The sequence below is a fragment of the Schistocerca nitens genome, chromosome 10 (genome assembly GCF_023898315.1).
Source record: "Schistocerca nitens isolate TAMUIC-IGC-003100 chromosome 10, iqSchNite1.1, whole genome shotgun sequence".
Lineage (NCBI taxonomy): Eukaryota > Metazoa > Arthropoda > Insecta > Orthoptera > Acrididae > Schistocerca > Schistocerca nitens.
In genome coordinates, this window is record NC_064623.1 from 67,703,759 (window position 1) to 67,847,937 (window position 144,179).

Here is a 144,179-nt window from a genome sequence, read left to right on the forward strand (position 1 = left end):
GTTTCATATACATTCCATCAGCAAGGTTAAAAATTATATTTCTTAATTCAAAAGGATTTATTTTAGGAACATCTTTAGCTACAGCTTCCTCATTAGGTAAAATAATTTCATTATTAAAACGAAGTAAACTTCCAATACTATCTGCTACATCCATATACAATTTTATATCACTTCCAATACTTATTCTGTATTAAAATTTCCAGTGCTTTAATACGTATATTAGTCTTTTTCGAATGAATAAATTTTTCTAAATTTTTCAGACTGTATTGACCTATAGGAATTTCTATCGTTTCTCCATCACAATAAAGTTTATTATCTCTTGTTGTAATATTTGATGTTGAGAAAGTTGAATACAAACCAACTAGTGAAACATTAGTATAACTATCACATATTGGAAGTTAATCTTTTTCTAAGTATTGAAGATTTATCACTAAGTTGAAATAATCTACTTATTTAACTACTGAAAAAATCACTAAATAAATGATTAAAACAGATTGGGAACCTAAAGTAAGAACTCCAGAAAATAAGTTAAAAAACAAAGTGGTAAATGTTTAACAAATTCTATTAGATATGCAATAATTGGACAAAGGGGTTGTGGAAAAACAAATTTAATGATTGATAATTATATTTTAGCTCCAGCATGGTTAAATTGAAATAAAATAAATCATTTATATGAGTATTCAAAAAGGGTAGATCAGCCAAAGTATCAAAAATTTATAAAACAATGTCAAATGATTGAAGATAAAATTAACAAAAATGTTGTTTGTTTTATTGAAAATAACGAAGAAATTATTCCTTTAGATGAATGTGAAGATAATTCAAGTGTGGTATTCGATGATTTCATTTTAGAAAATCAAGATATTGTAAGAGAATATTTTACTAGAGGCAGACACAAAGGTATACATTGCTTTTATTTAGCTCAAACTTATTCGAGAATACCTAAACATTTAGTTACAGACAATCTAAATTTTTTAAATATCTATAGACAAGATGATGCAAATTTAAATCATATTTATCATGAATTTGTTGGTGGAGATTTAAAGTTCGATAAATTTAAAGAAATGTGTAGCAAATGTTGGAATGATAAGTTTGGATTTTTGACAATAGACATGACTAGGAAACCAAATAAAGGTAAGTTTAGAAATCAAATACATTTCATAACAATGTAAACATTAAATATAAACATTAACATTAACATTAACTTTAACATTAAATGAAAAACATAAACATTAACATTAAATATAAATGTTAAAATAAATGTAAATATAAACGTTAAACAAACATAAACATAATTTATGTATTTACTTCCTTAATAAATCATTCGGGAGGACGACAGTTCAATCCCGTCTCCGGCCATCCTGATTTAGGTTTTCCGTGATTTCCCTAAATCGCTTCAGGCAAATGCCGGGATGGTTCCTTTGAAAGGGCACAGCCGATTTCCTTCCCCATCATTCCCTCACCCGAGCTTGCGCTCCGTCTCTAATGAACTCGTTGTCGACGGGACGTTAAACACTAATTTCATCCTCCTCCTCCTCCTTAATAAATGTTCACAAAGTCCGATTAAAAAGTTGTTAAACAAGCTAAAAATATAAAAAAGAAAGCTGAAGAATGAAAAGAACAGTTTAAGATTTGGAAAAAGCAACCAAGAACAGAATATGAAAAATATGAAAGGGAAGATGAAGCTACAGATGGATTAATGAGACGTCTAACTGAAAAACAAATTACTGTAGATGATATGAATGAAAAATTCGATAGTGTAGATTTATCAAATTATGCAGATATATTATATAATTCAGGTGCATTGTATTCTGATAATAATCCAAATAAAATAAGGTCACATAAAGGTAATAAATATAAATATTTGATAAAACCAATTGTTGACGATTATTTTCCAAAATTAAGAAGAAATTCAGCTATACATTCTTCAGATTTTAGATCTCCAGAACGAAAAGGTCAAGGTTTAATTTAAAAATATACAGATAAACAAATTGAATATGTTTGGATGAATGATGTTAGACAATTAATTAAGAGATTAGCAGTTATTCATGGTGAATAACTAGCTGGAAATAAGAATTACCATAATGAATATGTTAGTATTGAACAAATGTTTACAAATAAATTTAGTGATTTTTTTTAATAGATAACTCTAAAGGAATTCTATATTTAATTAGGTTTTTAAATTTATCTTCCACATACATTTTGGAAAACTGATAAATATGAAAAAGGATTAGTAAATACTTTAATTAACAAATTGCCATTTGAAATTCATCTTCCTGGTTATAATTATTGTGGTTCAGGTACAAAATTAGAAGAAAGATTAGCTAAAGGCGATAAAGATGATGAAGCTTGTAAAAACATGATATTGCTTACAGAGATGATAAAGATTTCGAAAAAATTCATATAGCTGATAAAGAACTTCAGTTAGCTGCAGAAGAAAGAATGTATGCAAATGATGCTTCATTTGGTGAAAAAGTTGTAGCATCAGCAGTTAGAGGAGTAATGTATGGAAAACGAAATTAGGTATGAGAATTAATGTTGATAAAAATAGTTGGGGCTCATAAATTTTTAAAATATATAAGAAATCTTCATGAATTTTTAACTATATAAAAGAATAAATTTACAATTGATTATACTTTGCTACCTAGTGGCAAAACAAAACCAAAGTCGAGTAAATTAAAGTTAGTTAATGAACAATTAAATGCAATTGAACCATTTTTTAACAGAAAGTTGGTGGAAATTTGTTGGTTACAATAGCCATTCCTGTTAAAAAAATTATCGAATATCTAACAGAAAAGAAAGATGGTAAAGGATTAATACAATATGAAGGCGGATTTTTACCATTATTATTAGCTGCATTACATAGTTTAGCAATAATTGGTTCTTTAGCTGGTGGATCTGCAGCAATTGCAAATGCAGTTATAAACAAGAAGAAAGCTGTTAAGAATTAGAAGAAATAAAAAGACGTAACTTAGAATGGAAAAGAAAGCTGTAACTGGAATAAGGAAAACAAAAAAATTTTGAAAAAGTAATTAATAAATTTCCTAATGCATTAAGTAATTATGATATAGAAGAACTTACTAACAAATAAAAATTAAACACTTTCATGGTGAATAAATGATTGATGAATTAGTAAATAAACCATTTAAAATTGAATATGCTATAGTAAATTTATATACATCTAATAATCCTGGTACACATTTGATTTGTTATTATAAAAATAAAGACAAAAAATTCGTTTTTTGTTCATTTGGTGTTTATATACCAAAACAATTAGTTAACTACTTAGGAAAAAATTAACTATATTACAATACAGAAAGAATACAAAATTTTGATGTAGTACTATGTGGCCATGTATGTTCATTCATTTTAAAATTGTTATGTCAAAATTATAATTTTAATAATATTTTAGATTTATATGATATAAGCTCATTGGAATCTAAAATTAAAACAGATTTAGAACCAAAAATAGATAATTTAATCGAACAATTCCAGAAAGAATTTTTAAAATAAGTTAAACTTTTGTTCATTTTAAAGGGAGAAGAGTAGAAGATATAAAAGATCCAGTAAATGGTTTTGATGCTGTTACTAAACAATACTTAGAAAAGAAATATGTTACAAAACCAGAATATACATGCATACTAACACAATTTAATAACTGTCAACAATACACAATTTAATGAATAATTAATCAGATTCATAAGAATTTGTTTGCAATAAAGGAAGTAGAAAAAGCTTTTTTAGATTATTTCTCAAAACCAGATTTAACACCATACTTAGAACAGATAAGTAATCTTAAAGAAAAAGCATATGATAAACAAATAGTTGAATTTACTTTTATGACAGGTGTTGAACAAAAAATGTACAATTTTGAATATGATTTCATACTAAAAAGGATTTTTATTGTTGGTAAAGATATAAATAGAGATTTAAACTTTGATGATTTTGTTATAAGAGTAAGTGTAACTGATAAAATATACCAAATAAATAATAATAATCAATCAATAATGGCCCATAAGTCAAATTTTATAACTGTAATATTGAAAGATTATGTCAAAATTGTACCTGTAGATGTAAATACACTCCTGGAAATGGAAAAAAGAACACATTGACACCGGTGTGTCAGACCCACCATACTTGCTCCGGACACTGCGAGAGGGCTGTACAAGCAATGATCACACGCACGGCACAGCGGACACACCAGGAACCGTGGTGTTGGCCGTCGAATGGCGGCGCTAGCTGCGCAGCATTTGTGCACCGCCGCCGTCAATGTCAGCCAGTTTGCCATGGCATACGGAGCTCCATCGCAGTCTTTAACACTGGTAGCATGCCGCGACAGCGTGGACGTGAACCGTATGTGCAGTTGACGGACTTTGAGCGAGGGCGTATAGTGGGCATGCGGGAGGCCGGATGGACGTACCGCCGAATTGCTCAACACGTGGGGCGTGAGGTCTCCACAGTACATCGATGTTGTCGCCAGTGGTCGGCGGAAGGTGCACGTGCCCGTCGACCTGGGACCGGACCGCAGCGACGCACGGATGCACGCCAAGACCGTAGGATCCTACGCAGTGCCGTAGGGGACCGCACCGCCACTTCCCAGCAAATTAGGGACACTGTTGCTCCTGAGGTATCGGCGAGGACCATTCGCAACCGTCTCCATGAAGCTGGGCTACGGTCCCGCACACCGTTAGGCCGTCTTCCGCTCACGCCCCAACATCGTGCAGCCCGCCTCCAGTGGTGTCGCGACAGGCGTGAATGGAGGGACGAATGGAGACGTGTCGTCTTCAGCGATGAGAGTCGCTTCTGCCTTGGTGCCAATGATGGTCGTATGCGTGTTTGGCGCCGTGCAGGTGAGCGCCACAATCAGGACTGCATACGACCGAGGCACACAGGGCCAACACCCGGCATCATGGTGTGGGGAGCGATCTCCTACACTGGCCGTACACCACTGGTGATCGTCGAGGGGACACTGAATAGTGCACGGTACATCCAAACCATCGAACCCATCGTTCTACCATTCCTAGACCGGCAAGGGAACTTGCTGTTCCAACAGGACAATGCACGTCCGCATGTATCCCGTGCCACCCAACGTGCTCTAGAAGGTGTAAGTCAACTACCCTGGCCAGCAAGATCTCCGGATCTGTCCCCCATTGAGCATGTTTGGGACTGGATGAAGCGTCGTCTCACGCGGTCTGCACGTCCAGCACGAACGCTGGTCCAACTGAGGCGCCAGGTGGAAATGGCATGGCAAGCCGTTCCACAGGACTACATCCAGCATCTCTACGATCGTCTCCATGGGAGAATAGCAGCCTGCATTGCTGCGAAAGGTGGATATACACTGTACTAGTGCCGACATTGTGCATGCTCTGTTGCCTGTGTCTATGTGCCTGTGGTTCTGTCGGTGTGATCATGTGATGTATCTGACCCCAGGAATGTGTCAATAAAGTTTCCCCTTCCTGGGACAATGAATTCACGGTGTTCTTATTTCAATTTCCAGGAGTGTATAATTGTATTTGGCGAAATAATTTAAAATCTAATAAATTTTTTAACTATATAAATGGAAAATAATACTTCACATGACTATCACATTTATTGTTTCAAGTGTAAAAAGTTTACTGATACACATAATCCACAAGAACTAAAAATGAAATTCAAAACATTGACAGTCTTCGTACAATTTGTAAATCTAAAAAGAGAACAACTAAAAATGAAAGACAAAAAATTGACGGTCTTTGTACAATTTGTAAATCTAAAAAGAGTAAATTTATTTAAAAAATTTTGTAGATGAACAAAGTTCTAAGGCTGCTGAAGCAGTCGATGGTGAAGGTTTAAATAATAATAATAATGTTTATGAAAATATAATTAATGAATTACATAAACCAATGAGAAAGAATTTTAAAAGAAGAAATGTTGTTTCTTTTGGTATAGATGATTTATGGCAAGCTGATTTAGTTGAAATGGATTCAGGTAATTTAAAAGGAATTTCTAAAAGAAACAATGGATATAAAATTTATTGACTGTTATTGATGTTTTTGAAAATGTGCATTTGGTATTCCTATTAAAAACAATACAAATAAGAATGCAGTTGATGCTTTTCAAAAAATTTCTGTAGATAGATGACCAAATAATTTACAAACAGATAATGGTAGAGAATTCTATAACAAAAAATTTAAAGAACTAATGGAGAAAGGTAACATTAATCATTATTCAACATTTTCAGAACTAAAAGCATCTCTTGTTGAACGATTAACAGAACACTTAAAGAAAAAAAGTGGAAGAAAATTGCTTTACAAGGAAATTATAAATGGATCCATCTAGTTAGAGATCAAATTGATGAATATAATAATACAAAACATGCTACAATAAGAATGAAACCAAGAGAAGTAAATGAAAAAAATTTGAATATAGCTAACATTGTCTCTAATGAAGCTGACACGAAATTTAAAAAAGGTGATAAAGTGAAAATAAGTAAACTTAAAGGCCTTTTTGAAATAGGATATATAGCTAATTGGTCAACAGAAATATTTGAAATTGAAGATGTTATTTATTCTAATCAAATTACATATAAATTAAAAGATAGGAAAGGAATTTTTTATAAACAAGAAATACAGAAAACGAAATATCCAGATGTATACTCAGTTGAAAAAGTTTTAAAAAAGAAAGATAATAAAGTTTATGTTAAATGGTTAGGTTTTGATAATTGGCATAACAGTTGGGTAAATAAAGATAAAGTTATTTTATTAAAATTCAGTTTGATGATGAGTGACTGCTAAAGCAGTGTTTGACTGCGTCAAGACTAATTATATTATTAATCAATTGTTCTTCTGTATAGTTACTCAAAATATTGAAATAGTTCAGATGACAGACAATACTTAAATTTTCTTTCATTCATTGATACAGATTTTTTTAATTTGGATTATAGTTCAATCTTAACATTTCTTTAGAATTTGGATTTCTATCTTCGATTTTAAGTAGTTATTTCTCTAAATTTTTTTGTTGTGTTCTAATGACATAATAGTTATATTCACAATCATCATCAAATAATTTTAAAAGATTGAATGTTGGTCTTAAACTGTCATCAATTGTTTTAGGAAGTACATTTGGTAATAAATTATTTATTTATTCATTTCTTTCACCTAATAAACTGAAGCACTATCAACTGTTTCTCTTAAATTTTGAATATGATCATCTTTCATTTTAATTCTATCATCTTTTATTTGAATTATTTCTGTGTTTAATTTATTCAGTTCTTGAAGATGTTGTATACAATTATCTTTGTGTTTTATTTTATACTTATAGGCATCAACATCTCTATTCTAATTTTATATTCACCATGTTTTCTAATTGATGGTAAAACTTCATGTGTAATCCATCTTTTGAATGGTTTATCTTCTTCTTTTTTAGAAGATAAAATTAATGAATATAATCTTGGTTCATTGATAAATATAGTTTTTTTTGTTTATTTAAATTTGTGCTATTTGATCGCAGGCATTGGTCTAATAAATTTTCTAATGTAATTCGATCATAAACATCTACATTTACTCTTCTAGCTTGTTGTGGATTAATGTATTCTAAATTCTTAGCAACATCTTTAGCTTTAAACCATGGATTATTTTCTTCATCAATAATCATAAAAACTTGTTTATTGTTGTATGTAAGCTTGTTGTTGAACAAATCTACAATCGATTCCGTTTAAGAGAAATATTTTTTTTTGTTTTGCAAAAAATAAATAGTACCTGAAATTCGTAGTTTGTATTTATGATTAAATTAAATTGTTAAATGAAAATAACTTTATGTGTTATATTCTATTTAATTGAAGATACTTCTGTTATTACTTTTTGTGAAAATAACAGTAATTGCACCAGGCTTAGAACTGCAAAAGAACATGGTAGTTAAATATTTAAAACATATTGGTTACTTGGATATTTCACCAAAAACTGAAATAACCCAAGTTAGTAATGAATTATTTAGAGAATCATTAATGTTATTTTAACTAACACACAATCTTGAGGTTACTGGTGAATTAAATGAAGAAGTGTTACACTTTATGAACAAACCAAGATGTGGTGTAAAAGATTCATTTGATAGTTATAGAACTAGTATGTATAAATGGAATAACAAGAATATAAAATGGAATTATAAAGGTGCAAATAAAAGGAGAATTAGAATTACCAAATGTGGCTTTTAGTTTATGGCAAAATTGTAGAGGTATTCAGTTTATTCATGATATCAATCATCCTGATATTTTATTACAGGCAAAAGACGAATACATTTATATGAATTCAATGGCCAATGTTGTCCAAAGGAGTTAGATGGCAAAGCAAATGTGGTAGGTCATGCTTTTTTTCCAAATAGGAATAGTGATACATTAGAAATACATACGGATAAAGATGAAAACTGGTACTTGGAAATTGAGGATAATCAACCAAAATATCTAACAAATCGATTTGAAGGATTAGTACATCAAATTGGTCATGCATTAGGTTTAGAACATTCAGATGTATTTGAATTAATAATGTAACCTTACTATAATGGTTCACATGTGGCATTGTCTCAAGATGATATTGATGCTACTCAAAGATTAAATGGAACACAAAAAATACACCACCACCAACAACAAAAACAACAACAACAAGAACTACTACTATGTCACCTATAGCAATTCGACCAACTGAATCATTGTGTGAACTTAAAAAATTTGTTCACCTACTATTTGTAAATGGAATTTTGAATATTTTCACAATATATGGGTTTCGATAAATGAGAGTAAACCGCAATTAATAACTTATTGGTTATCATTTTTACCACAAGATTTACAAAAAATAGATGGAATATATCAAAGACAAAGTGGTGAAATCGTAATATTTGTTGATGATATGTTTTATATGGTTAATTTACAAACATTACAATTAATTTTGGGATATCCAAAATCAATAACTACAATAGGATTACGCAAAATTTTTTTATTAAATTGCATAGTAAATATTTATTCAGGAAGAACATTTTCTTCTTTAACGAATATTTCTATGTAGAATTAGATGAATGTACTTTTACACATAAATTATGTGGAACTATAACTAGAAAATTTCCAGGATTACTACCGAAAATGAATTCTGCATTTAGATACACAAATAGTTTCTTGTATTTTTCAAAGAAGATATTTTCTATGAATACAGCGAATTTACAAAAAAAGTAGTTAGAGCTGGTAGAACTTATTTATCTTTATTTGGTATTAATTGTCATATCTGAATTAATTCCTAAAGTAATAATTACATAGAAAGATAGAGTACAAAAATTGTAAAATTAAACTTTTCATAAATATAATAAAAATTATTTCTTATGAATGAAGAACCAAAACGAAATGTAATCTAAAGAAAAAAATTGAGGTATGTGAAAAAGATATTGATTGTCCCATTTGTTTAAATGATGAAAATAATAATCAATTTGTCAAAACAAGCTGCAAACATATTTTTCAGAAAGAATGTATTGATGCATGGTTAAAGTAAAAAGAAATTATCCACTTTGTAGAAATATTATTAAAAATAAAGTAACAGAAAAAATTAAAATAATTGATACTTATGCTATATTTGATGCTCAAGATGAAGCTGCTTATTATGGTGATTATCATGATGGTTATTAGTAATGATTATTTTTAAAATAATTTATATGAAAATTTTTTTAAAAATTTAAAAAATATTATAATTATTAAAAATTACTTTTTTATAATCCTAATAATTTTTTCCTATATAAATGGAGCAAGTTCAAGTTCAACAAGAATGTTCTCATAAAACTAAATTTTGTAATTATTGTAATAGAGAGAAATCAATTGATAATTTTACTTTACAAATATGCATAAAAGATTGTTACAGAACTATATGTAGACCATGTTTAAATAAATATCGTGTAGAAAATTATTTTAAAAACAGAATTCCTTGTATATGTGGAAGAAGGGTTGCTAAATATTATTTCAAGGAACTTGTAAGATGAAATCCGAATGAAGAACATACGAAAATGGAAAATGAATCTATGATGAATAATGAAAAAGTTATAAGTGAAGAAAAAAAGAAATGTAAGATTGTCAATAAATTAAAGATTTAAATTGTTTTTATATAAATCCATCACATAAAGATAAACACAATAATAAATGTAAGAAATGAACTTTAGAATATATTAAGAATAAGAATGCTTTAACTTTAAATAATAATCCTTTATGATGAATTATTTAAACATCTATTAAATAATTATGATTTTCATTTAATAAAAATAATTTTTACATATATAATGAATTGTTGTAATAAATATAAGTGTCAACTATTTGATTGTTAAACTAAATAATTAACTAATTGTTCAAGAAGTAACTGATCAATAAACTAAGAGTTCAAAAATTAAATAATGAACTAATTGATTTGTAAGCAAATTGTTAAAAAACTACTTTATTGTTAAAATAATTCTCATTATAATTAATTATTTATTAAATAATAATCCTTGCCATCTATTAAATGATTATCATTCTATTAAAGAAGCATTGTTTTAAAATCCAATAAATTTTTTTGTAATAAATATTAGACCAAATGGAAAGTAACATTGCTGTTCAACTAGAACAAATTCCTTATCGACTACAACGATATACTGTTGTAAGACTTCATGAATTTTGTAGAATAAATTATTTATAAGGATTTTCAAGTTTACATAAAGCTGATTTAATTATATTTATTATTAATAATCAATCAATAATTATTAATAATCAATATTGTTAGAAATAATACACCTGTAGTAAGTGAAAACAATACATTTGAAAATAATACAAATATTGTTAAAAATAAAAATTCGTCTGAAGTAAGTGAAAATCATAAAAATTATTTGACTGAAGTAAGTAAAAAATATAAAACTATTGTTAATATTTATATAGCTGAACATTGTTCTAAGACTGTGACAGCTGTTGCTGAAGATGTAGGTGATATTCAAACAAATATTATTAAAGATAATAAAGCTGAATTTAGTGGAAATCTTTGGAAAAAGGTTACCATTTTATGATATTTATGATGTTTCCCTAATTAAAGAAGATAAATGATTAAAAGGAATATTTCCATTTTCTACAAATGTTTTTCAGAAACCAAGAGATAGAAAAATGATTAAAGATTACTTTGTTGAAAAAGCATTTGCAGACAGATTTTTAACTATAAAATTAGAAAATAGTATAGATATACTTGATCCTAAATATTCTGTAAGTGCTGTAAAAACAAAAATTTTTAAGATTCTAAATGACTATTTGAAAGTACATCATGGTGTGAAGATAAATTTTAATTTATATTGTGAATGTAAACTACATACAGATGAAATGAATGAGAAACTTAAAGAATTTGGACAACATACACTAAACTATACTATTTTAACAGAAAAATATTTTAATAAAAAATTCAAATATGGTAAAAGAAAAATTTCAGAAAAAAAATCTAATTTTGAATTTCCTTTACTTGTTGATAATATTCCAAAAATTAAAAATATAATTAATGTACCTGAAATGTTTATTCATTCGATGATAAAGATGAAAATTATCAAGTGTATCCACTAAACGTAACAAAATCTAAAAAAGAAAAAATGTAAATCTACTTTATTTTAGGAAAGATAATAATTCACATTATTATTATATAAAGAATTTTTCAAGACTTGTATCAAGTCAAATGACTATACATACTGAAGTAAAATCTATTTGTGATTTATGTGTACTACATTTCAGTTGTAAAGAAAAATTAGATGAACACACAAAAAAATTGTTTAACTAATAAACCATTAACAGTTGAAATGCCAGTTGAAGAAGAATCTGTAAATTTGAAAAATTATCAATTTACACAAAAGCTCCCAATTGTTATTCATGCTGGTTTTGAAAGTCTACTTTTAAAGATGGATAATTGTGAACCAAATCCAGAAACACCGTATTTAATGAAATATCAAAAACATGAACCAAGTGGATTTTGTTATTATATTAAATATATATATGCAAATTATAAAGATCCTGTTGTTTATAGAGGATCGAATTGTCATAAAAAGTTTATAGAATGTATAAAACAAGAAGTTGAAGAAATTGGAAGAATTTATTCTGAAATTGAAGAAATGAAACCACTCACACTTGATGAATACAAAATGTTTCATAAATATAGATTCTGTACACTATGTAAATGTCCTTATACAAAAAAGAATAAAAACGTATTCATCATGATGATTTAGTTTTGGTAAACATACAAAAAGTTAAAAATGAGATTTGTTGATACATTTAGATTTATATCTCCTTCACTTGATAAACTTTCATCAAATATAAAGAAAAATCAATTAAAAAAGTATGTTTCTCCAGAATTATTTAACTTATCAATTAGATCCATATGATTACCTTGGATTCTTGGAAAAAATTCGAAGAAATACAATTACCAACAAGAGATAAATGTTTTAGTGAATTAAATGATTGTTACATAAGTGATGAAGATTATGAACATGCAAAATTAGTTTGGGAAAAATTCGATATTTAAAATCTTGGTGAATCTCATGACTTATATCTTAAAACTGAAGTATTATTATTAAGTGATGTTTTTGAAAATTTTAGAAAAACATTTATAAATAAATATAATTTAGATCTATCTTGGTATTTTACTTACTAGGTTTATCTTGGGATGCATTGTTAAAAATTACTGACCAAAATCTTGAATTATTATACAGGGTGATTCAAAAAGAATACCACAACTTTAAAAATGTGTATTTAATGAAAGAAACATAAAATAACCTTCTGTTATACATCCTTACAAAGACTATTTAAAAAGGTTTTATTTTCACTCAAAAACAAGTTCAGAGATGTTCAAAATGGCCCCCTCCAGACACACGAGCAATATCAACCCGATACTCCAACTCGTTCCACACTCTCTGTAGCGTATCAGGCGTAACAGTTTGGATAGCTGCTGTTATTTCTCGTTTCAAATCATCAATGGTGGCCGAAACACCATATTCTTAACATACCCCCATAAGAAAAAATCGCAGGGGGTAAGATCAGGGCTTCTTGGAGGCCAGTGATGAAGTGCTCTGTCACGGGCTGCCTGGCGGCCGATCCATCGCCTCGGGTAGTTGACGTTCAGGTTTCATAACTAACCTTTTTCGTAGGACTCTCCATACAGTTGATTGTGGAATTTGCAGCTCTCTGCTAGCTCTGCGAGTCGATTTTCCTGGGCTGCGAACAAATGCTTGCTGGATGCGTGCTACATTTTCATCACTCGTTCTTGGCCGTCCAGAACTTTTCCCTTTGCACAAACACCCATTCTCTGTAAACTGTTAATACCAACGTTTAATACACCACCTATAAGGAGGTTAAACACCATACTTCGTTCTAAATGCACGCTGAACAACTGTCGTCGATTCACTTCTGCCGTACTCAATAACACAAAAAGCTTTCTGTTGAGCGGTCGCCATCTTAGCATCAACTGACGCTGACGCCTAGTCAACAGCGCCTCAAGCGAACAAATGTACAACTAAATGAAACTTTATAGCTCCCTTAATTCGCCGACAGATAGTGCTTAGCTCTGCCTTTTGTCGTTGCAGAGTTTTAAATTCCTAAAGTTGTGGTATTCTTTCTGAATCACCCTGTATAATTATGATATGCTTTTAATGGTTGAAAGAGGAATAAGAGATGGAATTTCACAAAGTTGTAAAAGATATGTAAAAGCAAATAACAAATATTTAAAAGATTATAATAATCAAGAGATAAAAAAATATAATGTATCTAGATGCAAATAATTTATATGGTCATGCTATGAACCAATATTTACCATATCATGGATTTAAATGGGATGAACCACATAATTTTAATTGTACAAGAATAAGTGAAATGTTAAGCAATAGTCAAGATGGATATATATTTGACGTAGATCTAGAATATCAAAAAGAATTACGTGATTTACATAAAGACTTACCGCTAGCTCCTGAATCAAAACTTGTTCCAGGTACAAATAAAAGTAAATTAATAACTACTTTGGATAAAAAGTGTAATTATGTAGTACATTATAGAAATCTTAAACAATATTTATCTTTAGGAATGAAACTTACAAAAATACATAAAATTTTAAAATTTAAGCAATCTGATTGGTTAAAGAAGTATATAGATCTAAACACAGTTAAGAACTAAAGCTAAAACTGATTTTGAAAAAGATTTCTATAAATTAATGAATAATATATTTGGAAAAATGATGGAGAATATGAGAAATAGACATTATATAAAATTAGTTTCAAATAGTAAAGTATGTGATAAACTTGTAGCTAAACAAAACTTTAAAAATAGATCTATATTTAGTGAAAATTTCCTGCGATTCATATGAATAAAACTAAAATAATGTTTGATAAACCTATTTATGTTGGATTAAGTATACTTGTTTTATCTAAAGAATTAATGTATGATTTTCATTATAGAGTTATGAAACCTAAATATGGAGAAAATATTGAATAATATTATTAAGATACAGATAGTTATATTTATAATATCAAATCAGAAGATTTCTTGAAGTTATGAAATCAATGATTGATTATTTTGATACAATTGACTATCCAACAGATAATATATATAATATACCACAAGTAAACAAGAAAGTTATTGGTAAAATGAAAGATGATTGTAATGGAAAAATAATGGAAGAATTTTGTGGTTTAAGAGCGAAGATGTGTGCTTATAAAGTTGGTGACAAAATAGAAAAGAAATCTAAAGGAATTTAGAAATGTGTTGTTCAAAACAAAATAAGTTTAGAAGATTTTAAAGATTGTTTATTTAGCAATATAGAACAATATAGAAAATTTAATTAAATTAAAAGTGAGAGACATGAAATATATACAATTAAAGTCAACAAAAAAGCACTAAGTCCTCATGATAATAAAAGATATGTTTTAGAAAATAGAACAGATACATTAACATTTGGCCATTGCTAATTATTCAAAATCTAATAAAAAATTATTATATATAAATCTGATAAAATTTATTCAATATAAATGGAGACTATAATAAAGAAGCTTAATGATGTTAGTGTCTTGAAAGAGATTAAAAAAATAACTGAACTAGAGATTAATGTTTTATATAATGTTACTGACTGTGAATATTTAAATACTAGATATGGAGAAAAAATTTCTATGGGGCTTAATAATGATTTATCAGTTGTTTTACCAAATAGATATTACAAATTAATTGATGCTTGGGAACTGGAAATGAAAAAAAGGACAAACGAAACTGAAATATAAAGGAATGAAGAAACTTAAAAATAGAAATAATGAATTTCATGAAATAGAGTTCTCAATGTAAAAATTTACTTCTGTTAACTAATGCATTTACTTATGTTCACAATGTAAAATAATTTTTCCAATTAATTTTATTTTATTTAAATGAATAGCACTAAGCCACCATATAAGACAGTGTAGTTAATGTATGATTAAAATAAGTATTGAAGAATTTCATAAAGATAAATATCGACAGGTGGACATCGATATATATGTAAAGAATGCTGCAAAGAACATAGTACAATTAAAGCTACTTGTGAATGTTGTAGAACTATAAACAAGAACAATCTTAAAAAACATTTACAAACAACAACTCATAATAATCTTATAGCTGCTAAAACAGAAGGTAAATAATTTTATATACTTATTCTTGAATATAATTTTAAAAACCATGTTTTTCACAAAAGTCAAAATTGGGACAATTTTTGGAAATAAGGAAATCTTGTAAAAATGCTTTTTATATACTTATTATTAATATAATTTTTAAAAACACGTCTTTCACGAAAGTCAAAATAGGACAATATTTGGTACTAAGAATAAGTTGTAAAAAGGTCATTTTTATATACTTACTCTTTAGTATAATGTTAAAAAACATGTTTTTCACAAAAGACAATTTTTGGGACTAAGAAAATAATGTAAAAAATGCCTTTTTGAAATTGCTTTCAAAATAATATTTAATTACCTAATATATATAATTACATTACATTCACCTATGGAAAATGTATGTAAAATAAATGTTTTTTATTGTAGTTATTATTATATTGTTTTATTTTATTATATTATTATTATGTAAAAGTGAAAGTAGAAAGTTTTTGTATGTTCTGGGAAATTAGGACAATTTTCTGAAAAATAAGAAAATCGTGAGTGACGCAGTCACGAGAGATTTTTTTATTTTTTATAAAATTGTCTTAGTGTCCCAGAACATACAAAAACATTCTACTAGTGTGCATGGGTGTACATGTGTGATACTGTTAGTGACGTAAGCCCAAGCACCACGGCAAGGTCAAATCACATCCAATGGGGAATATCGGTTTTTAATTGTCCTGAGGCCAAAATCTGCATAAAAAGCATCAATCACATCGGCTTTTAATTGTCCTGAGGCCAATAAGTGCATAAAAAGCATCACTCAAAATTAAATCGGATTATTAATTTCCGTGTGACTGGTGCAAAATATATTATCCACACTTTTCTGCAAGAAGTTGAAATCGAGAAATGGCACGTTCCACAACTAATCGAAGTGTTTCCGGCGTCACGTTCAGATCGTATTGCGCAATACGTGCCTTGAATGCGGCTAAGTTTGCAATCGGTAAATTGAACACAGGATCTTTCAGACAGCCCCACAGCCACAGGTCACACGGATTAAGATCAGGTGATCGGAACGACCAAGCTGTAAGGAAATGGCGGCTGACAATCCTATAATTTACGAAGTGGCGCTTCAGCAGCTGCTTAACTGGATTTGAAATATGCGGAGGCGCTCCATCTTGCATAAAAATGATCCCATCCACACATCCACGCTGTTGGAGAGCTGGCATGTCGTGGTTGCTCAAAACACACTCAAAGCGCTTACCAGTGACGGTATAGGTAAGAAGACCGGAAGCACCTGCCTCTTCGAAAAAATGTGGTGCTTTGATAAATGATGTCATAAACCCCCACCACACAGTGAGCTTTTCAGGATGAAGTGGTACTGGTAGATTTGCGAGTGGATTTCTCGTTGCCCATAATTGACATTTCTGTGTACTGATACATTCTATCACATGGAAGTGGGCTTCGCCTGTCCGCCAAATCTTCCTTGCGAGGAAGAAATTCTAAAGCAAAGGTCATCGCACCAACGCCTTTTCTCAAACCCTTCAGAGCCCGGAACTTCTGCAGAGTGCCATGTGCTGTCATCATTCTTGTAGTACAGCTTTACAAGCAGAGCGCGATCCTGCATTGAGAGAGTCACGGCGAACGTCGTAGATGCGAAAGGAGGAAAAGCCATATAGCCGGCGTGTTTATACCAACTTCAATGGGTCGTGCGTATGACAGATGTTTTCATTCACGCATTCTGATACATACATCGCCATCTATTGATCAATTTTCACACTATTTCTTTCCTTCTGGCATTCGTTTTCCCCCTTCTCCGATAATATTCCTTTGCAATTTGACGTCATTTTGACCAGTGTTGTTACTTTTATAGCGTTTTAAATTTTAACTTCAATTATAATCACACTATACATAATGGATGAACGAGTACATGTTGTAGAGGCATGGCTGACAACATATGGAAGTCTGGGTCTGGCTGAGATTCGTGCATGGATAGCCAAATGGTAAGCCGAGCACTAGCGATGAGTGGGAAATCCTGATTGGAGTCCTGGTGTGGCACAAAGTTGCATGGCCGCTGTGGCCGAGCAATTGTAGGTGCTTCAATCTGAAACCCCACAATCGCTACGGTCGCAGGTTCAAATCCTGCATCGGGCATGGATGTGTGTAATGTCCATAGGTTAGTTAGGTTTAAGTAGTTCTAAGTTCTAGGGGACTGATGACCTCAGATGTTAAGTGCCATAGTGCTCAGAGCCATTTGAACCATTTGGCACAAAGTGTCATTGTCGTCATTCAATTATACAGCTTATACACTACTGGCGATTAAAATTGCTACAGCAAGAAGAAATGCGGCTGATAAACGGGTATTGTTTGGACAAGTATATTATACTAGAACTGACATGTGATTACATTTTCAAGCAATTTGGATGCTTAGATCCTGAGACATAAGTACCCAGAACAACCACCTCTGGCCACAAAAAAGGCCTTGATACGGCATTGAGTCAAACACACCTTGGATGGCGTGTACAGGTACAATTGTCCATGCAGCTTCACTCGATACAACAGTTCAGCAAGAGCAGTGACTGGCGTATTGTGACGAGCCAGTTGCCCGGCCAACATTAACCAGACGTTTTCAATTGGTGAGAGATCTGGAGAATGTGCTGGCCAGGGCAGCAGTCGAACATTTTCTGTATCCAGAAAGGCCCGTACAGGACCTGCAACAAGCGGTCGTGCATTATCCTGCCGAGATTTAGGGTTTCGCAGGGATCGAATGAAGGGTAGAGCCACGGGTCGTAACACATCTGAAATGTAACGTCCACTGTTCAAAGTGCCGTCAATGCGAACAAGAAGTGACCGAGACGTATAACCAATGGCACCACATACCATCATGCCGGGTGATACGCCAGTATAGCGATGACGAATACACGCTTCCAACATGCGTTCACCGCGATGTCGCCTAACACGGATGCGAACATCATGATGCCGTAAACAGAACCTGGATTCATCCGAAAAATTGACGTTTTGCCATTCTTGCACACAGGTTCGTCGTTGAGTACACCATCGCAGGCGCTCGTGTCTGTGATGCAGCCTCAAGGGTAACCGCAGCCATGGTATCCGAACTGATAGTCCATGCTGCTGCAAACGTCGTCTAAGTGTTCGTGCAGATGGTTGTTGTCTTACAAACGTCCCCATTTGTCGATTCGGGGATCGAGACGTGGCTGCACGATCCGTTACAGCCATGCGAATAAGATGCCAGTCATCTCGACTGCTAGTGATACGAGGCCGTTGGGATCCAGCACGGCGTTCCGTATTACCCTCCTAAACCCACCGATTCCATATTCTGCTAACAGTCATTGGATCTCGACCAGCGCGTGCAGCAATGTCGCGATACGATAAACCGCAATCGCGATAGGCTACAATCCGACCTTTATCAAAGTCGGAAACGTGATGGTACGCATTTCTCCTCCTTACTCGAGGCATCACAACAACGTTTCACTAGGCGACGCCGGTCAACTGCTGTTTGTGTATGAGAAAGCGGTTGGAAACTTTCCTCATGTCAGCACTTTGTAGGTGTCGCCACTGGCGCCAACCTTGTGTGAATGCGCTCACAAGCTAATCATTTGCATATCACAGCTTCTTCTTCGTATCGGTTAAATTTCGCGTCTGTAGCACGTCATTTTCGTGGTGTAGCAATTTTAATGGTCAGTAGTGTAGTTATGCATATTCGCAATCTGGAATCCATGTAACCAATTAAGAAAAACTGGGATGAGCGAGAGTTGAGCATGCGCAGTGGTGCCTCCGGCGAACAGCAATTGTGCGATCGGGCACGTTTTTATGCAAGGAGGACTGTCTGCGCGTAGGCCGCTGTGCTGAGAACGAGGCCAGCGTTCTGCTGCGAAAGGAGCCAGGTCAAGAGACCTCTGCTGTCACAGCATTCGAGGGATTTACAGCGTACTCACAAAGTGACTGCGGTAAACACCACGCGAACTGTAGTCAGAAAGCTGCAGTAGTAATACGTCTAAAGAGCGGTTCTACATCTGCATCTACATCTACATGATTGCTCTGCGGCTCACAATTACGTACGTGCCTGGCAGAGGGTTCATCGAACCACCTTTTAGCTACTTCTCTACCGTCCCGCTCTCGAACTGAGTGCGGGAAAAATGAATACTTAAATCTTTCTGTGCCCCCTCTGATTTCACATATTTTATTATGGTGATCATTCCACACAATGTAGGTGGGCGGCAACAAAATACGATTACACTTTAATGAGAAAGCTGGTGACTGAAACTTCATGACAAGGTCCTGCCACAGCTAAAACGCCTTCGTTTGAATAACTGCCTTCAGAATTCGTCTATCATATCCGTGGAATCCTCTACCCTATTTCGCGATAGCACAAAACGAGCTGCCCTTCTTTAAACTTTCTCGATGTCCTCCGTGTAAATAGTCTCTGTACTAGACCTGTTACATTTTCCAAGTGCTCTGCCAATAAATCGCAGACTTTGGTTTGCTTTCCACACTGCATTAGCTATGTGATAGTTCCAGTTTAAGATATTGTAATTGTAATACCTGAGTATTTTGTTGAGTTTACAGCACTTAGATTTGCTTAATTTATGTTGTAACTGATAGTTAGGGGATTTCTTCTAGGTCTCATGTAGATGACTTCACACTTTTCATTATTTAGAGTAATTTGGCACTTTTCCACCATACGATATATCAAACGTATATGGATACAATATGTTGTTGGCCCACCCTTAGACTTGATGACAGCTTCCACTCTCGCAGGCTTACGTTCAATCAGGTGCTGGCAGGTTTCTTGGGGAATGGCAGCCCATTCTTCACGGAGTGCTGCACAGAGGAGAGGTAGCGATGTCGGTCGGTGAGGCCTGGCACGAAGTCGACGTTGCAAAACATCCCAAAGATGTTCTCCGGGAGTAAGGTCCGGACTCTGTGCAGGCCTGTCCATTACAGGGATGTTATTGTCGTGTAACCACTCCGCCACAGGCCGTGCATTATGAACAGGTGCTCGATCGTGTTGAAAGATGCAGTCGGCATCCCCGAATTGCTCTTAACAGTGGGATACAAGAAGGTGCTTAAAAATCAATTTAGGTCTGTGCTGTGATAGTGCTACGCTAAACAAGAAGGGGTGAAAGCCCCCTCCATAAAAACACGATCACACCACAACTCCACCGCCTCCGAATTTTACTGTTGGCATTACACACGCTGGCAGATGACATTCACCGGGCATTCGCCATACCCACACCGTGCCATCGGATCGCCACATCGTGTGCCGTGATTCGTCACTCCACACAACATTTTCCCACTGTTCAATCGTCCAGTGTTTACGCTCCTTACACCAAGCGAGGCGTCGTTTGGCAATTACCGGCGTGATGTGTGGCTTAAGGGCAGCCGCTTGACCAAGAAATCCCATTTTTCTCACCTCCTGCCTAACTGTCCTAGTACTTGCAGTGGATCCTGATGCAGTTTGGAATTCCTGTGTGATGGTCTGGATTGATGTCTGCCTATTACACATTACGACCCTCTTCAATTGTCGGCGTTCTGTGTCAGTCAATAGACGAGGTCGACCTGTACGCTTTTGTCCCTTCACTATCACATCGGAAACAGTGGACCTAGGGATGTTTAACAGTGTGGAAATCTGGCACACAAACGTATGACACAAGTGAAACCTAATCACCTGACCACGTTCGAAGTCCGTCAGTTCCGCGGAGCGCCCCATTCTGCTCTCTGACTATGTTTAATGGCTACTGACGCCACGGAGCACCAGGCAGTAGGCGGGAGCACAATGCACCTGTAATGAAAAACGTTTATCGTATGGCGTTGGTCGATATCCAATGACTGTTAGCAGAATATGGAATCGGTGGGTTCAGGAGGGTAATACGGAACGCCTTGCTGGATCCCAACGACCTCGTATCACTAGCAGTCGAGATGACAGGCATCTTATCCGCATGGCTGTAACGGATCGTGCAGCCACGTCTCGATCCCTGAGTCAACAGATGGGGACGTTTGCAAGACAACAATCATCTGCACGAACAGTTCGACGACGTTTGGAGCAGCATGGGCTATCAGCTCGGAGATCATGGCTGCGGTTACCCTTGACGCTGCATCACAGACATGAGCGACTGCGATGGTGTACTCGACGCCGAACCTGGGTGCACGAATGAATGCAGGTTCTGTTTACAGCATCATGACGGTCGCATACGTGTTTGGCGACATCGCGGTGAACGCACATTGGAAGCGTGTATTCGTCATCGCCCTACTGGCGTATCACCCGGCGTGATGGTATGGGGTGCCACTGGTTACACGTCTCGGTCACCTCTTGTTCGCATTGACAGCACTTTGAACATTGGACGTTACATTTCAGATGAGTTACGACCCGTGGCTCTATCCTTCATTCGATCCCTACGTAACCCTACATTTCAGCAGGATAACGCACGACCGCATGTTGCAGGTCCTGTACGGGCCTTTCTGGAGTATCGTGTTGAAGCTGCATGGGCAGCTGTACCTGTACACGCCATCCAAGCTCTGTTTGACTCAATGCCCAAGCGTATCAATGCCGTTATTACGGCTAGGTTGTTGTTCTGGGTACTGATTTCTCAGGATCTATGCACCCCAATTGCGTGAGAATGTAATCACATGTTAGTTCTAGTATATTTGTCCAATGAATACCCGTTTATCATCTGCATTTCTTCTTGGTGTAGCAATTTTAATGGCCAGTACTGTAAAATAGCGGCGTCGGTTTTAAGCGGTCGATTTTTCTCATCGCTACTGCACCGTACACGGGGGCAGGCGGCGTTCCGGCCTGCCGTGTTGTCACCTCGCCTGGGGGTCTCGCAGAGCACGCGAGGTGGGAGGGCGTTGCCCGCCGGAAGCAGACGCACCGCCGCCAGAGCAGAACGACAGCCGCTGCCTCGCCGCCGGACCGCGTCGCTCGGCAGGGGAGCAGCGGGGAGCGGGGTAGTCTAGCAGCAGCAGCAAAGCTGGCAGTCAGGAGCACCAGTCAGCAGAGAGTCAGCACGCAGCACGCAGAACCGCGTGAGTACCGTAGCCAGCGCCAGACCGACATCGCGTGACCCGTCAACGCACAGCCGCACATCTACTGCGGAAGCAGAGGTACGTACTTAAAGCTAAAGGAAAACAGGCTCGACTGTTACAACCATGATATTATACTCGGTTCATAAAAAGAACAAACCTGATGTAAACATTACACCATGTATTCTTCCGCGTTCGCTTGAATCCCATTGGAATTTCCTTCCACGTGGAGCGAAAGCCAAGCTGTGCCCAGTACAGTCAAGTACTATGATAAGGATGCGTTTTATGCTGCCTTACACGCACATACCCTATGTGATCAAAAGTATCCGGACACCACCAAAAGCATACGTTTTTCATATTAGGTGCATTATGTGAAACGTCCCCTTTTGAAAAATTATACAAGACTGTGCTTAACCTGACACAATATTTTTAGCGCAACGCAATCTGACTTTCAAAAATCCATACAAAAGAATAGGCCCTGACTAACATTAAACTATACCTTTCACAAATCACTTACCTCACAAAAATCTTCGCTACTCAAGCTACTGCAATACAGCAAGCGCCACTACTGCCAGCTAAATAAAAGATTCAAACTATGGAAGGCACTAACTACTGATAGGGATAGTTAGCAAATGAAAGATATTAATAGAGAACAAACACTGTATTTACCTTAAGAGTCATAATATATATAGCAGTTCATGAAAAATTACAAAACTCTGCCATCTCTCTCCCCACATCCACCACTGCTGGGGGCTCACCTCCAACTGCGCAACGCTACACGCTGTTCACAGCCAGCTGCCTAACACTACAATGGCGAGTATTACAACAATGCAAAGCAGCCACAGACTGCACACAGCACAGCCAGTGATTTTCATACAGAGGTGGCGTTACCAATAAAAAAACCTAAACAGCCTACTTATATAGCCCCCATGCTCCCCACAAAAAATTTTACAAATTGTTTTGGGCACTGGGCAATACATATTTGTTAAAATTTTTCATAATCCTAATTACAATAACAAAGAAATCAAATGCACACACTTATTGATACAATGTTGGTCAAAAGCTAAAATTTTCTCACAGTTCATAAAGATAGTTCTGATCATTCATCATAGTAGTAATTACAGTTTTTTTCACAAAGTCTCATTGGTAAAAGAAATTGCACACAGAAGTAGTGGATTTCCATGCAGTCTTGAAGAAGTAGTGTTGTCCTTCCAACGGAAAGACAGTGCTGACTCTTGACATGCTGACAGGCAATGGGCCACAACAGAGCAAACCCACAGCGGAGTCAATCGAAGTTCTGAAGAATATCGTTTGGTAGGTCATCACAGAGCAGACCCACTGTAGTCCTGGTAGAGATTACGGTATTGGTGGGCCACCAGAGGTGCAGACCCACTGCAGTCCTTGTAGAAATAATGGTACTGGTGGGTCATCAAAGATGCAGACCCACTTTAGTCCTTGTAGAGATGGCCAGCAGCCATCTGTTGCGACTGTGCAGGTGCACAATCACCATCAAAGAGTCTTGCGGAGAATATAGCAAGTCCATAAACCACCACTTGTGCACTCACAATTTTTTTTTGAATTGCCCTTAGAACCAGCAATGCTGTTATCCAGTCCCTTGCTGAATTATTAACACACGTGCAAACACTAACAGTCCCTACTTCTCACATATTGTCCATATACTATGACCAACAGAAACGTGTGCAGTGAAATGTAACTTACGAGTTAATAATATGATGAACTGGTGTCAATTACAATTTTGTAACATAAGAATACAATAACAAAGGTACAAAATACATCAGTAAAGAACATAACAATACAAATAAATTTGTAGTAATACAGGCTTTACAAAAGAATAGAAATAAACATATACATCAGTGTTACAAAAATAATGACATAAGTACATACATGAAAGATCAGAATAACTTTTGAAACATCAACTTCTCACATGAGCAACAAAACAGAACAGATAAATAACGTCTAAACATCTTTACAAAGTAAATAACATATTATAAATGCAAATTATATTTGAGGATAACAGTATTCCTCATCATAGTGAATTTAGCTTAGTACTAGAACAGAAAAAAATTTCTATGAAACAGTACACAGAGACAGGAAGAAAAGAAATACACAAGGGTACACAAACACATAGCATAATAATGCAAACGGAAAGGACAGGGTTTGTTTTACTGCAGTATTTTGCAAACAAAACTTTCTTTACTTCTTGGAGATCTCCCTTCATTCATCATTATTCCCAAAAAGTCCTATCTATACCTGCTTTCTGTATTCTATTCATATTTCTTTCAAAATAATTATTTCTCAGTGCAAAATACTCATTTTTGCCAAATCTGTTTCTTATAGCTTCTCAATGCATTTCTTCCAATTCATCATAGTTAGTTTCTTATATAGTCTACCCCCTCTTAAGCTAACTTAAATCTACCGAGCTCAGATGCTAAACTAAGGGACGAGGCAATGCAGCAGCACAAAACAATTAACAGAAACAGCAATGAAAAAAATGGAAATTGTCAAAGCAAGCTACGTTAAATCTAAATTACCAAGCAATGTATTACAACTAATATGAGGCAATGCGCAGCAAACAAGAAAAATAAATCTGGCTTAGCAGAGTAACACAAATTCAAATTCAGCAACACTATGCCTGGCAAACAGCAGCAGAAAATGAAATACCTAAACATGACATAACTCAAGCAGAAAAAATAGTACACTAAAGATAACAATGCAGATAAGGGAAATGTATAATCACATCTTAATGTCTAAGTAATTAAAGTGGTGCACCGCAACAACTTATTGTAAAAAAAATATTACCATGTACTTGAAAAGAAAATTATGTGTGCAGTTACTGTTACTAGTCCCTTCTTATTGTTCTTTCCATTCCAAAAGCTCCTTTTTTTTGAATAGATCATAAAATTGTCTACAAGAAAGTAGCAACATCAGAAGACTCGTACGTACTCCAGGAAGACCTGCAGAGGATTAATGAATGGTGCGACAGCTGGCAGCTTTCCCTAAATGTAGATAAATGTAATATAATGCGCATACATAGGGGCAGAAATCCATTCCAGTACGATTATGCCATAGGTGGTAAATCATTGGAAGCGGTAACGACCGTAAAATACTTAGGAGTTACTATCCGGAGCGATCTGAAGTGGAATGATCACATAAAACAAATAGTGGGAAAAGCAGGCGCCAGGTTGAGATTCATAGGAAGAATTCTAAGAAAATGTGACTCATCGACGAAAGAAGTAGCTTACAAAACGCTTGTTCGTCCGATTCTTGAGTATTGCTCATCAGTATGGGACCCTTACCAGGTTGGATTAATAGAAGAGATAGACATGATCCAGCGAAAAGCAGCGCGATTCGTCATGGGGACATTTAGTCAGCGCGAGAGCGTTACGGAGATGCTGAACAAGCTCCAGTGGCAGACACTTCAAGAAAGGCGTTACGCAATACGGAGAGGTTTATTATCGAAATTACGAGAGAGCACATTCCGGGAAGAGATGGGCAACATATTACTACCGCCCACATATATCTCGCGTAATGATCACAACGAAAAGATCCGAGAAATTAGAGCAAATACGGAGACTTACAAGCAGTCGTTCTTCCCACGCACAATTCGTGAATGGAACAGGGAAGGGGGGATCAGATAGTGGTACAATAAGTACCCTCCGCCACACACCGTAAGGTGGCTCGCGGAGTATAGATGTAGATTATTTACTGGATCTGTAGGCATAAAATATTTATATTAGTACATCTATTAAATTTTATTTTAACCAATGCTGCAGTGCAGCTAGAAACTAGATATCAAATGAAATAAGCAACTATGTACAAAGCAAAGCATAAAATAATCATTCAGTAGTCATGCGACATTTCATAAGTTAGTAGAAATTCTCTCAACTCTCGTAGAAAGACACTTGTCCTAATCAGGTGTGCAGTTGTACGAATATTTCCCATCAATTCATAAGCATTTCAGTAAGTAGCACAAAATACGAGTAATCATTCCAAGTAATGAGCGTGTCGTATTTGCGATGCTTTCTACAAAGGAATGTCAATAGCGAGGTTAATGGCCTCCTTTTTTTTCACCTAATGGCTGTTTCTCCAGGTGGCTGGCACAGGTGGCCGCTCAAGACGCATTACGTGAAGGTCACTTACCTTTCTTACCGAAATATTTACGACAACAGTTTCTGCTACAGTGGCAGTCTCGTAATAAAAATATTTCACAGGTCAAGAATTTGCGTTACAAATCTGTAGAAACGAAATCCTATTGATATAACAGTGTCCAAAAAGTTTTCGTCGGCATTGTAATACATTCACGCATTTACATACATTTTATAACTCTTAAAGTACGATTCTTGGTTTCCAACAACTTGTTTCACAAACCAGAGTGAGTCCCTAACCACTACTCATTATTCCTTACCTTATTCGTCGACACTTCTTCAATATTTTATGATAACAGATATGTAGCATACTCAAATAACTCATATAGCGTCAGCTTATTGATCATAAACATACCGCAACAGCATAATACACATAGTCATCGTAATAATAGCATCATAACACCTCAGTAAAATCTCAAAAACGTCGTAGCTTCCTCCAATAATTTCAAAACCTAAAAAAAAATTCTCTGCTCATGTCAAAAGTTTCATCCACCTCAAACGTACTTTAAAAATCGTGATCCCATACCAAATATATCATTCAAAGCTCTCATAATATCACAATGGGTTCGAAAAAATATGAACAGTTCACAAAGTACAGACATAATACAATTTCGTAAGTGTGAAGTTACCCAACTGTGTAATTACGTAAACATCTGTCACTGATGTAGTAAAAAAAAGTTTATCTCTCAGTTAAATGATCAGATAGCTGTGTCATTTGTGTGTTAGAGAAATATGGTACCGATGTGTAAAGTTGTATAAGCAAATACCATATTAGCTAGGGCTCCTTGTGCTTGCCAAACACATGGTACACAAAGTAAGCGTGTACCCCCCTGAGGATTAATGTAATTATACCCTCAGGTGTTACAGATTATTGCAATGGAATGAAATGTATCACGGAAAACCTTTGCATCATTGTACTTAAAATATCATTAAAAAATAAATGTTTTAAGTACAAAATTAATCACTCAAATACGTGTACTGTAGCGCTAAACTGTGCGTCTTGTTGTAAGATAATCTCTGTGGAAGTCTCGTATTTATCGTCCTCCGAAAGCTAAGTTCTGCAGAAGTCAATGTACTTACCTCATCATAAACAAAAGTGAAATGCTTTGTGTATAGATATCGTAGTTATTACGCTTATTGTTGTGATGAAGAAAGTACTGTACTGTAACGTATTGTTGTGCTACGGAAAACCCTGTCTCATTGTAGCTATACTACAAAAGTTACTACTAAAACATGTTTTACTTTCCAGAATTAAACAGAAAACTGTGTAGATATAAAACAGAAACACTGCAAAAGCAGCATTGTAAACTGTCACTCATTAGTATCGTCGTGATAAAATCGTGTAGCTGTCACATAAACTAACCACTGTGTCATCTGGTATCTCACGGAAAGTACTTTAAATCCAGAATGTATTTTCAAGTAAACCAAAATGTTGCATTAAAATCTCATTAGCAGTACCAGTATGTGTCCTAAGTATGTGAGCCTGATATTTGTTACGTAATCGTGCAACTAACAAGCAAGAATGTACAAATAAGAACACTGTGTCGTCTGTTCACTGTAACAATGCATTCGTAATTACTGTCTAAATATGTTCCCTAGGTTATAGACTGGATAGTTTATTTTAAAACATAGTTACATGTTAACAGTTTGTAAGTGTGACAAAGAGTACTAGTAACGTGAAGTGAAAAATTTTATAGTAAGGACTAAATTAAAAAGCAGATTATCTCTCAATAAACGGTTTTACATGTGAAATGTAGTGTAAACCTTTACTCTTCCTAGTACGCAGACTTTCAACTGAAAAGCAATTGTCATGTTTTATACGTCGGTAAGGAATGCTAAATCTTTTCTCAAGGTTAGCGTCTGTGTTATTTTTCTCTGAGCCAGCCGGCGCAGGTGGCTGCCTGCGATGCGAGTTATTGTCTGTTCCTTTATTGGCGCGCGTCGTTATTGAGAGTAGGAGACCTAGCTTCTACAAATTCACGTTGTCGAAAGTGCCCTGCTCTGTTTGAATCCCGCCAGTTCTGATGAAATTCAGGTCTGTCGTTATGATTATCTCGTTTGTCGTCATGTCGGTAGATTTCGTAGTTTCTTCCTTGTCCGTCACGTGGTGGAGAATTTCTCCCTGAATCGTAATTGTGCGCCGAACTGTTGCGTCTGAAGTTATTCTGCCTCCCTTGATAATAATTGTTTTGGTTTCCATATCGTCTGTGTCTCTGGCTGTCTCTGTGATAGTCATTACTACGGAAATGCGATCTTTCTCTGTGACTATTATTACTCTGCCAGTGGTTGTCATATGGGTGGTGTCTGTTTTGGTCACGATTTGTGTTGTGAGAATAGCCTTGTCGTGTCCAGTTATTGTTTCTGTCGTCACGGAATTGTGACGTATGTGACCTGTAGTGATTGTTTTCCTGTTTTCGCGTTCCCCGATTGTCAGTGTCAATTTCCAGTTCTTGTAACAGTCCCTGAAGAGCTTCAATGTCATCTTTGCAACGTCCTGCCAAAATAATATGTCTTAAATGTTCAGGTAATTTCATTAAGCAAATGCGGATGAGTTCTGAGGGGCTGAATGGGTTTGAAAGATACTGATTCTTATGCAACATGTCTTCAAAATATTTGACAAGACTGGAAAATTCAGATTGTTCAAAGTGTTTCATCATCATGATGCTATGTTTTACTCGGTCTTGTGTAGCTTGAGACCAATATGCTGAGAGGAAGGCATGATAAAAATCTCCTTCATTGTGGCAATCGTGAATGACCGATCGCATTCTTACAGCTGGTTCATTCTCCAAGTAGCCACACATAAATTCTAATCTGTGCTCTAATGACCAGTTGGGAGGAAAACAATGAGAGAATTGATGAAGCCACGCTTGTGGATGAATGTCGTTGCCGGAATTCTTAAATGTTTTGAATTTACGTGTAGTAATGAACAGCTTATAGTCAAAATCATCATGTCGGCGAGTCGCATGTCGGTCATTATTACGTCGTTTCGGCGGTTCCATCTCAAAATTCGGTGTGCCTTGCCAATTTCTTTCATAATTTCCGAAGTGTCCTGTGTTATTATTTTGTGGTTGTTCTGTATTTCTAAGTCCCTCTTCCCGTATTGGAGCGCGAGTGGCCTCTGAAATACGTAATTCTTGTATTACCTGAGTCAGCTGATCTTGTACTTCCCGGATTTCTCTTTGGTGTTGCGTATTAATTTGATTCTGATTTTGTTTGAATTTTCTAATTTGTTCATACTCTTCTGTGTCAGTGAAGGCTACGGGTCTTGTGTCATTCAGATCATCATCTGCCTTTGTAGATAAGTTAGTGACCTGATCCGAAAGTTCGGCTACTTTCTCCGATAGTGTACACATTTCCTCAGTGTGTTTTTCTGAACCAAGTTTCAGAGTGTCCATTTGTGTTGAAATCGTATCTACTGTGTCCTTTAAGTTTTCCTGAGTTTTTGCAAGTTGCGTAACCGAATCGGTAGATGCAACTGAGTCAATTTTAGCCCACAAGGTCTCATGATGTTCATGAACAATGGTTTGCAGTTCTTTTATGGCTGCTTCGTGATTCTGTAATGCATTTTCATGCCGCGAAAAAATAGGTTGAAAATGCTCAAAAATTTGTGTTTTTACGTCATTACAGACTTTTTGACATTTCGATTCAATGTTATGTAACTCAGTAGTTAAATCTTCACGTGTTTGTTCAAGTGTGGTGTCTAACTTCCGAAGATTTTCTTCCATTGTGTCTAACTTTTGAAGCTTTTGCTGTGTTTGTCTCTGATTTTGTTCCATTGTGTCTAACTTTTGAAGATTTTGTCCCATTTGTTGCATTAACTGTAATAATAATGTGTTAGTGTCTGGAATCGGTTCCTCTATGCTTTTCGGCACTGCATTTGCACCGGCAACATTTACATTTTGACGAGCAGAAAATGTGTCTTGACTTATTTGAGAGAACGGTGTGGACCCAAAACCTGAATCTGTAGTATTTGCAAGATTGTGTCCTGTCATTTCGGATTCCTGAGGCGAGCTGTTGCCGACCGATCGATCGATAATGCTTCCCTCTTCACTAATTGTTTCACTGTCCACGCCATTGTTTGCAGCCCGCTCCATTTCCCTATGCACAGTTACCAAATTACTACTTTGAACGTCTGTTAATTCATTACACAGTGGTGCTGGCAAGCTACGCTCGTCGTCACTATTATTTCTCAGTTTACTTTGGAGCCTAGTGTTACGTTTTTCACACGCCATTATTGTCACAATATTTCACACGACAACACAGAAAAACACAATTTGAAGTGCAAAAATAGGTGAACACATTAACATAGCACTGAAAATAATATCTAGTTAATTGCAGCTGCGAAATACTTGGTGCAAATCTACATGCGTGCCACACCTGTTTTACTGTACAACAATGAAAGACTGCAACTACAAAGGAGATTCTCTCTACAATTACGCGCTAGCAATAAACAAAATCTACACTAATTACACAAGCTACAAGAAAAAATCAGAAGATTCCAGTGAGGTATCCTGGCAGGGTCGCCATATGAAACGTCCCCTTTTGAAAAATTATACAAGACTGTGCTTAACCTGACACACAATATTTTTAGCGCAACGCAATCTGACTTTCAAAAATCCATACAAAAGAATAGGCCCTGACTAACATTAAACTATACCTTTCACAAATCACTTACCTCACAAAAATCTTCGCTACTCAAGCTACAGCAATACAGCAAGCGCCACTACTGCCAGCTAAATAAAAGATTCAAACTATGGAAGGCACTAACTACTGATAGGGATAGTTAGCAAATGAAAGATATTAATAGAGAACAAACACTGTATTTACCTTAAGAGTCATAATATATATAGCAGTTCATGAAAAATTACAAAACTCCGCCATCTCTCTCCCCACATCCACCACTGCTGGGGGCTCACCTCCAACTGCGCAACGCTACACGCTGTTCACAGCCAGCTGCCTAACACTACAATGGCGAGTATTACAACAATGCAAAGCAGCCACAGACTGCACACAGCACAGCCAGTGATTTTCATACAGAGGTGGCGTTACCAATAAAAAAACCTAAACAGCCTACTTATATATGTTGCCAAATACTGCCAGGTACTCCATATCAGCGTTTTCAGTAGTCATTAGAAAGCCTGAGAGACCAGAATGGAGGCCGGCCGGGGTGGCCGAGCGGTTCCAGGCGCTACAATCTGGAACCGCGTGACCACTACTGTCGCAGGTTCGAATCCTGCCTCGGGCATGGATGAGTGTGATCTCCTTAGGTTGGTTAGGTTTAAGTAGTTCTAAGTTCTAGGGGACTAATGACCTCATAAGTTGAGTCCCTTAGTGCTCAGAGCCATTTGAACCAATTTTGAACCGGAATGGAGTGCTCCGCAGAACTCACGGACTGTGAACGTGGTCAGGTGATTGGGTGTCACTTGTGTCATACGTCTGTACGCGATATTTCCACACTCCTAAACATCCCTAGGTCCACTGTTTGCGATGTGATTGTGAAGTGGAAACCTGAACGGACACGTACAGCTACAAAAGCGTACAACACGACCTTGTCTATTGACTGACGGAGACCGTCGACAGTTGAAGAGGGTCGTAATGTGTAATAGGCAGACATCTATCCAGACCATGACACATGGAATTCCAAACTGCATCAGAATCCACTGCAAGCACTATGACAGTTAGGCGGGAGGTGAGAAAACTTGCATTTTATGGCCGAGCAGCTGCTCATAAGCCATATGTCATGCCGGTAAATGGCAAACGACGCCTAGCTTGGTGTAAGCAGCGTAAATATAGGACGAGTGAACAGTGGAAAACGTCGTGTGATGACTCACGGTACTCAATGTGGCGATCCGATGGCAGGGTGTGGCTATGGCGTATGCCCGGTGAACGTCATGTGCCAGAGTGTGTAGAGCCAACAGTAAAATTCGTAGGCAGTGGTGTTACGTTGGGGTCGTGTTTTTCACGGAGCGGACTTGGACCACTTGTTTTCCACGGCACTATCGCAGGTCAGGCCTACACTGATCTTTTAAGCACCTTCTTGCTTCTCATTTTGTTGAAGAGCAATTCGGGGATGGCGAATGCATCTTTCAACACAATCCAGCACCTGTTCATAACGCACGGCTTGTGTCGGAGTGGTTACATGACAATAACATCCCTGTAATGGACTGACCTGCAAAGAGTCCTGACCTCAATCCTATAGAACACCTTTCGCATGTTTGGAACGCCGATTTTGTGCCATGCCTCATTGACCGATATCGATACCTCTCCTCAGTGCAGCGCTCCGTGAAGAATTGGCTGCCATTTCCCAAGAAACCTTCGAGCACCTGACTGAACTATGCCTGCGACAATGGAAGCTGTCATCAAGACTAATGGTGGGCCAACACCATATTGAATTCCAACATTACCGATGGAGGGCGCCACGAACTTGTAAGTCATTTTCAGCCAGGTGTCAAGGTACTTTTGATCACATAGTGCAAACAGCAATAAATTAGGACCACAGCTTTACAGGCGCATTTAACTTAGACAGCACTGGCCAGACCGCTGGTCCAACTAACCTGTAATGATGGGAGCATTTGCAACTCAGGCGCAAAAAGAGACGAACAGAGAAACAACATAGTTTCGAATGTTATTTGATTTTTAAAGAGCATGGAATAATAGTCGGCTAAACTCCAGCACTACCGCACAGCTCTTAGGCGACCAGACAGAAAGCATAAAATAATCTCGTTCCCACCTAATTACAAATAAGAGTGATGAAAATTCCTAGCTTAAACACAGGGTTATTTTTCTGAGCGAGCTATGTGTGAGTCAAAACATACTGCACGGATTTCACCGTATTGGGAATATTGAAGTCGCTGAAGGTATTAATTACAGTCAGTTGTCTCGTAATATCTCAGCTCCTTTTTTTATCCGAATCACAGAAATTCATTTCAGCTCTTCGACGCGCAAGTCGCCGAAGTGGCGTCAAATCGAAAGACTTGCCCCCAGCGTACAGTCTACCCGACGGGAGGCCCTAGTCACACGACATTTTTTATTTCAATTCTGCAACTGTTATCTGTTCTAGTACGTCTTTCACCCTAACAGTGTTGTTATTTCCCGCCACACATCCTGCAACTTGGCTCCAGATCAGTTCTCTTGGGTTCATATTGTAATGGTACAGTGGCAAATTCAGAAATACAGCATTTGTATGGTGTGCTCGATGCTGTGAAAATGATTGTTTTTCATGTTTCTACTGTGTGCTCGATGCCATGAAAAGGATTGTTTTTCATGTTTCTACGACACTTCACTTTGGTTCGGCCGGCCGTTGTGGCTTGAGAGGCACCCACGTACCGTACTCATACTGTGGCATCAAGCAGTCAGGCCTGCAAGATGAGTGGTTTGCCAAGCGAGTGGATTCTTCCTTAATTTATCGAGTAACATGAATTCTCGTATCTTACTACACTCCTGGAAATGGAAAAAAGAACACATTGACACCGGTGTGTCAGACCCACCATACTTGCTCCGGACACTGCGAGAGGGCTGTACAAGCAATGATCACACGCACGGCACAGCGGACACACCAGGAACCGCGGTGTTGGCCGTCGAATGGCGCTAGCTGCGCAGCATTTGTGCACCGCCGCCGTCAGTGTCAGCCAGTTTGCCGTGGCATACGGAGCTCCATCGCAGTCTTTAACACTGGTAGCATGCCGCGACAGCGTGGACGTGAACCGTATGTGCAGTTGACGGACTTTGAGCGAGGGCGTATAGTGGGCATGCGGGAGGCCGGGTGGACGTACCGCCGAATTGCTCAACACGTGGGGTGTGAGGTCTCCACAGTACATCGATGTTGTCGCCAGTGGTCGGCGGAAGGTGCACGTGCCCGTCGACCTGGGACCGGACCGCAGCGACGCACGGATGCACGCCAAGACCGTAGGATCCTACGCAGTGCCGTAGGGGACCGCACCGCCACTTCCCAGCAAATTAGGGACACTGTTGCTCCTAGGGTATCGGCGAGGACCATTCGCAACCGTCTCCATGAAGCTGGGCTACGGTCCCGCACACAGTTAGGCCGTCTTCCGCTCACGCCCCAACATCGTGCAGCGCGCCTCCAGTGGTGTCGCGACAGGCGTGAATGGAGGGACGAATGGAGACGTGTCGTCTTCAGCGATGAGAGTCGCTTCTGCCTTGGTGCCAATGATGGTCGTATGCGTGTTTGGCGCCGTGCAGGTGAGCGCCACAATCAGGACTGCATACGACCGAGGCACACAGGGCCAACATCCGGCATCATGGTGTGGGGAGCGATCTCCTACACTGGCCGTACTCCACTGGTGATCGTCGAGGGGACACTGAATAGTGCACGGTACATCCAAACCGTCATCGAACCCATCGTTCTACCATTCCTAGACCGGCAAGGGAACTTGCTGTTCCAACAGGACAATGCACGTCCGCATGTATCCCGTGCCACCCAACGTGCTCTAGAAGGTGTAAGTCAACTACCCTGGCCAGCAAGATCTCCGGATCTGTCCCCCATTGAGCATGTTTGGGACTGGATGAAGCGTCGTCTCACGCGGTCTGCACGTCCAGCACGAACGCTGGTCCAACTGAGGCGCCAGGTGGAAATGGCATGGCAAGCCGTTCCACAGGACTACATCCAGCATCTCTACGATCGTCTCCATGGGAGAATAGCAGCCTGCATTGCTGCGAAAGGTGGATATACACTGTACTAGTGCCGACATTGTGCATGCTCTGTTGCCTGTGTCTATGTGCCTGTGGTTCTGTCAGTGTGATCATGTGATGTATCTGACCCCAGGAATGTGTCAATAAAGTTTCCCCTTCCTGGGACAATGAATACACGGTGTTCTTATTTCAATTTCCAGGAGTGTATTTAGTTACAAATTATCCTCCTGTATGAATACTACGCAACGGAAACGCATATCTGACTATCAGTGAATTACAGAACTCTGACTGTACACTACGCACTGGCAATACCACATTTTCTTTTTGTCTTTTATTTAACGGCTTTTATCAACACGTGGCCACCGCACTGAATGTGAATGGCGCACACATTATAAATTCGGGGCATCATGACAACATGCAATTCAATGGAAAAATCCACCAATCTTTTTCTTTTCACTATATTATTTATTCCAAAACACACAAATTCTATAACCTACACAATATCACATGAGAAATTCCGCCCAGTGGGCCTGGCTTTACATTAGTGAATCTCTATATTATGGTCTCGTAATTTATTTAACGCTACAGTGCACTTTCTGGATAGGATGGTGGATCTTTTATTATACCTCATACTTCGACTCTCACAATCATCACGAAACTTTCCTCCAGATCGAGCGATACAGAAGGAACAAGCATAACCCACAAATCTTTTTAAACTACCTCGCTACTCTCCCATGCAAACCACACATACCCAAATTACATGACATACACCACACTACGACATGAAATACAAAACACTAAATAGTCACAACATTATCACTTTCAGCTTTCCCACTTCAATCAATATTTATCCCAGTTTCACACGACACTGCCCCACTTTGTAATTCTACTTTCCTACTGTGAACTCTGGAGATAAATGCACGTCTTCCTGTGCAATGCAAGCCAAGTGGCGTTGCTGGATAGACGGCCGACTCACCTTGATTCTCTCTCAGAGTTTAAATCTAGCGTCACACGGAATAACATTAAGAACATATTCATCACACACGCGAGTCCTCAACTGATACCATGGACGAGTACTTCTCTTTATCCTTTGTCTCATACACAGATTGAGACTCACACAGTACTCACCACGTGGAAGTACTCGTCTCTAATTTCAAGTCCTGCACACGCCGTTTCTTAAATATTTCAGCTTATGGTACACACGCTATTTCTTAAATATTTCAACTTATTGTACACACGCTAGTAATTCAGATTAACTTAAGCACACGGAAGTATTTCAACTTATTGCTACACGTGGTTTCATTGTGACCGTTGGTCACTTCCGAAGATTACTACAATCCCATTAATGTTACCTGCCTGACATTTAATTCTCCCCACAAAAGTTCCTGAGATAGAGAAATTATTATTTCAAACTACTCTTAAATATTCCACATGCATACCATGTCTCCACTCTTTCGTCATTACGGAGCACAACTAAAACAGGTCTTAAGAGCACAAGATCCAGCGGCAGAGTGCTGAAACATGGCCGTTCTGTAGGTCATCTCGCACCTCTGTCGAGGTGGGGGAAGCACCTTGCCACCGTATTGGTCAACCACATTTCAGGCGCTCAAAGCTCTGGTAAATTTCATGTCTTTGGTGCCACCAAAGGTGGCCAAAGGATCGACTCAAAGATGATCATATATTCCCATTCACTATCTGTGGTTAGCAGACGACCATACATTCATTCATTTCACAGATCTCACCAAACTGGATGTAAGGATTTACTTTGTGGGAGTGCACATGTGATCAATTAAATAAATAAATTGTCATTCTTTCCCACACTGGTATCCGGCTTCGCTGTATTAATTGAAATTGAGTTACTTTACAAAAAAAAAATGTGTTGTTCTGACAAAAATAATGAAGTATGTTGTACCTATTTTCAATGTCGGGCGGTACTGTACCCTTTCACCACCGGCTACCCATGCAGAAAAAAATGGCACGGTACTATCCTTGCAATGCGAGGGTAGTTCCGAACATTTTTTTAAGAAAACTGTATTAGAACAAACATAGCAAGTCATCAAAATAACCAGGAGGAGACCTTAGCCCCTGGTGACCTCAAATTGACGACCAAATGTTCTTACTTTACCAAATTATTGACAGTTGTTGCATTATTGTACTCTCCACAATCCGGAGTAACGTACACATACAAATTTATAACAATCCACATGACAAATAAAACATCACATCATAGAAATAAAAAAATAATAGTGAGATAAAAATTGGCTTAGTTACCGGGATCTCCGTTATTTTTAGGAGTAATCCAAATTTCAATAATTCTAAAACAAATAAAAAAATACTAATTGTACTCATGAAATTTTAAATAGCTCACCGTCCAAACACAGAACAAGTAATCTGACATTCATAAATTGCGTTGTTATAATCTTTACACGGCAATGTCTAAATACAAAACAAAATCAACAAAAGAAAAAAAATTTCGTACACTAGTTACACGTAGAATGTCAGGCTCCATACCATTACTCTAAAATATACCTCAAACCTACAGAGAAATAAAACTGAGAAGAAAAACAATGAAATATACCACAAGTTACATACTGGTTACGTAATATAGTTCGTCTAAGACATCATGTCATACTTCATTAACTATCATCACCTAAGCAATTGCCACAACTACTCGACAGTGAGTTTAACCTTATCCTTATCCATCAGTACAAATACCTGCTGCTGAGCTAGTCAGTCCATCAACTTTGATCAATACACGCAATAAATAGTTAGCAATAAGTGCTTGAATCTACCAGTAGCTCTCGTATCTTACTCTACTGTTCATTTCTCTGTTGTCACACATTTAGACGACAAGAACTTGCATTTCGACTAGCCTTCGTTACACTTTAATGTGAAATATCACCACTGTGATAATGCAAATAAGTGGCTTCAGTCAACACACCAATAAGATCATTACTGTCCACGACATCAAAATGCATCAGTTAATTCCGATATTTGTTGTGCAATGAAAACCCTTGTCGCCTGTGACAACCTTACTGATCAATGCTACAAGAGCCACTACGTTAGTATTACGCCACTGGCTAATAATTAGAGCATCATTGTACCAAATATTCTAATAAACATGCTACGTGAACTTGATAACCCAGAATCAAACAAAAAACAAACACTAACTATTCTAAACACAAATGTTAATGAAATACAATTACACTTGCTGTCCCTTCAGGAATGAAACATATAAAAAAAGAAAACATTTACACAATTACAAATACATTATCCCCTATCTTGCGAGTCACACGGAAACATTTCATTCTGTGATTTTCTTGGCGTCAAAAAGTTGCTGATAGTTTTCCTAGAAACACTGTCTCGGTGTCAAAGCTCTCCCATGGTTACCCGGACGAAAGTCTTTGAGTCACTCAAATCGGCATTTTGAACACACACTGAACAGTAAACTGTATCTCACATTAAACACAAATGTCATAGTCACTCTCAGAGTACCATCCACACGAATCTGGTCGTCCAGAAATGGCCCTACAACTACTATTACCCACGGTTCTGTCCTTTCAGTTCATGGTGTAATTAAAAGTCGTAAGTTCCAACAAACAGCTCTTATTCCCGCGCCAATTCAAGAAATGTCTCCTACTACAAGTGCAAATGTCAATGTCCCACTCTAGTTTCTTGCGTTCATACAATAATTAGTCACCAAATGACAACTGTCCTCTTTAAGAATACCAAGCGTCCCACATGCAATTCACAAAGCCCACTTAACAAGTCACTGTCAAAAGTTTATGGATCCCACCGTTCAGTGGTCAAGACAAAACAAAACGATCGTCCTGTCTGCTAAAGACAAAATCTTTTCCACCACTCACAACGTGGAAACACCAGTCCTTCACTTTCCACCTTATGGAGACGTAACGAGCAGTCATCTTGTTTCACAGCTCCACAGTCCAGTACTAGTTAATAGTTGCTGGTAACAAATGCCCGCCGGGCTGTGCCGCGCGTCGTTCATTCTGCCGCCGCTCCGCCGTTGAGCAGAAGAAACCACCCGCTGTTGCCTCCGCGGGATACTTTCCCCAGTCGTAAGGGTGGCGGAACTTATGAATGGCCAGTGGTACGTGCGTGTCGCCCCAGGCCGTTGACCTGCTGTAGCGGGCGCGTGGAGTGTACCTCGACCGGCAGTGGAGTGGGGAGTGCCGCGGCTCTGTCACCCGTCGTCATGGCAACGTCAGCTCGGCCCGCTAGCGGTATGGGCGTTACGACACCCAATCAGTCAGAGCCTTCCGTGCATCTCGCAACATTACAGACAAAAGGATATTCTTACATTATTTAAATACTCATTGATTCCATGTATGATCTATTAGATACATTGGTAATAAAAGAATCTTTGTTCTAAAAAACATAAAATTATACACCCTAGTTTTCTACACATACAACATACAGCCCACACTTGTGCTATTGATTGTACCTGTCGTCCCTCATACAAAACATGAAAGTGCAAAATAAAAAAAAAACAAAAGGAATCATAAACAATCTATACAGCTCATAATTACAATATCAAATAGAAGGCTACTCTAACATCCTATCACAGTGAAAATATTAGAAACTGTTTATTCTAAAACTACAATATACAGTGAACCTTTGTGCTTGTGACAGACTGAAATTAATACCGCTTTAACGTGCTTTAACAAAAAATAAGAAATAATCTACACAGCTCACAATTACCTACCACATGTTGTTAAATAGTAAACTACTTTAACATCCTAACACAATAAACATTTTAGAAACTCGTGACTCTAAATCTACAACATACAATGCACCTTTGTGCTTGTGACAGACTGAAATTAATACCGCTTTAACGTGCTCTAACAAAAAATAAGAAATAATCTACACAGCTCACAATTACCTACCACATGTTGTTAAATAGTAAACTACTTTAACATCCTAACACAATAAACATTTTAGAAACTCGTGACTCTAAATCTACAACATACAATGCACCTTTGTGCTTGTGACAGACTGAAATCAGTATCTCTTTACATATTTTACATTTTATTATATATAACAACATTTCTAGGACATGTATGAACCATCCACATGATGTCAGATCCTGACCTGCCATCGAGGTTCATCCCAATTAAACAATACATAATAATGTTTTAGTTTACAGATCGGTAGCATCCCCTTTACAGGAGTGTGCGCATTGATCACATTACTCTACGACCCTCACTCACCAGACATCACATTTTCCTTCTCATTCAATCCATTAATACACTAACAGAATAGGTCTAGAAGTCAGCTAACCTTACCACCACCACACTCACGACAACATACCATACCTTTGCTCCCTTATACTCAACCACATAACACATGAAGCTGTTTCGCAGATAGCATTCCAGTCTCCGAATTCGTCCTTTCACTTTGGCACCTCTCTCCATCGGCTTACCTCTGCATTCACTTTACTGATCAAATCTCCTGCTAAATATCACCTTAGAATTGCGACATTTCATCTAAGAACAAAAATACACAAATTATTCCTCCTGCAAAATAACTGTACACATTCTTGGTACCGTTTTGATTAGTTATACTGGTACCAGGCTTCAACAACAACAAAAAATATTATTTTTCCCAAATCGCAATTGTTATGCTAAGAATTAGATCTACACTTATATTACATCTTACGTCAGTATTCCACAACGTTCACCATCTGGATCTCATACTCCCTTTATGTCCTTTCACATTGTGCAGTTGTCCTCATCTCTTCATTCGTATTTCGGCTCTCCGTCCGTCCATTACTCCATCATTTCCTGGTCTTCCTTCGCCATTGGCATCAATCTCTATTGCAGCATACACAGGCCTCTCTGTAACATACATCTAAGACATCTCCACATTATTCAATTCTACTCACCTTTATTTACCACTGTTTCATCACGTCGAATCTCTCTTTATTAATCACACTGCTCCACGTCGCTTCTTTCCTTATATATCACCTTTATCCACTACTATTTATCACGTCGCTTCTCTATCTACCATCTTTATACACTCATTAATCATCACGTCGTTTCTGCTTGATCCTTATTCATATGACAAAAAATACGTACATACACCACTCTGTCGACTCCTGTTCATGACTCATTCAACCAGTCTATTCCGTCATACTCCCTGACATCCCGCCTGAAAATTCTTATGTTCGATTTGACCCTGCACAACGTTACACACCACAAATAAATACACTGACTATCTACCATAAATTGCCTACTTTCGATCTATCCTTAACTTTTCCATAATTTGATGTTAGAAATGTGATGAAGCCCACGAGATTGTTTTCCCTTGATCGTCTCAATCAGTACCTTTTCCTGGACAATCCGCCTCACTCTGAATGGCCCACTATACACAGTAAAAAATTTGCTAGTTAGGAATCTGTGCTTACATGAAAATTAAATGTGTGCAGAGAATACAAGCTGGGAGAAATTGGCAGCCCAAGTGTTAGAAACTTTGGTGCTAGTGGCCTCTTTCCCTAACACCAGATTCCGAACAACCATACATAGCACTTCATTATATTCTCTGTTCAGAAGTATGGTATTTGCGTTCCTACATATTAGTAGAGTTTGTCTGCTACATAGACAATTTTCAGTGCCAGCTGCATGTGTTTTAAGGCAAGATGCTAAGGGCTGTTATGTTGGATTAGTTTCTCCTATCCATCAATCTATTACGACAAGAAAGAAATGCCTGGATTCCATGCTCTCCTGTCATTCCGATACTTTCTGCCGTTCCTTTCCTCGACACTATCTGACCTATGAGTCGTGTCTCCGTTCACGATATTGCTCTCATTACCCAATACTTGTAACAAGTGCTGAGATGACGCAGAATCGTCTAAGCCTCTGCCTGCTATCACTATATCTCTGCGCAATCTCACTGGCAACTTATTTATACAGATTCTAAAGAACTCCCCAGGTTCGTATGGCACAAATGGTTCAAATGGCTCTGAGCACTATGGGACTTAACATCTGTGGTCACCAGTCCCCTAGAACTTAGAACTACTTAAACCTAACTAACCTAAGGACGTCACACACATCCATGCCCGAGGCAGGATTCGAACCTGCGACCGTAGCAGTCGCGCGGTTCCGGACTGCGCGCCTAGAACCGCAAGACCACCGCGGCCGGCCGTATGGCACATCCAAATACCTGTTTCGTCTGAACATTTCCTGATAGCACGACACTGAATCCCTTATACCACCTTCGTTACGATTTGGCATCATTAATATGCTTTGCTTAAGCTGGTCCTGCTTACTTTTCGACCAGAATTCAATTAAATAGCTACTACAGTCCTTAATGTCTTCCTGCATTTTCGCTCTAGCCTCGTCCCTCAAATAGTTATACACAAACTTCGTTTTGAGGAGCAGTCCCCACGATGAAGGTAATGAATCTTGAAATTGAGACAGCCTTGCACTATACCCAGTTGGGTCTGCCACCTGTTTTATCCGACACACCCGTTCTTCTGACTCTGTGAATTCGTCTTCCTCTTTCTGCCTATTTTCGCCTTTTGAGTTTATCTCACTCTCCTTCTGCAATCTACCTGGTGGTGTGTCACCTTCGCTACTGCACGCTAATTGCAACTGTGCTAGTTCTTCACTATGTTTCCTACTTATTTCTAATTGTGCCTCTTTAAACTGTAATGGTGGTTGTATCTCCTCCTGGTCGGCATAAACCTCTCGCTGCGTACTGTCAGAACCTGTCTCGCCTCTTGTACTGATCTTTTCTGCATCTGCACTAATCGTATTCATTCTGACCACTACCTCTTTGATTCGCTCATCCGGCAACACGTCCCTACTTTCAGTAGTAACACTCTCTATTGTAAATACTTGTACCTCCAAATTATTAGCTTTTTCTTTCACGGCGTCACATACTTGCTTCAACGCACCCAGATTCTTCTCCCCCTCATCTAACCGATTATTAATTGCGGGCAGACGCTCATCGATAACTGTGTGTAGCTTCCTCATTGCCTCTTTATTTCCCTTATCCAATGCCTCCATACTTTCCTCACTATCTTTATCCATCGCTTCCCATCTTTCCTTATTATCTCTATCCATCGCGTCCAATATATCATTAATTGCTTCAAATCTTTCCTCATTCTCCCTATCTCTCTCCCTATCTCTTTCCTTATTCTCCCTATCCATCGCTTTCCATCTTTCCTTCCTCTCCCTATCTCTCTCCTTAGCCTCCCTATCCATAGCTTCTAATCTTTCATCCATCCTCTGTAAAAACTGCAGTAGCACACTGTCATTTGCTACCGTCGACGCGCTCACCTCGTTCGCCTGAGAAACGGTAGCTTCGCTAAGGGTAGCTTCAGTTTCACTGAATACCTGACCTAGTCCCGGGCCCGCGTCGTCGGGAAAAGCCCGCGTTTGTGGACAAAGCCCACCGCATAAAGGATCCCCTTGCAGCGGTCCACCGAACAATTCAACCCCTTTCGAGTGTTTGTCTTTCTCGCTCGTTAACCCATGGTCAACAGCTACTTCCTGCTGCACTGCTACGTTCACCCCAGAATCGCTATTCTCCATGGTGGCTAAGCTTTTCGACCGCGACATAGTTACTATGGACATTACGCAAAAAAAATTATACCACGACCTTCCAGCCTTGGACGATATAGCAATTAATTACATAAAAAAATAAAAGATCCTCACCAATCCAGAAAGAAATTGCAAACAGAAAAAAATTTCCTTTTTAGCGCTATCACAATATATTCCATCAAAAAATAAAAAAAATCTTAACAGCAAACCCTAACAGCAACATATCCTGGCAAAAAAAAATCCTGGCAGGGTCGAAATTATGAGAGGCACCCACGTACCTTACTCATACTGTGGCATCAAGCAGTCAGGCCTGCAAGATGAGTGGTTTGCCAAGCGAGTGGATTCTTCCTTAATTTATCGAGTAACATGAATTCTCGTATCTTACTATTTAGTTACAAATTATCCTCCTGTATGAATACTACGCAACTGAAACGCATATCTGACTATCAGTGAATTACAGAACTCTGACTGTACACTACGCACTGGCAATACCACATTTTCTTTTTGTCTTTTATTTAACGGCTTTTATCAACACGTGGCCACCGCACTGAATGTGAATGGCGCACACATTATAAATTCGGGGCATCATGACAACATGCAATTCAATGGAAAAATCCACCAATCTTTTTCTTTTCACTATATTATTTATTCCAAAACACACAAATTCTATAACCTACACAATATCACATGAGAAATTCCGCCCAGTGGGCCTGGCTTTACATTAGTGAATCTCTATATTATGGTCTCGTAATTTATTTAACGCTACAGTGCACTTTCTGGATAGGATGGTGGATCTTTTATTATACCTCATACTTCGACTCTCACAATCATCACGAAACTTTCCTCCAGATCGAGCGATACAGAAGGAACAAGCATAACCCACAAATCTTTTTAAACTACCTCGCTACTCTCCCATGCAAACCACACATACCCAAATTACATGACATACACCACACTACGACATGAAATACAAAACACTAAATAGTCACAACATTATCACTTTCAGCTTTCCCACTTCAATCAATATTTATCCCAGTTTCACACGACACTGCCCCACTTTGTAATTCTACTTTCCTACTGTGAACTCTGGAGATAAATGCACGTCTTCCTGTGCAATGCAAGCCAAGTGGCGTTGCTGGATAGACGGCCGACTCACCTTGATTCTCTCTCAGAGTTCAAATCTAGCGTCACACGGAATAACATTAAGAACATATTCATCACACACGCGAGTCCTCAACTGATACCATGGACGAGTACTTCTCTTTATCCTTTGTCTCATACACAGATTGAGACTCACACAGTACTCACCACGTGGAAGTACTCGTCTCTAATTTCAAGTCCTGCACACGCCGTTTCTTAAATATTTCAGCTTATGGTACACACGCTATTTCTTAAATATTTCAACTTATTGTACACACGCTAGTAATTCAGATTAACTTAAGCACACGGAAGTATTTCAACTTATTGCTACACGTGGTTTCATTGTGACCGTTGGTCACTTCCGAAGATTACTACAATCCCATTAATGTTACCTGCCTGACATTTAATTCTCCCCACAAAAGTTCCTGAGATAGAGAAATTATTATTTCAAACTACTCTTAAATATTCCACATGCATACCATGTCTCCACTCTTTCGTCATTACGGAGCACAACTAAAACAGGTCTTAAGAGCACAAGATCCAGCGGCAGAGTGCTGAAACATGGCCGTTCTGTAGGTCATCTCGCACCTCTGTCGAGGTGGGGGAAGCACCTTGCCACCGTATTGGTCAACCACATTTCAGGCGCTCAAAGCTCTGGTAAATTTCATGTCTTTGGTCCCACCAAAGGTGGCCAAAGGATCGACTCAAAGATGGTCATATATTCCCAGTCACTATCTGTGGTTAGCAGACGACCATACATTCATTCATTTCACAGATCTCACCAAACTGGATGTAAGGATTTACTTTGTGGGAGTGCACATGTGATCAATTAAATAAATAAATTGTCATTCTTTCCCACACTGGTATCCGGCTTCGCTGTATTAATTGAAATTGAGTTACTTTACAAAAAAAAAATGTGTTGTTCTGACAAAAATAATGAAGTATGTTGTACCTATTTTCAATTTCGGGCGGTACTGTACCCTTTCAGGCTGAGCAGTTCTAGGCGCTTCAGTCTGGAACTGCGCTGCTGCTACGGTCGCAGGTTCGAATCCTTAGGTTAGTTATGTTTAAGTTCTAGGGGACTGATCACCTCAGATGGTAAGTCCCACAGTGCTCAGAGCCATTTGAACCAACTTTAGTTCGTATAGGAGTACATCTTTGGTATTAAACAAATGAAGAGTATTTCGTTCTTTATTTCTGTGCAGAAAAGTTGTTTTCTTATTTAAAGCAACCTTTATTAACAATATTTCATAAAATATCGATAATTAAGTATTTATAATTGAAATGAAAACATGAATTTCGCGTGCAATATGTAATTAGAAACGAGAAGAACAGTATTATTAATAAAAATTATGATAAGTTTTACAATTACGAGATGCTGCATTTCAAATCGAAAACAATAGTCTTCCACCAGCGAGTCATGAACTCCGCAACACAATCAGTCAACTACACTACCGATTCCGCTAAACATCCAGTGTGTCTTTTTATATCATCTGTATCAAATACAGTCTCTCGCAGAACTTCAAAAATGTCTTTTTCTTTAGATTTATGAAAAACGTCAAGAACAACCTATTTCTCGGCACTTTTCAAGCGTGTTCCACACGCGTGTTTCACTACTGAGCAGGGAGCAGCCTCAGCCACTTGAACACAGCGTATCAACAGCTCGACAATAAGAGAACACCAGTGCGGAGACTGACTGTACACGATTTTTGAAATGAAAACTACATAGCGACATCGCGATTAAGAAATACGATGATGGCTATTAATACATTAGAATATCTTAAAGCTTCATTTAAGGGACGTAAGTGATGAGATACGTAATACATAAGTAGGACCTACTTCGAAGAGCATAACATTACCACAGTACGTGTGCTACGTGTCCTGACCAATCATCGCGTTTGTTTACATCAGGTTTATTGGTGCAAATGGCTCTGCGCACTACGGGACTTAACATCTGAGGTCAACAGTCCCCTATAAGTTAGAACTACTTAAACCTAAGGACATCACACACATCCATGCCCCAGGCAGGATTCCAACCTGCGACCGTAGCGGTCGCGCGGTTCTAGACTGAAGCGCCTAGAACCGCTCGGCCACACCGGCCGGCCATTAGGTTTATTCTTACGATGAAAGGAGTATAGTTCAACAGACACTGCTTTACTGTACAGAATTATTCCGTGATGATGGTACAAACTTTCACTGCTCATGGAAACTGGAAATTTGTGGTAAGGTCTTATGGGACCAAACTGCTGAGGTCATCGGTCCCTAGGCTTACACACTACTTAACCTAACTTAAAGTAACTTACGCTATGGACGACACACACACCCATGCCCGAGGGAGGACTCGAACCTTCGACGGGGGTAACGACACGGACTCTGCTCGTGGAGAAGGGTAAATGTATGAGTTTGATATGAGACACTCTCGTCCGCAGGCAAAGCAAGCAAGAGTGAGTTTAATGTCCGGTCCACATCCAGGGCGTTCGGAGACAACCGGGTCGAAAGTTATAAGAGAAAATCTCACGAGGAACTCCTTGAGTACGACGTCGGAAGTTCAATCTTTAGTAAGGCTTGTTTGGAAGTGTTGTGTTAAAAATTATGAAATAGTTCTACATCTACATCTACGTCTACATTTCTACTCCGCAAGCCACCTAACGGTGTGCGGCGGAGGGCACTTTGCGTGCCACTGTCATTACCTCCCTTTCCTGTTCCAGTCGCGTATGGTTCGCGGGAAGAACGACTGCCGGAAAGCCTCCGTGCGCGCTCGAATCTCTCTAATTTTACATTCGTGATCTCCTCGGGAGGTATAAGTAGGGGGAAGCAATATATTCGATACCTCATCCAGAAACGCACCCTCTCGAAACCTGGCGAGCAAGCTACACCGCGATGCAGAGCGCCTCTCTTGCAGAGTCTGCCACTTGAGTTTGCTAAACATCTCCGTAACGCTATCACGCTTACCAAATAACCCTGTGACAAAACGCGCCGCTCTTCGTTGGATCTTCTCTATCTTCTCCGTCAACTCGACCTGGTACGGATCCCACACTGATGAGCAATACTCAAGTATAGGTCGAACGAGTGTTTTGTAAGCCACCTCCTTTGTTGACGGACTACATTTTCTAAGGACTCTCCCAATGAATCTCAACCTGGCACCCACCTTACCAACAATTAATTTTATATGATTTCCACTTCAAATCGTTCCGCACCCATACTCCCAGATATTTTACAGAAGTAACTGCTACCAGTGTTTGTTCCGCTATCATATAATCATACAATAAAAGATCCTTCTTTCTATGTATTCGCAATACATTACATTTGTCTATGTTAAGGGTCAGTTGCCACTCCCTGCACCAAGTGCCTATCCGCTGCAGATCTTCCTGCATTTCGCTGCAATTTTCTAATCCTGCAACTTCTCTGTATACGACAGCATCATCCGCGAAAAGCCGCATGGAACTTCCAACACTATCTACAAGGTCATTTATATATATTGTGAAAAGCAATGGTCCCATAGCACTCCCTTGTGGCACGCCAAAGGTTACTTTAACGTCTGTAGACGTCTCTCCATTGAGAACAACATGCTGTGTCCTGTTTGCTAAAAACTCTTCAATCCAGCCACACAGCTGGTCTGATATTCCGTAGGCTCTTACTTTGTTTATCAGGCGACAATGCGGAACTGTATCGAACGCCTTCCGGAAGTCAAGGAAAATGGCATCTACCTGGGAGCCTGTATCGAATATTTTCTTGGTCTCATGAACAAATAAAGCGAGTTAGGTCTCACACAATCGCTGTTTCCGGAATCCATGTTGATTCCTACAGAGTAGATTCTGGGTTTCCAGAAATGATATGATACGCGAGCAAAAAACATGTTCTAAAATTCTACAGCAGATCGATGTCAGAGATATAGGTCTATAGTTTTGCGCGTCTGTTCGACGACCCTTCTTGAAAACTGGGACTACCTGTGCTCGTTTCCAATCATTTGGAACCTTCCGTTCCTCTAGAGAATTGCAGTACACGGCTGTTAGAGAGGAAACAAGTTCTTTCGCGTACTCTGTGTAGAATCGAATAGGTATCCCGTCAGGTCCAATGGACTTTCCTCTGTTGGGTGATTTCAGTGGCTTTTGTATTCCTTGGACACTTATTTCGATATCAGCCGTGTTTTCGTTCGTGCGGTGATTTAGAGAAGGAACTGCAGTGCAGTCTTCCTCTGTGAAGCAGCTTTGGAAAAAGGTGTTTAGTATTTCAGCTTTACGCGTTTCATCCTCTGTTTCCATGCCATCATCATCCCAGAGTGTCTGGATATGCTGTTTCGAGCCACTTACTGATTTAACGTAAGACCAGAACTTCCTAGGATTTTATGTCAAGTCGGTACATAGAATTTTATTTTCGAATTCACTGAACGCTTCACGCATAGCCCTCCTTACGGTAACTTTGACATCGTTTAGCTTCTGTTTGTCTGAGAGGTTTTGACTGCGTTTAAACTTGCAGTGAAGCTCTCTTTGCTTTCGCAGTAGTTTCCTAACTTTGTTGTTGAACCACGGTGGGTTTTTCCCGTCCCTTAGAGTTTTACTCGGCTCGTACCCGTCTAAAACGCATTTTTCGATTGCCTTGAACATTGTCAGTGTCGGAACAGACATTTTCGTATTGATCTGTTAGGTAGTCTGAAATCTGCCTTCTATTACTCTTGCTAAATAGATAAACCTCACTCCCTTTTTTTAATAATCCTATTCCATATTGAGGGATGCTGCAGCGGCCTTATGATCACTGATTCCCTGTTCTGCTCTTACAGAGTCGAAAAGTTCGGGTCTGTTTGTTATCAGTAGGTCCAAGATGTTATCTCCACTAGTCGGTTCTCTGTTTAATTGCTCGGATAGTGCACTCAGTATAATGTCACTCGATGCTCTGTCCCTACCACCCGCGCTAAACATCTGAGTGTCCCAGTCTATATATGGTAAATTGAAATCTCCACCTAAGACTATAACATGCTGAGGAAATTTATGTGAAATGTATTCCAGATTTTCCCTCAGTTGCTGTGCCACTAACGCTGCTGAGTCGGGAGGTCGGTAAAAGGAGCCAGTTATTAACCTAGCTCGGTTGTTGAGTGTAACCTCCACCCATAATAATTCACAGGAACTATCCACATCTATTTCACTACAGAATAAATTACTAACAGCGACAAACACGCCACCACCGGTTGCATGCAATCTATCCATTCTAAATACCGTCTGTGCCTTTGTAAAAATTTCGGCAGAATTTATCTCTGGCTTCAGCCAGCTTTCCATAACTATAACGATCTCAGCTTCTTTGCTTTCTATCAGCGCTTGAAGTTCCGGTACTTTACCAACGCAGCTTCGACAGTTTACAATTACAATACCGACTGCTGCTTGGTCCCCGCATGTCCTGACTTTACCCCGCAAACAATGGCAGTTGAGTTTGGACTCGTTCTGCGCAGCTTTTGGGCTTGTTCGGAGAACCTACGTCACACGTTCTCAGACAGCCAATGAGCGTTGGGTAGTGTTCTGAGCGCTTGGCTGGGAATGTCGCAGGTAATACGAGCATTAAATGTGATCGTTGTCAGTTGTTTAGTGACTTTCTAGTCCATCTGTTGCGAGTTGTCATCGCTGATGCTATCCGCCTGCTTAGCTGGGTGGTAACGTGCGCGCCTTGCATGTAAGCGGGCCCGGGTTCGGTTCCCGGCCGGGTTGGAGGTTTTCTCCGCTCGGGACTGGGCGTCGTGTTGTCCTCATCGTCATTTCATCCTCATCAACGGCGCGCAAGTCGGCCAATGTGGCGTCGAATGAAATAAGACTTGCGCTTGGCGGCCGAAATTCCCCGAATAGGGGCCTCCCGGCCAACGATGCCATACGCTCATTTCCATTTTTCCATTGCTGGTGGTGAGTGATTAATTCAGCACAAGCAAGTGAGAGACATAATTTGCAGGATACACACTTTCTTCAGGCAAAAAGCACGAGCATACACGTACCGCAACTGTCGCTTGCAATCGTCAACAATGCAGTCCCCATGCGTGCCATTGTTCGTGGCTCGGACTATAATGCCTCATCATGTACAGGGTGTTTCAAAAATGACCGGTATATTTGAAACGGCAATAAAACCTAAACGAGCAGCGATAGAAATACACCGTTTGTTGCAATATGCTTGGGACAACAGTACATTTTCAGGCGGACAAACTTTCGAAATTACAGTAGTTACAATTTTCAACAACAGATGGCGCTGCAAGTGATGTGAAAGATATAGACGACAAGGCAGTCTGTGGGTGCGCCATTCTGTACGTCGTCTTTCGGCTGTAAGCGTATGCTGCTCACAACGTGCAAGTGTGCTGTGGACAACATGGTTTATTCCTTAGAACAGAGGATTTTTCTGGTGTTGGAATTCCACCGCCTAGAACACAGTTTGTTGCAACAAGACGAAGTTTTCAACGGAGGTTTAATGTAACCAAAGGACCGAATAGCGATACAATAAAGGATCTGTTTGAAAAATTTCAACGGACTGGGAACGTGACGGATGAACGTGCTGGAAAGGTAGGGCGACTGCGTACTGCAACCACAGAGGGCAACGCGCAGCTAGTGCAGCAGGTGATCCGACAGCGGCCTCGGGTTTCCGTTCGCCGTGTTGCAGCTGCGGTCCAAATGACGCCAACGTCCACGTATCGTCTCATGCGCCAGAGTTTACACCTCTATCCGTACAAAATTCAAACGCGGCAACCCCTCAGCGCCGCTACCATTGCTGCACGAGAGACATTCGCTGATATAGTGCACAGGATTGATGACGGCGATATGCATGTGGGCAGCATTTGGTTTACTGACGAAGCTTATTTTTACCTGGACGCCTTCGTCAATAAACAGAACTGGCGCATATGGGGAACCGAAAAGCCCCATGTTGCAGTCCCATCGTCCCTGCATCCTCAAAAAGTACTGGTCTGGGCCGCCATTTCTTCCAAAGGAATCATTGGCCCATTTTTCAGATCCGAAACGATTACTGCATCACGCTATCTGGACATTCTTCGTGAATTTGTGGCGGTACAAACTGCCTTAGACGACACTGCGAACACCTCGTGGTTTATGCAAGATGGTGCCCGGCCACATCGCACGGCCGACGTCTTTACTTTCCTGAATGAATATTTCGATGATCGTGTGATTGCTTTGGGCTATCCGAAACATACAGGAGGCGGCGTGGATTGGCCTCCCTATTCGCCAGACATGAACCCCTGTGACTTCTTTCTGTGGGGACACTTGAAAGACCAGGTGTACCGCCAGAATCCAGAAACAATTGAACAGCTGAAGCAGTACATCTCATCTGCATGTGAAGCCATTCCGCCAGACACGTTGTCAAAGGTTTCGGGTAATTTCATTCAGAGACTACGCCATATTATTGCTACCCATGGTGGATATGTGGAAAATATCGTACTATAGAGTTTCCCAGACCGCAGCGCGCCATCTGTTGTTCAAAATTGTAACTACTGTAATTTCGAAAGTTTGTCTGCCTGAAAATGTACTGTTGTCCCAAGCATAATGCAACAAACGGTGTATTTCTATCGCTGCTCGTTTAGTTTTTATTGCCGTTTCAAATATACCGGTCATTTTTGAAACACCCTGTACATGAGGAGGGCGACAGAAAACCAGTGTTCCGGAAGTGCAGAGGCCAACCTTCTGTGGGATATAGGTATTACACAAAATGGACGTCGTCGACATTCAAGAAATGTTCAAAACAAACCATTAACTTGCACCATGAACACCGGATGACAAAATGGCGCGTCACAGTGATAACAATGGCTTGCACAATCAAGATCGAAGGCGAAATCCTTGGGAGTTACAAACCGTACGGGGCTTCCAGCTAGGTATCCACTCTTGAAGAATGCATACAGAATCATATGCGTGTAACAGGGTGATGAGAACTGGCGGAATGTGACAGCATGCAGTCGATTACCAGATAGGCTTATCGTGCAACTGATTATCCTTTAAAGCAGGGCCGGCCAGAAATTCTGCACGCGTGCGGTGCTCCTGCACATGTGCAACTTCCGGGTCACAGCGTGCACGCCGCAGCCGTCAGCGTTCATGTAGTGCATGTTTCTATGCACAGATGTCGCTTTATCCACTTGCTGGGATACTCTGTACCGGCGCATTCTAGTGCTCTTTCCACAGCTTACAAGCCAACCATGGGAAGGTATTTCGCGTATTAAACCTTTAGAATACTGTCACAGTCTACTCACTGAGACGTCTACTTTTAACAGTTTAACCCAGTAAGACAAGTAATACAGTTAACAACCGTGGGTTTTTATTAAGGCAGCTTGACTGACGACACGTAAACACGCGTAATTTCTTTTATCTAGTATTTAAGAAAGAGAGCACTTATTCATGATTTCAAATAACATTAAACTAATGCAAGGTTTCGTATAACTAATTCTCGGTGCCCTCAGTTACACCCACATAATTTCTGTCTCACTGACCTCTGAACAGAATGATAACCGCAGACCTCTCGATGATTACCTGTTATTTCAATACCATTATTGCTACATCTTTCATCAGCCCCGTCTGAAATCTGCATAATAACCGAAAATTAGATGAATGTTATGCTTTATCGACTTCAGCTGAGCGTAGCCCTTCACACATTAAAAAAAAAAAAAAAAAAAAAAAAAAAAACCCTAAATGTAAGTATTCATTGGAACAATCGGTTTAATGACCAAGTTTCCTGATAATAATGTAACATGGAGCAGAATGAGGCACTAATGCACAGTTAGTAAACAATAATTTTTAATTATGAAAGGAATAAATCCAAACACGTTTATCACTGGTCATGAGAAATGACAATGGAGTTGATGTGTCTCATCCATTTTCTTAGGGACATTTAATTTTGCTTGCCGTTCTTCACTGTTGAGTACACTACACTCGTCTTTGTGATATGTATTGTAGTGTCTTTCAATTGGAAACTTACGCTGGTCGCCTATTATTCGGCGGCATAGCAAACGTTGTGAGTTTTCACCAACGGCTATAAAAAAGAATTGCAGTTCCCAGTCATTTTTAAACGACTGAGAACATAGATCTCCCGTCCTTTGCTTTTTCACAGTACCTGCCATTTCTCAGTACTTCTCTGTTAAGGTTGCGGTTACCAAGGGTAAACGAGACTGGGTATGTTGCGCTCTTGCTTGTACCACATAAACAGGGAAGTGGAGCCGCCGCCGTTCATTTGGGACACATGCCTAATAACAGATGTCGCTGTCGCTCGCTGTGGTACACGTGCGCACATGTGCAGCACTTCCGCACATCTGCACACTGTGCAGTGTTTGGCCGGCCCTGCTTTAAAGTGTACCTGCAGATGGTGTGATAATGTGTTTTACAGTTACGGAAGAAACAAACGTCCAGAGGCTGAATTTCTCCGGTGGTTCCAGGTGGTATGAACTGCAATGTCACACATTTTTCAGGAGGGCTACTTTGCTCTAAAGGAGTATGATTTTCATACGCAGACCAGGAATCAAGCAAAAGCAGATTATTTTGAGCAGCTGCTGGCCAAAAGCAGTGCTCATACCGTAGTTGTAGTTCTCTTACGCCCATTTTTCCACTCTTGCTTCCTGTGACGTAAATATTTCTTACTGCCCTTGGAAGGTCACGCGCACTTCAGAGAATGCAACTTCTTGACAGCACAATAAATAACCTTCCAGCCAATTTGCTATACATATTGACATTCGGCGTAACTGTATACGAATGCATTAAGGGAATGATGTTGTTGTTGTTGTGGTCTTCAATCGAGAGACTGGTTTGATGCAGCTCTCCATGTTACTCTATCCTGTGCAAGCTTCTTCATCTCCCAGTACCTACTGCAACCTACATCCTTCTGAATCTGCTTAGTGTATTCATCTCTTGGTCTCCCTCTACGATTTTTACCCTCCAAGCTGTCCTCCAATAATAAATTAGTGATCCCTTGGTGCCTCAGAATATGTCCTACCAACCGATCCCTTCTTCTAGTCAAGTTGTGCCACAATTTTCTCTTCTCGCCAATTATATTCAGTACCTCCTCATTAGTTATATGATCTACCCATCTAATCTTCAGCATTCTTCTGTAGCACCACATTTCGAAAGCTTCTATTCTCTTCTTGTCTAAACTATTTATCGTCCACTCAAACTATTTATCGTCCACTGATGTTAGTTAATCTTAATATAACTTTTCGCTACCTCTAATTTCCAAGGTTCCTCTCACATGCATATCCTCTTCAAATTCCGACTGGCCTGAGTTGAAAACAAATTCCTTACTGAACGCTGGGATAAGTTTATTTATCTCATCTACAAATTTTCGGGCCAATTCCGTAGTTTGCAGTGCATCATCAAGTTGACAGTAGTTTCAAATTTAGCTACGTCCTCCAATTCCGTAGCAGTGTTTGAAGTTATGCAAACATCCACTGCTTCTCTTAAAATCATTGTAATCTATCTCTCGTTCAGTTTCATTTGCGTAACGTATAGGTCTCTATCATGCATATCCTGTAAATTATATCGAGAATCCTTGAAGCTCACTACCATACACTACTCTGCTCAGAATATTCTTTCTCAAATTAGGACCTATCTAATACTAATAGACTTCTCTTGGCCAGGAATGTCCTTTTTGCCAGTGATAGTCTTTTTGACGTCCTCCTTGTTCCGTCCGTCATGGGTTATTTTGCTGCCTGGGTAGCAGAATACCTTAACTTCATCTGCTTCGTAATCACCAATCCTGATGTTCAGTTTCTCGCTGTTCTCGTTTCTACTACTTCTCGTTACTTTCGTCTTTCTTCGATTTACGTTCAATCCATATTCTGAACACATAAGACTCTTCATTAGGTTCAACAGATCCTGTAATTCTTCTGCACTCTCTCTGACGATAGCCATGTGATTAGCAAATCTTATCATTGAAGTCCTTTCACCTTGAATTTTATTTCCACTCTTGAAACTTTCTTTTATTTTTCGTTATTCCTTCTTCGATGTATAGATTAAACAGTATGGCCGAAAGTCTGGGTCCCTGTCTTACACACTTTTCAATCCGAGCACTTCGTTCTTGGTCTTATTGTTTCCTCTTGGTTCTTATACATGTTGTATATTACCCGTCTTTCCCTAGAGCTTAGCGCTATTTTTCTGAAAATTTCCTACATCTTGCACCATTTGACGTTGTCAGACGCTTTTTCCATGTCGACAAATCCTATGAATTTGTCTTGATTTTTGTTTAGTTCTGATTCTATTATCAGCTGCAACGACAGAACTGCCCGTCTGGTGCCTTTAAATTTCCTAAAGTCAAACCTCAAGAAACATCTCAAGGGAAGAAGATTTCTGAATATTGAGGAAGCCGAAAGGCAGAGTGGTTTGCAGCACAATCGAAATCATATATATCTTAGTTCTCTTAAAGAAGCTAGAACGAAGACCCATAAATGTGTTGAGCTCAAATAAATTTTTCCAAACATGTAACAGTATATTTTCTTTATAAAACCAAGCACCCTTTGTATATGAGTTAGGGGTTTCGCAGAGAGGAGACTGCCATACTTTTTCGTTTATTTTAGAACTGCTCTCGTATAATTTTCAGAATTTGGATATTTAGTTCACTGCCCCATCTCGTGTCTTCAGTGGATTGCAGAGGCTCTTTGAGTGTTACACAACCAGCAGACTTTGGAGCCCCAGATTATGGCCAAATCTGAGAGCTGTTGCTCCTGTGGTAAAAACGGAACAGTTTCGGAGCAGACTAAGTTGTCTGCAGTACTTCTGCTTCGTGAGAAGAAATGCAGATCCTCTTGCAGAAGTCTCTAGATATGGAGATAGAAGTCGTTGGGACTGCAATACGAGGGACCCAGTAATACAATGAGGTGACAAGAGTCATGGGATTAGCAATGTGCTCAAATACAGATGGCCACAGTATCGCGTACACCAGGTATAGACAGGCAGTGCATTGGCGAAGCTGTCATTTGCATTCAGGTGATTCATGTGAAAAGGCTTCGTGATTATGGCTGCCCGACATAAATTAACGGACTTTGAATGAGGAATGGTAGTTGGAGCTAGTCACATGGGAGACTCCACTTATCTGCCCATCTACTCCTGCCCCAATCTCTGGTCCACCTTCTGATACCCTCTCTCTTTGTCCACACCCTCCACCCCCCCTTTCCACTACCTTTCTATCTACGCCTCCCCTCTCTGTGTCCATCTGCTCCTACCCCCTCTCTGCTACCTCCTCATCCTACTGTCTCCGCCCATCTCCACAACCTCCTCCCTCTATCTCCTTTCTCTGGCCACTTTCCTGTCCCCCTCTCTCAGTCTATTTCCTTCTCCTCATATCTGTGCCTATTTCCTCCTTCCTCCTCTCTTTGTCGCATTTACTACTCGTAAACGTTAAACATAAATCTAAAACACGTTAAAAATTTCTGTTTTATGTTGTATTTTTTGTCGTTTTTGGCCATTTTTGTTGTCAATTTTTGTTCTCCATTTGATAGCCATTTTTTTAGTGTTTAAGTGAGCATCTCGGTAAGGGCGTCTGCCAGATGCCCTTTATGTCTTTGTAGATAATTTTACAGAATTACAAATTAATAACAAATAAAAATTATACCTTTCTTTTGTAAATTCGGTCACCTTTGTGGTCTTCTACTACTTCTTTTCCAAATTTGTCTCTATAATATTATTATCTATTCCACTTTCCTCGCTAGAATTCCAATATTTTCTTCCAAAAACATTGGGTTAATCACCTTAAGAATCTTTTTTATGTATTTCTCTCTATCACATTTATTTAAATCTTTTAATTCTACAAATGAATCTTTTGATTTATCGTCAAAAGTAATTTTTGCACAACCATTTTAAGTAAAATTACATCTAAGCACTCTACTTGGTTTTCGTCATCTAGTAAACTACTCAATTTTTCTTTTGTATCCTGGTTATGCATTTTATTCTTGTAAAACAGATCTAAAAGTTTAGCACTTTTATCTTCTTCCATTAATTACTACGAATTTTTAGTATAAATAATTTTAATTAGAGTAAATGAAAAAACTAATTATTCCTAGACATCACAGCTTGGGAAAAGGTTATGTGTGTTTATATAACTAAGGAGACTATAAAAAACCATTATTTCTGTAATTGTTTAGTTATGTAACACGATGTTTATCATATTTATTGTGTATAAGATGGAGATTTAATTCACCCTTGATACATTTCTGGAGGGTATTATTTTCTTAAATATGTAGCAAGTTTAATTGGAACGAATAAAGATATCCAAAATCAGCGTTAGTGTTATATTACTCTAGAAAAATTTGAAACAAACAAAATAGACACAATTGAAAGCATATGCACATAAAAATTAAGCAACAAACACAACTCTTTATTTTTGCTTATTTGGAGTCATTTGAGTTCTATGTAGTTTGACCTTAATCTTGTAATTTAAATCTAGTTTTTTTTAAATCTTCTTCTCAAGCCAATAGATTACTGAGGGTGAAGTACAACTAAACAACTAGAGATGTAAATATTAAAATTTTAATCAATAACGAAGTTAAGAAAATTTTTTTATTTCAGAATGATAAAAGAACAGTTCTAGAAAATTATGATACAGTGCCACATGGCTAGCAATTCATTATTTAATATATAAATTTTCTACTAATGAAAAAATAAAACCCATAGAAAACTCTTTATAACAATAGCATAAAATTTTATTTTTTCGAATTTAGAAATATATCCGTCTTTTCTACAATAATTTTCAGTGGCAATATTTGAAACAGATAGATTTAATCCTTGCAAATTTTCTCGTATTTTACAGTTATTTATTTTTATATTTCCTAGTGTTGGTCCCATTTTTGTATTTTCGATCGTTTCTTTATCGTCTTTTTTACACAATAAACTGTCTTTGTTTTCGAAAATAATACCTGCTTTTAAGTATGCTATTCTGGAGGAAAGAATTTTCCTTATAAGTAGAAAAACCGTTTTATTTCCTTAAATGGTGCTTCTTTATGAAAATAAAGAACTTTCAATTATTGACGAAGACTTCTATACAGAATAAAAATAAATATGGCATTTTAAAGAAAGTTTTCATTTTTCTTCATTTCTATAAATTAATTTTTAATGGAACCTTTAACAATATATTCAGATTTTTTCCCAATTTGTTAGCCCAAAATAACTACATAAGAGTACTTACCATTTCCTACAAAAGCATAAATTTTATATACTCCACTTCCTGCAGAATCTGGTCATTGTCTCTTAAAACAGCTGTTTACTTCTTCTTTCTTCTCTAATTTTTTTGTTCCTTCTCATAAATATTTTTGGGTTCTTTCTTTACAGATTGTATATTATTCAAATATTCTAGTTTTCTTTCTTGTATGTTTAAGTTTTCTCATTGTTGTTCTCGTTTTTTAGTAGATTCTGAATATGCCATATTAATTGGTTTAATTTCTTTAATTTCTTTAATTTCTTTACTCATCAGAGTAGGGAAGGATGGAGAAAGAAGTCGGACGTACCCTTTCAAAGGAACCATCCCGGCATTTGCCTGAAGCGATTTAGGAAAATCACGGTAAACCTACATCAGGATGGCCGGAAGCGGGATTGAACCGTCCTCCTCCCGAATGCGAGTCCAGTGTCCTAGCCACTGCTGCGCCACCTCGCTCGGTGATGGAGGACTCTATCCCAGTCCGTGCTGTGCAAGGCATATCGTTTCTCCACTATTACTGCGAGCTATATCTACTTTAACCTGCGTATTGATGCGTAGCTCTCTCTGTAATTCTGAGTTACGAAATTTCCATGCATTACCAAATTCAAGATTCTTTGATGTCTCAGGTTGTCTCACAATAACCTATACCTTCTTTTAATCAAATTGTGCCATAAATTTCTTTAGTTTTCATTTCGATTCAGCACCTCCTGATATTTTATCTAATCTGCTCACCTAATCTTCAGCATTCTCCTGTAACACCAAATTTCAAAAGCTTTTATTCTCTTTTTGTCCGAAGCGTTTATTGTCCACATTTCACTTTCATCGAAGGATGCACCCCACAGAGATACCTTCAGAAAAGAGTTTCTAACACATAAATTTAAGTTAGATTTTAACAAATTTCCACTTTTCCGAAATTCTTTTCTTACTATTGCTAGTCAGCATTTCGTATGTTCTCTGCTTTTACCATCTCACTTTTCCGTTCAAATACCAAACCTACAATTTTTACTAAATGATTTCCTAATCTGTTTCGTTCAGCTTCGCCTGATGCCCTTCGAGTACATTTCATTCTGCGGACGCTCATTTCATAGCTAATTCTCGGAACACTGTCCATTATTTTTGCAGTGACGATGTTAGAAACTTCCAGGCATGATGGAGAAAGGTAAATGTAGTATCAATGAGAAGTAAGGGACACTGGTCTGGAAACGACGAAGTCGAATTAACACATCTCTTCTATTGAACAAGACCTTGTAGCGATTAAGATATGCACTTCAGATCTATTAAGGTATGCACTTAAGAGCCCATGTGTACTTAACAATGTTTTCTTGTTTTCGTCCGAATTACCTCTTCCCAAAATATGAAAACCAAAGAACTCACAGTGGAAGAAGTCCACTGTAAGAATTATTTGAAAGATTTTCGTTTACAACCTTCAATTCGGTCGTTACCAAACCATGGTTCTGTACCTCAAAAACCTACATTTACGTTCTCCATCATCCCTGAAAGCCTGTAACATCTACTCGATACCATCCTGTATATTTCCTAGACTGTTTGCTATCCACTTTGCTAAATCGAGTACACTAAGAAGTAACACTCAACTACTCGACTAAGTATTTCTGGCCTAAGGCACTTAGTAGCTACATCAATCAGCACCGGCCTTAAATACTGGCCGAACGTGTCCTTTGGACGTACAGACACCATATCGGTTGGTGCTCCCGTCTGCCTCGTGAGTAACTTGTACGGGGCATATTTTTGCTACGTGTTATTATCGTTGTGGTCTTCAGTTCGAAGAATGTTTCGATGCAGCTTTCCAAGCTATTCTATCCTCTGCAACCAGCTTCATCTCCGAATAAATATTGCAACCTACATCCTTCCGAATGTGCTTACTGTATGCATATCTTGGTCTCTATAATTTTTACCCCCACCCCCATCCAACACTTCCCTCTAGTACTAAACTGGTGATCCCTTCATGTCTCTGAATGTGTCCTCTCAACCGATCCCTTCTTCTAGTCAGGTTGCGCCACAAATTTCTTTTCTCCCCAAATCTATTTAGTACCTCCTCGTTAATTACGTGATCCGCCCACCTATCTTCAGCATTCTTCTGTAGCACCACATTTCAAGAGCTTTTATTCTCTTCTTGTCTGAAATTGTTATCATCTACGTCTCACTACACTCAAAAAAAAAAAAAAGGTTCAAATGGCTCTGAGCACTATGGGACTCAACTGCTGAGGTCATTAGTCCCCTAGAACTTAGAACCAGTTAAACCTAACTAACCTAAGGACATCACAAACATCCATGCCCGAGGCAGGATTCGAACCTGCGACCGTAGCGGTCTTGCGGTTCCAGGCTGCAGCGCCTTTAACCGCACGGCCAATTCGGCCGGCTCACTACACTCCAAACAAATAATTTCAGATAAGACTTCGTATTCCTTTTATCTATATTTGATGTTATCGAATTTATATTTTTCAGAAATTGCTTTCTCGCCATCGTTATCAGTTATTTTGCTACCCAAATAGCAAAACTCGTCCAGAGTTGCAACTGAGTGGCTCCAGGAACACTCTTCTGAGTTTAAACACTTCCGCAGATATGAAAATTATTGAGCATGTCTGGGATGCCTTACAACGTGCTGCTCAGAAGAGATCTCCACCCCTCGTGCGGCGCTTTTGCGTCTCGTGGGGACCCTACACGATATTGCGCAGATGTACCAGTTTCCTTGGCTCTTCACTGTATAATCCTTGTCTTGCTTTTGTTGATGTTCATCTTATACCGGCCTTTCAAAACACTTAATTTGACTGCTGTTCTATGTCCTTTGGTATCTCTGACGGAATTATGATGTCACTGGCATACCTCAAACGTTTTATTACTTCTCCCTACATTTTAATGCTACTCCAAATATTTCTGTGGTTTCCCTTACTCTTTGTTCAGTGTAAATACCGAATAACATCATGGATAGGCTTCTACCCTGCCTCACTCCGTTTTCAATCACTTTTTCCCTTTCATGCCCCTCGACTTTTATAACTGCTGTCTGGTTTCTGTACAAGCTATAAATAGCCTTCCGGTCCCTTTATTTTACTCTTGCTACCTTCAGAATTTCACAGAGAGTATCCCAGTCAACATTGTCAAAAGCTCTCTCTTAGTGTACAAGTGCTATACACGTAGGTTTGCGTTTCCCTAACCTATCCCCTAAAGTAAGTCGTAGGATCAGTATCACTTCGGGTAAACCTTCATCTCTCCGAAATCCAAACTGATGTTCTCCGAGGTCGGTTTCTACCAGGTTTTCCATTCTTGTGTAAAGAATTCTGGTTTGTATTTTGTGACCATGGCTTATTAAACTGGTAGTTAGATATTTTTCGCACTTGTCATAACTGCTTTTTACTCGCTCTCTCTCTCTCTCTCTCTCTCTCTCTCTCTCTCTCTTCTCCAGGGTGAGTCTGCCATGCTGCTGCTGGTGATGGTGCTGGCGGCGGAGACGCGCGGCGCTGAAGACGCGGACGTGGACGGCCTGGACGCGGCAGCCCTCCAGGGCCTCAGCGACCTGCCACTGGACGCCCTGCTGCGCGTGCGCAGAACACTGGGCTCCCAGCACACAGGTAGTGTAGGCGGCGGCCGGTGTGAGGGCTGAAGGTGCGCGGCACCAGTTTCAAAGGGCTTTACTTTCCCTCCAAACCGACGCGGCGTCCACGTCTGTCACAAGAGGCTAGCGTTTCCCGCTTATTTTCGACCTGCAACGTCATATGCTACCATTTTTAGTGTTCCTTAACTCAGTCTGTAAAAACGGAACCCTTAATAAGATCAGCCGGCTGCTGGTGGCCGAGCGGTTCTGGCGCTACAGTCTGGAACCGCGCGACCGCTACGGTCGCAGGTTCGAATCCTGCCTCGGGCTTGGATGTGTGTGTTGTCCTTAGTTAGGTTTAAGTAGTTCTAAGTTCTAGGGGACTTATGACCTCAGCAGTAGAGTCCCATAGTGCTCAGAGCCAGCCTTAATAAGATCACTTTCTCGTCCGTCTGTCTAGCTCTCTTTAAGACCACGTTCTCTCAGGAACGGGTAGAGATATTAAGCTGAAAATTAGCGCATAAGGTAACATTCGAAACTATTAAATGTGTATGGGAATTGCATACACATCGTAAATTCCTTGCTCCCGCTCTCTGCTGATCTTCTCTCTCTTTCCGTACATCTCCTCCTCCCGCCGTCTCCCGTGCATAGCCCCCTCTGCCCCCCCCCCCCCTCTCTGTCCATCTCCTCCTTCTCCTTCTCTATGTCCATTTGCGTCTGAATGTTCAATATAGTGTGAAAATTTAATGTAAATCCGTCAAGATCGCTTAGAGAGTTTTGGTAACAGCGTCTCATCTTCATATATATAATGTTCAGTAGAGTATCGTGTTAAAATCATATATATACCAAATGTTCAGTAGAGTATCATGTAAAAAAACAGAAGTAAATCCGTAAAAAACCTTTCGAGATTTGTTGTACCAACCATTCTCCCTTTATACATTTGTATGTGTATACTACATAATTAGAAAAATATGTATCTTATCTGCCTATGTGCGTCCGAATGTTTGAGTATCGTGTAAAAATTTGAAATAAATCCGTCAAGAAATTTTCGATATATGTGGTTACCACGCTTCCCCTTTATATATTATACATTTATTACAAAAATATGTAGAGTTTCGCGTAATAATTTGCAGTAAATCGCTCAAGAACTTTCGAGATTTTCGGTGGCAACGATTCCCACTGCGTTTTTTTAAATAGGGACCCCCCACTTTTTATTAAATATTCGTGTAGTACATAAATAAATATGAATGTTTTACTTGGACTACGTTTTTCGCTTTGTGATAGATGGCGCTGTAATAATCACAAACATATGGCTCACAATTTTAGACGAACAGTTGGTAACAGGTAGGTTTTTTTAAATTAAAATACAGAACGTAGCTACGTTTGAACATTTTATTTCGGTTGTTCCAATGTGATACATGTACCTTTGGGTACTTATCATTTCTGAAAACGCATCCTGTTACAGCGTGATTACCTCTAAATACCACATTAATGCAATAAATGCTAAAAATGATGTCCGTCAACCTCAATGCATTTAGCAATACGTGTAACGACATTCCTCTCAACAGCGAGTAGTTCGCCTTCCGTGAAGTTCGCACATGCATTGACAATGCGCTGACGCTTATTGTAAGGCGTTGTCGGTGGATTACGATAGCTAATATCCTTCCCCACAGAAAGAAATCGGGTGAACGTGCGGGCCATGGTATGGTGCTTCGACGACCAATCCACCTGTCATGAAATATGCTATTCAATACCGCTTCAACCGCACGCGAGCTATGTGCCGTACATCCATCATGTCAGAAGTACATCGCCGTTCTGTCATGCAGTGAAACATCTCGTAGTAACATCGGTACAACATTACGTACGAAATCAGCATACAATCAACATACAATGCACCATTTAGATTGCCATAGATAAAAAGACATAACGCTGCACTTACGTTCCACTTCTCGCAGCCAACGTGGATTTTCCGTTGCCCAATAGTGCATATTATGCCGGTTTACGTTATCGCTGTTGGTGAATGACGCTTCGTCTCTAAATAGAACTCGTGCAAAAAATCTGTCATCGTCCCGTAATTTCTCTTGTGCCCAGTTGCAGAACTGTACACGACGTTCAGAGTCGTCGCCATCCAATTCCTGGTGCATAGAAATATGGTACGGGTGCAATCAATGTTGATGTAGCATTCTCAACACCGCCTTTTTTGAGATTCCCGATTCTCGCGCAATTTGTCTGCTACTGATGTGCGGATTGGCCGCGACAGCAGCTAAAACACCTACTTGGGCATCATCATTTGTTGCAGTTCGTTGACGTTTCACATGTGGCTGAACACTTCCTGTTTCCTTAAATAACGTAGCTATCTGGCGAACGGTCCGGACACTTGGATGATGTCGTCCAGGATACCGAGCAGCATACGTAGCACACGGCCGTTGGGCATTTTGATCACGATAGCCATACATCAACACCATATCGACCTTATCCGCAATTGGTAAACGGTCCATTTTAACACGGGTAATGTATCACGAAGCAAATACCGTCTGCACTGGCAGAATGTTACGTGATACCACGTACTTATACGTTTGTGACTATTACAGCGCCATCTATCACAAAGCGAAAAAAGAGGTCCAACCAAAACATTCATATTTCTTTACGTATTACACGAATATGTAATAAAAAATGGGGGCTTCTATTTAAAAAAAAAACGCAGTTGATATCCGTTGGACCTATGGCAGCGCCATTTAGCGGGCCAACCATAGCGCCATCTGGGTGGTCTATTGATAGTGACTGGGCCAAATATATATATAATAGGGTGGTCCATTGATAGTGACTGGGCCAAATATCTCACGAAATAAGCATCAAACGAATATATACCAAATGTTATATATATATATATATATATATATATATATATATATATATATATACCAAATGTTCAGTAGAGTAGTATGTAAAAACCAAAAGTAAGTCGGTGAAAACACTTTTCGAGATTTGTGGTACCAACTCTTCTTCTCCCTTTGTATATTGCATATGTACGTGTATATTACATAATTAGAAAAATATGTAGCTTGTCTGCTTATGTCCGTCCGAATGTTAGAGTATCGTGTAAAAATTTGTCGAGAACTTTTCGATATATGTATTTACTACGCTTCCCGTTTATATGCTCTACATTTATTGCAAAAATATGTAGTTCACGTCCGTTCGGACGTTCAGTAGAGTTTCATGTAATAATTTGCAATAAATCGGTCAAGAACTTTTCGAGATTTTCGGTGACAACGATTCCCCTTTATACTTATTACATACGTATTTATATATTATATACATAACTGTCGATCTGATTTTTTTACTATGGAAGCATGTAACAGCAGAATTGCCAAACTAAAAGCAAAAGATTATAAAATTTTTCCGTACCATAAATAACCATTACCGTCCAGGATTAAGGAAAAAAAATTAAAAAATCGGTCAGGCCGCTCCCAGGTGACGAATTTTCACAACTGATTTTAAATTCCGACTTTTCCGGTGGAGATTCCAAAAATTCTTTCATACAAACCTTGTCCTGGCAATTACGAACACAAGAAGACAAAACTCAACAAAATCCGTCGAGCCCTTCTTGATTAATGAGATTTCATACACGCGGCAACTGATGTTAATTTGACTTTTCTTTTGAATTTTTCAAACATTTTCTTTCACACAAACCTTGTCCTGGCAATAACGAACGCAACAACAGAAAATCAACCAAATCGGCAAACCCCTTCTCAGGTGACGATCTTTCATACCTGCGGCAAATGATTTTGATTTATATAGATACTGAGGACCACGCGCTTTGGCAGTGTAAAAAGTTTAAACTTCTAAGTCAGTTCAGTAAAAAGATATGGGTCCGTAAAGATGCGATTTTCTCAGGAATGGGGAAGTGTTTCCAAGTTCAAATTTCGTCAGATAAGACACTAATGTCCATGGTCGCTTGATAGTGTGAATAATTTAAGCTTCTAAGGCAACACAGTCAAAAGACGCGGCCAAATATGTGACATATATTGACACTCTCAAACTATGACCTGCAGATCAACTAGGGGCATACACGTCGGGCCCGCTGGTCTAGCAAAGCCAGCTCGGTAACACAGCGTGTTCCATCAGAAGGCTGACTGCCCTCTGTAAACAAAAAAAATTGAGTAAATTATTTAACGAACCACTCGATCAAGTATCATGTGACATTCACGGAGACCAAATTCCGATAAAAATAACGATAAAAAAGCCATTAAGCTTGTGGCGGCAAACTGAGAGCTAGCGGGATCGAACCTCTGTCAGAGCACGAATTTTTCAATCTTCTTGTAACCTAGCCTTCACCGCTCAGCTATGTGAGGAGTTCCTAGAAACAACAGGTGGCTTGGTCTCCACGTTTAACTCCTCTCCTGGTTCGACAAATGGGTTAGTGGCGTCCAGTAGAAAGTCATGCATCAGGCCACTGAGCAACACTAAATTCTTATTATCATGTATATATATGAAACTTCCTGGCAGATTAAAACTGTGTGCCGGACCGAGACTCGAACTAGGGACCTTTGCCTTTCGCGGGCAAGTGCTCTACAGACTGAGCTACCCAAGCACAACTCACGCCCCGTCCTCACAGCTTTACTTCTGCCAGTACCTCGTCTCCTACCTTCCAAATTTTACAGAAGCTCTCCTGCGAACCTTGCAGAACTAGCACTCCTGAAAGAAAGTAGAGCTTCTGTAAAGTTTGGAAGGTAGGAGACGTACTGGCAGAAGTAAAGCTGTGGGGACGGGGCGTGAGTCGTGCTTGGCTAGCTCTGTTGATAGAGCACTTGCCCGCGAAAGGCAAAGGTCCGTAGTTCGAGTCTCGGTCCGGCACACAATTTTGCCAGGAAGTTTCATATCAGCGCACACTACGCTGCAGAGTGAAAATCTCATTCTCTATGTATATATATGATTACGTTTCAACGGAACTCTCTGAGAGCTACATCTGGCAAGGATCATTGGGTCTTCTCCTCCTTCCTGAAGAAACGGGACCGTTTGATGCTGACGCATGACTGGCCATGGCCCTTACCCTACACACCTGCAACCCATTAGTCTTAGCCAGTGACATGTGAATGTGGGAAAAATGGGTCCCCTGAACACATAGCACTAACATACAGAACATTCACACATGTAACACCAGCGACAGAAACTGAAAACATAAGACAAGCTTTAACACACCCAGATAAATGGACCATGCTTAACCAGATCAGACTTTAAGAGGTCCAGATAAATCGAGCATGCTTAACCCCATCACCAAAGGTATAGGGCAAGCTTTAAGAGATCAAGATCAATGCAGCATGCTTATCCTCATCACTGAAGACATAGGTGAAGCTTTAAGAGCTCTAGATAAGTGGAGCAGCGTAACCCGATTACTGAAGAAGTAGGCAAGTCTTAAGAGCTCCAGATAAATGGAGCATGTGTAACCCAATCACTGAAGATGTAGGGCAAGCCTTAAGAGATCCAGATAAATGGAGAATGTATAACCTGATCACTGAAGAAGGAGGGCAAGCCTTAATAGCTCCAGATAAAAGGAGCATGTACAACCTGATCACTGAAGAAGGAGGGCAAGCCTTAAGAGATACAGATGGAGCATGCTTAGCCCAATCACTGAAGACATAGGTCACGCTCTAAGAGCTCCAGATAAATGGAGCATGCTTAGCCTGATCACTGAAGACATAGGTCAAGCTTGAAGAGATCCAGATAAATGGGGCATGTTTAGCCCAATCACTGAAGACATAGGTCAAGCTTTAAGAGATCCAGATAAATGGAGCATGCTTAGCCCAATCACTGAAGACATAGGTCAAGCTCCTCCAGATAAATGGAGCATGCTTAGCCTGATCACTGAAGACATAGGTCAAGCTTTAAGAGCTCCAGATAAATGGAGCATGCTTAGCCCAATCACTGAAGACATAGGTCAAGCTTTAAGAGATCCAGATAAATGGAGCATGCTTAGCCCAATCACTGAAGACATAGGTCAAGCTCTAAGAGCTCCAGATAAATGGAGCATGCTTAGCCTGATCACTGAAGACATAGGTCAAGCTTGAAGAGATCCAGATAAATGGGGCATGTTTAGCCCAATCACTGAAGACATAGGCCAAGCTCTAAGAGCTCCAGATAAATGGAGCATGTGTAACCCAATCACTGAAGATGTAGCGCAAGCCTTAAGAGATCCAGATAAATGGAGCACGTGTAACCCAATCACTGAAGAAGAAGGCAGGCCTTAAGAGATCCAGATACATGGAGCATGTATAACCCGATCACTTAAGTAGGAGGGCAAGCCTTAATAGATCCAGATAAAAGGAGCATGTACAACCTGAAGAAGGAGGGCAAGCTTTAAGAGATCCAGATAAATGGAGCATGTGTAACCCGGTCACTGAATAAGTAGGACAAGCCTTAAGAGATCCGGATAAAAGGAGCATGTATAACCCAATGACTGAAGAAGGAGGGCAAGCCTTAACTGATCCAGGTAAATGGAGCATACTTAGCCCGATCACTGAAGACATAGGTCAAGCTTTAAGAGCTCCAGCTAAATGGAGCATGCTTAGCCTGATCACTGAAGACGTAGGTCAAGCTTTAAGAGATCCAGATAAATGGAGCATGCTTAGCCCAATCACTGAAGACATAGGTCAAGCTCTAAGAGCTCCAGATAAATGGAGCATGCTTAGCCTGATCACTGAAGGCATAGGTCAACCTTTAAGAGCTCCAGATAAATGGAGCATGCTTAGCCCAATCACTGAAGACATAGGTCAAGCTTTAAGAGATCCAGATAAATGGAGCATGCTTAGCCCAATCACTGAAGACATGGGTCAAGATGAGCTCCAGATAAATGGAGCATGCTTAGCCTGATCACTGAAGATATAGGTCAAGCTTTAAGAGATCCAGATAAATGGAGCATGTTTAGCCCAATCACTGAAGACTTAGGTCAAGCTCTAAGAGCTCCAGATAAATGGACCATGTGTAACCCAATCACCGAAGATGTAGGGCAAGCCTTAATAGATCCAGATAAAAGGAGCATGTACAATCTGATCACTGAAGAAGGAGGGCAAGCCTTAAGAGATCCAGATAAATGGAGCATGTGTAACCCGGTCACTGAATAAGTTGGGCAGGCCTTAAGAGATCCAGATAAAAGGAGCATGTATAATCCAATGACTGAGATCCAGATAAATGGAGCATACTTAGCCTGATCACTGAAGACATAGGTCAAGCTTGAAGAGATCCAGATAAATTCAGCATGCTTAGCCCAATCACTGAAGACATAGGTCAAGCTCTAAGAGCTCAAGATAAATGGAGCATGCTTAGCTGGATCACTGAAGACATAGGTCAAGCTTTAAGAGCTCCAGATCAATGGAGCATGCTTAGCCTGATCACTGAAGACATAGGTCAAGCTTTAAGAGATCCAGATAAATGGATCATGCTTAGCCCAATCACTGAAGTCATAGGTCAATCTCTAAGAGCTACAGATAAATGGAGCATGCTTAGACTGATCACTGAAGACATAGGTGAAGCTTTAAGAGCTCCAGATAAATGGAGCATGCAAAGCCCAATCACTGAAGACATAGGTCAGGCTTTAAGAGATCCAGATAAATGGAGCATGCTTAGCCCAATCACTGAAGACATAGGTCAAGCTCTAAGAGCTCCAGATAGATGGAGCATGCTTAGCCCAATCACTGAACACATAGGTCAAGCTTTAAGAGCTCCAGATAAATGGAGCATGCTTAGCCTGATCACTGAAGACATAGGTCAAGCTCTAAGAGCTCCAGATAAATGGAGCATGCTTAGCCTGATCACTGAAGACATAGGTCAAGCTTTAAGAGCTGCAGATAAATGGAGCATGCTTAGCCTGATCACTGAAGGCATAGGTCAAGCTTTAAGAGCTCCAGATAAATGGAGCATGCTTAGCCTGATCACTGAAAACATAGGTCAAGCTTTAAGTGCTCCAGATAAATGGAGCATGCTTAGCCTGATCACTGAAGGCATAGGTCAAGCTTTAAGAGATCCACATCAATGGAGCATGCTTAGCCCAATCACTGAAGACATAGGTCAAGCTCTAAGAGCTCCAGATAAATGGAGCATGCTTAGCCTGATCACTGAAGACATAGGTCAAGCTTTAAGAGCTCCAGATGAATGTAGCATGCTTAGCCTGATCACTGAAGACATAGGTCAAGCTTTAAGAGATCCAGATAAATGGAGCATGCTTAGCCCAATCACTGAAGACATAGGTCAAGCTCTAAGAGCTCCAGATAAATGGAGCATGCTTAGCCTGATCACTGAAGGCATAGGTCAAGCTTTAAGAGATCCAGATAAATGTAGCATGCTTAGCCCAATCACTGAAGACATGGGTCAAGATGAGCTCCAGATAAATGGAGCATGCTTAGCCTGATCACTGAAGATATAGGTCAAGCTTTAAGAGATCCAGATAAATGGAGCATGCTTAGCCCAATCACTGAAGACATAGGTCAAGCTCTAAGAGCTCCAGATAGATGGAGCATGCTTAGCCCAATCACTGAACACATAGGTCAAGCTTTAAGAGCTCCAGATAAATGGAGCATGCTTAGCCTGATCACTGAAGACATAGGTCAAGCTCTAAGAGCTCCAGATAAATGGAGCATGCTTAGCCTGATCACTGAAGACATAGGTCAAGCTTTAAGAGCTGCAGATAAATGGAGCATGCTTAGCCTGATCACTGAAGGCATAGGTCAAGCTTTAAGAGCTCCAGATAAATGGAGCATGCTTAGCCTGATCACTGAAAACATAGGTCAAGCTTTAAGTGCTCCAGATAAATGGAGCATGCTTAGCCTGATCACTGAAGGCATAGGTCAAGCTTTAAGAGATCCACATCAATGGAGCATGCTTAGCCCAATCACTGAAGACATAGGTCAAGCTCTAAGAGCTCCAGATAAATGGAGCATGCTTAGCCTGATCACTGAAGACATAGGTCAAGCTTTAAGAGCTCCAGATGAATGTAGCATGCTTAGCCTGATCACTGAAGACATAGGTCAAGCTTTAAGAGATCCAGATAAATGGAGCATGCTTAGCCCAATCACTGAAGACATAGGTCAAGCTCTAAGAGCTCCAGATAAATGGAGCATGCTTAGCCTGATCACTGAAGGCATAGGTCAAGCTTTAAGAGATCCAGATAAATGGAGCATGCTTAGCCCAATCACTGAAGACATGGGTCAAGATGAGCTCCAGATAAATGGAGCATGCTTAGCCTGATCACTGAAGATATAGGTCAAGCTTTAAGAGATCCAGATAAATGGAGCATGTTTAGCCCAATCACTGAAGACATAGGTAAAGCTCTAAGAGCTCCAGATAAATGGACCATGTGTAACCCAATCACTGAAGATGTAGGGCAAGCCTTAATAGATCCAGATAAAAGGAGCATGTACAACCTGATCACTGAAGAAGGAGGGCAAGCCTTAAGAGATCCAGATAAATGGAGCATGTGTAACCCGGTCACTGAATAAGTTGGGCAAGCCTTAAGAGATCCAGATAAAAGGAGCATGTATAACCCAATGACTGAGATCCAGATAAATGGAGCATACTTAGCCTGATCACTGAAGACATAGGTCAAGCTTGAAGAGATCCAGATAAATTCAGCATGCTTTGCCCAATCACTGAAGACATAGGTCAAGCTCTAAGAGCTCAAGATAAATGGAGCATGCTTAGCCGGATCACTGAAGACATAGGGCAAGCTTTAAGAGCTCCAGATAAATGGAGCATGCTTAGCCTGATCACTGAAGACATAGGTCAAGCTTTAAGAGATCCAGATAAATGGATCATGCTTAGGCCAATCACTGAAGTCATAGGTCAATCTCTAAGAGCTCCAGATAAATGGAGCATGCTTAGCCTGATCACTGAAGACATAGGTGAAGCTTTAAGAGCTCCAGATAAATGGAGCATGCTTAGCCTGATCACTGAAGACATAGGTCAAGCTTTAAGAGATCCAGATAAATGGAGCGTGTTTAACCCGATCTCTGAAGATAGGGCAAGCCTTAAGAGATCTAGATAAATGGGAAACGCATAACTTGATCACTGAAGAAGCAGGTCAATCCTTAAGAGAACCATATAAATGCAGCATGCTTAACCCAATCACTAAAGACATAGCGCAAGCTTTAAGGTTTCCAAATAAATGGAGCATGCTTAACCCAATCACTGAAGACATAGGTCAAGCTCTAAGAGCTCCAGATAAATGGAGCATGCTTAGCCTGATCACTGAAGACAGAGGTCAAGTTTTAAGAGCTCCAGATAAACAGAGCATGCTTAGCCTGATCACTGAAGACATAGGTCAAGCTTTAAGAGATCCAGATAAATGGAGCATGCTTAGCCCAATCACTGAAGACATAGGTCAAGCTCTAAGAGCTCCAGATAAATGGAGCAGCCTGATCACTGAAGGCATAGGTCAAGCTTTAAGAGCTCCAGATAAATGGAGCATGCTTAGCCCAATCACTGAAGACATAGGTCAAGCTTTAAGAGATCCAGATAAATGGAGCATGCTTAGCCCAATCACTGAAGACATGGGTCAAGATGAGCTCCAGATAAATGGAGCATGCTTAGCCTGATCACTGAAGATATAGGTCAAGCTTTAAGAGATCCAGATAAATGGAGCATGTTTAGCCCAATCACTGAAGACATAGGTAAAGCTCTAAGAGCTCCAGATAAATGGACCATGTGTAACCCAATCACTGAAGATGTAGGGCAAGCCTTAATAGATCCAGATAAAAGGAGCATGTACAACCTGATCACTGAAGAAGGAGGGCAAGCCTTAAGAGATCCAGATAAATGGAGCATGTGTAACCCGGTCACTGAATAAGTTGGGCAAGCCTTAAGAGATCCAGATAAAAGGAGCATGTATAACCCAATGACTGAGATCCAGATAAATGGAGCATGCTTAGCCTGATCACTGAAGACATAGGTCAGGCTCTAAGAGCTCCAGATAAATGGAGCATGCTTAGCCTGATCACTGAAGACATAGGTCAAGCTTTAAGAGATCCACATCAATGGAGCATGCTTAGCCCAATCACTGAAGACATAGGTCAAGCTCTAAGAGCTCAAGATAAATGGAGCATGCTTAGCCGGATCACTGAAGACATAGGTCAAGCTTTAAGAGCTCAAGATAAATGGAGCATGCTTAGCCGGATCACTGAAGACATAGGTCAAGCTTTAAGAGCTCCAGATCAATGGAGCATGCTTAGCCTGATCACTGAAGACATAGGTCAAGCTTTAAGAGATCCAGATAAATGGATCATGCTTAGCCCAATCACTGAAGTCATAGGTCAATCTCTAAGAGCTCCAGATAAATGGAGCATGCTTAGACTGATCACTGAAGACATAGGTGAAGCTTTAAGAGCTCCAGATAAATGGAGCATGCAAAGCCCAATCACTGAAGATATAGGTCAGGCTTTAAGAGATCCAGATAAATGGAGCATGCTTAGCCCAATCACTGAAGACATAGGTCAAGCTCTAAGAGCTCCAGATAGATGGAGCATGCTTAGCCCAATCACTGAACACATAGGTCAAGCTTTAAGAGCTCCAGACAAATGGAGCATGCTTAGCCTGATCACTGAAGACATAGGTCAAGCTCTAAGAGCTCCCGATAAATGGAGCATGCTTAGCCTGATCACTGAAGACATAGGTCAAGCTTTAAGAGCTGCAGATAAATGGAGCATGCTTAGCCTGATCACTGAAGGCATAGGTCAAGCTTTAAGAGCTCCAGATAAATGGAGCATGCTTAGCCTGATCACTGAAGACATAGGTCAAGCTTTAAGTGCTCCAGATAAATGGAGCATGCTTAGCCTGATCACTGAAGGCATAGGTCAAGCTTTAAGAGATCCACATCAATGGAGCATGCTTAGCCCAATCACTGAAGACATGGGTCAAGCTCTAAGAGCTCCAGATAAATGGAGCATGCTTAGCCTGATCACTGAAGACATAGGTCAAGCTTTAAGAGATCCAGATAAATGGAGCATGCTTAGCCCAATCACTGAAGACATAGGTCAAGCTCTAAGAGCTCCAGATAAATGGAGCATGCTTAGCCTGATCACTGAAGGCATAGGTCAACCTTTAAGAGCTCCAGATAAATGGAGCATGCTTAGCCCAATCACTGAAGACATAGGTCAAGCTTTAAGAGATCCAGATAAATGGAGCATGCTTAGCCCAATCACTGAAGACATGGGTCAAGATGAGCTCCAGGTAAATGGAGCATGCTTAGCCTGATCACTGAAGATATAGGTCAAGCTTTAAGAGATCCAGATAAATGGAGCATGTTTATCCCAATCACTGAAGACATAGGTAAAGCTCTAAGAGCTCCAGATAAATGGACCATGTGTAACCCAATCACTGAAGATGTAGGGCAAGCCTTAATAGATCCAGATAAAAGGAGCATGTACAACCTGATCACTGAAGAAGGAGGGCAAGCCTTAAGAGATCCAGATAAATGGAGCATGTGTAACCCGGTCACTGAATAAGTTGGGCAAGCCTTAAGAGATCCAGATAAAAGGAGCATGTATAACCCAATGACTGAGATCCAGATAAATGGAGCATACTTAGCCTGATCACTGAAGACATAGGTCAAGCTTTAAGTGTTCCAGATAAATGGAGCATGCTTAGCCTGATCACTGAAGACATAGGTCAAGCTCTAAGAGCTCCAGATAAATGGAGCATGCTTAGCCTGATCACTGAAGACATAGGTCAAGCTTTAAGAGATCCAGATAAATGGAGCATGCTTAGCCCAATCACTGAAGACATGGGTCAAGATTAGCTCCAGATAAATGGAGCATGATTAGCCCAATCACTGAAGACATAGGTCAGGCTTTAAGAGATCCAGATAAATGGAGCATGCTTAGCCCAATCACTGAAGACATAGGTCAAGCTCTAAGAGCTCCAGATAGATGGAGCATGCTTCGCCCAATCACTGAACTCATAGGTCAGGCTTTAAGAGCTCCAGATAAATGGAGCATGCTTAGCCTTATCACTGAAGACATAGGTCAAGCTCTAAGAGCTCCAGATAAATGGAGCATGCTTAGCCTGATCACTGAAGACATAGGTCAAGCTTTAAGAGCTCCAGATAAATGGAGCATGCTTAGCCTGATCACTGAAGGCATAGGTCAAGCTTTAAGAGCTCCAGATAAATGGAGCATGCTTAGCCTGATCACTGAAGACATAGGTCAAGCTTTAAGTGCTCCAGATAAATGGAGCATGCTTAGCCTGATCACTGAAGACATAGGTCAAGCTTTAAGAGATCCACATCAATGGAGCATGCTTAGCCCAATCACTGAAGACATAGGTCAAGCTCTAAGAGCTCCAGATAAATGGAGCATGCTTAGCCTGATCACTGAAGACATAGGTCAAGCTTTAAGAGCTCCAGATAAATGTAGCATGCTTAGCCTGATCACTGAAGACATAGGTCAAGCTTTAAGAGATCCAGATAAATGGAGCATGGTTAGCCCAATCACTGAAGACATAGGTCAAGCTCTAAGAGCTCCAGATAAATGGAGCGTGCTTAACCCGATCTCTGAAGAAGTAGGGCAAGCCTTAAGAGATCTAGATAAATGGGAAACGCATAACTCGATCACTGAAGAAGCAGGTCAAGCCTTAAGAGAACCACATAAATGCAGCATGCTTAACCCAATCACTAAAGACATAGTGCAAGCTTTAAGAGATCCGGATAAATGGAGCATGCTTAACCCAATCACTGAAGACATAAGCAAACTTTAATAGCATGCTTAACTCGATCACTGAAGACATAGGGCAAGATTTAAGAGACCCACATAGATAGAACCTGCTTAACCCATTCAGCGATTTCGGAGATTTGATACACTCGTGGAACAGAAAATACCCACTTCTTTGCTACTCGGAATTGCTGTGTCCCATTCCTCGTGCGCCGACTGTAACACCACGTTCAAACTCACTTAAATTTTGATAACGTGACATTGTAGCAGCAGTAACGGATTTAAGAACTGCGCCAGAGACTTGTTGTCTTATATAGTCGTCATATTATTTATTCTTAAGAATATACTTAAATGTGTCGTTTCCCAAAATGTACTTCATCTACATCTACATCATTACTCTGCAATTCATAGTTAAGTGGCCGGCAGGGAGTTCATCGAACCACCGTCAAACTCTTTCTCTACCGTTCCACACTCGAACAATGATCATTCTTCCCTATGTAGGTGGGGCCTGGGCGCCAACAAAATATCTTCACACTATGACGAGAAAGTTGGTGAATGAAATTTCATGAAAACATCCTGCCGCAGACAAAAACGCCTTTGGTTTATTAACTGCCACCCCAATTCACGTATCATATACGTGGCGCTCTCTCCCCACGCGATAATGCAAAACGAGCTGCCCTTCTACGTGATTACTACATCTACATGGTTACTCTGCAATTCAAAATAAAGTGCCTGGCAGAGGGTTCTATGAACTACCTTCAAGCTGTCTATCTACCGTTCCATTCTCGTACGGCGTGCGGGAAGAACGAGCACTTAAATTTATCTGTGCGAGCCCTGATTTCTCTTTGAACTTTTTTAATGATCTTCGTCAATATTTTCTGATGCGGATCCCACACCGCACAGCGATACTCCAGAAGAGGACAGAGAAGCGGGAAACAAGCAGTCTCTTTAGTAAAACTGGTACTACATTTTCTAAGTCTTCTGCCAAAAAATCGCAGTCTTTGGTTTCCTTTCCGATAACATTATTTATTTTATCATTCCAATTTAAGTAATTCGTAATTGCAATCTCTAGGCGGGGACTACTCAGGAGGACGTTGTTATCAGGAGAAAGAAAACTGGCGTTCTACGGATCGGAGCGTGGAATGTCAGATCCCTTAATCGGGCACGTAGGTTAGAAAATTTAAAAAGGGAAATGGATAGGTTAAAGTTAGATATAGTGGGAATTAGTGAAGTTCGGTGGCAGGAGGAACAAGACTTTTGGTCAGGTGAATACAGGGTTATAAATACAAAATCAAAAAGGGATAATGCAGGAGTAGGTTCAATAATGAATAAAAAAATAAGAGTACGGGTAAGCTACTACAAACAGCATAGTGAATGCATTATAGTGGCCAAGATAGACACGAAGCCCACGCCTACTACAGTAGTACAGGTTTATATGCCAACTAGCTCTGCAGATGATGAAGAAATTGATGAAATGTATGAGGAGATAAAAGAAATTATTCAAATAGTGAAGGGAGACGAAAATTTAGTAGTCATGGGTGACTGGAATTCAAGCGTAGGAAAAGGGAGAGAAGGAAACACAGTAGGTGAATATGGATTGGGGCTAAGAAATGAAAGAGAAAGCCGTCTGGTAGAATTTTGCACAGAGCATAACTTAATCGTTGCTAACACTTGGTTTAAGAATCATGAAGGAAGGTTGTATACATGGAAGAACCTTGGAGATACTAAAAGGTATCAGATAGATTATATAATGGTAAGACAGAGATTTAGGAACCAGGTTTTAAATTGTAAAACATTTCCAGGGGCAGATGTCGACTATGACCACAATCTATTGGTTATGAACTGTAGATTAAAACTGAAGAAACTGCAAAAAGGTGTGAATTTAAGGAGATGGGACCTGGATAAACTGACTAAACCAGATGTTGTACAGAGTTTCAGGGAGAGCATAAGGGAACAACCGACAGGAATGTGGGAAAGAAATACGGTAGAAGAAGAATGGCTAACTTTGAGGGATGAAATAGTGAAGGCAGCAGAGGACCAAATAGGTAAAAAGACGAGGGCTAGTAGAAACCCTTGGGTAACAGAAGAAATATTGAATTTAATTGATGAAAGGAGAAAATATAAAAATGCAGTAAATGAAGCAGGCAAAAAGGAATACAAACGTCTCAAAAATGAGATCGACAGGAAGTGCAAAATGGCTAAGCAGGGATGGCTAGAGGACAAATGTAAGGATGTAGAGGCTTATCTCACTAGGGGTAAGATAGATACTGCCTACAGGAAAATTAAAGAGACCTGTGGAGATAAGAGAACCACTTGTATGAACATCAAGAGCTCAGATGGAAACCCAGTTCTAAGCAAAGAAGGGAGAGCAGAAAGGTGGAAGGAGTATATAGAGGGTCTATACAAGGGCGATGTACTTGAGGACAATATTATGGAAATGGAAGAGGATGTAGGTGAAGATGAAATGGGAGATACGATACCGCGTGAAGAGTTTGACAGAGCACTGAAAGACCTGAGTCGAAACAAGGCCCCCGGAGTAGACAACATTCCATTAGAACTATTGACAGCCTTGGGAGAGCCAGTCCTGACAAAATTCTACCATCTGGTGAGCAAGATGTATGAGACAGGCGAAATACCCACAGACTTCAAGAAGAGTATAATAATTCCAATCCCAAAGAAAGCAGTCGTTGACAGATGTGAAAATTACCGAAATATCAGTTTAATAAGCCACAGCTGCAAAATACTAACGCGAATTCTTTACAGACGAATGGAAAACTGGTAGAAGCCGACCTCGGGGAAGATCAGTTTGGATTCCGTAGAAATGTAGGAACACGTGAGGCAATACTGACCTTACGACTTATCTTACAAGAAAGATTAAGGAAAGGCAAACCTACATTTCTAGCATTTGTAGACTTAGAGAAAGCGTTTGACAATGTTGACTGGAATACCCTCTTCCAAATTCTAAAGGTGGCAGGGGTAAAATACAGGGAGCGAAAGGCTATTTACAATTTGTACAGAAACCAGATGGCAGTTATAAGAGTCGAGGGACATGAAAGGGAAGCAGTGGTTGGGAAGGGAGTGAGACAGGGTTGTAGCCTCTCCCCGATGTTATTCAATCTGTATATTGAGCAAGCAATAAAGGAAACAGAAGAAAAGTTCGGAGTAGGAATTAAAATCCATGGAGAAGAAATAAAAACTTTGAGGTTCGCCGATGACATTGTAATTCTGTCAGAGACAGCAAAGGACTTGGAAGAGCAGTTGAACGGAATGGACAGTATCTTGAAAGGAGGATATAAGATGAAGATCAACAAAAGCAAAACTAGGATAATGGAATGTAGTCAAATTAAGTCGGTTGATGCTGAGGGAATTAGATCAGGAAATGAGACACTTAAAGTAGTAAAGGAGTTTTGCTATTTGGGGAGCAAAATAACTGATGATGGTCGAAGTAGAGAGGATATAAAATGTAGACTGGCAATGGCAAGGAAAGCGTTTCTGAAGAAGAAAAATTTGTTAACATCGAGTGTAGATTTAAGAGTCAGGAAGTCGTTTCTTAAAGTATTTGTATGGAGTGTAGCCATGTATGGAAGTGAAACATGGACAGTGAATAGTTTGGACAAGAAGAGAATAGAAGCTGTCGAAATGTGGTGCTACAGAAGAATGCTGAAGATTAGATGGGTAGACCACAAAACTAATGAGGAGGTATTGAATAGAATTGGGGAGAAGAGGAGCTTGTGGCACAACTTGACTTGAAGAAGGGATCGGTTGGTAGGACATGTTCTGAGACATCGAGGGATCACCAATTTAGTATTGGAGGGCAGCGTGGAGGGTAAAAATCGTAGAGGGAGACCAAGAGATGAATACACTAAGCAGATTCAGAAGGATGTAGGCTGCAGTAGGTACTTGGAGATGAAGAAGCTTGCACAGGATAGAGTAACATGGAGAGGTGCATCAAACCAGTCTCAGGACTGAAGACCACAACAACAATAACAACAATCTCTAGGTATTTAGTTGTGTATTATAGCATTTAGATTTATGTGATTTATCGTAATTTAACGAATTGTTTTTAGTGCTCATGTGGATGACTTCACATGTTTCATGATTTAAAGTCAATTGCCATTTCTTGCACGATACAGGGGTCTAAATCATTTTGCAATTTGTATTGATCATCTAATGACATTACAGTACGGTAAATGATAACATCATCTGCAAAAAATCTAGAGGGCTGCTCAGACTGTCTCCTAAATCGTTCACCTAGTTCAAGAACAACAGAGGGCCTACAACACTTCCCTGGGGAAAGACAGATATTACTTCTGTTTTACTCGTTAATTTTCCGTCGTCAGTCACTACGAAATGTGATCCTTGTGACAGGAAATCACGAATCCAGCACAACTGAGATAACACTGCATAGGCACACAATTTAATCAGAAGTCGCTTCTGAGGAACGGTGTCATATTCCTTCTGGAAGTCTGAAAATATGGAACCAACGTGAGGTCCCCTGTCCATAGCACTCATTACTTCGCGGAAATAAAGAATTAGTCGTGTTTCACAAGAATGATATTTACTGAATTCGTGTTCGCTCTTTGTGAATAAATCGTTTTCTTGGAAGTGATTCATAATGTTCGAGCACAGCATCTGTTCCAAAATGCTACTGTAAATCGACGATAGTGATATGGGTCTGTAATTCATTGCATTACTTCTATTTCCTTTCTTGGGAATTGGTGTGACTTGTGTAACTTTCCAGTTCTGGGTACGGATCTTTGTACGAGCGAGCGGTTGTAGATGTCTGTCAAGTAAGGAGCTATTGCTTCAGCGTTCTCTGAAAGAAACCTGACAGGTATGCAATCTGGACCAGAGGAAATGCCTTTCTTAAATGTTTTAAGCAGCTTCGCTACGCCAAGGATATATTTATTTCTAAGTTACTCATGTTGGCAGTACTTTACGTATAACATTTTTAATTAACAATGTAATTACGTAAATGACGAGAAAAATAAAAGACTGATAGTAGCAGTAGAAAAAGAGTCTGTTTCTGTGCGGCTTGTTACATGTTTTCAGTAGCAAATGACCCACCATAGTTGCCAAGGGGGTGGGTCACTCCGTAATGTTAATAAATACAGGGTGTTTCAAAAATGACCGGTATATTTGAAACGGCAATAAAAACTAAACGAGCAGCGATAGAAATATACCGTTTGTTGCAATATGCTTGGGACAACAGTACATTTTCAGGCAGACAAACTTTCGAAATTACAGTAGTTACAATTTTCAACAACAGACGGCGCTGCGGTCTGGGAAACTCTATAGTACGATATTTTCCACATATCCACCATGCGTAGCAATAATATGGCGTAGTCTCTGAATGAAATTACCCGAAACCTTTGACAACGTGTCTGGCGGAATGGCTACACATGCAGATGAGATGTACTGCTTCAGCTGTTCAATTGTTTCTGGATTCTGGCGGTACACCTGGTCTTTCAAGTGTCCCCACAGAAAGAAGTCACAGGGGTTCATGTCTGGCGAATATGGAGGCCAATCCACGCCGCCTCCTGTATGTTTCGGATAGCCCAAAGCAATCACACGATCATCGAAATATTCATTCAGGAAAGTAAAGACGTCGGCCGTGCGATGTGGCCGGGCACCATCTTGCATAAACCACGACGAGGTGTTCGCAGTGTCGTCTAAGGCAGTTTGTACCGCCACAAATTCACGAAGAATGTCCAGATAGCGTGATGCAGTAATCGTTTCGGATCTGAAAAATGGGCCAATGATTCCTTTGGAAGAAATGGCGGCCCAGACCAGTACTTTTTGAGGATGCAGGGACTATGGGACTGCAACATGGGGCTTTTCGGTTCCCCATATGCGCCAGTTCTGTTTATTGACGAAGCCGTCCAGGTAAAAATAAGCTTCGTCAGTAAACCAAATGCTGCCCACATGCATATCGCCGTCATCAATCCTGTGCACTATATCGTTAGCGAATGTCTCTCGTGCAGCAATGGTAGCGGCGCTGAGGGGTTGCCGCGTTTGAATTTTGTATGGATAGAGGTGTAAACTCTGGCGCATGAGACGATACGTGGACGTTGGCGTCATTTGGACCGCAGCTGCAACACGGCGAACGGAAACCCGAGGCCGCTTTTCGGTCCTTTGGTTACATTAAACCTCCGTTGAAAACTTCGTCTTGTTGCAACAACACTGTGTTCTAGGCGGTGGAATTCCAACACCAGAAAAATCCTCTGTTCTAAGGAATAAACCATGTTGTCTACAGCACACTTGCACGTTGTGAACAGCACACGCTTACAGCAGAAAGACGACGTACAGAATGGCGCACCCACAGACTGCGTTGTCTTCTATATCTTGCACATCACTTGCAGCGCCATCTGTTGTTGAAAATTGTAACTACTGTAATTTCGAAAGTTTGTCCGCCTGAAAATGTACTGTTGTCCCAAGCATATTGCAACAAACGGTGTATTTCTATCGCTGCTCGTTTAGTTTTTATTGCCGTTTCAAATATACCAGTCATTTTTGAAACACGCTGTAAATAAATACATGTCCGGCGTGGCCCGGTTGCTGCATTCATTATTGCTTTCAGGTACGGTGGCGAACAAGATCAGTCCTGCTAAGAGTTTTCTCGTAGGAATCCTAGCACTGTGGCAGCCGTGGGTGAACCGCCTACAACTACATCTAAGAGGGTTGTCGGTCGCGAAATGGAAACCACAGTGGTAACCAGAAACGTTTTATTTGCAACAGTTAGGTACAACTTCCACCTGCTTCTCTACACAGTCGCCGCTACAGCTTCGAGTGTCGTCGTAGTGTTGTATCAGCTTTCCAATATCCTCGCCATAGAAAGCAGCCGCCTGTGCTTTCGGCCAGTTATCTGCACTGGTCTGCAGCTCGTTGTCTGTGGAAAAAATTTGTCTCGTAGCCGGCGGTTCTTGTGAGCAGAGATGAGCCTCAGGGTGAGCCAATTACGGACTGTATTGTGGGTGGTCGAACAGTTCATATCGGAAACGCTGATGCAGTCGCGTCTTCATCGCCCCTGCAGTGTGCGACCGAGAAGGAACTGCTCGACAGTTGTGTTATGCGGGCTGCGTGACACAGGCGAAATCTCTAACCAGGCCCTCATACTTGGCGGGAGACGCTATTCCCTGCGCTTCTTTACGTGCTCACTGTTCACTCAAAACTGAAAAGAGTGACGGGACACGATCGACGGACATACTACACTGCCCAACACATCTGTGCAAAGCTTTCCTGGATTTTCGCGACCGATTGTAACTTACTTTCTGGACAACCCTCGTCATTGTACCAGTTCTTAGCGTTTCTTCCAGATGGAGCGCGGGAAGAATGATTGTTTGACTGTCTCTGTGCCTGCAGTAACCTCGTCCCTATGTGAGCGATACGTAGGGAGTTGTAGTGTATTCCAAGAGTCATCATTTAAAGCCAGTCCTTGAAACCTTTGTCGGGATAGTTAACGTCTATCTTCAATTGTCTGTAACGCAGTTTCTTCATTATCTCTGTGACACTCTCTCACGAGTCAAACAACCTGTGACCATTCGTGCTGCCCTTCTCTGTATAAGCTCTGTTAGTCCTACCTGATAAGGGTCCCACACACTTCAGCAGTATTCTAGAACCGGTCACACGAGTGATTTGTAAGTAATCTACTTCGTAGACTGACTGCACTTCTCCAGTATTCTATCAATAAACCGAAGTCTATCACCTGCTTTACCCACGACTGAACTTACGTGATCATTCCATTTCATATCGCAACGAAAAGTTGCAGCCAGGTATTTGTATGAATTGGCTGACTCTATCGGTGACAGTGGCAAATAACGGGCAAATAAGAGTGACCAGGGCGAGTGGATACCATTGGACGTGACTTTCTGGAGGCATTAACTGAGAAGAGAAAGACCTACGGTTACTTCGAATGGGATCGAACAACTGCCCATACAGTCGGTCCTACCTTGGAACACATTTGCACAGTCTTCACGCTTGACTGAGTTGTTAGCAGAGCTCTGTCCGGTCGCAGCCCTAGCTGACCACCTAGGTCACTTGATCTATCAGCGTGCAATTACTTTGTGTAGGGAACCAAGTCTGAGAAGTATCGCAACAACCCATATAGTCTTCAAGAACTGCAGCAGAACATTTCGGATGAGATTGCAGTAATTTAATCAGCCTAGCTTCACTCCACCGTCTGCAACTCGCTGACCAGAGCCCAAAAATGCCAAGAGATGAATAACGCTCACTTTCAGCAACTGCTATAGTCAGGTTGCCAATCTTTGCACCACTATGAAATCATATCAAGGACTGAATATTTATGCAACTCCTTTCAGATTGTCCTTCACTCTAGATAACTGCACCTCCAAAAAGTCTGAGTTTACTATTACCATTACCTGAAAGGTCATTAGTACACAACATGAACAGCAACGGTCCCAACACACTTCCCTGGGGCTCACCCTCTGGGATAGGGCAACATTATCCCTGTGGTCGCAGCTAAACTAACTCTGCCGCGCGGTTACCGGCGAAGTATCTGGGATTGTAAACCAGTTAAAATCCTTATACGCCACGAAGGCGGCTGGCCCAGACGGTATCCCCGTAAGATTATATGTTGACTATGCTACAGATATAGCACCGTTCTTATCCATCATCTATCAGAGATCATTGGAATAGCAGAAAGTTCCACGGGACTGGAAGAAGGCCCATGTCATAGAAATCTATAAAAAGGGTAGAAAACCGGATGCACATAATTAGCGACCAATTTCACTGACATCGATTTGTTGCAGAATCACGGAACATATTTTTTGTTCAGACATAATTGTCTTTCTAGACTCTGAGAAGCTTATCTACAGAAACCAGTTCGGTTTTAGGAAGCAGCGGTCATGCGAGACACAGCTGGCCCTCTTTGTGCATGATATACAACAGGCTCTAGATACCGGCTCCCAGGTTGTTCCGCTCTGTCGCTTGCTCCAAAAACTGCACGCTTACGGTCTATCCGATGACATATGTGGATGGATAGAAAGTTTTCTAACAGACAGGGAGCAGTACGTCGTTCTGAACGGGGTGACTTCAAGAGAAACAAGCGTAACTTCAGGTGTGCCCCAGGGCAGCGTAATAGGTCCGCCACTTTTTACGATTTACATAAACGATCTGGTTCATGGTACTGACAGCGGTATTAGACTGTTTGCCGATGATGCTGCAGTCTACAGGAAAGTAGTATCACACGAAAGTTGTGAACAAATCAATGAGGATTTGCAGAAAATAAATGTGTGGTTCAATGATTAGCAGTTATCTCTCAATATTAGTTGGTTCAAAAATGGCTCCGAGCACTATGGGACTTAACTTCTAAGATCACCAGTCCCCTAGAACTTAGAACTACTTAAACCTAACTAACCTAAAGACATCACACACATCCATGCTCGAGGCAGGATTCGAACCTGCGACCGTAGCGGTCGCGCGGTTCCAGACTGTAGTCGGACGGCTCTCAATATTAGTAAGTGTAACCTACTGCGTATAACAAAGCGAAAATCCCCAATAATGTACGAGTACAAAATAAATGCCCAGTCTTTGGAAGCGGTAACGTCCGTCAAGTATCTGGGTGTGACTATTCGAAATGATCTCAAATGGAATGATGGTTCAGATGGTTCAAATGGCTCTGAGCACTATGGGACTCAACTGCTGAGGTCATTAGTCCCCTAGAACTTAGAACTAGTTAAACCTAACGAACCTAAGGACATCACAAACACCCATGCCCGAGGCAGGATTCGAACCTGCGACCGTAGCGGTCTTGCGGTTCCAGACTGCAGCGCCTTTAACCGCACGGCCACTTCGGCCGGCAAATGGAATGATCAGATTACACAAGTAACGGGTAAGGCAAACTGTAGATTGCGGTTTATTGGTAGAATCCTGAAGCGATGCAGTCCTTTAACAAAGGAAATTGCTTATAATACGTTAGTTCGTCCAGTCTTAGAGTATTGTTCGTCTGTATGGGACCCTTACCAGTTGGGTCTGATTCAAGAGATTGAGAAGGTCCAAAGAAGAGCGGCAAGATTCGTGACTGGTACATTTAGCGATCGCGAGAGCCTTACAGATCTCATAGAAAGTTTGAAGTGAGACACACTTGCAGATAGACGGCGCGCTAAACGGAAGGGGCAGCTTACTAAATTCCGAAATCCGATCTTCACCGAGGATGTAGAGCATGTATTATTACCACCAACTTTCAAATCGCACAATGATCATCACTCAAAGATGAGGGAAATTAGAGTTCGCACTGATGCGTTCAGACAGTCGATTTCCTTCGCGCGATCCGCGAGTGGAACAGAGGGGGCGAAATATGACTTTGGCGCAAATTGTACCCTCCGTCACACACCGCTTGGTGGCTAGCGGAGTATTTATGTAGAAGTCGCTGCCGGAGACTTAACTCAGTAACGCAGTTAACGAGTGCCCTGTGAGTCCAGACCTGGGTTTTCTGCATTGTTTCAGCAACCGAAGAGACGGCGACGGCGTCAGGGACCGAACCGGTCATGGAGAATGACGCTCCTGCGGAGGCGGCGGGGGCGGCGGGGGCGGCGGGGGTGGCAGCCGGAGGCGGTCCGGTGGCGGAGGCGCTGGTGGGCGGCGGGCCTGGCCCAAAGGCTGCCAGGAGGGGTGGCAGCGCCGGGGGCGGTGGATACGGTGAGCTGGCACTCCTGTCCGTCCCTCTCACATGTGGATCGGCAAATATCTTCTCCACGGTCTTTTTATTTTTGTTTTTCTTGTGTCATCAGTCTTCTGACTGGTTTGATGCGGCCCGCCACTAATTCCGTATCCCATTTATTTTGGCAATGACTTTACCTGACTAGTGTCTTAAACTTCAGCCTCCTCTTCTTCATTACTAAATTGTGATCTGAGTCTATACCTGCTCATAGGTATGCCTTACAATCCAACGTCGGATTCCGGAATCTCTGCCTGACCATGATAGGAGCTAAACAGAAATCTTCCTGTATCTCCCAGCCTTCCTCCTCTTCTTGATTCTTGAACAAAGTATTCGCTATTACCTTCTGCCTCCATTAGTCTTTCCCCTCTCTCATTCCTACCACGAAAGCCATATTCTCCCGTAACCCTTTCTTCTATTTCTTCCCCTACAACCGCAGTCCAACCCTCCATGACTCATCTCCCTGTAAGTGCTGAATGATCCATTCAATATCCTCATATTCTTTCTTTTTCGTCTTCAGCTTGCGACATTGGCATGTACACCTAAACTACGGGGTTTTGAAAAAGTCTCTCCGCAGTGCCGTATGACTGTTAGCCGTGCGTACTGTACGCCGCAGTGAATATACCAAAATGAAACTCAGTGAAATACAAGTTACTAATTTATTAAATATTCATTTTTACTTACAAATTTTCACATTAAATGTAGAAAGTGTCCCCCCTGTTGTGGAATACACAATTCAATTCGTCTAATCATGTTTCCAAACACAATCTGCAACATTTCTTCTATAACAGAAGCAGTGAAAGTAGATATGGATATTGCAGTTTTCAATTCATCGATGGATTTTGGACGGTTTTATAGACCGTTGCTTTCGCTGCACCCCAGGAGAAAAAGTCAGGTGGTGTTAGGTCAGGTTATCGTGGAGGCCAAAGTCCCTGTGAAATTATGCGATCACCAAAAACATCAGCAATTAGTGACATTGAAACGCGAGCTATATGCGCGGTTGCACCATATTGTTGAAAATAACAGTTCAGTATTTCACATAACACAAGTTCTCCTATGAATGCGTACAAAATATCACTGTAGTATCGTTGTGCGTTTATTGTTTCGTTGAAAAATATGCGACCCACTATACGACGTCTATAAATTGCAATCCAAACTACTATTTTCACAGAATGAAGTGGTTCCTCATGAATGGATTTGCAGTACTCCACATACAAGAATTCTGCGAGTTCACGTACCCGGATAAATGAAACCACGCATCATCAGTGAAAAACGTTTCATTAAGAATATCCCTTCCATTTTGTTGAACGAAAATTTTGAACCATTGACAATAATGCAGTGTCTTGCCATGATCAGTATTTTTCAGTTCTTGCACGACTGTCACGTCAACACGTAACGACACCCACCAACGATACTACTGACGCTGGCTGAGATAAACGAAGCAGTGGAATGTTGGGAGAGTCCACTTGAGGGGAAGTAACCCAGGCAAGCGAACAGTCATACGACACGCGCGGCTAACGGTCATACGGCACTGCGGAGGGACTTTATGAACACCCCGTATTACTATTGGCGCTGGGTTTGTTGTTGACTCTGATAAGAACAACCCCATCACTGAACTGTTCACAGTAACTCACACTCCGTCCTACCTTTCTATTCATAACGAATACTACTCCTGTTCCATTTTCTGCTGCTGTTGATGTTATCATACACTCATCTGACCAGAACTCATGGTCTTCTTCCTATTTCACTTCGCTGGCTCACTATATCTAGACTGAGGCTTTGCATTTCTCTTTCCAGATTTTCCCTACCACCTTCAAAGTCCTTACATTCCACACCCCGACTCATAGAACGTTATTCTTTCGTTGGTTATCCAATCCATGTCTTTTAGTCATCTCCCCCTTTGCAGTCCTCTCCTGGAGATCCTTAGAGTACAATTCCAGAATCTTTTGCCAACGGAGAGATCATCATGATACTTTTTCAATTATATGCTGCATATCCAGTGGATATACATTATGTGTCTTTAATGCAGTGGTTTCCACTGCCTTCTGCATCATGCCGTTGATCATTGCTAATTTTTCTGCCTTTTGGGGACAGTTTTGCACCCATAGGGCAAGAAAGTGCCTTGAACCTTGATGACGCCATCGATGAGACAGTTTGGTGCCAGGGCCAGCTCTACTACACTACTTGCAAGAGCTGTCTGTGACCGGCCCTCTACAGCAACCAGTGCCGCCCCACTCTTTGGACTCTGACAGGCGGCACCTGAGGTTTAGCCAAACGGGGGGAGTTGAGAGTGGCTGTGCAGCTTAGTACTTGAGACTGATGTAGGAAATATCCCATAAATACTGTCATATACACATTAGCTGCATGTGTTCTTGTGTTATGTTATTTGGAATACCATAGCTGTTTACGTTACTTGTCGTACAAAGAAGTTCGATCAATGGGCGAATAGACGTTTTACGTCAAAAGAAATCATTCTAGGACCAATCTCTCCGTGAAAACATAGACTGCAACAGCCAGCTGTAGTAATGACCTTGCGGCGGCAACAGGACACGTCATCATGATGATGTTTGTGAGGCGCTCAACTGCGCGGTTATCAGCGCCCGTACCAATTCCCAATCTTTGCTCAGTCCAATCTCGCTCCTTTCATGAATGATGATGAAATGACAAGGACAACACAAACATCCATTCATCTCGGGGCAGGTGAAAATCCCTGACCCCGCCGGGAATCGAACCCGGGACCCCATTCTCGGGGAGCGGGAACGCGACCGCAAGACCACGAGCTACGGACAACAGGACACGTGGCCTGGTGAGTCGGTGCTCTGCCGTCACGCTCTCTGAGGTTCCAGTCTGAATTCCAGCACAGCTGTGTGGTCACACGATGCTGACACACCGCTCTCTAGTCACTAATGGCGTAACGAGTGTCTCAGACCTGTTTCCAAGCCCACTCCCCATTCATCTGTATAGTTCAGCTGAAACCGATGCTTCACCCAGCACAGCCCGATGAATGAGTCAGAGCACATGTGGCGACTGGACGCCTCCCCGCGAGTACCAGTGTCAGTTTGCAATGTCCCACCCGGATTTTTCCTGATAAGGAGCCCCTTACTGCTGCAAATGACCGAAATCGGCAATCGCACTCGTTTACTTTTGGCGGACAGTCGCATGAAGTAGGTGCTCAGTATTTCCACTTATGATCGCTTTCTAGTAAACAGAACGTGTACACCACCAGACAACAGGAATTTTAAATAAACAAAATAATTACTGAAACTTCCTGGGAGATGAAAACTGTGTGTCGGACCGAGACTCGAACTCGGGACCTTTGCCTTTCGCGGGCAAGTGCTCTATCAACTGAACTACCCAAGCACGACTCATGCCCCGTCCTCACAGCTTTACTTCTGCCAGTACCTCGCCTCCTACCTTCTCAGTTGGTAGAGCACTTGCCCGCGAAAGGCAAAGGTCCCGAGTTCGAGTCTCGGTCCAGCACACAGTTTTAATCTGCCAGGAAGTTTCATATCTGCGCACACTCCGCTGCAGAGTCAAAATCTCATTCTGAAAATAATTATTACTGTATAAATAAACTGCAGAGGATAACAGAAGACTGTATGACAGTCACGTAACTGTATGAACTAACACATAGAGATTGTCTAGTGGGAATATCAGTACTTAATCCGCACAAAATATCACTTTCAGGAACATAAATTACCTACTAAAACGTATAGTGAAATATAGTAATAAAACCTAATAAATATTGAGGATGCTTAGCTACTGTGTTTGTTGGTTGCTTTCTTAATGTGTATCTATAAACATTAAATTCGTATTTCTTTCAAGTAAAACACTAGTTGCATTTACAGCACTTATGAATATTATAGCAGATTTATGAATAACATATCACTTTTTTCAAGAATTACACATTCAAGGTAAAATATCACTTTGTCATAGACTTTAAGTGAACAGAAAACTACGTTTCTCTCACACACTATAGCTCATGCAACTGTGTACATTGAAAACTACCAAAGCATATACTACTGAGAATGATATAAAGTCACAATATCTTTAATCCTCTTCACCTGGTGTCCAGAAACTGCTACATATAGTTTTTTTAATAATTTGGGTGGTAAATATTTCCAGTCCAGGGACTGGTTTGATGCAGCTCTCCATGCTACTCTATCCTGTGCAAGTTTCTTCATCTCCAAGTGACTACAGCAACCTACATTTTCTGAATCTGCTTAATGTATTCATCTCTTGGTATCCCTCTACGATTTTTACCCTCCACGCTGCCCTCCAATACTAAATTGGTGATCCCTTGAAGCCTCAGAACGTGGCCTATCAACCGATCCCTTCTTCTAGTCAAGTTGTGCCACCAATTCCTTTTCTCTCCAATTCTGTTCAGAACCTCCTCATTAGTTACATGGTCTACCCATCTAACCTTCAGCATTCTTCTGTAGCACCACATTTCTGAAGCTTCTATTCGCTTCTTGTCTAAACTATTTATCGTCCACGTTTCACTTCCATACAAATACTTTCAGAAAAAGTTCCTGATATTTAAATCTACATTCGACGTTAACAAACTTCTCTTCTTCAGAAACGCTTTCCTTGTCATAGCCATCCTTCATTTTATATCCTCTCTACTTCAACCATCATCAGTTATTTTGCTCCCCAAATAGCAGAACTCATCTACTACTTTAAGTGTCTCATTTCCTAATCTAATTCCTAATCTTATACAATCCTTCCAAGACATTGTGCATTTCATTCATCTGCTCTTCCACGTCCTTTGCTGTGTTATCGCAAACCTCAAATTTTCAGTTCTTATCCCTGGATTTTAATTCCCACCCCAAATTTTTCTCTTGTTTCCTTTACTGCTTGCTCAGTATACAGACTGAATAACATCGGGGGTAAGCTACGATCCTGTTTCACTCCCTGCTCAACCACTGCTTCGCTTTCATGTTCCTCGACTCTTATAACTGCCAGCTAGTTCTGTACAAATTGTAAATAGCCTGTCGCTCCCTGTATTTGACCCCTGCCACCTTCAGAATTATTACAGAGAGTATTACAGTCAACATTGTCTAAAGCTTTCTCTAAGTCTACAAATGCTAGAAACGTAGGTTTGCCTTTCCTTAATCTTTCTTGTAAGATAAGTCGTAAGGTCAGTATTGCCTCACGTGTTCCAACATTTCTGCGGAATCCAAGCTGATCTTCTCTGAGGTAGGCTTTTACCAGTTTTTTCATTCGTCTGTCGAGATTTCGTGTTAGTATTTTGCAATCATGACTTATTAAACTGATAGTTCGGTAATTTTCACACCTGTCAACACCTGCTTTCTTTGGGATTGGAATTATTATATTCTTCTCGAAGTGTCTCATGCATCTTGCTCATCAAATAGCAGAGAACTGCAAGGTTTGCAATATACCCTTGGCAGGAAAAATAACACTGTGACACAGTACGTAAATAAACAGATGGAAGGAAAGTTTTGCTTTAAACAATAGTCACATGTAAATTAATTATTTTTAAACAGCAGCTAGATCATGGCTTTTGCAGAACAATGAATCTTACTGGTATGAAGTCAAGTTTTACTTGTATGAAGTCCACATTAAATTGACTGCACAAATAGAAAAATATAGTTTCATCTTTTGCACTGGTGGTGAGATCAAGGCTCTCGTGAGAAATGACACAAAACGAAAATCAGTAGCATACATTTGTGGTCTGAAGCGACGTCGTTACTTCAGTACTATTCTTATCAAGTATAACGCGTCTTGATGCAGCAGTAGAGAAAGGAGGAGTTGCCACAATTTTTTAAAAACTGTTATAAATTTAAGAATATTGACATTAATAAATTTTGCTTAGAGCAGCACTTAGAAGCATGTGCAACAGAGATAGAATTTCATAATAGGTCCTTTATAATAGTAGCCATATACAGAGCATCTTCAGGAAATTTCAACCTGTTTGTAAACGGTCTTGAAGATTTATTATCTCATCTAAAATTAAAAAACAAAGAACTAGTGGTTGGTGGTGATTTTAATATAGATGTCCCGAAAAACACTGTCAGTGAATAGTTACTGAAATCAGTTACATTGTCATTCAATTTAATTTCTACTGGAAATTTCCCAACTAGGGTACACAAATGTTCCAAGACTGCCATTGATAATATCTTTATAGACAATTCTAGGCAACTAAGCCACATTACAAAACCAGTAGTAAATGGGCTATCTGACCATGACATGCAACACCTAACATTAAATTTTGAAAATTGTCAAGGTAAAACATCTATCAGAACTGAGTACAGAAGGCCAATAAAACAGTCAAAAACTGAGAAATTTAGGAGATTGCTCAAAGTAATTGGATGGATGTTTACAGCATCCAAGACACAAATGGAAAATACAAAACATTCATTAATAAAGTTAGCATCTTATTTGAAAATTGTTTTCCCCTGAAGGAAACTCAAATTAAGCAGAAGGCTAATAAGAAACCATGGATCACACAAGGGATAAAGATATCATGTGAGACATAAAGGAAATTCTGTCTGATATCTAGGGACACCTTTGATACTAGCACTATAGCTCATTACAAAAATTACTGCAAAATATTGAAGAAGGTTGTCCAGAAATCTAAACATCTGCATTAAGAGAAGAAGATAAATACATCCAGCAATAAAATAAAAACAATATGGGATATAGTTAATTCAGGGGTAGGTAGAACCAGAAATGAGAAGGAAAAAATAACTCTAAAAATAAATGAAACCCTGGTAACAAACGCATAGTGTGTTCAAACAGGTATTTTGACTCTGTTACTGATAGCATGGGGTTGTCAGGGTCAGTAAATAATGTATTGGAATATCTGAGACCAGTGCACACAAGCAATCTCAGTAAAATGGAATTGACACTTACTTCACCCAGACAAAAAGAAACCATCATAAAGTCTTTGAAATCAAAGCATTCTTGTGGTTATGATAACATATCAACAAAAGTTAATAAAACAGTGTTCATGTGAGCTTAGTCGTATCTTAAGTTATTTGTGTAATAAATCACTTATCACAGGAACATTCCCGGACTGGCTTAAATATGCTCAAGTTAAACCTCTCCACAAGAAAGGGGACAAAGAAATGCTGTCAAATTACCGACCGATCTCACGTTTGCCAGCTTTTTCAAAAATTTTTGAAAAGGTTATGTTCAAGCATCTACTTAAGCACCTTAGTGAAAATAACATACTGTCAGAGTCACTGTTTGGGTTTCTTAAGGGGTCTGATATTGAGAAGGCTACTTACACAACTTGACCAGAAGAAGGGATCGGTTGGTAGGACATGTTCTGAGGCATCAAGGGATCACCAATTTAGTATTGGAGGGCAGCGTGGAGGGTAAAAATCGTAGAGGGAGACCAAGAGATGAATACACTAAGCAGATTCAGAAGGATGTAGGTTGCAGTAGGTCCTGGGAGATGAAGAAGCTTGCACAGGATAGAGTAGCATGGAGAGCTGCATCAAACCAGTCTCAGGACTGAAGACCACAACAACAACAACAACATTTACACTTACAGTGAAAATGTCCTTAAATCATTAGACAACAGATTAGAGGTAACTGGCATATTCTGTGACCTGTCAAAGGCTTTTGACTGTGTGAATCACAGCATTCTTCTAAGTAAATTAAAATATTAAAGCATCACTGGTAGTGCTGCAAAGTGGTTTCAGTCATATCTTACTACTAGAAAACAAAGGGTGTCATTACGTAACACTTCAGCAGTAGGCTATCAGACATCATCTGACTGGGAAGAAATTACATGTGGTGTTCCCCAGGGTTCCATACTAGGTGCACTACTTTTTCTTGTGCATATTAATGACCTGTCATCTGTTACATTACCAGATGCCAAGTTTGTCTTATTTACAGATGATACAAGCATTGCAATAAATAGTAAATCAAATATAAATTTAGAAAGGGCAGCTAATCAAATTTTTACTGCCATTAATAATTGGTTCATAGCCAAATCACTGTCACTAAACTTTGAAAAGACGCACTACATGCATTTCAGAACTTCCAAGAGATTTCCTTCTAGTGTGTCTATAAAATATGATGACATGGAAATAGGAGAAGTTGAGAGTGTAAAATTCTTGGCATTACAACTTGATAATAAATTCAGTTGGGAGCGACATACTAACGAACTGCAAAGGGCCTAAACACGTCTGTGTTTGCATTGCGAATGATGTCAGACGTAGGAGATATAAATATAAAAGAAACTGGCATATTTTGCTATTTCACTCCATTATGTCATATGGTATCATATTTTGGGGTAACTCCACAGACCGAAAAAAAATGTTTAGAGTACAGAAGCGTATAATAAGAGTAATGTGTAGTGTAAATCCAAGAACATCATGTCGAAACCTATTTAAAGAATTGGGCATACTAACCACAGCTTCTCAGTATTTTTATTCCTTATTGAAGTTTGATGTAAATAATACATTTCTTTTCCAACTAACTGCTTGGTACACAGTATCAATACTAGGAATAAGAACAATATACATAAAGATTTAAAATCACTTACTCTTGCCCAGAAAGGAGCCCAGTATTCAGCAAGAGCATATTTTCAATAAGTTACCAGCAACCATTAAGAGTTTAGTTTCAGACAAGGCACAATTTAAACATAATTTAAAAGAATTTTTGTTGGCCAACTGCTTCTATTCCATCCATGAATTTCTCAACAAGTGCAGTAGAACATTTTAATGACAATTTATTATACTTTAATTTTTGACAATACTTGGTTGTAACAGCCAAGTAACTACCTACTGTGTGAATGACGGATGTATGGAAAGCAGATGTAAGTCTGTGGAAGTTTAATTTTAAATCTTGTACATAATTTGACTGTTCTTAAATGAGGATCATTGAAATGAATAATTTATTTTAATTTTTGGCGATACTTTGTTGTAATAGCCAAGTAATTAGCTACTGTGTGACTGATGGATTTAATAAAAACAGATGTAAGTTAAACCTGTAAATATTAGAAGTTTAATTTTAGTTCATGCACATAATTTTAATGTTTATTGACTGAGGATCATTAAAAGTAATGAAACTCAAGTCATTCTAATTTCATTTTTAATGTGTTTATCTGACATGTTCCACACCCAGCAGAATCTCCTCTTTTGTGTGTCTATGGATGAATAATTAACCTAATCTAATCTAAGATTACCCAACATACAAGAGCTTAGAAGTGACGATTAATTACACCCCCAGCCGGCCGAAGTGGCCGTGCGGTTAAAGGCGCTGCAGTCTGGAACAGCAAGACCGCTACGGTGGCAGGTTCGAATCCTGCCTCGGGCATGGATGTGTGTGATGTCCTTAGGTTAGTTAGGTTTAAGTAGTTCTAAGGTCTAGGGGACTGATGACCTCAGAAGTTGAGTCCCATAGTGCTCAGAGCCATTTGAATTACACCCCCTTTCCTTCAGTGGATTACCGCTGCTTAAATAATGCACTGCAGAAATACGAGAAGCATTTATATCTCGTTCAACATAGACCATCCTCGCTAATAAGCTCAGAATTCAACCACAGACTGCTAATTAGTAGATGTGTGCGTCACTAAAAAATGTACGCAGTACTTCTCCTAGAACCTCTTCGTGATATGTAATCCGGCGGTAACTTTGGCGCCTAAAGGCATCTGTGGGGATGCGCCTAATGATTCTGAATACTAAATCCATGACCATGTACGTTATTTACACAGCTTTTTAGTACTTCAGATAACATAGTCTCTCTAACAATGTATAAAATGTATAAAACAATGTGCAAACAGTTATTTAAATAGTATAATTCACAAATGTGCATAACACTTAACACTACACAGTTACTTGCTTGGTGACAGCACGCTTCAGGATACTAACTGTAGTATGCTGGATTCTTACTACTGCCTCTAGGTGGCATACGCTTAGTATAAGGCGTTTTCTGACGCCCCTATCACTTTTGTTAGCAGTCAGATTGCAACGGTTCTTTCGTGTTCTCGTCATTACGGTACCAGAACGTTTAAGTTCTACTACTGTAAAGACGGAAGATCCGCGATTCGGAATGTCAGAACTGTGTAGTAAGTAGCAGCAGGAACACCACCACAAAATTACGCAGCACTAACACTCCAAACCATCGACTCTCTGAGAGAGATTTTAACAGTGTTCAGCCTAATGGTAAAGTATCGAACTATTTTTCTCCGGATCATACAGTTTGTGGGAAAAGCAGTGAGAATAATTACTTTTGGAAACCTTTTATCAGACAAAGCCTGTTATAACAATAAACTGTTTCGCTTAATAAAACGGCCGCCAGCCCAAATCGGGCACAGTGTCTACACAAAAAGATGAAGTCAAATTTCGACACTGAATAATTAAATACTTTCACTTACTTCGTAATTTAAACACAACCACTTAATTTCTATTTACTACGGTCACTTGGCAGTAAGTGCTATTAATCCCACTTTCTGTTACTTATGGAATTTATCACTATACTTCAGGAATTATTTAAAGAAGACACACATATGTTTCAACAAGAATACAAAAAAATATTAAACTTATAGCTATCATTCATATGACCAAAACTATTATTTAACACGACTAAATTTCATTTCTTTAGGACTGTTATTTGTTAACGTTTTACTAACACCAATATTTGTCTGGCTTTCTTTGACATGGAGAAGCAACACGAACAATTGCCGTTAAGATTGTTGCAGCTAAACAATTATGTTACTTTACTTTCAGAAATGCTATTGAAAACTTATCCTCATGGTCACGCAAAGCGGTGGCCCTTAAACTGATACGTGCAAACTTTAGTATTTAATAATGATTTTCAGAATTTACTACCAAAACAGTACTATTGCCAGTAATTTACTATTATTCAAGCTTCAATAAACATCAGGATACTCAGAATAAATTCGTTTAGGTAAGGACCCTAATGAGGTAAATGAAATAGGAAAATTACGGTTAAACACAAAGGTACATTTAACACTTATATTCTGCTGATTGAAGATGGATGGTTCATAATGCGATACACTTCTAAATAAAGTACTTTGCCTGTTACTGATGTCGAAGGTGGCGTGAGGCGGTGCTGCGTAGTAACATTACGCAGGTACGGCTCTTGACGTACTTAGCTCTGTCTTTCTCTTGGTGGCGACGATAAAATTGCAAATTTCTGAGCTATTAATTTATTGCCGTACTGCGCCAGTCGTGTAGAACACGTCCGAGGCCAAAACCCAGTCTTGCAGGTGAATTCGGGGCCTCTAGTGCTTGACCAACGTAATGCGTGTTCACCACTTGCAGGGGAACTACGGACTGTGTCAGCCACTTGCGCGCCAATTCTCACTCGCGCGCTCCACCACCTTTCCCATTCCACCACAGAACGGAGTTCCGTTCTACCTTTGACCCCTACACCTTTTCAATTTACACTTCTGTTTACAAAAACCCTAAGTATGAACCATCTACAAATGCATGACAGCATATACATACAAAATTGACATAATTAATTACAATTGTACTTGAAATATTACGTAATTATTTACAAAATACGTTTTTATACATTTATTCCACCTACCTCAGAGAGGTTATTTTAAACAGATAAACTACACTTAACAAAATCTTACTCTCGTTATAGAAATTGCTTAATTTTTCAAAATTATTACAGAACAAAAAAATTTAAATATGCAGATTAATGGCAGTATTATATTTACAATAGCATTACAAGATGCTTACGCGTTGCCAACTGTTGTAATGAAACTATTGTGAAAAAAATTGTGTGACTGAAACATGATGGCAAACAGAGCCATAAAGATACTTGCATGATTACAAGTTCCCAGACAATACCACATACGGCACTTGTCGTATGCGGTGTACCCCGAATATGTGTGTGCGTGTGTGTGTGTGTGTGTGTGTGTGTGTGTGTGTGTGTGTGTACAGTGATTGCTGTTTGGTTGGGCAGTGTTTGGCGTTCCGCAGGCTACGGTCCGAGCGCCGGCATGATGAAGAAGGGCAAGCAGAAGGGCATGGCGGACATCTTCCAGGGCTCCGTGACGGCGCTCGCCTTCCTCGCCTTCGCCGGCTACATCGTCTGCCTCGTGGTGCACGCCATCCGCTCCAGTGGTGAGTACATAGCAGTACGGGGCTGGACCTAAGTACCTCCGGGGTTTCAGAAGACGACTGCACGAAAACGACATACAGAAAAATGACGCGAGTCAAGGGATAGGATATCTCTCCAAGATTTTAACTTTTCTTAGAGTTGTTCAATATGGAAGCTTTTGCGATGCGGCCAACGTCAGTACAAGAACGTGGTGCTAAGCGCAATGAAGAATTACGTTTAACATCCCATCGACGTCGACGCCACTAGAGACGGAAGACAAGCTTGGATTATGTCAAGGATGTGGAAGTAATCGGCAGCGCCCTTTCAACAAAATGATCCTAGGATTTGACTAGAGCAGTTTAGGGAAACCTAGGTGCTTGCACATTCAGTTCAGTTCCATTTATTGCTACGAATTTTAGACCCGTTATCAGGAAATTCTAAACAGGTCGTACATATTCAATAGTCATGGTGACATATGTACAATGTTTTGTATTGTATATGTAGATGGGTAGATCACATAACTAATGAGGAGGTATTGAATAGGATTGGGGAGAAGAGAAGTTTGTGGCACAACTTGACTAGAAGAAGGGATCGGTTGGTAGGACATGTTCTAAGGCATCAAGGGATCACCAATTTAGTACTGGAGGGCAGCATGGAGGGTAAAAATCGTAGAGGGAGACCAAGGGATGAAGACAATAACCAGATTCAGAAGGATGTAGGTTGCAGTAGGTACTGGGAGATGAAGAAGCTTGCACAGGATAGACTAGCATGGAGAGCTGCATCAAGCCAGTCTCAGGACTGAAGACCACAACAACAACAACGTATTAGGTCTACAACTTTGCTTCCGCCGTTTTGCAGTAGACGACACTAGCGGCAAGTGGGGTTCAGATGGTTGGTCATAGGTGTAATTACGTTTAGGCATGTGTAAACATAATGCCATAAAACTATTAGTCGATATGTGATTGCATCATAAGGTTATTCTCGATTAAGTACGTCAACTTGCGTACCCATTTCTCGCCATTTGCGGGAAGTTTTAATTTTTTGCTTTAACATGAAGAAATCTGCGGCTGTGGCTCTTAAAATGCTGGGTTTCACCAATGGCGAGGGAACTATTAGTGGAACAAAGAGCAGAGGATGTTTTCAATGCCTTAAGAGCCGTGATTTTGATGTCGAAGACCGGCATAGTGGTGGAAGACAGAACGTTTTCGTAGCTACAGAAACAGTCGAAGACAGTCACAGGACATCATTATCGAAAGCAACTGATGCGTTAGAGCCCAGCACTGAAATACAAACGCCCACAATACAGCGACAGACACGTAAATGTAATTTTGCAGCAGGTCAGTGCTCGACTCCATGTCGCAAAACCCTTCAAAATATACATCGAAACACTGAAATGAGAAGTGCTATACGTCCCGCCGCATTCTCCATACGTTTCTCTCTCTGACTACCACCTTTATTGATCAGTGGCATACAGTCTGGCTGACCAGCACTTCCGTTCATATGAACAAGTGCAAAGTTGAATCGATTCATGGATCCCCACAAAAGACGCCCAGTTCTTCCGCCACGGGATTCGTATTCTATCCGAAAGATGGGTTCAAATGGCTCTGAGCACTATGGGACTCAACTGCTGTGGTCATCAGTCCCCTAGAACTTAGAACTACTTAAACCTAACTAACCTAAGGACATCACACACATCCATGCCCGAGGCAGGATTCGAACCTGCGACCGTAGCACTCGCACGGTTCCGGACCGCGCGCCTAGAACCGCGAGACCACCGCGGCCGGCCGAAAGATGGGATAATGTAGTGGCCAGTGATGAGCAATACTATGAATCATAATTTTTTTTTTGTAAGTTTTTCATAATAAAGCCGCGAACTTAGAGAAAAAACAGCAGAAGCAAAGTTTTAGACCTAGTAGTAACGAAATATTTGGAAAATAAGAATAAATCAAAAAATCATAAAATAAAAGGAATCAACTCAAGCTCCATGTGAATAACTTCCATGTTACATTACTAGATCTGTTACTGGCAGCTCCTGAAGAACTTGAAGTTTGCTAGCTACAGCTACTTCTAAACCTGTTGTTGCTACACTATTCATCACCCACACTGGTGTGTGTGTGTGTGTATGTGTGTGTGTGTGAGTGTGTGTGTGCTTTCAATCCTGAAGTCTACGCATACCCCTGTGGGTAGCCATAGCAATCTTTTTTTCTTTACATATATATACAGGGTGGGTCGTGTAAGACGTAACACCCGCGTTATTTCGGGGGCGATTGCACGTATCGGCATGCGCTTTTCGGCGAATCATAGCGGACTACGGGGCACATACGTTGGTACATGCTCAATAATCACAACGTTTATATTGCCCGAGATAATGAGGCAAGTATATGTTTTTTAGATGGGACGCTATACTTTTTTCACCATCATTCGAACGCTCTGGAAAGACGCGTAACGCATGTTGCTATTGTGATTCAAACTTTGCTTAAAAGAGGGCGGATGAGGATTTACCTACGTAGCTAGGCCGTGCATGCTGCACAGAGCACGGCAACTCGGCTTGCGGGTCGCGCGAGGCGTGTTTACACAGTCTGCAGCCGCTTCCGACCGCCTCGACCTTCAATCATACAATATTTCCCAGCGTCTTTTAAGCGAAGTTCGAATCACAATAGTAGCATGCGTTACATCATTATACGCGTCTTTTCCAGAGCGTTTGAATGATGGTAAAAAAGTTTAGCGACAAATTTAAAAAACATGTACTTGTCTCATTATCTCGGTCAATATAAACGTTGTGATTATTGTGCATGTACCAAAGTATGTGCCCCATAGTTGGCTATGATTCGCCGAACACCGCTTGTCGATACGAGCAATCTCCCCCGGAATAATAGGGGCGTTACGTCTTACGCGAAACACCCTGTATATATGACATTCCTCTTAATTAAATTTATAGGTGCCTATCAGTACCTATGATTGAGGAATTGCTTCTTGTGACGTTTCACATTTTTTGATATTCAGAGCGCCCACTTGATCCTGTAGACTGAAATTTAAGCATTTGCCTTTTACATATTCGATGTGCTATTATATTGACTGTAGTTCACAAGTTTTGGTCGTTTACAATTGTTTGCAGGTGACAGTCTAATTGTCTCCAGTCTTTCTCTTCCTGATAAAGGTGACGTCTGAAAACGTGGTGAGTAGAGCCAACCTCTCCACACTCACAGTGTGTTACTACATCCCACTCGATGCAAGTATTTGAGATGTGGACCGTGACCCGTTAACAGGTACACCATATCTTGAGCAGGAGCAAAACCGCCATCTTCTCGAATCTGACTCCAGTGTGCTTACACTGTGCCACCTCACTTGATAACATGGCACTGTGTCAGTTCGCCTTGTGAACCACTAATGAAGAGGAGACTCACGGTGGGAAGCATACCAATCCAGCGCCGAGGCAGCCCGGCACTGATGAGATGATCATGGATGTGGGAAGAAAGTGTGGTGGAGCACTGTCTTGGTGCAAACTGTTGCAGCAATTTTGGCAGAAGCCATTGCTGCAGCTGGTTAAAGTACGCACATTCAGTCACATTTTTCTTCCCAAAGAGAAGTAGTCCAGAAGCTCTTGCAGAGGACGTGGAACAAAAACCGTTAACTTTAGGTGAACCACGAATGTCTCGTGTGGATGTTCTGGGCTTCACCTTTCCAGACACTTAAAACGTGACTTCATCGTTGGAAACTAAGTTCTGTGAAAAACGATTTTCCTCCAATAGCCGCTGCAAGTCATTAAGGAAGACAAAACGAAGATCATTGTCCCAAGCACTCAACAAGTGTAACAACCGCAGTTGGCACTGTTCTACAAGTAGATGATTGCACAGAATCCGTCAGTCAGCTGACCGAGACATCTGCAGTCCTCTGCTCGCAGGTGCCTTTTGGACTTATTCAGTCTCGACTTCCACACACGCTCGTTCTCCTCTGTTGAAGCTCTTTTCTTCGCTCCACATAAGCAGCCCGCCTTATGGAATGTGCTGTACCACCCGCGGCTTGTTTTGTCTGTTGGCACTCTAACCTGATATTTCGTACTAAATCATCCCTGAGCCGTCAGAACTGACTCACATTAGCTACTAAAAGCACACGTAACACACCCATCGCTCCATCAAATGCCAATTTGTGACACATCTGCCACCTCTGTGGACTAGAGTTTTGAGCACTCCGTTCTTCTGTGCCGGATGGTGGCAGCTGTTGGCTTGCAGATATAATTCAGTGTGTGTCGGTTTGGGGTACACACTGTGCCAAAATGTGCCATCAGCCTTCCTCTTGACTAATAAATCCAGGAATGGGAGTTGTCCATCCTTTTTCAGCTTCACTGTGAATGTTATATTCGGGTGGCGTGAACTCAGATGTTGCAGAAAATCATCTAGCTTCTCCCTGCCATGGGTCCAAATGAGAAAGGTACACTATGTGATCAATAGTATCCCGACACCTGGCTGAAAATGACTTACAGGTTCGTGGTGCCCTCCATCGGTAATACTCGAATTCAATATGGCGTTGGCCCACCCGTAGCCTTGATGACAGCTTCCACTCTCGCAGGCATATCTTCAGTCAGGTGATGGAAGGTTTCTTGGGGAATGGCAGCCCATTCTTCATGGAGTGCTGCACTGAGGAGAGGTATCAATGTCGGTCAGTGAGGTCTGGCACGAAATCGGCGTTCCAGAGCAATTCGGGGATGGCGATTGCATTTTTCAACACGATCCAGCACCTGTTCATAATGCACGGTCTGCTACGGTGTGGTTACATGACAATAACACCCCTGTAATGGACTCGACTGCACAGAGTCCTGACCTGAATACTATAGAACACCTTTGGGATGTTTTCGGCGAGTTGTCCGGTACTTTTGATCACACAATGTATGAAAGGAAAGGCTTTTTCTCTTTTAATTAAGATGAAGACGAAAACGACGAAGACGCTGTCAAGCATTACATAAAATGAATGTAAACACTGTTTTTAAAAGTGGAATAAAAAGTTCCCCATGTCTATTAGTGCACGTGGAGAGTATCTTGAAGTGGATTGAAGGTTTATGCTTAAAATGTGAATAAATAAGTTAAAAAATTACCTTTTTTTCGTGTACCCCCTGGTACATTTCAGACGGACACATACCATGTGTGGACGAGCATTCTCATGTTGAAAAAAGGCACCACAGAACTGTTGTACGAGAGATAACACATGAGGGCACAGGTTATCCATGATATACCTCTGTCGAGTCAGTTCACTCAGTTACTTCCTGCCAGGATCTAAAACAACACGCAATGGCTCCCCATACTGCTATGCCAGGAGTACTACCGCTATGGCTCTGCAAATCACTGAAAGAATGGCACCTCCTCAGGGTGCCTCCACACTCGCCGAAAATGGTAATCCAGGGTAGTGCACAAAGGAGATTCATCCCTGAAGGAAATGGGACGCTGTTCATCAGCAATCCGTGCTTCACTGACCGTGGAGTCCATTGCTTGTTCCCGGATGGCAGGCACAGATGTGAAAGGGATAAAGTGTGCCAGATGCTCTGTGGCATTGTGGTCGTCACACGTGGACCATAACCTCGACACTAATATGCCTGCTCTCGCATTCCCGTCCACTCCGACTATAACATCAGGATACCCCACAAATTTCGATACTGGAAGATTCGTCCAGCTGGCCAAATCGACACCCACAGTGAGGCCCCATTCATTCTTTACCAGGTGCTGATAACGCTGTCTCAGACGAGTGCACGGCATCTCCGTGTCCTTAAAAGTGATCCCTCAACGTCTGACGCTGTCCACACCCCTCGTACACCTTACGTGAGGTATACCTAACAACACTAAATACGAATAATCCTAATGCACTCTGGTGGCTGTTCTACATGTTACAGGTAACTTCTAATCATTCAAATATCAACCAATCATGGGTATGTCTACGAAGTTACATTGACATCTGGCCATGTCTTCTCGGTGGTTCACTTTTTATGTGTACATTTCACTAAAAGAACATGAAGGTAAAAATGGGAGAGATTGTAGCTCACACAGGGGATTCCTCGCAGTTGTTCTTCCCGGAAACCAATATCGAATGAGACAGGGAAGGAAAGAATGGGCAATGGTTTCGTAAGTATCCTGCACCAGTTGAAAAGTGTGGATATAGATATACACTCAGGTGGCAAAAGTTATTAGATACCTGCTCGTATTGTATCGGACATCCGTCTTGCCCGGTGTAATGCAGCAACTTGGCGTGCCATAGACTTGTTCGAATGTCCCAACAGAAATATTTAGCATGCAGCCTCCATAGGCGACCATAATTGTGAAAATGTTGACAGAGTAGGATTTTGTGTACGAACTGACCTTTCGATTGTGTCCTATAAATTTTAGATGGACTTTATGTCGGGCGATATGTGTGGCCAAAATAAATCGCTCTAATTGTCCACAACGTTCTTTAAAACAACTGTGGCCCAATTACGTGGCGCACTGTCATCCACAAAAATTCCCCAATTGTTTAGGAACATGAAGTACGTGAGTGTTTGAAAATGATCTGGTAGCTGAACATAACCAAGGGCCCAGTCCACTCGATGGAAACACAGCCCACACCATTATGGAACCACAACCAGCTTGCAGAGTGCCTTGTTAACAACTTGGGTCCGTACTCACCAACTGAAATTGGGACTCATCGACCAGGTCACGATCTTCCAGTCGTCTAGGATCCAACCGATATGGTCACACGCTGCAGGCAATGTCGTGCTGTTAGCAAAGGCACTCGTGTCGTTCGTCTGCTGCCATAGCCCATCAACGCCGGATTTAACTGCACTGTTCTAACGGATAAGTTGTCGTACGTACCACGTTGATTTCTGCGGTTATTTCAGACAGTGTTGCCTGTCTGTTAGCACTGACAACTCTGCGCAAACACCCGCGCTCTCGATCATTAAGTGAAGGCCGTCGGCCAGTGCCCTGCCCGTGGAGAGAGGTAATGCATGAAATTTGGTATTCTCCGCACACTGTTGACACTGCGGATCTCGGAAAATTGATTTCCCTAAGGATTTTCGAAATGCAGTGTCATATTCGTCTAGTCCGAACTACCATTCCGCTTTCTGTTAAATCCCGTCGTGCGGCCCTTATATCGTCAGAAACGTTTTCACATGAATCACCTGAATACAAATGACAGCTCTGTCAATGCACTGCCGTTTTATACCTCGTATACCGCCGACTATATACAAAGGCTGTCCAGGGAGTAAGTTCCGAACGATCGCGAAATTGAAACAACAGTGAAAATCAGAAATGTTTTGTTTGAAACAGTTAGCTACACCTTCCAGCTATTTCTCTATGTGGTCGCCGTTCTGACTTAGACACTTGTAGCGTTGTACCAACTTTCCAATACCCTCATCATAGAAGGCAGCCGCGAGTGCTTTCTGCCAATTCTCGACGCCTTGCCTACAGCTCGTAGTCTGTGCCAAAATGTTGTCTTCATAGCCAGCGGTTCATGTGAGCAGAGATGAAACTCAGAGGGAGAAACTTACGGGCTGTATTGTGGGTAATCAAACATTTACAATTGAAAACGGTGCAGGAGCATCTTCATTGCCCCTGCGGCTGAGAATTGTCTTGAAGAAGAAACCGCATGAGGCTTATGTAACGTTGGCTGCATAGCTTCAGGCGAAATTTTTCACCAGGCCCTCATACCTCTACATCTACATCTACATCAATACTCCGCAAGCCATCTGACTGTGTGTGGCGGAGGTTACTTTGAGTACCTCTATAGGTTCTCCCTTCTATTCCAGTCTCGTATTATTCGTGGAAAGAAAGATTGTCGGTATGCTTCTGTGTAGGCTCTAATCTCTCTGATTTTATCCTCATGGTCTCTTCGCGAGACATACGTAGGAGGGAGCAATATACTGCTTGACTCCTCGGCGAAGGCATGTTCTCGAAACTTCAACAAAAGCCCGTACCGAGCTACTGAGCGTCTCTCCTGCAGAGTCTTCCACTGGAGTTTATCTATCATCTCCGTAACGCTTTCGCGATTACTAAATGATCCTGTAACGAAGCCCACTGCTCTCCGCTGGATCTTCTCTATCTCTTCTATCAACCCTGTGTGGTACGGATCCCACACCGGTGAGCAATATTCAAGCAGTGGGCGAACAAGTGCACTTTAACCTACTTCCTTTGTTTTCAGATTGCATTTCCATAGGATTCTTCCAATGAATCTCAGTCTGGTATCTGCTTTACCGACGATTAATTTTATATGGCTATTCCATTTTAAATCACTCCTAATGCCTACTCCCAGATAATTTATGGAATTAACTGCCTCCAGTTGCTGACCTGCAATATTGTAGCTAAATGATAAAGGATCTTTCTTTCTGTGTGTTCGCAGCACATTACACTTGTCTACATTGAGATTCAACTGCCATTCCCTGCACCATGCGTCAATTCGTTGCAGATCCTCCTGCATTTCAGTACAATTTTCCATTGTTAGAGCCTCTCGATATACTACAGCATCATCCATAAAAAGCCACAGTGAACTTCCGATGTTATCCACAAGGTCATTTATATATATTGTGAATAGCAACGGTCCTACGACACTCCCCTGCGGCTCACCTGAAATCACACTTACTTCAGAAGACTTCTCTCCATTGAGAATGACATGCTGCGTTCTGTTATCTAGGAACGCTTCAATCTAATCACACAATTGGTCTGATACTCCATATGCTCTTATTTTGTTCATTAAACGACTGTGAGTAACTGTATCAAACGGCTTGCGGAAGTAAAGAAACACGGCATCTACCTGGGAAGCCGTGTCTATCGCCCTCTGAGTCTCGTGGACGAATAGCGCGAGCTGGGTTTCACTCGACCGTCTTTTTCGAAACCCATGCTGATTCCTACAGAGTAGATTTCTAGTCTCCAGAAAAGTCATTATACTCGAACATAATACGTGTTTCAAAATTCTACAACTATTCGACGTTAGAGATATAGGTCTATAGTTCTGCACATCTGTTCGACGTCGCTTCTGGAAGACGGGGATGACCTGTGTGGTCTTTTGCAATCCTTTGGAACGCTACGCTCTTCTAGAGACCTACGGTACACCGCTGCAAGAAGGGAGGCTAGTTCCTTCGCGTACTCTGTGTAAAATCGAACTGGTATCCCATCATGTCCAGCGGCCTTTCCTATTTTGAGCGATTTTAATTGTGTTCTATCCCTCTGTCATCTATTTCGATATCTACCATTTTGTCAACAGTGCGACGATCTAGAGAAGGTACTACAGTGCAGCCTTCCTCTGTGAAACAGCTTGGCGGGAGACACTATTTTCTAGACATCTTTACGCGCTCACTGTGAGCTCGGAAATGAGAAGAGCGACGCTATCTAGGGTCATATTAGAGTCACTGCCCAACACATCTGTTCAAAGCTTTATCGGATTTTTATAGTTGTTTCCATTTCGTGACCGATCGGAACTTACTTTCTGGACACCCGTCGTGTGTGCATATCGCTCTCCCATCACTATGTATGTGCAGAAGTAGTGATGCCGAATGTGAAAGTTGGTTTTCCGTTTCTGCAGGAGGAACTGGAGGGGCGGATGGTGGCGTCGGAGGTGGCGTCGGTGGCGTCGGCGGCAGCATCGGCGGCGTCGGGGGCAGCATCGGGGGCGGAGTTCCTCCCCCCGCGCTGGTGCTGCAGCCTATTGTTCTGGGCGGCGGTCGAGTGCGGCGGAGGCGGCGCGACGGGGGGCGGTCAAAGCCGGGGGCGGCCAACGGGGGCGGCGCCGCGGACGCCATGTTCGGCGCGCTGCTCGCGTTCGCAGAAGGCTACGCCGGGGGCCGTGCGCGCGGCCACCGCCACCTGGAGCTGTAGGATTCCACCGCCACGCTTTTCTGCCCGCTCCCTAGTCGCGTGGACGCAGGGAGGCGGCTGCGAGACACCTTGTGCGTAGATGCTGACGACAGGAGCCCCCCCCCCCCTTCCCTCCTCCACCCCACACAAAGATACACATACACACACAGCCACGACACTGCCGCTCGACTTTGTTATACCACAGTCTAACACAGTCGTGAATCTCTGTAGGGCAAAAAGTGCAACCTTTTGACAACTGAAGCGAAGCTAGCGCTCCAATCGGCTAGCCTGTAGTAACCAGAGAGATCGAATACTATAGAGACGCTACACCGGGACCAGAGTAAATCAAATTAAACAACTCTCCGCCATGTTTTCGGGAGGCAAAACAAATGGGCAAAATAAATGGTAGTGCGAAAGGAAATTACGAAACCTGGCCTAAAATAATAAATTCACACATTCACGTAAATGAGTTATTTATACACAGGAAAGGTTGCATGCACTTACTGTAATCGCCTCAGTACCATAGAAACGTCGGCTTAGACCCTGTAGTATGCAATGGCGAAGCAATTTCTGTGTCCCATCGGCAATGCGAGGGTGCCAAGGCTAGAATAAACATGCAAAAGTGCACTGGTTACAAGTCATTTGTACTCAGGAGAGTTTTCATGCACTTACTGTAATCGCCTCAGTACCATAGAAACATTCTTTCTGTGCTAGTGTATAACATAAATGAATAAAACCACCAGCAGATAATACTTTTAAACAGGACGCACATGAAATGAGATATATTCGCAGTTTTACTACTTTTGTGTGTGCTGTTATACAACTCCCAAACTTTAGGCATGATTTCCAAAAGAAATACGGCAATTGCATATCTTATAAGTTCGCAAAGGTACTATCTCGCTTTTAAAACAACCCTAGAATGACGAGTGACTAAATTGAGAAAGCCACAACCACTTTCGACTGGAGTTCGTCTGAAATCGGTCACGTGACGTCTTAGGCTCGTTCATTTTGAAATAATTCATCGTATTTCGTATTATAAAATGGCTCTGAGCACTATGGGACTTAACATCTATGGTCATCAGTCCCCTAGAACTTAGAACTACTTAAACCTAACTAACCTAAAAACAGCACGCAACACCCAGTCATCACGAGTTCGTATTATAACTTGAGTGTTTTGGCAGTACGCTATTTCAGGCAAACTGTACATTGAAGATTTATCACAAACACGTCACTCTAGTTACGATTTGTTATGATTAAATATCAGTAAGGGACACATCAACTGAAAAAGTCCTTAGGAGAGTCTAAGACGAACTATATTAATTTTCGAAACTGTAACCCATCTCTGTGGTACGCGGTTAGAGATGTGCAATATGCGAGTAGAAATAAGTATGTTCGCGTCCTCCTATATGTTTTTTTTCTTTTCATCTTCGCGTTTGTAACTCACTTTGGAACCATTTTTTATTCACGTAACAGAATTGTATTTGGAATGTGTAACATTGTTTCTTCAATAAATGTTTTCTTTAACAAAAAAAAAAAAAAAAAAAAAGAAAGAAAAGCAGTTCTGCACGGGTCATTCGAGAGTGGCGCGTTCTGAGTTGTGCAACTTTTCGTTGTATGGGGTAAGTTGAATGTAATTTTTGATATCACTGAATCTTACCCTGCCTCTGTTTATACACTGTCTGTATTTTACAGTACCATATGCTTCAGACACTGCTTTGACATTTACAACTGATGTAAATACTACGAAATTTCGTGCGTTGCAGCGTGGAAGGAAAACAAATAGAAATTTCCGCTATAAAGAAAGTTCATTTTCTCTGCGAAAAGCATTCCTACATTATAAAAGCCCATTTATGATTCTATGTTTTTGTACATTTGTAAATTATAGATTGCAGCAATCAGTCGTCCTTTTTAAATTTTATTATGCCGATCTAGATTTCGTATAGAAGCTGGCCATTCTCAATGCTAAGAATACAAGCAGTACATAGTCAGATGATGTCATAAAAAGTTGCAAGTAATGGTTTAACTCACATGGTTTGCGTATTACATACCATTATTATTTTCGCTCAAAGCATGTAAGTCCCTGTTGATTCCTTAAATTTTGATGTTCATTATTAAATTGTATTAATTTTCGTATAGTACAAATTTCCATATTGCAATTTTATACACAACAACCCCAACTTGTTAAAAAAAAAGAAAAAAGTTGATAGAGCACTTGCCCGCAAAAGGCAAAGGACCCGAGTTCGAATCTCGGCCCGGCACATAGTTTTAATCTGCCAGGAAGTTCAAGTAATTGTTTATCTTCACTCCAGAAGGGCAAGAAGTAGCTTATAAATACCAGGAACGACCGATGTTACGAAGAAGGATACGCAGTAGTTTAAGACATGCACAGACATAGCAAGAAAGCCTCACAGGTGGCCACTGTAATATTTTGGAAGCAGGGAGGCTAAACATGATAGGGTTCACGTAACGTATAGAGGGCGAAAAGGGCGTTTACAAGGCGAAGTAGCATCTAATCTCAAAGAATGTAAAAATCATGTCTAGTTTTCATTGTATTAAAATTATCGTGAAAAGCTTTACAATTGGCTCAGAGTACCTGAAAGTATGCGCCAAGTACGCGGATGTAATCGTAATCAGTTCTTTTTGAACTTAAACACATCCGGTTACTCTGTCTTACATGATTTTCGACTCTACTATTAAGATTCTGCTACTGTGACCCTTATGTATCACACCGCACTGACATTTTTTTACTATAGATTCACGTTAACGGGAAATGGGATATTACTTTAATTACATTTCATATTGGAAAATTCACCACCACTTTTGGTGCTCAAGAAAAACAGCACTGAAATTAGCAAGTTCTCCGTTTGTATCATGACATTCTTGTGTTACTACCAAAAAGATGAAGTATACGTTGTTGAGCGCTCCTTGCGATGCCACACAGTACTATGAACCGCCATACCCTTGCAAGTCGTTGCGTACGAGTGCCTAAAACGAGCAACTACTGCCGCGTGCAACTGGCGTTCGGTAATCGGCCACGTGGCGTCAGTTGCTCGCTGTGCGGTGCGATCTTTGTCTCGACCGGCAGATTTACGAAAGCGTTGTTAAGGATTCGATGGCACCTAAATATTTGTGACAAATAAGACTATGGCTGCTGCTCGTTTCATTCGCACCAATTCAAGCTGTTCTCTTAGGTTCCTTCCTACTCACACTGTCGGAAATGGCAACTTACTCGGAAATAAACAGCCAAGTATTAGTGCCATACAAGAATATAAATGTTATTGCTCCTCATTTCACTCGCACTAATTGGCTTAGACTTCTGCCTAACCACAACCTTTCAATCGCTAAATATTTTGAAAAAAAAAAAAAGAAACGGTCACATATTTGCGACAAGAAAGAATATAAAGGTCTTTGCTGGTTGTCTCACTCGCAGCAGCGTTGTCTTTCGCTTTTTAATCCGAACGAAGTTACGAAGCTCTTACATATACTAACTATGTACACATGTTATACATGAAATTATTTAAACAAAAACAGTTTGATCATTGCAATTATGCTGATATTAAAGAAATACAACAAAACATTGTCTTACTGACTAAATTACCAGAAAGAATTAATTTAAACATTAAGAAAAGCTGTTTTAAAGACATTTAAACTTCAAACATTAATAATAAAAACTGCACTTTGAATTAGATGGGTTCCAATCTTTACAGAAGCATAAATAGCTCTTTATGAAGGATATCAGCAAGTTGGTGGGATAATTTTTAATATATTAATGTACACAAGGAAATCGTCTCCGTGAGAGGCAGGTTAAGGATAGAAACTGATCTTTAACCTTCTCAGCTCAGTCAGACTAGCTATGAGCACTTCACACAAATGTATGGAGGTCACAAAATACAAAATATAGAAGATTTATGCCCATTTCACATAAAAACAATTTAATAAGCTTATGAGACAATTTCTGAAAAACTTGAGAATGTCGGAAAAGAGATGTGATAAAGTTGACCAGCCTTCCAACTACACTTTCTGGACATTAATGGAATGTTATCTAAAGCGATCAGACCTATATAATAAGTCTTTCACTGCAAAACTGACTTACACATCACAGTGCAAAAATGAACAGGGAAATGTGACAGCCACTGAATATTACATTATATCACATAGAATCTTATGGTTTTAACCAATCAATAAGGACATTTCCATAAAAACTGTCAATTTCCATATTTATAATATAAACCAATTATGCAGCTTTAATGTTTTGTGTTTTGATCAACTGAACTACCCAACCACGACTCACGCCCCGTCCTCACAGCTTTACTTCTGCCAGTACCTCGTCTCCTACCTTCCAAACTTTACAGAAGCTCTCCTGCGAATCTTGCAGAACTAGCACTCCTGGAACAAAGGATATTGCGGAGACATGGCTTTGCCACAGCCTGGGGATGTTCCATTCTGGAAACAATTACTTATCAAGAAATCCACAACGCATCCACATTGGACAACAAAACGTCTTACACCACCTGTAAAATATTGTAATTATCTCTTAGTTTATACCGACAGAACGTAGCCTAATGTGATCCAGAACGTTTCTTTGCTTTCGTGAACGTCTTATGACCGACCACAAAAATATAGCGGTATATTGTGTGTGTGTGTGTTGGGGTTTATGGGCGCTCAACATCGAGAGCGGTATATTCATTTTCTTGCAATTAAAGTGGGAAACTAAGTAGGTCCTATTGAAAAATATGTCGGTCGACTGCTTATCCGCAACCGGCAAACGTACAGACATTTTTATACACCACGAAATGGTGGTTAAGAATTTGCGATTCTCATTAAGAGTCTAAGTTCTGAAGACACTACGAGTGAGTGGAAATGCTAAACATTTTGTCGCATTCCAGAAACTGTAACTAGCCATCTCTAAAATGAGCATTTGTTATTGTTAACGTTATTAACTTACCTCTCAGCATCCTTTGAAAATCGAAAAAAGAGACATTTCCGGATTATATTTTTGATTGGTGCTGTAACTTACAGCGCCACAATAAGCACCGAAATATAACTGTATTCTAATGTGCTTCTCCCCTCCATACGCAGATACACAGTCGTTTCGCAGTATGTTATGTTTATGTAGGCCAGCCGCTTGGCAGCGCTGCAGTAGCGGAGTTGCAGAAAATCTCTGGTACTTTCGTTACTCATATGTTAGGCTGTGGCTATACGCTGCGTCAGCAGCTCTCCACGCGGACAGAAGGTCACACTCCCGAATACGATAGCCAACGAGCGCGAATTGTAACGTTTATATTGATCTGTAACATAGCTTTTACAACAGGGACCTATGTAATGCCATGATGATCAGCACTAAATAAAAACTGTCATCACATTTGTTTCTTTAGTTTCCTAAGGACCCTGGGAGCTATGAGACTTTATGTCACAGGTCAGTTTATTTACAATTGATTTGTAATGTACAGATATTTACAGAAGAACGTAGTTTTCTTTTAAGAAACAAAAAATCTGTGGCATGCAGTGGCCATACAAATAGGTGAAGCACTGAATATTATAATTCTATTATTAATTACATTACTGTTGTATGTCATACATTAATTATATTATAAATTAATTAGTTGGTAATATTAATATTATAATTTAAAGTAAAAAATAAATAAAAATCAATGTCCAGCTCACCTCAGTAACACTCTCAACTAGTGATGCTTTAAAACAAAAGAAAAATTATTGAAAGTGAAACCACAAATGGTAATAGTTTAAATTGAAAGAATAGATATTTAAATAAAAAGATCCAGGATCAATTTATATTACTATAACCAAAATGTTATAGAAGATTGTTAGTTTAAGGCTTCAAATTTATCCTTGACACATCGGAAGATACCTTTGCAAGATCAACGGAACTGAATTCTTCGAGGAAGTGTCAGTTAGCTTCCATCTCCGCCAACGCAAATATTTTAGAATTTCGTTAGCAGAGTTGCTGTGCTCCCAGATTGGTGTCGGGAGCTGCACAAGAGTAGGCGTAATTTGCAAATCGCGATTTAGTAGTCGCTCTGTGCTGTATGATTGATTTGAAAAATCCGGATTTCTTTCCTGAACGACTGTAAGTTCCGCACATGTAATGAATAACAATGGACATTGTAAATTACTAATAAAATCACCCAGTGGCGGATCAATACCACATCGAAGTGTTGCGTCCTCTCTGCCAGAAATGCTGAGACGTACAACTCATTATATGGTGAATAACGAAACTGAACATGCTAGCCGATGAATTAGTAATAAAATACCACTTAATTAATAGTATATTGTGAAATTACTACAACTACATCCCACGACGATTGCGCGTCAGAAGCTGGAGGTAGAAAGACAAGTGCGAACAGCAGACTTTCCCCAGCTGCTCTCAAAAAAATTTGAAGGCAGCGCCTTCTTTTATTACACAGGTAATACCAATAAAATCATCTAATCTTTGATTGGAAAATTTTTGGACAAATTTTTACGTAAAATATAGGTTTTATAAAAGGGGTATTACAGAAGCAAATTTGATAAGCAGCTCCTCAACGAAATGTTCCTTCTTTCGGACTCTTCTACTAGGTGAGCACCAATTGACGTAATAAGGAAACGAGAGACTGTCTTCTCCAGTAGAGTTTCGATAGAAACTTTTGTTTCTCTCCAGCGCTGAAGGCCACCTTCGCACTGCAAATGAACTCACGTGAATTGTATACAGTAACGGCGCTAACATGTTAAATTGTCGATACTTTTCTTTAGCATTGAAATAATGGTGAGTAGTCTTACTAGTTCACTCGTGGTTTAATTTCTAAACTCTACCGTAGTGTACACAACAGTCACCTTATTTTTCAATGGTTATGGAACAGCGAGTTTTCTGTTTACAGTAGAAAATATCACTTTCTTGGTGTTATAAGAATGTTGTACAACACATCGCTGAGGATAAATATTTTGTCGAATGTGTTCAACAGAAAAATAAATTTGAAATTTAATAAAAGTGCCAAAATGCCATTAATTGAACATCCTGAGGATGTTGCAACATAACACTAAAAACATCACACGGTTTAATTCTGTTCCTGCACACCGCGGTTACCAATTTTGTGGAGTGATTGCATCACGCTGGAGGACGATATTGCAAGAATTTTTCCAAAAATTTTGCAAGCTTGGGAAATCTTGAAAAAAAAAAGTCTGCGAGTCCATTAAGCGAACTAAAAAATATTTTATTCTCCGGTATCTGGCTGTTGCTTTGAGACAAGTTAAGGTTTAGCACATAGGAATAACAGTGAAAAAATATGGCTTCAGGATGTGTGACTTTGGTTAATGGTTGAACCCCCTTTAGATTTTCCGCTATAGTTGCCACAGGGTCAAACTTTCGTGCTGTCAATTTTTCATTACATCGAATTCTGATACGAAGTGCCGGATACCTTCTGTAATACACTTGTAAGTAGGCTGTTTAGGTTTATACGTTGGTAACGCCGCGCTCTGTATGAAAATCAGCGACTGTGCTGTGTGCAGTCTGTGGCTGGTTTGCATTGTTGGAATATTCGCTAGTGTAGTGTTGGGCAGCTGGATGTGAACAGCGCGTAGCATTGTGCAGTTGGAGGTGAGCCGCCAGCACTGGTGGATGTGGAGAGAGAGAGATGCCTGAATTTTGAGAAGTTACTATAAGCGAACGATCTGGACGTGTGTCCGCCAGAAAAAGGAAATTTGTAAAGATGGATGTCATGAATTTATAAATGACTTTTGAACTCTATTAAGGTAATTACATTGTTTGTTCTCTATCAAAATCTTTCATTTGCTAACTATGCCTATCAGTAGTTAGAATCTTTTATTTAGCTGGCAGTAATGGCGCTCGCTGTATTACAGTAGTTCGAGTAACGAAGATTTTTGTGAGATAAGTGACTCATGAAATGTATAGGTTATTGTTAGTCAGGCCCATTCTTTTATAGAGATTATTGAAAGTCAGACTGTGTTGCGCTAAAAATATTATGTGTCAGTTCAGTGATGATCAGAATAAGTAAAGAGAGAACTGTCTGAGTACGTTGAGTTTTCAGAATGAGATTTTCACTCTGCAGTGGAGTGTGCGCTGATATGAAACTTCCTGGCAGATTAAAACTGTGTGTCGGACCGAGACTCGAACTCGGGACCTTTGCCTTTCGCGGGCAAGTGCTCTACCAACTGAGCTACCCAAGCACGACTCACGCCCCGTCCTCACAGCTTTACTTCTGCCAATACCTCGCCTCTTACCTTCTCAGTTGGTTGAGCACTTGCCCGCGAAAGGCAAAGGTCCCGAGTTCGAGTTTCGGTCCGGCACACAGTTTTAATCTGCCAGGAAGTTTCATACGTTGAGTTTGGCTCAGCTGTTTGAAAATCAAATAACGTAAGAGTTTATCCAACACTGCCATTCATAATTTTTCGAAGGGGACGTTTCACACTGAGGAGACATAAGTCGCAGGATACGTCCCAATGTCGTGTGGGACGTCCTTTTGCCCGCTGTACTGTAGCAGCGCGACATGACATGGGCTCAACAAGTCGTTGGAAGTCCCCTGAAGAAATACTGAGCCACGCTGCCTCTATAGCTGTCCATAATGGCAAAGTGTTGCCGTTGCATGATTAACTACACGAACTGACCTCACGATTGCTTGCCACAAATGTTCGATGGTATTCATGTCGGGCGATATGGTTGGTCATATTCGTTCGAATTGTCCACAATGTTCTTCAAACCAATCGCGAACAATTGTGGCCCGGTGACATAGCGCGTTGTCACCTAGATACTAGCGCCATCTGTACATGTGCATATCGCTGTTCCATGACTTGTCGCCCCAGTGTAATGCTTTTCCTTTTCTTTTCTAGAAAACATCACACGTAAGGTATGCGTTGGATGTTACTAATACCTTATCCTCTTTTCGAACTAATTACACTCATGCTCATAAATTAAGGATAATGCTGATACATAGTGAAACAATGCTCTGGTGAGCGGTTTGTGGGTGTAAATAACCTCGGAGTATGACCATGCGGTGCATTTGACCTGCGGTCGTCGCACGGTGGCGCCGGCAGCAGTCCACATACGCAGACATGTGTTGGTGCATGTCAGAGTACGGTGCAGCGAGTAAGTGTGCAGACGTGCTAATGGAGACTGTGTGTTGAAAATGGCTCAAACAACACATATTGATGACGTTATGAGAAGTAGAATACTAGGGCAACCGGAGGCAGGTCAAACATAGCAGAACATAGCGCTGGCCCTCCGTGTGCCACAAAGTGTGATCTCAAGATTATGGCAACGATTCCAGCAGACAGGAAACGTGTCCAGATGCTTCAGTATGGGACGTCCACAGTGTTAAACAACACAAGAAGACCGATATCTCACCATCAGTGCCCGCAGATGGCCACGGAGTACTGCAGGTATCCTTGCTCGGGACCTTACCGCACCCACTGTAACAGGTGTCTCCAGGCACACAGTCTACAGACGACTGAACAGACTTGGTTTATTCGCCCAGAGACTTGCAAGGTGCATTCCACTGACCCCTGGTCACAGGAGAGCCCGTAAAGCCTGGTGTCAAGAACACAGTACATGGTCATTGGAACAGTGGTCCCAGGTTATGTTCACGGACGAGTCCAGGTATAGTCTGAACAGTGTTTCTCGCTGGGTTTTCATCTGGCGTGAACTAGGAACCACATATCAACCCCTTAATGTCCTTGAAAGGTACCTGTATGGAGGTCGGGGTTTGATGGTGTGGGGTAAGATTGTGATTGGTGCACGTACACCCCTGCATGTCTTTGACAGAGGAACTGTACCAGGTCAGGTGTATCGGGACGTCATTTTGCACCAGTATGTCCACCTTTTCAGGGGTGCAGTCGGTCCCACCTTCCTCCTGATGGATGATAACGCAGGGCCCCACTGAGCTGGCATCGTGAAGGAGTACCTTGAAACAGAAGATATCAGGCGAATGGAGTGGCCTGCCTGTTCTCCATACCTAAACCCCATCGAGCACGTCCGGGATGCTCTCGGTCAACGTGTCACTGCACATCTTCAAACTCCTATGACACTTCAGGAGCTCCGACAGGCTCTGGTGCAAGAATGGGAGGCTATACCGCAGCAGCTGCTCGACCACCTGATCCAGAGTATGCCAACCCGTCGTGTGGCCTGTGTATGTGTGCATAGTGATCATATCCCATATTGATGTCGGGGTACATGCGTAGGAAACGTGGCGTTTTGTAGCACATGTGTTTCGGGACGGTTTTCTCAACTTATCACCAATACCGTGGACTTACAGATCTGTGTCGAGAGTGTTCCCTATGTGTCTATGCCATTAGCACCAGTTTTGTGCAGTGCCACGTTGTGTGGGACCACATTCTGCAATTATCCTTAATGTATGAGTTTGAGTGCACATATGGTGGCATGCAGACTACGTTATTCACAATGGCAAATGTGAAGTTGCCCTATACAATATAAAAGTCAGACATCGTAGGCCTGGTGTCAGCTGATACTGTGCTTCTAAAGCGAGAATGGAGGTCGCTACCAAAATGTGAATGAACAGTATAGCGCTGGCTTTTTACATTTCCAAATAACTTCTTCGGACAGCACACCATACTAGGGTTAAATGGAATGAGGTAGCGCAGTGTTGTTGAGCAGACTGGCCGTGTATTTGGGAGGACGGATGCTTAGGTCTTCATCTGGTCCTCCTGATTTAGTTATTCAGTGGTCTCCCTCAACTACTTCAAAAGAAAAACCCAAAATGGCCCCCACTGTGAGCTCACGACCGTGCGCCTTTGTAAGCATTCCCGGACTAGTCGCGGAAGCACCTTGTAGATAGACGTTATGTGTTTTTTGTTCTTAAACTATAATAGCACGTTGTAAACAGCCATCTCCTCCGTCCAACAATACACAAGAACAAAACGTGTGTTCGAAATTTTATCGCATACTGCGGAAAGAAATACCAGCACAATTGCGAGTATGTAATGACGGTATACGTAACTCGTTTTAACTGTAGGATTCTTAATGTTAACGATGTAAATAATACGTCACTGTACACACTTCAGCTGGGACGCATGCAAGTTAAAAACTTATATCTCCATTGCTGTCCTGTAGATGAAGATTTCGAAATGTCGTAACAATTATTTCGTTAGCGGATTTTCAGAAAAAAGGTTCATACGCATAGCCACGAAATCTGCCTCTCGAGAAATTACGGATTACTGGACCACACAGCTTTCTACTATGTGCTCTGCTCCACATCTGTTCATCCCGAGCTTCGGGTCAGAACATGTCGTCAGGAGCTCTGTATATCTACACCACAACTCCTCTCTGCAGTCTGAGGTTTCAGCAATGTTGGCGCCAAAACAAAGAAGACAAATACGATCGAAAGCTTCACTGTGAAACTGATCTACATAATACAGGGTAATTCAGGAAGACTGTCACATATTTTTTGTGATGATTCTACATGTGAAAAGAAAACGAAGAAATCCTATGAATATGTGTCCGATTTTCGATCGTTACGGAACTGGATCGAGACGGCACACATCCATGAATGATTAAGAAGACAAGTGGGAATATTACTTACCGAAATGCTGTGTAGTCGCGGTGGACAGAATAATGGTGGGATTGATGGCTGAACCATCCTACAAGAGATGTTGAAAAAGTCCCCTCCCCCCCCCCCCCCCCCACCCATCTCAATGCACTTGTCAGCACATGGGAGGCTGTTTTGTGTAGTACGTCGAACATCATCTCGGCGGGCTTTAATGCGGGCAACAGCGTCGGTGATGCGAGCGACAAGTTCTTCACGTTATCCACCTTCGTAGCGTACACATCCTCCAGTAGCATAAACAGAACTCTAGCGGGGTGAGGTCGGTCGATCTGGCAGGCCCGTTAATGGATCCGCCACGGCCAATCCACCGCTGAGGAAATCTTTCCATTGCTGTAAATTAATAGAATAACATTAATTTATATTAATTTTATTGATGCCTGTATAGCCTTTTATCGTCTGATTACTAACGACACGATGAAGTATATGTATCCAAGTTTGTAGAAGCCCATGCCATGGAAACTCCCACACAGAGCTGCCACTCTGTCACCATGGCACCTTGACAACAACAGCTACTCTAGGGGATGATGTGTTACTATATTCGATCTCACTAATGGCGCTGAAAAATACTAAGTAACTTTTATACAGCGTTTTCGATAAGATCACTTCCATTTTAGCACCTAATTTGTCATTAAAATGTTGGCGTGATATTGCGCCAATTATGAGCCACGCGCCGTCATAAAGTAGCGATGTTTTTTAGTTTTTTTTCAGCAATTTATGAGTTGTCTGCACAACCGCCTTCGAAGATATCGACCCGGATCGATATCTCGATCGCAGATGGCATCCTCATAGGTACTTCTTTTGTTTCTTAGATGCCACTTCGGCCCTTACGTTACCATAAAAACGGCGTCCCTTTCAGTACACACCTTCGTGATTTCATGGCGGTCATCTTCGCTTTTACGTTGCCTAGACAGCGTCGTCGTTTTAAATTCAGACTAGTGGGCACTGCCTAGTAAATACAGGGTGTTACAAAAAGGTACGGCCAAACTTTCAGGAAACATTCCTCACACACAAATAAAGAAAAATGTTATGTCGACATGTGTCCGGAAACGCTTAATTTCCATGTTAGAGCTCATTTTAGTTTCGTCAGTATGTACTGTACGTCCTCGATTCACCGCCATGATTTCATACGGGATACTCTACCTGTGCTGCTAGAACATGTGCCTTTACAAGTTGAAAGGTGGCTACACTGAGCCACAGCGACAGAGATCGCTAGAGAGCATTGTTCCGCCGCCTCCACGAGAGTGATTATTGAGATGTCGTAGTGGGCAGTGCTTGTCGAGGACTCGTGGTAGTCAGTTCGTGTTCAGATGTGCTAGTAGGGAGTGCTTGCTGAGATGTGATACTGAAAGGTTCTTGTTCAGATGTGGTAATAGCGAGTCGGTGTGGAGATATATTGTAATTATGAGAGTGATTTTGGTCAATATATGAAGGTAACGAAACTTGATTTATTTTTCATTATTTCCATGTTTTAAATAATGTGTCATTACAGGTTCAGTCAACAAAGCATCTGGCTTGTGTTCTTGGATTAGAGTGTAATTGTGGTTCTCTTGAGTAATTATGGTATTTATATTTTCTTTAATTAATTCAGTATAATGTTATTTAAAAATTGTTGTGTTGTTGAAGAAGAACCGTGCCAGATGCGTACGTTGAGTCACACTCCCACACACAGAACAGTTACTCTTGTGCTTGTTGTTGCGTTGGTTTTATAGTTGCTGGGGACTTAATTAATTAACTGTGTTAATGAAAATTTCCATTTCATTCTTTGTTATTGTTCTAAGCAGTCAGATTGCGTAATAATAACAGTCAGGGCCAACCGTTACGAGACTTCGTAATCGGACAGACAGCTACTAAAGCAGAAATTAAAATTATTTTCATTGCATTCAATTAAGCCCCCATGCACGTGGCGACCGCTGCTTCGGATCGTCCCTTGGAATTCTTCTGATTGTAAAAATAGTAGACAGTAGTATTGTTGTAGTAATTTGTAGTTTAGTAATTGTAGTCTATATTGCATGTGTAGATTTGGTAATTGGCATTCTTCTGATGGTATTTTTCAAAATTTAATATTGGTTGTCTTGTCTATGGGTTTGACAAATTAGTGCAATTATTTCAATTGTTCGTTAATCGTGTTTGAAGGAAGCGTTTCGTGTGAATGGTATTGTTGGTGATAACGTGTTATATTCTCTGTAATTTTCGTACTGTGACGAGTTTTGTATGTTTTGTAAATGATTACGCGATCGATGAAAAAGGCAAAAATGATGGATAGTCACAATGACGAAATTGTTGACATGGCGAACTCGCCAACACAGGACAACAGTACGATAAATAATGAAGTTGAAAACAATTTAATAAGCAGGGAAAATAGTCCAGAACCCTTTCAAAATTTTTCTCAATCAGAAAATTCAGAGAATACGAGATTACCGATAGAAGATTCTGGAATAGTATCGAACACAGATAGCTTTACAGCTATGACGAAGGAAACTGGTTTTGCGGGAAATGTTAGGGGCGAAAAGAATTTCGAACCGGCTATTATGGAGCAGTTGTTGGGTGCAATATTAAATATGGGATCACAGTTACGATCTGAAATTAAAACTGATATAGCATCTGAATTAAAAACAGTGGCAACACGTTTAGAAACAGATATGGGAACAATGGAATCACGGTTAGACTCACAAATAGGAACAATTAGAACTGAGATGGGAACAATGGAAACACGGTTAGATTCACGAATAGGGACATGTTTCAAAAACATGAAAGATGAATTAAAGAAAGAAATCAGAGAAGAAGTACAACCGATTTTGAATTCTCACAATAATAGATTAATTGCAGTAGAGATTAGACAAAGGGAACAGGATAGAGAACAGGAAGAAAGAGATCGCGTGATAGTACAAAAATTTTCAGAGTTAAATTTACAACGTGCACACGATAAGGAAGAGATATTTGAGAGAATCGAGGAATCCGTACCAAATGACAGATTAAATAACCTAACACAACAATATGAACAGTTAACTACCAAATGTGTCAACACTGAAACCCGAGTCGCGACACTTACGGAAGACGTAGGTAAACAGAAAGAAAAAATAGGTGACTTATCGGAAAGAGTTGAGGAGATTTCAGATAAATTGACAAATCTTAGTTTACATGGGGACAGAGATTCAGATGATACAGCACCATTGCCATTTGCAGAAACCGAAGAGTATCAGGACATAAATAAGCATGTTGAAAATCAGGGAAAATTTAATGAACGCGTGAAAAGGGAATTTGAGGCATTAAAAAAGCAAGTCAAACAAATTGAAGGCGAAATCGTAGGAAAAGACGGCAAAAGAGATTTAGAATCACAGATACCAGAGGGGTTTGAAGAAAATAATTTGTTTCATTTACGGGATGCAACAAGAGAGCGCCAGGCACGCGAACTTGACAATAATCGACATTCAAACTGGGACAGATGCGGTAGGTCTTTGTCGCCACGAGGCGAAAACTTTGACTATAAACACTTTTTGACTGTTCGGAAATTTAAGATCTTCCGCAATTCTAAGAATGACATACATCCATGTGCATGGTTAGATCAATTTATGTATGCACTCCCACCAAATTGGCCACTAAGTCACAAACTGGAATTTATGTGTGGATATTTAGAAAACGAACCGGCGACGCGGATGCGTGCACTCATTAGAGAGTGTAATAATCTGAATGATTTTTATCATGCATTTCTATCGGCATATTGGTCCGAAAACACGCAAGACAGAGTGAAACACAGTCTTATTATGCAGCGTAATTTCAAACAGTCTGAGTTCCGCACACCAGCAGAATATTTTGAAGACATGATTCGAAAGAATTAGTTCCTTTCTAACCCTTACAGCCCGACTGAATTAATTCGCATTTGCTTAACTAAGCTGCCACAATCCATAAGACAAATTGCTTTAGCTGGAAGATGTAAAGACGACATTGAGACTTTTAAGACTTTGTTACAAGAACTTGAGTATGACAACGACGACGGGACTTCTTGTAACTTTTTCAGTAACAGTAATTACGATAGATTTTCAGAGAAAAGGGATAGTGATCGGAACGGGCGTTATATGGGTAATTTTGAGAATGACAGACGTAACAGACAGGACAATAGATACCAGCCTTATGACAATAACAGACGTTCTAACAGAAATTACACAGGCAATTATGATAACGGTAATTCGTACCGGAATGATCATTCATACGGAAACAGTAATCGGTATCATAAAGACAGAAATTATTCATACAACAATAGAAATTCTTACTACAGAAATAACCAGGATAGTAGATACAACAATAATTTCAGAAGTGACAGTCGAAATTATACAAGGAGTAGTTATGCAGACAGACAGGAAAACAGAAATTTTAATAACAGACACAACCAAGAATTAGCATCTAACAGACAGGAAGGACCTAATTGGCATCCTCCGCGTGATAGAAATTCAGAGAGACAAGTGGAAATAGTAGAAATTGATCCGCGAAATGTCGGGAATAATCAAAGACGTGACGCAAACAATCGACAATGACTAGCAGCTTCGGCTTCTGGCAGCAATATAGACGGTTCAGAAAGTAATGACACTACGACTTTACACTACGTACACCTGGAAGACATGAGAGACATTTTGCTAGATGAAAAGGAAAATAATGTAGACGCATTTTTACATCCCGTTATTAAAGTATGTGTGGGTAAGAATAAGTTCACTGCAGTTTTAGATTCTGGGAGCCCATTGAACGTCATTAGTGAATCAGTTTTTCGTATATGTGAAAGAACTATTGCCTGTCCTGTGTTACCTATTTCTAAAACTACAATTCGAGGAGCGATTTCTGGAAAAGGTGTGGAAGTTAAACAACAGACCAACCTAAATTTCATTTGTCAAGGATACGAATTTTCGGCTAATTTTATTATTGTTCCATTACTCAGTACACAGATTATATTAGGTATGGAGTTTCTTAACACACATAAGGCAATTTTGAACTTTAAAGAAGGAAGTGTGAATTTGACTGTTGCCGGAATGCCGAAATGTTCGAAATTTTTCGAGTGTTTAGCAAGATCTGAATCAGATACAAAATGTTTAAGGTTTCTTACATCTGATGCTTTCGTTGAGCATTATGACGACAGTGTGTTTATTCATGACAATGACAATAGATACAGAGACGCGATGGAGGATATAATTAGTAGCGAAGAATTAATTAATGAAAAGGTTAAAAAAGCTGAAGTGCCAGATGACGTTGCAAGAGAAGAGCTGCACCATATTTTGACTTCACATGCTACAGTGTTTAGTCATCACACAGGAACTATACAAGGCTTACAATATTTATTTAAAGTAAAAGAACACACACCATTTCGCGGGAAAACGTACGCTATTCCTTTGGCTTACAGAGACAAGGTTAAGAATGAACTTCAATACATGTTAGATCAGGGCATTATTGAGCCAGCAGTCAGCCCTTATACCAGCCCATTACACGTTGTTCTTAAAAAGGATGGGTCAATTCGTTTGGTTCTGGATTCCAGACAGATAAATAATATTATTATTCCTGAAACTGACCGTCCACAAAATTTAGATGAACTTCTTCAACATTTCCATGGAATTAAAGTTTTATCCACGATTGATATGCGCGCAAGTTTTTGGCAAATAGAACTCCACCCTGATTGTAGAAAATATACTGCCTTTTTAGCCTTTGGTAACTGTTACCAGTTTCGGAAATTACCGTTTGGACTTACAGTATCTTCTGCAGCATTCATTCGTAGTTTAAATGAAATTTTACCTGTTTATCTTCGTGACAATATTACTTCATATGTTGACGATATTCTTATTGCTAAACGTTCTTGGAGTGAGCACAACAAAATTTTGGATTCATTATTACGTATTTTTGCACGAGTTGGCATGACAGTGAACTTGGAAAAATCAGAATTTGGTCGTTCTCAGGTGAAATTTCTCGGTCACATTATTTCTACAGAAGGTATTCTTCCTGATCCAGAGAAACTAGACGCTATTCGTAATTATGCTGTTCCTACCACAAAACGTGATGTTCGTAGTTTCCTTGGTGTTTGTAATTTTCTTAGACGTTTTGTTAGATTGGACAATTTGGCCACACCTCGTTTATGTGAACTATCTGGAAAAAATTCTAATTGGTGTTGGGATGAGGAAGCTCAGTCAGAATTTGAACAACTTCGTGATGCTTTAGTTGCTGCTCCACTTCTTTCACATCCGGATTTATCTAAAGATTTTTGTTTGGCGACGGACTCATCATACAAAGGCCTAGGTGCACATTTATTTCAAGAGATAGAAGAAAACGGCGTTGTAGTACAGAAGACTATTGCATTTGGAAGTCGTGTTCTCTCTAAATCCGAAAAGAATTATTCGATTACGGAACTTGAAGCTTTGGCTGTTGTTTGGGCTTTCACAAAATTTCGCACATTTTTGTTTGGCAGACATACTAAGGTTTACACCGATCATCGAGCTCTGGAATTTCTTATGTCGACAAAATTAACTCATGGCAGATTGTCACGATGGGCGTTGTACCTACAGGAATTTGATTTTAGTATTGTTTACATACAGGGATCTTCAAATATTGTTGCTGATGCTTTATCACGTGCACCTATGGGTTTGAAACAAAGTGCCGAAGAGGACGGCAAAGAAAACCATTATTGTTTGATGTACATTCAAGGTGTTGCGTTTGAGAACTTTATTTCGTCTTCGCTCCAGGACATCGCTAAGGAGCAAAATAAGGATCCAATCTGGAAGGACATTAAGGAGAAGTGGAGGAGAAAGGAAAGCGTAGCGATCAGACAGTATTATTTAGTTCGCAATGATATTCTTTTCAAACGAAAATCGGTCGACAACTCTGTTTGGTTAGTTTGTATTCCTGATGAGTGGGTCAATAAATTGATTTGGTACACACATTTCAGTTATGCGCACTTTGGTCCCAGAAAATGCTTTCATAAATTACGAGAAAATTGCTACTTCAGTAATATGGAAAAACGTATTCGATCTGTTCTTGCCAAATGCAAATTATGTCAAAAGGCTAAGCCGCCAACAGTTTCTCACAGAGCACCGTTGTTTCCTATCATTCCAGCGAAATTAAAGGAGATGGCTGCAGTCGATTTGTTCGGTCCAGTGGTTCGTTCTACTAATGGTTTTGCGTATATTTTCGTAGCAGTGGAATTAACATCAAAATATGTGTGTTTTACACATTTACGCAAAGCAACAGCTCGTTCAGTATCTAATGCTTTCATCAAACATTTTCTTAAGGAAGTTGGTCATGTTGATAAGGTTATATCAGATAATGGATCATAGTTTCGCTCTAAAATTTGGCTTCGTACTCTACGGCGTCGTAAAATTAAACCAATTTTCATTTCACTTTTTCACCCTCAATCTAATCCTTCAGAGAGATGGATGAAGGAAATCAATAAATTGTGTCGTCTTTATTGTCATCAGAATCACAGAACGTGGGATCAGTATCTTCATCTTTTTCAAAACATTCTGAATGAACTTCCTAATGATTCAACTTCTTTACCGCCTATACTGATATTAAAAAATAAAGCACAGATAAATCGCATTTCTGAAATCGTTTCTTTTCCGCCTTCGCGGAAACTGCTGCATTCTGAAGTTGTCAACCTGGCTCTACAAAATATTGCATCGGCGGCTGCTAGAAGAGAGAAATCAGCTAAGCGTCCTGGTCGTTTAAAAATCTTGTCAGTTGGCCAGAAGGTGTTAATTAAATCTCATCGTTTGTCTCATAAAGGAAAAGGCTTATGTCGCAAATTTTTTCTGCTTTATAACGGTCCATATAGAGTTCGCAAAATTATTCATGATAACACTGTTGAAGTAGAAACTCTTAAAACTCGGCGCTCTAAGGGAATACATCACATATCTAACGTAAAAATTTTTGTGGAATGACATACTTGTGAGAAACCAACAGTTTACGTAAACATGGAGAGAGTACAAGGATACCGCGCTGTGTTTGGCGGCGGCACATACTCAAAGCAACAGTCAGTCTGCGCGCCGCACAAGGCAGTCGTTGACCGCAAACAATTACCTTCCTACGTCACGCGCCTACAGCTGATCGAGCGCTCAGTGCGAATGCACTGACAGACGTAAACAAATACACAGTCTAATTTCTCCGACTAAATTCTGTATAAAGCTATAAGGACTTAATAAATTATGTTATTAACGTTCAGTATTTTTCAGGATACGGTTGTATAAAGTATTTAAGACCTTCAGGTAAATTCTGTGCGTGTCCGACGTTAAGACGACTTGCTTTGGAGAAAATTTTCAGGAAGAAGGTCATTTCGAAGAAGAAAGTAATAAACAAAAAAGGTAACGGTTAATTGAGTTTATTTTTCAGGTAACATAATTCCACTTAGGTACGTACTTCAGACGTAATTTGCTGCTTGCGATTACGTGATTCATACTTTGTGCTAATTTCATGTTCTATGAATTTACTAGTGAAGCGACGTGCTTACGCATATTAACTGACTTTGACAATAATTAATTAATGAACAGGGTTGTTATTTGTATATATTATGCATCGCTTGGCTGCTATGCTTTTTCACTGATGTCATATTTTTCTATTATGTGCCTGCTGTGCTTATTTATTTAAATTATAATTGTCACCTGATTAATTGTGCTGATGTGGTTAGATATGTAAGTTATACTTTGTGATTTATCTGCTTGCGCCTTCATGGGTACTTATTAAGATTACATATGAACATTTATTTGCTTATGTCGATGTGATGCTAATGACCTGTTTATTGTGTAAGGCATGTTTGGTGCTGTGCGTATGGATTGCATATTTACACATTTCTGTTTTGTTGTCATAACTACTCTTCAATTTAGTATATAGAAATGCTGATATACTGTGTACGAACAGAGTTTAGGTTACACTGTGGTATTAATTATAGATTGTTCGCTTGGCAGAGCCTCGTTGTAGGAATTGTGGTGCATCCACTTGTTGACATTCTGTTCTCTACTGGTATATTTACTCGCTATTGCATGTTTTGCTTACGCTCAGTGCCTTATATTTTTAAGATAAGAAAATGAACTGCTATAATTCGACGAACGACATTAGTACAAGAAAGTCATAGAAGTCACATGAGCTGAGGTTTTATGGAAGCTGTATAAATTTATGCTAATAGGAAGGAAGCTAACGACATGACAGACCAAAACTAGGTTTAGACCATTGACAGTATTACACTGCATTTTCGTGAGCAATTGAAATAGGAAGTGACACTTGACACAAAAAATACTCCACATATTTGCTTCTGCTATGATTCTTGAAGTGGTGTACACACTGTGAAATATTATGATCATTAACACTTCGTAATCGTACTTAATTACTGAAAGTTATTCGAACTAAGTCTGTTAGAGGTCATGTATGCATTTCTTTTATTTAATGATGGACAAGGAACCAAAATGTATCTTATAATTTATAATGAGTAGAAAATTTGGGTCAGATGGATTACACAGAGGTTGTGTGTGGACACTGTGTCTTCGGATTGTATGGGATGCTGAATTGAAGTTGCACTAGGATTTTGCCTGTACTTGTTCGAGGAGACTGACTAGAGGAAAGAGTTGTTATGGAAGTGAAATGATATTGGTGCTGAGGTTTATATGTATCGACATATTATTGAGGTATTGAGATTATGTGAAGTTGATGATTATTCGAGTTTCGTGGACAAGAGGTAAGGTAAATGAGGTATTATTGAAGTATTAAGATTAAGTGATGATGATGATTATTGGAGTTTTGGTGAATAAGAGGTAAAGTAAATGAGGAGCATATTGTTTTTGTTGGTTTATATGGAACAAGGAGGATGAAGATGGCAGACTAGAACACTAAAGTGGAAGGAAGATTGTCTACACACACACTTTGTCAAATCACTAAGCAGTATATACATTTTTTTTGAAGAGAGGAAGTATTTGCATATCTTGGCTCACTGACAGTTGTTCAGCAACAGTACAATTTGATCTGGCTTGGCAAACATTGGTCTAGACATGATGACTATGACGTTGACTAACTATTATTGACTGTTATACATTGCTGCCACTACTACTTGATACACATAATGAACATAAAATTTCGACAGAATTGCATTTACACAGTTAACACTATTCAATTACACAGTAGCACTAATGTGGATGAAAGATGAGTGAGTGTGTTTTGTGTGTTTTCCTTTTATAATCCCAGAGAAGTGATCCCAACCTATCTCCTAAATATTATTTCACTTGTTTGTTGTGGCTTGCACTGACACCCATAAATATTATAGGTTAACTGTTATTGTGTACTGTAATAGTTAATGTGACAATTACCTGATATCATTTGTGTGTTTATTATGATTTGTATGTTTAGTGTAAGAGCATTGATAATAATTTGTTAAAGAAATTGTATGTGCATTCAAACTATTGTTCATGACTGAACTGTCTCAGTAGTTATGGTGAATAGTATGGACTGTTACTTGCACCTTTTCTACATGATTGGTGCTACAAGGATATGTTTAATTTCTGCTGATGAACTGTGTGATCAGTGATTGTAAAAATTATGGACTGTTACTTGTACCTTTTCTACATGATTGGTGCCACTAGGACATGTTTAATTTCTGCTTATAAACTCTGATGAACAGTGTGATCAGTGACAGTGTATTTTATGGAACTGCTTCTGCTGAGAAATGTGACTTGTTGCTGTGTGTACCTGCTCAACATTGCTGGGTACCACTGATGGACTGATTCTACTGAAATGGTGTTACTTGTTGCTGTGCCACTGATGGATTGCTTCCACTGAAATGAAGTCACCTGTTGCTGTGTGCACCTGATCAACATTGCTGGTGCCACTAATGGACTGCTTCTACTGAAATGGTGTTACTTGTTGCTGTCTGCACCTGATCAACATTGCTGGTGCCACTAATGGACTGCTTCTACTGAAATGGTGTTACTTGTTGCTGTCTGCACCTGCTCAACATTGCTGGGTGCCACTGATGGATTGCTTCCACTGAAATGAAGTCACCTGTTGCTGTGTGCACCTGATCAACATTGCTGGTGCCACTAATGGACTGCTTCTACTGAAATGGTGTTACTTGTTGGTGTCTGCACCTACTCAACATTGCTGGGTGCCACTGATGGATTGCTTCCACTGAAATGAAGTCACCTGTTGCTGTGTGCACCTGATCAACATTGCTGGTGCCACAAATGGACTGCTTCTACTGAAATGGTGTTACTTGTTGCTGTCTGCACCTGCTCAACATTGCTGGGTGCCACTGATGGATTGCTTCCACTAAAATGAAATCACCTGTTGCTGTGTGCACCTGATCAACATTGCTGGTGCCACTAATGGACTGCTTCTACTGAAATGGTGTTACTTGTTGGTGTCTGCACCTACTCAACATTGCTGGGTGCCACTGATGGATTGCTTCTACTGAAATGAAGTCACCTGTTGCTGTGTGCACCTGATCAACATTGCTGGTGCCACTGATGGACTGCTTCTACTGAAATGGTGTTACCTGTTGGTGTCTGCACCTACTCAACATTGCTGGGTGCCACTAATGGATTGCTTCTACTGAAATGAAGTCACCTGTTGCTGTGTGCACCTGATCAACATTGCTGGTGCCACTGATGGACTGCTTCTACTGAAATGGTGTTACCTGTTGGTGTCTGCACCTACTCAACATTGCTGGGTGCCACTAATGGATTGCTTCTACTGAAATGAAGTCACCTGTTGCTGTGTGCACCTGATCAACATTGCGGGTGCCACTGATGGACTGCTTCTATTGAAAAAATGTTACTTATTGGTATTTGCATCTGTTGACCATTGCTGGGTGCTATTGCTGGAACTGTCAACTGCTTATTCATGGGCTATGGAAAGCGTTTATGTGAATATTTGTATAAACTGATTTTTTTGTGTATTACTGTTTGTGGAAAGTTATGAGACTCTTACCTGCACATATTCGTCATTGCTGACGCTATTGATTGAACTGTTTAACCACATAATACTTGTGTAAACTATTATGTAAAGTCACATGCATGAAAGAATTTGTATTGCTTACTGTATTCTATATAATAGGTTATTGAAAGGTCAGTGCAAAGCCAAAATTTTATCTAGTTATATGGTATTTACGTATTAATATTATCTTTTATTTTTGTCTGTATTTTTTTTGACGAATTTGGTGGTATTTTCACCACCAATGCTGGCAAAAATACCATCAAATTCTAGCCATGGAGGAAGGGCATATGAAAGGTGGCTACACTGAGCCACAGCGACAGAGATCGCTAGAGAGCATTGTTCCGCCGCCTCCTCGAGAGTGATTATTGAGATGTCGTAGTGGGCAGTGCTTGTCGAGGACTCGTGGTAGTCAGTTCGTGTTCAGATGTGCTAGTAGGGAGTGCTTGCTGAGATGTGATACTGAAAGGTTCTTGTTCAGATGTGGTAATAGCGAGTCGGTGTGGAGATATATTGTAATTATGAGAGTGATTTTGGTCAATATATGAAGGTAACGAAACTTGATTTATTTTTCATTATTTCCATGTTTTAAATAATGTGTCATTACAGGTTCAGTCAACAAAGCATCTGGCTTGTGTTCTTGGATTAGAGTGTAATTGTGGTTCTCTTGAGTAATTATGGTATTTATATTTTCTTTAATTAATTCAGTATAATGTTATTTAAAAATTGTTGTGTTGTTGAAGAAGAACCGTGCCAGATGCGTACGTTGAGTCACACTCCCACACACAGAACAGTTACTCTTGTGCTTGTTGTTGCGTTGGTTTTATAGTTGCTGGGGACTTAATTAATTAACTGTGTTAATGAAAATTTCCATTTCATTCTTTGTTATTGTTCTAAGCAGTCAGATTGCGTAATAATAACAGTCAGGGCCAACCGTTACGAGACTTCGTAATCGGACAGACAGCTACTAAAGCAAAAGAAATTAAAATTATTTGCATTCAATATTTTTATTAAGCCCCCATGCAAAGTACGACACAACATGTGGTTCATGCACGATGGAGCTCCTGCACATTTCAGTCGAAGTGTTCGTACGCTTCTCAACAACAGATTCGGTGACCGATGGATTGGTAGAGGCGGACCAATTCCATGGCCACGCTCTCCTGACCCCAACCCTCTTGACTTTCAGTTATGGGGGTATTTGAAAGCTCTTGTCTACGCAACCCCAGTACCAAATGTAGAGACTCTTCGTGCTCGTATTGTGGACGGCTGTGATACAATACGGCATTCTCCAGGGCTGCATCAGCGCATCAGGAATTCCACGCGACGGAGGGTGGATGCATGTATCCTCGCTAATGGAGGACATTTTGAACATTTCCTGTAACAAAGTGTTTGAAGTCACGCTGCTACGTTCTGTTGCTGTGTCTTTCGATTCCATGACTAATGTGATTTGAAGAGAAGTTATAAAATGAGCTCTAACATGGAAAGTAAGCGTTTCCGGACACATGTCCGCATAACATATTTTCTTTCTTTGTGTGTGAGGAATGTTTCCTGAAAGTTTGGCCGTACCTTTTGTAACACCCTGTATACGACGACGTGTATATTCGAGCGTAATCCCAAAAGTAAGGTCTCTTATTTTTTTTATAAGTACAGAACTCTGTTTGTGTGGGAGTTAGTCACGCTGTTATGAAGAGTGCTTCACGCGCTGTGTGTAAACATGGGCACGGCGCGCTGAGGGACTCAGTCTTGGCTTGGCAGCCGTTGAGAATGAGCTCCCGTTGGATATTACCGCCAAGTGCGAACTGCGCGCAGTTATTCGATTTTTGAACGCTAAGGGCACTGCGCAGATTGAAATCCATTGCCAATTGACGGAAGTGTATGGTGAGCCGTGCTTGCATGTCAAAAATGTTCGTAAGTGGTGTAGAGAGTTTACAGCTGGTCGGGCCGAAATTCACGACGAACAAAGGAGCGGGAGACCGTCAATTTCTGGGGAGACAGTGTTGAAGATTGGGCAAAGCATGCGTGAAGATCGGCGGATCACCCTGGATGATCTCTGCACGTTGGTTCCTGAGGTTTCCCGAAGCACCGCCCACAGAATTTTAAAGGAAACATTGAACTACCGGAAGGTGTGCGCAAGATGGGTGCTACGCATGCTGACTGAGGACCACATGCGGCAACGAGTTGACGCTTCCCGCGAATTTCTTCACCGCCTTACAGCCGAACAGGACAACTTTCTGGACTCAATTGTCACGGGTGACGAAACCCGGGCATACCACTTTACACCTGAGACCAAGCAACAATCACGCCAGTGGCGGCATCCTTCTTCGCCAAAGCCGCGAAAATTCAAAGACAGTCTGCCGGTAAAGTCATGACAACCGTTTTTCGGGATCGGAAAGGAGTATTGTAGGTCGACTTTATGCTCAATGGGACCACAATTAACGCTGACAAGTACTCTGAGACTCTGAAAAAACTCAAACGGGCAATTCAGAACCGGAGAAGAGGAATGTTGAGCAAGGGCGTACACATTCTCCATGACAATTCTCGCCCTCACATCGCTCGGCAAACCGTTGCTCTCCTGCAACAGTTTCAGTGGAACATAATCACCCACCCATCCTATAGTCCTGACTTGGCGCCCATTATCACCTGTTGCCTAGGTTAAAAGAACATTTGGCCGAAAAGCGATTCAGCTCCGACGACGAGGTGAAACAAAGGCCCATAACTTTCTGAACAACATGGCGGCGAGCTGGTATGACATGGGCATACAAAAACTGCCAAGGCGTCTACAAAAATGCATCGACAGAACTGGTAATTATGTCGAAAAATAGCTAAATGTTCAACCTGTAAACTGATGTAAACCATAGTAGAAATAAACAGGTCTATGTACTTATAAAAATAGGAGATCTTACGTTTGGGATTACCCTCGTATTTTAATGATTGTATCTTTTAATGTAATTTTACCTGCTATTATGTCTTTACGGCCAACGGCCTTGCCGCCGTGGTAACACCGTCTCCCGTCAGATCACCGAAATTAAGTGGTATCGTGCTGGATTAGCACTTGGATGGGTGACCGTATGGTCTGCCGAGCACTGTTGGCAAGCGGGCTGCACTCAGCCCTTGTGAAGCAAACAGAGGAGCTACTTGATAGAGAAGTAGCGGCTCTGGTCTCGGAAACTGTCAGAAGGCTGGGAGAGCGGTGTGCTCACCACATGCCCCTCCATATCCGCATCCAGTGATGCCTGTGCGCTGAGGATGACACGGCAGCCGGTCGGTACCGTTGGACGTTCACGATCTGTCCGGGTGGAGTTATGTTTTTAGTGTTTCTTATGTCTTAATGTAAAATCCATATGTGCATATAATTACCACTCTCCAGTTTATTCGTTTATCAACAAAACAGAGTAACAACGATGTGTATGTGATTCATGCCACTGTCTATACATTAAATTGCTTCTTCTCTCGTTCTGTAAGTTTATTTACTTTATTTTAACATAAATGACTACCTGTCTGATGGTTTATAATGTTTTAACTTCTTATGTTCTCGTACTAGGTCTACGAGAACTTACTTCTCAAATTTCATACAGCAACGACATTTACATTCGTGTGAAGCGTTTGCCATCGGCTGTTGCTGACGTACTCCATAGTTGGCGCGGGAACTGCGCACTATGTAGAGTCTTGTACCGCAAGGAAGCAAGGAAGAGGATGTTATTATGGGTGGCCGGTATCCTCTTTCTAGAAGACAAATGTACACGTGGATTAATACGGTTCTTTATTTACATGAACAGGAAGCTGTTACTTAACTTGAATATAGTCCATGTTTTGTGGAAACCGGAAATTTTTGGTAATATCTTATGGGACCAAGCTGCTGAGGTCGTCGGTCCCTAGGCTTACACACTACTTAACCTAGCTTAAACTAACTTATGCTAAGGACAACACAAACACCCATGACCGAGGGAGGACTCGAACCTCCGACGGGGGGAGCCGCGCGGACCGTGACAAGACGCCTCAGACAGCGACATGTTTTGTGGTACAAGCTCATCAGTAATAGTCCTCTTGTAGACTGATGTAATGTCAATAAAACTAGTCCCGCTATAGCCACTAATCTGGTCGCTATGTACTGTGTTAACCCGTGACGAATTAAACCCACTCTGCGAGTATGGTGGTAGACGCCAAACTGGATGATTGAGTGAGCAGAGAGTGAGTGAGCGAGGCACTCTGGTCAGTGACGGCGGCCTAAATACCTCCTGTTGAGAGGGCGTTGGCGGCGTGTTGCTTGTCGGCGTGTCTCTGAGCTCTCTCATGATAGGCACGCTTGATCCTGCACCTACTAATCGATCTTCACACTTCATCTTTGCCGACCAACGTGCTGGCGATAGCTTACACCAGCAAACACTATTTAACCTGTGGCTCCACACTCGTCAGTCACGTTGTACGATTGTAGTATCACGTAAAACACTGAAGACTCGCCAGCACCACACGTAGGGGTAAACGCTACAGAATTTCTCCATCTTCTTTTAACTACCTATGTAATAGAACTGTTTGTAACTTTGCTGTTCCTACCCTTGCAAGGCCCAAAAAATCTGAGGGTGGCTTTAACATAAGCCGAAACCAGTCACAGTGAACAAACGTTATTGCGTACTCGTCTGTTGATTTAACCTAAGTGTAGCACCAGATCGATGCGCTCCATGGACAATATTGTGGAAATTTATGAGTAATAATACACTTGTCTTCACATTCCTCCATGAATGTGTGTAGTCTTGGACCCGGTCCAGCTCCGTAACAATCCAAAACCGGACACATGTTCATAGGAATTTTTCGTTTTATTTTCACATGTTTAATCAGCCCGCAAATTATGTGACATTCTTCCTGAATCACGCTGCATGACGTTTTTAGTTCAGTACTATCATCGATTCACAATAAGATTTATTTATTTATTTATGTATTTATTTTACCTGGCAAGATTAGGGCCTTCAGGCCCTCTCTTACACCTAACCAGGCATACTCAGATTGAACGAATTTCAGTTTGTACAGAACGTTATGGACATACCACGTGTTATACACTATTAATGTTAAAGAAAAAAAAGAGATTATAACAGTAGTACAATGATAATTATAACAATCAAGAATAATAAGAATAAGAATAATAATAGTAATGACTATGTATATGAAAGTAAACATTTTTCTTTTATGAATATCAGTCCTATTGCTAGTTGGGAATTTTCTCGTTATGTTCTTGCAGCTTGTGAGTTATTCTCATCGAGCAGAGACATAAGACGATAGAATGGTGTGAAAGAGATATAGAAGAGGTAGCTAGGTCAGAGGAAGAGAAATAGAATGGTAAAATTCGAAGCTACGATGGAGAGGAGAAAGAAAGAGATGAGAGGGGCACAACAATGGTGGCTGTACTGTCCCTAATATGTAAGTTTTGAGTTTCCTCTTGAATGTCGAGTGGTTCCGGATAAGACGCAGATCACAGGGGAGCGCGTTCCGTAGTCGTATGGCTGAGATGGAGAATGACACGGAGAAAGATTTTGTGTTATGTAAAGGTACAACCAAGATGCTAGACGTATCCGATCTGGTATTGCGGTTGTGGAATGATGATAGATGTTTAATGTGTAGCAGATTGATTCGAAGCAATAGCCTTTGCGTTTCCTGGGTACGTACTCTCTCTCACTGAGCTACTGGGGCACGACATTACCTCTTACGTTTCCTCCGCACCTCACAGCTTCATTCCTTTCGCCAGTACATCTACTTGTCAAAAGCTCTCGTCGAGTCGTGAGTCATGCTGTGATAGCTCAATCGGTAGAGCATTTGCCCGTAAAAGAAAAAGGTCACACCTTTTAATCAAGTTGCGACAGATAATTGTAAGGTGCCAGAAAGTTATAAAGAAGTGCACATTCCGCTGCAGACTCAAAATTTAATCTATGAGTAATGTTCAGTTCATTATTTTTTTATTTTACATTACTTTTGTTGACGTTTGTGGCAGAGTGCTGTTTTGGTTGAAGTCTTTGCTGACGCTATTTGTCTGCAGCGTAGCCTTGTAAAAAAGATAAACATTTCACATAAGAAGAGAATAGAATTTCTGAGAAAGATGAGTTTGGTAACATCAAAGTAAGTGTTAGAAAGTTTCGTCTGGAGGAAGTATTTTACGGAAGTGGAACGTGGACGATAAACGGTTCAGACGAGAAGAGAATGGAAGCTTTTGAAACGTGGTGCCATCCGCCGATCTCGATGGACCGGTCGATCGCCATGGCTTTATGAGCCTATCATACAAAACCTTTGTCCGAAATCTGTTTAAGTGAGCTGTTTCTAACGTACTTGTGAAAAATGAGTGCAACTAAACACAGGAAAATGTACCGCTTCTGCGGCGAGTGGGAAGAAGAATGTTTTTGTTACATTACGTAAAGATACGTGTATATGTTTGGTATGCAATGCTGCCTCAGCTTTACCTAAAAAGAAAAATATAGAACGCCATTTTAGAACAGTCACAGCGACTTCCAATCGGACGCAGCTGTCGGTAAGGAGTTAAGGAGGAAGAAACTTTCTAATCTTAAAATTAAATTGCAATCACAGCAGTCGTTTCTTGTAGAACCTGTACAAAAGTCTTACATCAAGCATACCTTCATTTCGTCTATCGCAAGTATCGATGAAACATGCAAGACCATTTGACGATGGCATAATTGTTAAGGAATACCTTCTGGCAGATTTTGAATCCTGGTTTTCCAACTCAAGTTATGATTTTTGTAAGACTGATATTTTCGGATTTCAATGTAAAAGAAGACTTGCTTACAATTTTGATATTAGAAGACACTACACGAGGAGCAGATTTTTGCCATGCATTCAGATTTTTTCCTTTCTGAAAATCGATTTCCCGTTCCAGAAACTTGCGTCTGTTACTACCGATGGAGCGCCTTGCATGGCAGGCAAACAAAAGATTTGCTACCGTGCGTGCAAACGACGAATCTTTCCTGCGGCGTTCTTTAGGTATTACTGTATCGTGCATCAGTAAGCGCTCTGTGGATATATTTCTGAAAATGTCACATGTTATGAGTACTGTCACAAAAATTGGTGAATTTAGTTCGCTCAAAGTCACTATAGAGAACAAAATTTAGAGTGCTTTTCGAAGACCTGGATAGCCAACATGGAGACATACACACCTAAGTTTGATTGCTTAGAAGGGGCTTGGTTCAAAACATATTTAGACAACTTCTGCTAGCGATGAAATCCTTTGAAAGAGAGGAACATTATTAACAAATATATGAACTGAGCTGGTTGTTGGTTTGTAAGTGGTATGACAGTTAAACGAAATCAGTTAAACAAAGAACTTCAAGAAAACAACTGAACTGTCAGAATTCTTACGTCTTCCATAAAGTTTTTCATACAAAAACTTGACCTTTGAATAGCACAGTTATAGAAATTAAATTTGAAACACTTTCCTCAAATACAGTCAGAATTGTCCGATTAACAAACATCTTTGGGTCAAGAAGATGCAAAGAAGTATACGGCCAACCTGGCAACAGTGAAGACGGAGTTTGAAAATCGATTTTCAGATTTAAAGACGATGGAACTTGTTCTATCTTTCACAGCTCAACTTTTCCAAAAACTGGATGTGGAAGATACTTCAGATAAAATGAATACTCTTTCCTCTTTTGGTCCGACTGAACTTAAAGAGGAAATAATTCCTTTTCAAAATGTCGTTTCCTTAAATTCATAATACAATGAAGATAACTTTTGGAAGTAAGTAAGTGTAAAATTCTAGCCTAACAATGTGACAGTGGCATTGTGTGTTTTACCATTTTTAGGATTAACTCATCTCTGTGAGACAGCGTTTTCAGACATGAACTCAGAAAAATCAAAGTGTAGGAATAAACTGACTCATCCTCTTCTTTGACTGTAAAAGGTTGGCTCTGACAAATTATTCATCTGATTATAATAAACTTTAATAAACTTGCCAATCGCACGGAAAGCCAAGTATCCAACTAAAGCTTTTTCAATGTTTATGATTGAGTACATTCTCATTCTTTTTTTTTCCGGAACTGTAATGTCTTGAAAACTGGGTAGCAGGCCTACAACTTTTCACGAGAGAAAATTAGCTTATATGTATTTTGTGTATTTATAACGGGTACTTTTGGCTACTGTATTGTTTTGTTCTTAAGCCTTTGTGAATTTTAAGTCAATATATCTCTAAATGGACTAAATTGCATCCAGTAGATGTCAAGCCTGAATAGATTGAACACCATTCCTATAGAGGAATGTTGAAAGGTAGATGGGTGTATAGATTAACTAAAGAGGAGGTAGTGAACAGAACTGGGAAGAAAAGAAATTTATGGCAGAGGGTGACAGAAAAATGGATTTAGTTTATAGGAAACATTTTGAGACATTATCAGTTTGGTTTTGTATGGAAGTGTGAGGGATGAAAACTGTAAGGGAACACAGACATGAATAGAGTTAGCAGGTTCAATTGGATGTAAGTCACAGGATTTATCTGCTCGGATAGGCGAGCGCGTAATGCACTGCTTTTGGGACGGAGAGGGGAGCGTGACCCGTATTGAATGTGCTTCGCAGATTAGTGTCGAGCGGTGCTCAATCGGCTAAAATGATGTGGTTTTTTGGGCTGGTATCCAGTCATACCTAAGATGCACTTCAGCCTAACATTCAGAAAACGTGCTCACACCGGCATGTATGGTTAACTCTGGACACAGACAGATGGGGTAGACAGATTCGGTCGTGGGGTGTGAATACCCTAAGGAACTGATGACCTTACTACCGGGTTTTTTACTACGGAGACTCGAGTTTAATCTTTAATTACAACCAAACCAATTGGCCTGTCGGAAAAAGAGTTATACCAATATTTTTCTCGTTTTTTTCTGTGTTAGGATATTTATGAGGGTTGGATCTTAAATAGTGGCTACCGAGACCAAAGAGTTACATGTCTGCACCTGTTACTGTCCTTCAAAGTAGTCACCAGCGTTGTGTAGAACCCGTTGCCAGCGATGTGGAAGGCGTAGAATACCGTTAGCAGAGCCTGTTCTGTTGATGGTGCGAATGGAGCGGTCTACTGCCTGTCGAATCTCTGGAACTGTTCTGAAGCGGATGCCATCTTCGCAATCAAATCAGAGTCACAAGGACTTAAGTCCGGGCAGTATGGTGGATGGTACAGTACTTCACAGTCCCATCGACCTAACAGAGCCCCTTAGCCTATTTGGCTAGGATTCCGTCGTCATAGTGGAGGGCGTAGAGGGCGTTACCGTCTGCCCACGTGTTGTTGGCCGTTATTTGAGCTCATGCAGAGAGCCAATCACGCATAGCTGCCAACCGTGCACAGGCGGGGTGATGACTCCAGCGAGCGACCAAATGGGTATAAAAATCTGTTTATTTATGTAACTTTGACTAATTGCTTGTCGATTACGTACATGATTACTTACTGATATTATAACTTTACAGTGTAAATTGCCCTGAAGATGACACCATCACGGGCTGAAACCAGCAAAATAAATAATGCGATTGTGACTCTCACTTTGAATAATTGATTATAGATACTTAGTCGCTTCGAAGCCTTAATCTGCGGCAGCAATTGTGCAGACGCGGGGAGTCTTACACAGGGCAGATTAGCGCGGGGAGCTGCCTCAGACTGCTCTTGTTATTGACTACAAAAACACGATGGACTGTATCATTTCAATCTTTAGTAATCTACCCGGCCTGGTGCGTCGTGATATTGTTTAGTAAGCTGCCCGATATACTGTTCCAGGACGTTCCTTAGGTTGCTCCCGTATTCACGGTATTCTGTTATAACGTCCACTTACTGTGCCAAAGTGATCAGCAGATGAATAGAACTGCTTCTTCAGAGAAAAGTGTGTCTGGTGGCGGAGAGAGAGGATGTTTCAGTTGGACGGAGTGCTTCGCTGATGGAGTGCCTGCCAGGGCGACGCCGGTGGCCGCTAGAGCTACACACGTGTGTGTGTGCGTGTGCGTGAAGAGCCCACTTGTGCCGGCAACAAAGGCAGCGGTTAGCGGCCGCCGCTCTCCGTCTGCTATACAGAGGCACTCGCCGTGTAAACAGACGGCGCGCAAACAGGAGCAGGCGGCGGCGCGCTGGCCTGGGATATCTTTGAGGATGAGCTCAGGGGCCGGCTACTGATTACTGGCTACCGCCTGCTCGGTCGCGTTACACCAATAGAGTAGAGAAACCTCTGGAGAGTGCATTCGAATGCGCAGAACAGATTTTTGTGTTGTCAACATACAGTCATGGAAATAAGTATTCATACAGTAGGTGGTGACAAACTACGATGGTGTGTTGGGATAGTAAATCACCTACAGCGCCGATACGAATAAGTATGATTATGTAGCGTCAGATAGCCATGTTCTTGATAATGGAGCTTCGCGCATGCCGTGAATCTATTCTGGGAAAATAAAATATGTTACATTCCGCACGGTCTACGACAGGGCAAAATATGATCTGAAGTTTTCCCGGCGTATTTCCAATTTGAACATTTCTGAGGTATCCGACCGGGTAGCTTCGTAATTTCTCCACAATATTTCGGCAGACGTACACACTGCCCTCTTCAGGTGGTTCCTGACGAATGCTGTGCTGTTCCTCTCGGTGCCCTATAGATACTAGCCGTTACCCCCTCCACCGTTCCTCTCCTGGTGTCTTCGGTGTGACCGGAGCGGCGGCTACTGGAGGTGGTGGGGGAAGCGGCGCCTGGGTCTGAACTGGGGTCTGCAGTCTCCCTGCTGCCGCCGCCGGGGGCGGTCCTCGATCTCTGGGACCGCATCTTTCTCTCCAGGCTGTGCAGGTTTCCAAGCCTGTCTAAGTTGTGTGTGTAGGTTTTCTGTATACAGTGTGTCCCAGCTTGCCGTCAAGTTTCCGTTTCACCACGACGTCGTGAAACGGTAGGGCACCATCCTGCTCCACCTCCATCGTGAACTGTATGTTGGGGTGCAGCGAGTTGAGGTGTTCGAGAAATTCATTTAAGCTGTCCCGTCCATGTGGCCAAACAACGAACGTGTCATCCACGTAGCGGAAGAAACAAGTTGGTTTTTGTTTGGCTTGTTCTAGTGCCTTCTCCTTGAAATTCTCCATAAAATAAGGTAACTACAACAGGTGAAAGCGAGCATCCCATGGCGACGTCATCTATCTGTTCATAATTATTTCCGTCGAACAGGAAGTATGTTGAGGTGAACACGAGATCCCAGAGACCGAGGACCGCCCCCGGCGGCGGCAGCAGGGAGACTGCAGACCCCAGTTCAGACCCAGGCGCCGCTTCCCCCACCACCTCCAGTAGCCGCCGCGCCGGCCGCACCGAAGACACCAGGAGAGGAACGGTGGAGGGGGTAACGGCTAGTATCTATAGGGCGCCGAGAGGAACAGCACAGCATTCCTGAGGAACCACCTGAAGATGGCAGTGTGTACGTCTGCCGAAATATTGTGGAGAAATTACGAAGCTACCCGGTCGGATACCCCAGAACTGTTCAAAAAGGGCGAAATGTATTCATACAGCGGACTACTTTCAACCAAACAAACGGCTGACGCAGCCCCGGAGTGCGTGGCGCACTTGTGTAGTCGTGTGGCGGCCGTGAAGCAACAGCACGTCGGACGTGGGTACCGTGGAACAGCA

The 144,179-nt window shown here is 40.6% G+C and overlaps 1 protein-coding gene across 1 annotated transcript; it reads left to right on the forward strand.

Moving 5' to 3' along the window:
* The first annotated feature begins 22,620 nt into the window (after positions 1-22,620).
* LOC126209876 (elastin-like) lies at positions 22,621-109,169 on the forward strand. Its single transcript, XM_049939000.1, has 7 exons — positions 22,621-22,719; positions 62,712-62,877; positions 86,996-87,078; positions 87,118-87,187; positions 99,143-99,286; positions 108,798-108,940; positions 109,041-109,169. The coding sequence occupies exons 2-7, from the start codon at positions 62,724-62,726 to the stop codon at positions 109,167-109,169; spliced, it is 723 nt and encodes a 240-aa protein (XP_049794957.1). The 5' UTR covers positions 22,621-22,719; positions 62,712-62,723.
* The last annotated feature ends 35,010 nt before the right edge of the window (positions 109,170-144,179 follow it).

Coding starts and splice junctions, on each gene's coding strand:
- LOC126209876 (XM_049939000.1), top strand. CDS start 62,724: ATGCTGCTGCTGGTGATGGTGCTGGCGGCGGAGACGCGCGGCGCTGAA. Junction 62,878..86,995: donor ACTGGGCTCCCAGCACACAG/GTAGTGTAGGCG, acceptor GCATTGTTTCAG/CAACCGAAGAGACGGCGACG. Junction 87,079..87,117: donor AGGCGGCGGGGGCGGCGGGG/GCGGCGGGGGTG, acceptor CCGGTGGCGGAG/GCGCTGGTGGGCGGCGGGCC.